At 48.0% G+C, this 143,741-nt stretch overlaps 1 protein-coding gene across 4 annotated transcripts; it reads left to right on the top strand.

Moving 5' to 3' along the window:
- The first annotated feature begins 46,225 nt into the window (after nt 1-46,225).
- SYT6 (synaptotagmin 6) lies at nt 46,226-103,724 on the top strand. Of its 4 annotated transcripts, none has more exons than XM_059901155.1 (7): nt 46,226-46,388; nt 57,161-57,509; nt 58,966-59,521; nt 91,837-91,957; nt 96,466-96,637; nt 97,850-98,000; nt 103,599-103,724. In XM_059901155.1, the coding sequence occupies exons 1-7, from the start codon at nt 46,226-46,228 to the stop codon at nt 103,668-103,670; spliced, it is 1,584 nt and encodes a 527-aa protein (XP_059757138.1). In that variant the 3' UTR covers nt 103,671-103,724. The 4 variants fall into 4 exon arrangements, with proteins under 4 accessions (XP_059757138.1, XP_059757142.1, XP_059757151.1 ...); XM_059901159.1 differs by lacking the exon at nt 103,599-103,724 and adding an exon at nt 101,874-101,919; XM_059901168.1 differs by lacking the exon at nt 103,599-103,724 and adding an exon at nt 101,874-101,891 and having other exon boundaries at nt 97,850-97,979.
- The last annotated feature ends 40,017 nt before the right edge of the window (nt 103,725-143,741 follow it).

The following is a 143,741-nucleotide window of genomic DNA, read 5'->3' as shown; positions in this document are numbered from 1 at the left end:
AGAACAAAGAAACTTCTTCATTCACTCAAAACAAAGTGTGAGGTGCTATGCTAAGGCCTCCAGAGAGGGTGGTGATAAGGCAGAATTTGAAATTAACATGTTCCTTAGTTGCAAGTAGCAACAACAAATAATCAAACCCTCAACCTGGTTTAAATACAAGGGGAATTTATTGGTCTGTGTAACTGACACGTCTAAAGGTAGCTCTAGTTTCAGGCAATGCTTGATCCAGGGGCTCAAATAATGTGACCAGGACTTTGTTTTATTCTCTCCATTTCCTAGCTCTGCTTGGCTCCATTGCTGGCCAGACTCGCCCACCCTAAGCCTCACCCCCGACAGCACAGAACCCTGAGGGGAGAGGCCACAGCATGGGTAAGTGTGGGTGAGGAGGGCAGAAACCAAGGGCTGCCCAAGTCTCACCCAGAACTCTGGGTTGCCCCGACCTAAATGTCACAGTTTTGTCCAAAACTGGCTTGAGAGTAAATAAATGTTCTATTAAAGTATAGACTGAGGAAGGCACTGCATTAATATTTTTCACTGGATCTTGAAGTATAAGACAGGATGCTTTAGAGCAAAGGTTCTTATCCCAGGCTGTTCATTAGGATTTTGCAGGGAGAAGCTTTAGAAATGGTCTAATAGTGACTATGATCCTATGAGGACAGGGCCCCTGCCCTGCAGATGCCCTTGGCGGCCGCTGCCTTGTTGCTGGGGAGACAGTAGACCTCAGTGGTGAGTGTGGGCCATGGAGTCAGACAGCCCTGGGTTCCGATCTCAGCTCTTCCTTTTACTGTGTGACTGCTGGTAAGTTTCCTCCTCTGGAAAATGCGGATAATGATCATACCTACCTCGTGGGATCTTCATAAAGATTAAATAAAATTATGTTTATAAATTTCCTAGAATGTAATACCCCCCAAATGGAAAATACTATTATTACTGTGTTAGAGATGATTTCATCTTTACATACATTTAAATGGCATTCATTCATTCATTCTGGCAACATTTACTGAGAATCCCCTAAATCCCAGGCACTGGGAATATAGTAATGAACAAAACAGACAAAAATCCCTGCCCTCATGGATCTTACCTTCTAGACAGGGAGGTGGACAATAGACAAACACAAACATATATACAATTTCAGAAAGCGTTAAGTGGTCTGAGGAAAATAAAATAGAATAAGGGGGAGAAGAGGAGGTATAGGGGGATGTTTTAAATGGGGGTGGTCAGGAAAAGCCCCCAGCTCTGATCAGAGACCCAAATGATGGGAGGAGGGCCATGTGGGAAGCATTCGAGGCAGGAGGAACAGCTAATGCAAAGGGCAGGAATGGGTTCTGTGTATTCGAGCAAGAGCAAGACAGCTCCTGTGGCTCGAGCAGCATCAGTCAGGTGGGTGGTGGGATAAGTGTGGGCAGGTAGGCAGAGATCAGAACCTGAAATGCGGATGTTGTGCTAAGATGTGATGGAGGGTTTGCAGAGATTAGTAATAGCTCTTGCCTACACTTTATAAGGACCATTCTGGCTGCTACAGGGAAAAGTGACTGGGAGGTGTAGTCCAGGTGAGTATTAAAGGATGTGCATGCCTTTGTTCTATTCTTGGGGTGGTAGGCAACCTCTAAGATGCCTTCAGTGATCCCCACATCCTGGTATTCACATCGCTCTGTAATCCCCTTCCCTTGAGTGTGAGCTGGACATAATGACTCTCTTCCATAATATGGCAAAAATGATGAGATGTCGCTTCTAAGATTAAGGTATAAAAAGACTGCGACGTCTATTGTGCTCACACTCTTGCTGGCTTGCTTTGTTGTGAGCTCCAAGTGGCAAGGATCTGATACCTCCAGCTAAGATTCAGTGAGGACCTGCCAACGGCCACCTGAGTGATCTTGGAAGTGGGTCCTCTTCCAGCTGAGCCTTGGGATGACTGCAGCACCGGCTGACACCTTCAATGCAACCTTGTGACAGACCATAAACCAGAGGGACCCAACCAAGCCACACTTGGATTCCTGACCCACAGCAACTGTGAGAAATAAACATTGGTTGTATTAAGTTACTAAGTTCGGGGGTGATTTGTTACACAGCGACTGATAACTAATACCCTAGGTATGAGTTAGTAAAATATAAACCCAGTGTAGCCAATCAGAAGTGTGAGAGTTACAAAAGAATCACGGTGTGTTCTTCTCTCAGCTATGTCACAGCTCACTCACCTCCTTCAGATCTCTAGTCAGATGTGGTCTTCTCACTGAGGGCCTTCTCAAGCACCTTTAGAAAATGACACCTCCACCTCCACACTCTCCTGCTTTCGTGTCACCATCTGACACACTACACATTTCCCTTGCTTATTTTGTTTATTACCTGTCTTTCCCCCACCCCACCAGCTCTAAAGTGTAGGTTCCACATGAGCAGGGGTTTTCGGCTGTTTGAATCACCACTGTATTCCCAGTGCCTAGAAGTACATATCATGCCTGGAACGTACTAGGTGCTCCAAAATATCTGTTTCCACATTTACTGCTGTGCCTGAGCAGCAAAGGTAGGAACAAAAGGAACGACTAGAGTTGGCTGGAGACTCTACTATTCTGTTCATCAGAACTCTGCTTCACAAAAACAAAGAGCATCAATTAAAGCAAACCACAGGGTCTGGGAGGCAGTGAGAATTCCAGAACATAGAACACGAGCAGCAAGAGAGGGTGTGCAAAAGATGAGGAATGAAAGGGAAGTCCGGAGGAGCCAGATGTGTGGGCAGAGCTCACCACGCTGAACAAAGCTCTCTTTTGTTGCATGTCGGCCTGGCACCTTGGGCTCCCACGCCACTTCCACTGTGGCTGAATGTAATCAGTCCCAAGAGTTACTCTGCTGGCTAAGTGAGTGTGTGTGTCAGGTTATGGCATCTAGTGCAGCTCTGAACTGTCTACTATGCTCTGTGGTATTTGTACATTATGTAAGCTCTCTTTCTCCCAAAGTAGTGTTAGGGGAGAGGAAAAAGGAGTTAGATGGGGAAAGTGATGCATGTCCCAGTGGAGAGTCTATCAGGGCGCAGAGTTTCAGATTCTTAATCTTGGGTCTTTAGACTGAACATTGTCGGCTTCCATTTGGGGGAATGATCATGCGGAATTTTCTCCCTTCACAATCCCAGTAAACTTTTCTTTACGTTCCTTAGAACCCTAGTTTCCCCATCCCACGGCATCTGTTTCAGGATAAGCTGCTGCCAGCCTATAAAGTATGTAAATTCTAAAATGATACCCCTTCTGTGTGGACACACTCTACCAGCATATGGCTTAGTGGAAAGCTGCCGCTTTTGTGCAAAAAAAAAAAAAAAAAAAAGGCATCCCTTCCTGCAGGACTGGAATTCAGCCCTATTTGCGTCCTTGGCTGGGCACCTTGGCACAGTGTATAAACTCACATCCATACGCAATAGCTCAGTCTTCGAGTTCTTTCCTGCCCTCATCTGTAAACGTGAAATGATTAAAGAGTAAAACCCTAAACCATCTGAAGTCAAAGGGGGATGTTGAATGGGATTGTTCAAGAAGTGACCTAGAATCTATATTTCTTTCCAACGGGGGAAGCTCAGATTCAGTCCGGAAGCAATTCTTGATACCAAGAATTCCAGTTCCCAACCCAGCCCACCACAGAGGCAGCTGAGCAGAGGCAAGCAAATGCTGATGATGGAGCAGAAGGGCACATTGCAAGTAGATAAAGGAGCCATTTGTGGGTTATAAATAAGTGACCGTAGGCATTTTGCAGAACACATTGGAAAAGGCATCCTTCCTAGATGCCAACTGATATGGCCTTTGTTATTTAAAATCTGCACTTTGAGAGATTACAGATATGGAGATTGAGAATTCTCTGCAATTAATAACAAGAGCCTTGATACAAGAAACAATCCGCTGAACCTGGACCAATATGAGTCAAGAATTATGTGGAATGGAAGAAGCAGAGCAGCTAGACCTGGATACCATAAAATCAGCAGACTTCTCAGCTCCTTAGGAAGGAGTGAAAGTCAACAGCAGAACCCAGCTGCAGTTTTCCCAAGTTAACAGTACAGTAAATTTTAGATGCTTCTCATTACAGAGTGTGAGACTCAGCCATTCTCAATTAACCTTGGTTTTGTCTTTATTGCAGTCTAAATTAAAGAACACTCCAAGTATTTTCATAGATGGAATCTGCCTGGGAGAAGAGCCCCACCTAACCACTGCTGACAGGATCCTGGTGTCCAGAGCAGACAGGGCAGGGAACACAGCCTCTCTCAGGGGATGCCGCCTTAGCCAGCCCTCGCCTGGTACAGAAGGGCTGCACGTTGAAATGACATGATGTATGGCTGCTGGCCGGGCTGGCTTTCATGTAGCCATCTGTGTGACAAAGTTTCCACCAAGCTGCCTTTGTGTACGCCACCTCATGGCATCAGTAACCCGGCACATTCCTGTGCGGGCCTTGCAGCTAGTCTGGGGCGATCCCTGGGAGCTCCATCCTTGCCATGAGCCAGCTCCCCGAGGTGGTTCTGTCTTTGCCTGTCTCAACCCTCTGGTAGCTGTGGGGGTTAGGAGGGGAAGAAGGCAGAGACTAATAAAATTTAAGTAAGAACTATTTTGTGGGCTTCTCTGGTGGCACAGTCGTTAAGAATCTGCCTGCCAATGCAGGGGACACGGGTTCGAGCTCTGGTCTGGGAAGATCCCACATGCCGCGGAGCAACTAAGCCCATGCACCACAACTACTGAGCCTGTGCTCTAGAGTCCACGAGCCACAACTGCTGAGCCTGTGTGCCACAACTACTGAAACCCGTGTGCCCTAGAGCCCGTGCTCCGCAACAAGAGAAGCCACCGCAATGAGAAGCCTGCGCACTGCAACGAAGAGTAGTCCCTGCTCGCTGCAACTAGAGAAAGCCTGCACGCAGCAACGAAGACCCAACGCAGCCAAAAATAAATTAATTAATTAATTAATTAAAAAAAAAAAAAGAACTATTTTGTTTCAAGAATGAAATAATGCCATTTGCAGCAACATGGATGGACCTAGAGATTATCATATTAAGTGAAGGAAGTCAGAAAGAGAAAGACAAATACCATAGGATATCACTTATATGTGGAATCTAAAATATGACACAGCTAAACTTACTTACAAAACAGAAAAAGACTCACAGACATAGAAAACAAACTTGCGGTTACCTAAGGGGAAAGGGGGTGGGGGAGGGATAAATTAGGAGTCTGGGATTAGCAGATACAAACTACTATGTATAAAATAGATAAACAACAAGGTCCTACTGTATAGCACAGGGAACTATATTCAATACCTTGTAATAAACCATGATGGAAAAGAATATGTATTATATATGTGTATAACTGACTCACTTTGCTGTACATCAGAAAGTAACACAGCATCGTAAGTCAACTACACTTCAATTGAGAAAAAATAAAAAGAACAAATAGAAATTGTTTGTTTGTAGGAAGGGAGAAGGCAGAACCAATGTGTTGATACATGCCAAAATTTTACTGGTAACATTTGTCTCTCTTCTCACCCTCCTTTCAAGGCCTTGCCCCTACCTCCTCTAGTTGGCCACGAATACTCCCTTTCACCTGCACAGATTACCTTTTGACAACTCAGAACTCCTGGCCTTGGCCTGTTTACCATCATAGGGTTCTATACCTTCAAACTATTCTTTATCTCCATTCCATTTTCTTACGCTAGGTGTGGGGAAAGCAATCTGATTAAACTCCAGAACGTTCACCACTGATTGGTGAGATTTTAATTAGTCATAAGCAATCTTTCCCTGCCAGCAGCATGAAGGGCTTTTGTGACAGCTGTGGCGACACTTTTACACTTTGTACAATGCCGGATATGACATTGCTGCATTATTTTGGGGTTTTTTTGGTGTATTGTTGAAAATAATCCTTTTTAAGACTACAACTGCAGCTTGCTTCTCACCACTCCTTCCCTTCCTCTCCCCTCTTCTTCCTACTTCTGAATGTTCCTTTTTTGAACTAAATTACTCCATGTAGATTTTTCTTTTGACCTTTATTCTGCCAGAGAAGGGATCACTGTCACTTTTGACTTCCAAAGGCTACTGGGATTTGATTCTGGGACCAATTACTGCCTCCCCACCCCTGCTTTTTTTGTTTGTTTGTTTCAAATGACTGAACAGCTCAGCCCTAGTTTTCTGTCTCTTTCTTTTTAAAAAAACTTTAAAAAATTGTGTAGAAAATGCATAACATAAAATTTATCATCTTAACCATTCAAAAATATACAGTTCAGTAGTGTCAACTATATTCACATTGTTGTGCAACAGCTCTCTAGAACCTTTTCATCTTGTAACATTGAAACTCTGTATCCACTTAACTCCCCAGCCTCCCCCTCCAGCCCCTGCAACTCTTATTGTACTTTCTGTTTCTATAAGTTTGACCACTTTAGATACCTCCTGTAAGTGGAATCATACAGTAATTGTCTTTCTGTGGCAAAATACTAACACTTTCACTTAGTATAATGTCCTCAAGGACATTACACTTGAGAACATTACAGTGTAATGTAACATTACATGGACATTCCATCCATGTTGTAACATGTGTCAGAATTTCCTTCCTTTTTAAGGCTGAATAATAGTCCGTTGTATATACACACAACATTTTCTTTATCCATTCATCTGTCATTGGACATTTGGGGTGTTTCTACCCCTTAGCTCTTGTGAATAATGCTGCAGTGAACAAGGGTGTGTGATCTGGTTCTCTCTTATACTGTAAGTACATTAAAAATATCCAGAAAGCAAAACAGAACTGAAAGGATAAAGCTCCACTTTGCCACAATGGCAAAAAGAAAAAAAAAAAAAAATCTGCTGCCTACTTTGTCACTCACTCTGGAAGCTGCTTGCTAGTGTGAAATTTATTTTGCATAAGATTATCTATTAACTCAAAGCTTTCACCTCTATTTAAAGCTCCACTTTAAAGTTTGACTTGTTTTTTTTTTTTTTAGCCCTTCAGAAGTTTTTATTATCTGAAAGTACTCAGAAACGTCTCCATTCATCTGGGATCTCTAGAGTACCTTATTCTAGAACAAGGGTATCCTATAATTCACTCTGATATGCCAGCGAATGTTGAGCAGTCTCCCTACCTAGCTTTAGCTTTTAAAACCAATGTACCTTTACTTGGTGGAGTTGAAAGTAGGCATTGAGAAGATATTTGTGGGCAGAAATCCTCCTTTAAATCGATAATTCCCAACCCTTTCTCCAGTAGGGCACACAAGCAAGAAAATCTCCCCGAACCAATGCCAGGGTGATGACGAGGTCATGCCTGCTGCTTTAACATCACCTCTCTCCCGCTCAAGAAAGCATAAAATACAAGTGAATGCAATGGGTGTTGTTATAGGGATAGCCTTGGATTTTCTCTAGTTTATTTTTTTAAGGGTAAATCATTTGCAAACTCCAGTATTTTAACTATTAATAAAACAGATCATTTGCAAGGCACCTTATGAGTGAGTCACCACACCAGTGTGAACACGTTGTGGTTGAGAACTTTTGCCTTAAATGATGTTGCTTGGCTTATTTTGCATACTGTGTATTCAGCCTTGGAAGGGATAATGAGGGGTGTGCTTGTGGTTCCCTCATTCTTTCCCTCCAACTGGGAAAAGGCAGAGGAATATGAACGGAGCAGAGCAACAAGTTCCTTGAGGATCCAGGGGTTTTGAACTTACTGTCAGGCTCCCTGCAACATCAGTTATTTTGGGAGCCTTGAATGACAAGCCCCAAGTATTTGGAGCTGAGATAATTTAGTTCCTGGCGATGCTGGGACAGTTTAGATAGTAGAGTTTAGTGGTTAAAACATCCATATTGGAGGCAGAAAAATGTGGCTTCAAGTCCAAGCTCTGCAACTTTCTAGTTTTGTGAACTTAGGTGAGTTATTTAACCGGTCTGATCCTCAATTTTCTCATCTGCAAAATGGGTTTAAAAACAGTCTATTTGATATGTATTTATGTAATTAAATTAGGTACAATCATATGTAGAGCCAAAAAAGAAATTACACTGCAATATCTATAGGATGTTATTATTTATTTATGTGCAGCAAATTATATATTTCTAAGTTACATATATGTATTTAAAAAGCAAAGAAAACTGTAGGCGATACTAAGAAAAAGATAATATTGATTTTATCTAGGATACTTTATTGAGATTTTTGCCCTAGACGTGTCTCTGAAGTTTAAACTGTTAACTATAATTATGTATTCATGTATAAGCTATATGATTAAAATAAATGTTTCTTTAAAATTGCAAAGTAAAAAAAAAAAAAACAACAGTCTATTTGAGGATATCTGATGTCTTCATCTGTCTAGACTCCCTTCTTTACCCACTTCTTTCCTGTAGGTAATCCATGCCCTGGGGTTCAAGTGGGGTTGAGCCTCACCCACTTCATCCTCCCAGTCACAGGGAAGGCATGTGACCCAGGTCTGTCCACTCAGAGAATTTCATCCCTCAGACACAGAGTTTGATTCACAGAGTAGCATGTGACTTAAGCTGGTCAACCAGATTTTTCTGGTGGGGCTAGTGAGAAAGCTAGATTTTTTTTTCTGCTGGAGCTGCTAACTGCGAAGATGGAGTATGGGGTGTAGTCGGCAAACTATCCTACTATGTGGGATTATGCTGTCCAAAGAATGTAGCCAGGTAGAAATAGCAGAGGTTAAAAAAGAGAGAGCCCTAATGAAATAGTTTAATTTCTGGTTCCAACTATGTCTGAAAGCACCCTTAAGTTTCCTAGTTATCTGAGTCAGTAAATTCCCTTCTGTGTTTAAACTAGTCTGAGTTGGGTTTCTGACATCCATCACCAGAAGTCTTGACCAGTACACTACTTGAAGGGTGTTGTGGGAATAATGTCTGTAAAGGGATTTAAGGCTGGGTCATGGCATCACATCTTCCTCGCCCAGAACAAGGCGAGGCAGCCTGGGCCTCAGTCATCAGCCCTCAGGCCGGTGGAAGCAAAGAGTGTTCCTCCTTCTGTGTGTACATGGCCGGGCAGAGCCCACAGACTCTTTTCCCCTCTTGCTTTGCTTTGTGCATGTGACCCCAGAAACAGTTGTTCTGGAGGGAAAAGTAACACTAAGTATAACTCTTTGAATGAACTTCTGACCATTTGTTTCTGTAGCTCAGTAACAACTATGGCCTTTGCATACCTGTACTGGGTTGATTTGGTTGTAAGTTTTTCTTGATTTTTACCTTAAACTCCATTTATGGAACTATAGAATGTTAGAGCTGGGAGGTACCCTGCAGGAGGAAATGTCTGGACTGAACACCCCCTGTAAACAGAACAAGAAGAATTGGGTTGAGGCAGCCCCTTCCTCGAGCCAACTGGCCAAGGCAGGCCTACATCTAGTCTCCTGACCCCCAGTTCTCTGAAAGGATCCTGCCCTCAAAACTGAGCTGGGCCTCTTCTCAGCCACACATCCAGCCCTGTCTTCCCTCTCGCAGAGCGCCCATCTGGTGTTGCAACCCCCCGGGCTCTGCTTCACTCACAGGTAAGGTGGGGCGCGGCCCAGGCCCAGGTGTTCTGAGCAGGGCCGCGTCCCCACCTGCTTCTGCAATGGACTCTCCTCCACCTCCCTGCTCCTCCAATCTCTCCCCCTCTGTCCTTTCTCCCCAGAGTTCACTAGCTCAAGCCCTTGCTACCCGCCCTTGACTCCCTTGCTCTCTCCCTCTCTCCTTTTTTTTCTCCCTCTCCCACTCTTCCCTCCTTCTCTCTACCAGCCTCCTCCTTATCTGGTCTGGTTGGCCCATTATTCCTGGAAGGTTAAGTCCCAGATGCGGAGGCCACTGCTCTAAAGTCAGAATTTCCCAAAAAGCGCTCCAATGACCGACAATTCCAACAGCTGTTAATACAGACTTCATGTGTTCAAAAGATTTCTGTGGACAAATAAAGAGTTACCAAATTTAACGGTAAGAATTTAAATTCAAACTTGGCTGTGTAAGAACCGTCGTATGATCTCATTTTCTTAAAATCAGTTTGACACAACCTGAGCCTCCAACCCACCAGGCTAATGGAAAATTCACCTCCTGATTCCGCCCGCCCCCTCCAGGGTTATGACAGTGTCCTGGGGTTTGACACAGGGCAGGACCCTTGGGGCTCAGCGTGGTGTGGCACTATCAAAGGGCTCTTTGTGCAGGGCCTATGGCCACGTGATGGGGGTGGCGCCACTGCACCTGTGCCAGGCTTGGGCACAGGGAGCTTAGCTGAGGCTGGAGCCTCAGTGCCCGGAACCCAGCTTCCCCACAGTTCCCCATCACGTCCTGACAGCTCCCATCAGGCCTGGTGCCAGCTTCTCCCAGAAGCCCCCAACCTCTGCTTGCCTTTCATCTTAAAGAATTTCTAGCACCTCTCTCTGCTTTTGCCTCCCCACCCCATTCTCCACCAGGCAAAAGCACTTGCCTTTGAACTATTACATATAGAATGGATAAACAAAAAATTCCTACTGTGTAGCACAGGGAAATATATTCAATACCCTGTGATAAACCATAATGGAAAAGAATATGAAAAAGAATATATATATATATATATATATATAAAACTGGGTCACTTTGCTGTACAGCAGAAATTAACACAACATTGTAAATGAACTATACTTCAATAAAATAAAATTTTTTAAAAAGCACTTGCCTTTGTCTTCCCCTCTGGGAGAATCTAGGAAATTTCTCCCAAAGGCAGGAAAGGGTGTATCAGCAAGTGGCTACTGAGATCCTACAGAACCACTCTCCCCTCCATTGACAGGGAACAAAAGGCTGGTTACTTTCTCAGGGAGATGGGGTTGGTGGAGGAAAAATAGAGTGAGAACAAAATGCAAAATATTATCTCAGTTAATTGCCTTGTCATGAAGAGAGACTGGTCACTTCCCAGAGAACCTCTCAGGAGGCAGATGGACAACCTCTCCTATGTGCATTTGACCTGGGACCCTCTTCTCTGCCCAGCATCTCAAGGACTAGTCCGTAGAACATGCCTCAGGAAATTCTGCATTAGGAGTTAGCTGTTCACAGTTCCTCACTCTGGCCTTTGCCTGCCAGCAGTTTATGACATTATCAGGTGGACACATGAAAGGACAGAGAGACACTAAAGTGCAGTGGCAATGCACTGGCTGAGGGTTCAAGTCCTGGCTCTGCCACTTTCACGCTATCTCTGAAGCTCAGTTTTCCCATCTGTAAAATGGGATTAGTAATAATACCAACCTAGTGAGATGGGGTGAAGATCACATGAGGTCATGTACATGAAGTATCCAGAATAGCTTCTGGAATGTAGCCGATAGTCAAATTGTCCTTGTAAGCACTGTTGTCAGTCAGCCTGAATCTGAGAGGTGTGTGAGCAGCAGAGTGACCCATCCCAGTGGGCTTGGGAGAGGTATACCTGGCAGAGCCGAGGAGTATGAAAGGGGAGCCAGAGCTGGAAGTCAGGAGAGCAGCTGGAGGAAGAATGAGGGAGAAGGGGACGCAGCACCCCTTCCCAGCACAGCTCCTCAGTGTGGTGCCTTTTCCACAATTTGAAGAAGTATGTTAACAAGGCTGCTCTTAAGACTATGATAAAAACAACAACAGCAGAGACCTTGGAGTGCATGCAAGACTGAAACACTGGCCCATCAACTTACAGCACAGGCCCGGTCCCCATGTCTCTATCCTGCTGTTTAGAACACGGCTTCACCACTGTGAGAAGGCCATTGTGACCTCTAGGTGAGCATGTAAAAGGACCTGAATTCGGGCAGCGTCAGGAGAAATGGGGGAGCAGGGAGAGCTGCCCCTGATCACACAGAATGAGCCTCCCCATCAACCTGCCCTGCCTGCTGGCCTGCAGCACAGCGGGCGGGGGCTGCCATGGGCCTGGCTTCCTCCAGCTGGGCTTCGCGGGCAGTTCCTGGTGGCAAGAACTGGACTGCGGTGTGGTTCAAGGCTGGTGTTCAGAGGGATGGGTGCCTGATTCATTTCGGTATCCCTTTCACTTAGCACAGGGCATGGCCCTTCTGTAGCTCCTTGGTGAGAGGGTACTAAAAGGACAGAAGCATCCCCTTCTTCCTCATGGCTGCAGGGCTTGGATAGGACAGCACAGGACGTGGGCACCTGCAAGACACAGCTCCCACTGTCCCCTCCACCCCCTGCACAGCTGGCTAAGAAGCCCAGGCAGGGGTAAGAACACTGAGCAAGGTGCAGGGGCTGCTCCTGCCCTCCTCCCGCCCTCCCCTCTCTCCCCGCATTCTGTCCCTTCGATTTCTTTGCAGCCCAGATTAACAGTTGTCAGTATGAAGGGACTCTCACTCCCAACACAAAGCCATTTTCAAAAGGCACAGCTGATGCTGTGCTTGGCCCCCTCCTAACGTTGCTTCAGGGGCAAAGTGATTTCGGCTGCGATGTTAGGGACAGGCTGTTGAGCAGTAATGGCACATTAATTTTGAGCATGTGCAGAGGTACCAGTGGCACCTCTGAACGTAGATGTTTTATTCATATAGAATTAAGGCTGTGACAGCTTCCACCCACCATTAGTCTTCATTCACTTTGGTTTGCAGAGCAATGCAGGGCTGTCTTCAACAGCTTGGCTCCCGTGACAGGATCTATGAGATACAGGGTTCCGCGTGGTGGGAAGGATGCCTCAGAATCGTCAGATCATAGACGGAGAATGGGCCTTCGATATGGTCTAATCCCAGAGCCTTGTTTTATGGTGTGGCTGACCCTGAAGGCCAAAGAGGTAAAGGAACTCGGGAAAGGACACAGCGTTTGTGCCAGAGCAAGGAGAACCTAGGGCTTCTGAATCCCACCTGCATAGAATCCCTTCTGAGGACCTGGATGGTCTAGAACTCTTTGCCCTGAACCATGTCTGCCGAGGGGATGGGACCCCAGTAAGTCAGCTCCACCTCGGGCTGGGCTGTCTTGAGTTTCCAGGAATCTGGGTCCAGGTAACTCAACTGCTCTGAAGCATCTTGGTACAGTCCTGTCCATGGGGCCCCACTCACTGGATGGCAGGACTGTGTCTGTCCACTAACCCTCCTCTTTCTTCACCTGCTCCTCCAGCTCCCTTCCATCTTCTCTACCTTTAAGAAAGCACACAGCACTATGGAGAACAGTGTGGAGGTTCCTCAAAAAACTAAAAATAAAGTTATCTTATAATCCAACAATCCCGCTCCTGGACATATATCCAGAAGAGACAAAAACTCTAATTTGAAAAGATACATGCACCCCAATGTTCACAGCAGCCCTGTTTACAATGGCGAAAACATGGAAGCAACCTAAATGTCCATCAAAGATGAATGGATAAAGAAGACGTGGTATATAAATATATACAATGGATTATTACTCAGCCATAAAAAAGAATGAAATAATGCCATTTGCAGCAACATGGATGGACCTAGAGATTGTCATACTGAGTGAAGTAAGTCAGGGAAAGACAAATATCATATGATATCACTTATATGTGAAATCTAAAAAAATGATACAAATGAACTTATTTACAAAACAGAAATAGACTCACGGAGTTAGAAAACAAACTTATGGTTACCAAAGGGGAAAGAGAGGGGGGAGGGATAAATTAGGAGTTTGGGATTAACAGATACACACCATTATATATAAAATAGATAAACAACAAGGACCTACTGTATAGCACAGGGAACTATACTCAATATCTTGTAATAACCTATAATGGAAAAGAATCTGAAAAAGATTTTATATATATATATATATATATATATATATATATATATATATATATATATATATAAAACTGAATTATTTTGCTGTATACCTGAAACATTGTAAATCAACTATATTTCAATTAAAAAATAATAAAATAAAATAAAAAGAAAGCACACAGTTCTACTCCCAGTGGGCTGGACTGGGGCCCTGCCTCAGAGGCTTTCCCTCTTAGAACTGGAGGGACCCTCAGAGCTCAGCCAGTTCAGTGTCCCAGGAAGAAATTGGGGCCAGAGAGCCCCGACTAAGGCCATACCTCTGAGGAGCAGCTGGCTGAGGTCAGAACCTTGGACTCTTGACCCCAGTCTTAGTGCCCTTCCCTCCCAACCCACGACTTGGGGCTGAAGACCCAGCATACTCTAAGTGGGGTTCCTCCAAGTGGAGCCTAAGGACCAATTGGCTTCAGAATCATCCAGGAAGCTTGCTTAAAATGCAGCTTTCTGAAGCTACCCCAGACCTACTAGATCAGAATCAGTGGGGTGGGGACCAGGAATCTCCTTCTGATGCACCGCTTTCTTTGAGAGCCACTGAAGGCAGATGTTACAATCAGTTTTGAAGGGTGTTGCAAATAACTGGTTACTAATAATACTTAAAGCACTCAATTTGGGGGCATTATTTCCTTTTTGAACAGAACAGATACAATAGCATGGCTCTCACACACGTGCATAATGATTAGCTTGCTTGACCAGCAGAGAGAGTTATGGAGCTCCAGCTACCCCAGAGGGGAGGCACGTGCCTTAGAGCCTGCGTTTTATCCACACCACGTGACCAGACCCTATATTTGTGTTTGGGCCTCCCCTAAATGGATATCTGGGGAGACAGACGAGTGCACCAGCTTTGGAGAGAGGCAGAGCTAGGTTTGAATCCAAGCTCTACCGTTCACCAGTTGTCCATCAGACCCCCTGACTTCTGTCAGTTTCCTCCTATGCAGATTGGGAATAGTAGGTCCTACCCCCAAGCGTTGCTGTGAAGATTAAACTAAAACATCCTGATGTATGTGTATTGGAACAAAATGCAGACACGGGATGCACAGCCCCCCGCAGCCTGTAGCAGGGTCTCTGGGCATTGTCCTGCTACACCTGGCTTGTCCCCCTTACGCATTCAGAGAAGAAAGACACTTGTGCTGGGGTTCTTGAAGAACTGTACTCTGCAGGGGCTGAGCTTGTGTTGAGTAAGGCTCAACAAACAAGAGAGACAGTATAACCACAGCCATGGCTATGTTTCCCCCTCTCGCCTTCCCTCCGTGGCTTTCTGTGACCGTGGTTGAAGCTGGGGTCCTCGCCCTTCTCCTCTTCCATCACAGAAGTTTTTGCCCAGCCTTGAATCCACTTTGGTGAGAACAGGGGTGGGCAGGGCATCTGATGGGAGGCTGGCTTTGGAAGAATTAAAGGACACTCCCCTGGCTCTTGAGACGCTTCCAGCAAAGGAGAGAAGGGATGCTAAGCCCAATCATTTCTTGCATCGTTGCTTTAATGCAATTCCACTTCACTCTCTGGTTCATTGCCCACTCCTGTCTGACAAGGAGACAGCAAGGAGCGGCATGCTTGAGGATTCTGGTGAGCCGGCAAATGTGACTCCCACACAAACTCTTCCCCATCCCTGCCTCTGCCCCACCCCTTACTCCAGAGTGTGCTCACCTCCTGATCTAAGCCGCTTAATGGGCTGCTCTGTTGCAGCTTAAACGTATCGATAGGCGAACGTTCACCAGTAACGACATGCGGCACGAAACAAATTTTCTTATTCCTTGCACATTGGCTTCATTAAGGCCGCTAGTACATTTGACATCTCGAGAGGAAACAACCTTTTTCTCAGCGTGTCACCTTCTCGTAAATAATGGGTGGAGGCCCCCTGGGGGCCACCGTTCCTACTAATGTACTCCCCAGTTTCACTCACTGCCCAACGAAGAAACTAATTCTAAGCAAGCCGAGAAATGGAAATAACGAGAGATCTCCATACTGGATCGATACTCCTCAGAGCAATTGAGAAGAGAGAGGTGACCGTGGCTCTGTGTGGACCAAGAGCTTCGGGAGTGGCCTGGTCCGATGAGAGCCCCGGCTTTGATTTCCGATGGCAGACCCCAGAGAGGAGCTTTATAAACAGCGGCTGCTCCCCCAACCTTGCAGACAGCACGTCCGTGGCCCTCTCTCCACCTGTCGGCAAAGAAGCTCATTAGCGCTTGCGAGGCTCACATCAAATGTGGCTCTCATTCAAATTTGTAGGAATCAGGTTGCTTTAATTAGCCATGCCTTGGGGGCAGGGTCCTTAGGGCATGGACAATTTTTTAAACTGCAGTTTATCTGGACAGGACCGGATGGCTGTGGAAGGCCTGTGAGTTGATTAAAACAATGTGGGTGGTGGGAGCAATGTTGGGATAGTGTTAAAGAAGAGCTGGGTTTCTAAGCTGTCTTAGTTTGTTAATTATTTAATCCCTTGGATGCACACAGACTCAGAGGTAGAGGCAACCCAGAGATACACTTGGTAACCTCAGGGAGCTGGACTTGGATTAAAATCTTACAAGTGACCTGTGCATTAACGGGAGAGAGGGCCATCCTTCCTCCAGGCTGTACGAAGGCTTCACAGGGACTTAGACTGGACTGTGCCTTTTCTGTCGACATTTCCCTTTCCCCAAACCCACTGTGCCTGAGTTGGCCCAGCCTCGCGCCGCATATTCCAGGGGAGCCGAAGCACCCCCCTCATCACCCCCACCTCCTCTATGACATCTCACAGATGCCCCCTGGAAAACCCTGGTTTTTGTCCTCAGCAACCTCCATCAAGTCCCAGCTGCCCGACTCTAGGAAGTGGCCCTGACTGTGCCTCAAGCTTCTAAGTCAGTGTTAGGTATCTCTCCTCTGTGTTTCCTTGACCTGGGCTCACTTTTAGTGGCTATATTTTACAAACACTTACATAGCACCTGCTAAGCACTTTTAGGAATATTTACTCATTGACTCTTCATAACAACCAAGAAGGTATTTACTAATATGATGCCTCTTTTATAGATCAGAAAACAAAGACACAGAAAGACAGCAATTTGCTCAAGGTCACCCAGCACATAAGTGGCAGGGCCAGAATTCAAATGCAATCTGGTCGCAGAATTTGGGCTCTTAACCACTCTGTTAAACTACGTGCCACCAAATGCCTTGTAGAACAGTCCATTTACAAGTCCTTTCTCCCTCACCAACCTGTGAATTCTGTGAGAGCTGGAATTTACTGCCAGGTACACAGTAGATGTTCCAAAAGCTTTGGGGAATACTATGCCCTGTGTACATACAGTCCTCCCTTGCGTCAAGCAGGAGCATATATCAGCCAGTAAGTTTCTCCTGGTGCCAAGAAGGGTGCTCCAAAAGCAGAGACAACGCTCCCTGCCCATAAAGGACATGTGCTGGTTTTAACTGCTCATGCCTATCAGCACGTTGATTTCCTTTGGGGAAATTACCTGTTTCCTGCTGGGTATAGGATTGACAGGATTGTAAATGGAGGTGACCTGTCCTCCCCCAGCCAGGGAAGGCAAGGACCCCAAGTTAGGCCAGCTGGACTCTATTTTCCTGGACTTTGGAATAGAGTGGCACATGAACGGAGACACCGGTGGATGGCAGGGCTGCCTGTTCCCTCTCGCCTTGTCTGAGCCCCATCTGGATGTTGGCACTCCGCATCTCCCTTCCTCCCCCTGCCCGGTCGTCACCTCTGCCCCTTGACCTTAGCTTACTTTGCACTGAGTCTATTTGGCCTGGCTAGGTCTGACACCTTGGACTCCAATGAACTTGCACTGCTTTTTTCTATACAACTATCCTATCTGTACACTTGCTGTGGGTCACACTGCCACCTGGCCTGTTCTTGCTCTGGACCTTCTGTACCCAGCATCCTGTTCAGGCTCTCCCTGTGCTCTCCTCCAGCTAAAGTTTCCTGCTGTGTCCTCTGAGCTTCAGGGTACCACCCTGGGGGTGTGGTAGGGAGCAGAGGCCCAGGGAGAGGCTGAGTGGGAAATCTATTGGTGCCACTTTTATCTGTCTTATATATTCAAGTTCTACTTAAGACTGCAGTTAAAAAAAAAAAAAAAAGCTCCTCTACTTCAAAAAAAAAAAAGTTTGAAAACCATTATCTTAGATCTTTCTGAAGCCATCATTTTATTTCTGTATATCGCTCTAGCATTCAAGCTTTTAGTTTGCTCAGAACTCAGTTAGCCATTCATTTGATATTTACTTAGTTCATACTCTGTGCCAGGCACTGTGCTGGGTGCTTGGGAAACCAGGTGAGGAAACACAGCCTCCGTTCTCAAAACACTCATGAGCTAAAGTAATGCCCCTCAAATTTGATGTTCACACAAGTCACCTGGGGATCTTTTAAAACGCAGATTTTGATTCCGTAGATCTGAGTTAGGGTCTGAAATTCTGCCTTTCTAGCAAGTTCTCTGATGATGGAATCAGGAGCCCAGTGCTCCTGCATGCCCTCTGGGATGCCTTTAAAAATCCTAATGTGTAGGCCATGATGAAATCAGCATCTGTGATTTTCAAATATTCTTAGTGATTCTAATATGTAGCTAAGTGGTTCATAAACCACTGATCTGTAGGGAAAGACAGACTGTATTAATTTCCTATATCTGCTGTAACAAACTGCCACAAACATAGTTATTTAAAGCAACACAAATTTATTATCTTACAGTTCTGGAGGTCAGGAATTTAAAATGGGTCTCACTAAATCAATCTCACTAAAATCAAAGTGTTGGTAGGTATTCCTTTCTGGAGACTCTAAGGGAGAACTTGTTTTCTTGCCTTTTCCAGCTTCTGCAGGCTGCCGCATTCCTTGGCACCTCCCATCAGCTCTGATGTAGTCTTTCCCACCTTGTATCACTCAGACTCTCCTGCCTTTCTCTTTGATTTAGAAGGACCCTTGTGATTATATTCAATCCACGCAGATAATCCAGGATAAAATCGTCTCGTCTCAAGGCCAACTGTCAGTAATACAGCATAATTTATGAACAAATTCTGGGGACTAGGAAGTGGACATCTTTGGGGGAGCCATTACTCTGCCTACCACACAGACACTGAATAAGGTGAAGTAGCGCAGTGTGGTTCTGCCTTGAGGGAGATGTGCACAGGTGGGGTGGTTCTTACTCAACCTTGGAAAAGGGAGAGGAGAGGGAGTCAGGAAGGACTTTCTGGAGGAAAGTACTACAGTTGACTCAGACTGGCTCTTGAGAGCTGACTGTCAAATTTTCAGGAATGTTACCCAAAACAACCATTGGTAGCTCGAAATCAGCCATGGGAGGAATATTTACACCATAGAAACTGGAAAATGCTACACATCAGGTGTCTTTTTTCCCCTCTTTTCCAGAGAGCCAGTTGTTAAACATTTACCAGCACACTACTGAGGAGGTACCCCAGAGTCTTAAAAGAATAGACATCAGCCAGCCAGGTGCATAAGGCACTTGCCTTTGAAGTATATCTGCTCTCATCAAATATAGTATAAGCTCCTGCTGGACAAGTCCCAAATTTCAATGCCTCTAGAGCAGGGCTTCTTCAACCTTAATATGCACACAAATTACCTGGGGATCTTGTTAGATCTGACTTAGGAGGTCTGGGGTGGGGCCTGAAATTCTGCTTTTCTAACAAACTCCCAGGTGATGTCCATAATGCTGGTCCCAAAACACACTTTGAGTAGCAAGACTCCAGAGCAGTGTTCTCCAAAAGTGATCACAAAACAATCCATTCAGGTCTAAAGAAGATGATTCTGGGATTTCTATTTCTCATATTTTATTTACCGAAGATGGCACTGATTACCATTATTTTGTGTACATTGGGGAAAAATTTTTTTAATTTATTTTTAAAAATCGAAGTATAGTTGATGTACAGTGTTGTGTTAGTGAAAAAATTTTTTAAAGCTACCAATTAAACTATGACATGCTATCAGTTGTATGATGCATCCTAATTTTGGAGATATTAAAATGTGAAAAAAATGTGTCTTTGAATCAATAAAATGCAGTGTTTGTATTTTATATTAAAAAAAAATAAGATATCACACTTAGCATTATTTAATACTTTAATGACACCGGAACCCTTACTTGGCCTACAAGTTGAATGGTTCTGAACTGTGAATGGTCCAGAGAGACTCAGAAGCAAAAGTGGGGTCCAGAGGGGTTAATGTGTTGTTGCTTGTCAATGCACTTTTTTTTGTTTTTCCGTAATGTTTAGTTTTTATGGAGTTAGAGATTATGTCATCTAATTTTAGCTAAAAGAGCCCTCATAAAATAGACAAATGGTTTAAAAGAATTCCTGTGGTTAGAAGTTAACACCAATAATAGAAGCCTGAATGAGCAATAAGAAAGAGGCAGAACTGACATTTCTGCTCCCGAAATGTGAAATACGTTCTGCATCTGCCACATTCCCCAGTAAAACAATGATGATCTAATCAGATCTGACAAGACATTGGCAAAAAAAAAAAAAAAAAAGGAAAGAAAGAAAGAAATGATCAGAAACACTTTTTGAAGTGTGGATTCACATTCATTTTTATTAGGGTTGAATGTCACCCTTGGGACCTTGAGGTGTGTGTTAGTTATGGTGGTGCATGTGTATAATTCATGCATACTAGGAAGAGCAGGTCTGCTCATTGCAAGAACCCAGGGACCCTTGCTGATGGAGCTGCCACCACCTCAAACTCTCCAGAGGCTCTCACACCAGCAATTAAGTGCTCTGGTGTGAAAGTGTCACATGTTTCTTTGGTTTCCAACTCACTGGCCCAAACCAACCATGTGAGCCCAAACACAAGGAGAGCCGGAAGCACCATCCTGGCAAACAGGACTAATGACTGCCCTGACTCCTGATTTGTTTTTCTTCACCTGTTGTGCTGTCTCCTGCCCATCTGGGGTCATGATCTTTTCAAAATACAGATAAATCTGGATGCTCTATGCCAGAGAAAGCTGCCCAGATAAGCCTGTTTAGCTCAGAAAAAATCCTGCCTGGCCTTTGAAAGGCATTTGAGTATGAAGATGTCTAATGTTTGGAGAAATTGCAAAGCTTCTGAACAGATGATACAGTCAAGCCATAAAGAAAAACCTACAAGACCTTGAAAACTTGCCTCTCTCCCAAGTCAGCCCTGTTCTGTGCTGGAAAATGACTGCATTCCCTCTTAGTTTTATTCCAGGAACTGAGCTAAGGAGATCTTTTCTCACCCTTCCCTTCCTGGCTATGTGGCATGAAGAGTAAATGAAGTTGGTCAATATGGCATTGAAGAATGGATTTAATCAGTGGAGAGGATCATGCCAAGGAGAATCTGGAAGCAAGAAAAAAAATCCCAGTGCAGATCATCTGTCCAAAGAGAATCCAGTTACAAGGGAATGTTTTCCACCTACAAAGATTATATGTACATTCTGATCTTTAAGAGCACCAGGTGGTAAAATAAGCATCACTGGAGAAATAACTTCTTGGTGACTCCATAGGAATATGTCAGAGCTGAATCTTACATGAAGCAAACTTCATTTACATTGAGTACTAAATAGATGAGTGGGAAACAAAAGGCAGTGTTTAATTAGGATGTAATTATTCATCCACAGTGGGATCCCAGCACCACTGTGTTCATTAGAGGAACATCATGTCTTCATTAGCAATTGGAGTTGTGTCCCAATTTTACCTGCCTGGGGGCCAGCGATGTTTGGAAGAAGCAGCAGCTGCTCCTTAGGGAGGAGATAGCACGATGGATAAGGAAAAGTGGCTCTTGTAGCATGTACTGTGAGCCTGGGGGCTGGCAGCCTTGCGAGCAGATGAACAAGGGAGTCTCTGCTGTGATGAGTTGTGTTGTGCCGAGAGTATGGTCAGTTTGGCCTATCGAATTAGTACCAAACCTGAGATTCAAAGATATCTATCTAAATGTGAAACTTCTGGAGGACTTAGCAGTCTCTTCTGAAAACTCCTCATGATACCCATGACATTTTCACAGAGCTAGAACAAATAATCCTAAAGTTTATTTGGACCCAAAATTGCCAAAAGACCCAGAATTGCCAAAGCAATCCTGTGGAAAAAGAACAAAGTGGGAGGCATAACCCTCCCAGACTTCAGACAATACTACAAAGCTACAGGAATCAAAACAGTGTAGTATTGGCACAAAAACAGACATACGGATCAATGGAACAGAATAGAGAGCCCAGAAATAAAGCCACATACCTATGGACAATTAATCTTTGACAAAGGAGGCAAGAATATACAATGGGAAAAAACAGTCTCTTCAGCAAGTGATGTTAGGAAAGTTGGACAGCCACATGTAAATCAATGAAGCTAGAACACACCCTCATACCATACACAAAAATAAACTCAAAATGGCTTAAAGACTTAAATATAGGACAAGACACCATAAAACTTCTAGAAGAGAACACAGGCAAAACATTCTCTCACATAAACTGTACAAATGTTTTCTTAGGTCAGTCTCCCAAGGCAATAGAAATAAAAGTAAAATAAACAAATGGGACCTATTCAAACTTATAAGCTTTTGCACAGCCAAGGAAACCATAAACAAAATGAAAAGACAACATGCGGAATAGAAGAAAATATTTGCAAGGGATGCAACCAACAAGACCTTAATTTCCAAAATATGCAAACAGCTCCTACAATTCAATAACAACAACAGCAAAAACAAACAACCCAATTGAAAAATGGGCAGCAGACTTAAATAGACATTTCTCCAAAGAAGACATACAGATGGCCAGTAGGCACATGAAAAGATGCTCATTATCACGACGTATTAGAGGAATGCAAATCAAAACAACAATGAGGTACCACCGCACACCATTCAGAATGGCCATCCTTAAAAAGTCTAAAAATAATAAATGCTGGAGAGGGTGTGGAGAAAAAGGAACGCTCTTACATTGTTGGTGGGAATGTAAATCGGTGCAGCCACTATGGAAAACAGCATGGAGGTTCCTCAAAAAACTAAAAATAGAGCTGCCATAAGATCCATCAATCCTACTTCTAGGCATATACCCAGACAAAACTATCACTGGAAAAGATAACCCTATGTTCATAGCAGCAACTATTTACAATAGCCAAGACATGGAAACAACCTAAACGTCCATCAATAGATTATTGGATAAAGAAGATGTAGTGTGTGTATGTATATATATATATATATATATATATATATATATATATATATATACACACAATGGAATATTACTCAGCCATTAAAAAGAATAAAATAATGCCATTTGCAGCAACATGGTTGAACCTAGAGATGATCATACTAAGCAAAGTAAGTCAGAAAGAGAAGGACAAATACCATATGATATCACTTATATGTGGAATCTAAAACATGACACAAATGAACATATCTATGAAACAAAAACAGACTCACAGGCATAGAGAACAGACTTGTGGTTGTGGAGGGGGCTGGGGGGCTGGGTGAGGGATAGACTGGGAGATGCAAACTATTACATAGAGGATGGATAAACAACAAGGTCCTACTGTATAGCACAGGGAACTATATTCAATATCCTGTGATAAACCATAATGGAAAAGAATATGAAAAGAATATATGTATGTATAACTGAGTCATTTTGCTGTAGAGCAGAAAGTAATACAACATTGTAAATCAACCATACTTCAGTAAAATTAAAAAAAATAAAAGTCTTCCTGGAAACACCCCAGACCAGGTTACGTGCCTTGCCGCTGTGCATGCCACGTCCTTGTACCTATTATAGTGCTGTTGTTATAATAGCATAATTGTGTAAGCATGATTGCTTACTTGTTCTCTGCCCACTGGACTATGAACTCTCCGAGAATGGAGACTGCATCCTATTCAGTGCCATCCCCTGGGATGTGACACATGACACATACTTGATATATTTGACGGAAAGGATGGGTGGATGGGGTGACTCATTTCAAGCCCTCAATTGAAAACCCTTTTGAAATGCTGTGGAGGGCTGGGCTGTGTACGCTTTGTTTAGAGCAGGAATCCTTAACGCGGAGTCTTTGTACCCTATGGGAGGGGGTGTGGTTCATGCATGGGATTCAGGGTGGGGTGGGTAAATTTGACAAAATTGAATACAATATTTATGTGCACGTTCATTTTTCTGGAGAAGGTGCCCAGAGCTTTTTATCAGCTTTTCAAAGTGATACATGACCACAAAAAAGCATGAGAAATTCATGTGCTTATGTAATCTTTGGCCTTGACCCTCATGGAGGAGGAGGGATGGGAGCGAGTTCTGGCTTTGTAGGGCAGCACCAGCCATCTGCTGGAGATACTGAGTTTAGACAGTCACTTGCAGGCCCTGAGCCTCTGCAGATCATGTGTCACTCTGACCAGTGTTTCCTTAACACAGTGAGATAAACACATGTCTGAATTTGAGTTGCAATCTTAGAGTTTTACCATTTTGGATTTTAGAAGGCCACGGGCAGCAGAAGAGACCTTAGAAAATGGCAATCCCAAAGAGAAGTGATCAGAGATGTTGGACCCAAGGGAGATGGAAAGGTTGCCTTTTGATACATGAAGAATTGCTGTGTGTGGGAGGCTCTGGAAGATAGAACTGGGATCAACAGGTGAATGTGGCAGAAAGTACATTTCTGCCCTTATGGAGGAAGAAATTTCTCTCAGTTAATATTTCTTAAAAATGGAACGGTCTGTCTTCACAGGTAGTGAGTTCCTTATCACTAGAGAAATTCAAGCAAAGGCTGAATGAACAAATATCAGGGATATAATGGGAGGGGGTATTGTTTCTAAGGCTCTGAGTTTTCTTTTCATTCTCTGCTTCTCAAGTAATTCCATTCATTTTGAAAGACATTTCACTTTTCTTAATTTGATTCCTGTAAGAGATTCTCTTTTACCAGCCTCACCCACAGTTTCTAAGCTTTTGTCTTCAAGTTGAAGTCAAGGGCTTGTGCCGGCAAGCTAACTCTAAATAAACTGATGAGATTCTGAGCAAATTCTCTCTGGAAAATGTACTGAAATATATTCTTCTAAACAATGAAACAGATAAGCAAAATAGTTTTTATTCTGACGTGCTGTTTTCTTGAACACCCTAGAAGCCACCGCTCTTGAAGATGGAGCTGTTGGAGCCAAAGGCTCTGAAATTAATAGAATGCAATTTCCTGCCATTTCTGATAAATTTCTGGCCTTTCTATGCATATGAAAGTCATAGGGATAAACAGAAGCAAAACTAGTAGCCAGGAGGTTATTTTGACAAGCTTCTTCCAGCCATCCCTCTATTGTCTTTTCATGATCACAGCTTTTTGTTTTGCACTGAATAGCAATAAAATAAAAAAATGAGAACAAGTGAGAGAGAAGACCAACGACGCAATGTTCAGCCAATAATGCAAACAGAATAAAAATGTTCTTCGATTTTAGACAAAGATAGAAGAATTTGGTTAAGGGCAAAAAAAAAAAAAAAAGTGTAACTTTATAAAAAGCGGGTATTGGGAATACTGTAACTTTTCTGAGCCACACAGAGACTCATCAAGAATGTTCTTTTCAGTTCTAATACATCCTGAGGCATTGTGGACAAACAACTCCAGTTCAGGTCTTATTTCTTGCGGGCTCTGTTTGGCTAAGTTCCTCTTTCAGACTTGGAGGCCAGCCCACTAAGTCTGGAGGATCCTGATGTTTTCTGATCTTGCTTCAAGCATACATGCTTTTGAACTTGTCTTTACACTTGCTTTTCACTATTCCTGGGAATCTGATCCCCACAGCCAACTCACTGAGACCACCCTAACGGGAAAGCAGCTCTACCCCACTCCCAATGGCCAGACACCATCAGTAACATCACCATTTTCATTTTCATCATAACACTTCTCATTTTCTGACATTATCTTGTATATTTATTTATGTACTTGTATATTATCTGTCTTCCTCATTTGAAATATAACCTTCATAAAATCCATGGCTATCCGGTTCGCAGCATACTCCCAGCACCAGGAGTCCAATATCACATACACCTCCCTCGACCCAGACCTAGGGTCGGTGCCCTCACTTTTCTTTGCCACTTTCAGATGATTTTCTCTCTTTCCTTCCTAGAACTCCTCAGCTGCTTAGGAGCACAGGTTGTCATGTGATACCACCCAGTATCCTCCCTTTTTGCAATTATCTACTGTCCCTCCTAAAGACTCCCCCATTCACTGACCACTTTATCACCTGCTTTACTTGCTCTCTCTACCTGTCACGATTCCTGGTGACTTCCACAGCCATATCAAAGTCCCTGGCCTTTCAGTTCCTTGGCTTGCTCACTGCCCCAGCCCTGTTCTCCTCCTTAGCCACTTGCTCCCATTCATCTTTACCTACAATGTCACTCTGACTCGATCACCCCTCACTCTCCATTCCCCAGCTCATGCCTGCCTTTCTCCTTATGCAGTTTAGATTCCCACGTCCATCCGTAGAATCACCACCTGGCATCATTGTAATAAACTCTCTTGCCCCTGTCTCATTCTTGGTATTTGCCTGGCAAAATCCCAACCCTGATTAAATCCAACTCTGCCTACTCCTCACCTGCAATCATGGCTGAAAAAAAAAAAAACCCCACACACCATATTGATTTGTCTCATTTTAAATTCGTGACCGCAAACCTCAAGTGGGCCCTCAGTGCTGCTGTGCAGTGCTCCTACATTCATCTAGTTGATTCATGCTCATGCGTTCCAAGAGGAATTTTTCATACTTTCTCAATCTCCTCAAACCCCCTAGACCCATGATCCCATCCTCACTCTCAGCTGATGACCTAGCATCACTGAAAGAATAGAAATTCCCACAGCTGTATCCATCTACCCGCCTGCACGGTGAATGCATGAAGTCCACCTCCCTCCTGTTACCAGGAAGGAAGTGTACATGCTGCCATCAAAGGCTAAGCCCTCTCTCTCAGCACTGGACCTCTCCCCTCCCACTCAAGGTCATCGTTTCTGCACAGACTCCTCTTTCTGCTGCATCATCACTTTCCCCTCCCTCCTTGGTCATCCTTATCAGCATACAAACGTGCTGTAATATCTCTCATCTTAAAAATAAAGGTATCCCTTGACACCACAATCTTCTTCAGCAGCTGCCTCCTTTCTCTGTGACCCTTTATAGCAAAACTCCTTGAAAAACTTGACCATTCTTGTAATTTCCACAACTTCACCAACTGCTCTCTCTTGCATGCTCCCCAATCATGTTTTTCTCCCAACCACTCCACCCATAGAGTCATTGTCAAGGTCCCCACTTGTCTTAGCTCAGGCTGCTACTTTAAAAATGCCATGGACTGCATGACTTAAAAGAAAACATTCATTTCTCAAAGTTCTAGAGGCTAGGAAGTCCAAGATTGAGGTGCTGGATGATTCAGTTCCTGGTAAACGCTCTCTTCCTGGCTTGTAGACTGTGGCTTTCTTGCTGTATCCTCATATGGTGGAGAGAGAGAAAGAGAGAGAGAGAGAGCACGAGAGAGAGCAAGCTCATGCTCTGGTCTTTTCTTCTTCTTATCAGGGCACTGATCTCACCTCAGGGGCCCCACCCCCATGACCTCATCTTAACCTAAGTGCTTACTTCTGGAAGTCCATGGGAGATGACTTAGCATTGGCAAAAAATACTTGTATAATGTGGAAGATCCTGTGGGAAATGCTGGGACCTCCACTGCAATCATTGAGTGCAGTGTGTGTGGGCAGGTCTGCAAAGATTGACAAGGAGAGCAAAAAGTGATGCAAGAGAAGCTTTCCTGAAGGAGAGTGTGTGAGGGGCACGATATGACTGAAAGGATTTAGGCAGAGTCCCTAAGCCAGGAGAACACCTTGAGCAAGGACACTGAGGCCATAGACTAGACTGGAAGCCTTCCTCTCTCTTTATGTGTGAGACTTCCCTGAACTAATGATCCACAGCTTCTCCTGGCCCATGCTAAGACAAACTTGTCAATGTCAAACTCCAAGGTCCACTCTAATGAAGCTCTGACCTGTTTACAAAGCATTTTACAAACTGCCTGGTATTTCCTTAATGTTGCATTCTGTTCTCTGCAGCCTCAATGCTTCCCTGTTGCATTTAACTTAAAATCACTCAGGATGAGGAGCAGGTAGCCCCTTTGGGCCTTGGATCTAAGCTGTTTTCTCCAATTCAGCTTTACCTGTAATAAAGTAGATATTTGATCTCTTTCTGATTTCCATGTCTGTTTCTGATTTTAAATCTGCAGATTTGACTTATTGGCCCCCTCAGAAACTGCAAAACCTCCAGAATCAATTCAAAATGTGACCCTTTCTGGAAGTCTTCCCTGACTCCCAGCAGACTCAGTGGCTCCCTCTGGCTTCTGCTGCTCTTTGCACACACTTGCCAAGGGGCTTAAGACATTGTCTTGTGGCAAGCTCCTGTAGCACCCAGACTGTGTCTTCTCCTTGTCTGTTCCCCCAGCTCTCAGCTCAGAACAGATGCCCATAACCATCCCTTAAATCCATGAGTGGAAGAGACAGTACAACTTCTGAGACAGGAGCAGCACAAAGGCTCTGGCAAAGCCCCTAGCCCAGTTTGTAGTGATCACATGAGACCTATCCCAGAGGATGGCTATTGTACTATGCCAAAGGGGTATCTCTGTTCCCAAGGCTCCGAGGCACACTCCCCAAAAGTCCAAGCTTAAAACAATTTTCTGGGGCTCAGGCCTTGTCTTTGGAAAATGTAGATTATTTTTCCCCATGTCCCCATCCCCACCCTACATTAATGACTACCAGATCTTTCTCTAGGTCATTCCATCAGGTCACCAACTTTGACTAAAAAGCCATTAAAAACCAACCACTTTGAGGACTTCCCTGGTGGTGCAGTGGTTAAGAATCTGCTTGCCAATGCAGGGGACATGGGTTCGATCCCTGGTCCGGGAAGATCCCACATACAGTGGAGCAACTAAGCCCATGCGCCCCAACTACTGAGCCTGCGCTCTAGAGCCCACGAGCCACAACTACTGAGCCCGTGTACCACAACTACTGAAGCCCACGTGCCCTAGAGCCCACACGCTGCAACTATTATTGAAGCCCGCGTGCTCTAGGCCTCGTGTGCCACAACTACTGAACTTGCGTGCTGCAACTACAGAAGCTCGCGCGCCTAGAGCCCGTGCACCGCAACAAGAGAAGCCACTTGAGTGAGAAGCCCACGCACCCCAACAAAGAGTAGCCCCTGCTCGCCGCAACTAGAGAAAGCCCAAACGCAGCCAAAAAAACCCTCAAAAAACCAACCACTTTGGATCCTAATTGAAACAAGGCAACTATAAAAAGACATTTTTTCAGACCACAGGTTAATTTGAATATGGACTGGGTAATATTATAGAATTATTATTTTGTTAGTTTTATTAGGTATGTATAATATATATGGTTTTTATTAGTTAGAAGCATATGCAGAAGAATTGGTTGATGAGTGAAATGATATAAAATCTGTAATTTGCTTTAAAATACTTTAGGAAAGTAAAGGGATGGGGGAAGAGATGAAACAAGATTGGGAGGATGTTGATAACTTTTCAAGCTAGGGGATAGGTATGTAGAATTTCATTTTACTCTCTTACATATGTTTGAACTTTTCTATTGAAAAAAAAAAGGTCAACATCTTGGTTCTTCCTTCTCAAGGCTGCAAACTAACATAATCCCCCTCAGGTTGCAGAGGGTCATGGAGTGCCCTGTGCATTTTTTGTCTGAATGCATTTGTTTCTATGTATCAGTTCAAGAACACATAGATCTATTAGTATCTCAGCTTCATTAATAACCCTCAGGTTCAACTTAAAAAAAAAAAAGAGCTGGCAATGATATCAAGCTTAAAAGAATGATAAGTTAATTCTGCAAAGGTCAAGGGATTAGAAAAGCCCAAAGGGGGATAGGCCCTGACCTAGGGTGTGACATTCATCACAGTGAGAGAATTTTCCTCCCACCAAAATAGCCACACGAACCAGAGTGGATGAAAGCAGAAGCTCTAGGCCATGGGCTTGCTGACTGTGAGCAAAATTTGCACCCTGGGGGCCTAGCACCAGAGCCCGGACCACCCAGCAGCGGGAGTAATTAAGCTAGGAAAGGTCACCCATTCATAATTTATGTCAAATGGCTCGATTTAACCAGCAGCCCCCTCCTCCACTAGTGCCCACCTCAGTGTTGAGGCAGAGGGGCCATCTGAAGATTTCCAGGCCCGCGAAGACCCTGCCTGCCTTATCTGGGGGCAGAGCACTCCTGCTGGACCTGAGGACAAACTGGGGCCGGGGCAGGGGCGGGGCATGACTGTCCCCATGTGGTTAAGGTGTTCAGTTGGGGGCCTGGGATAGGGAACTTTACCAAGGCCATCCCCTTGTACTTGAGGTCACTCAGTAATCACTTACCAAGTCCAAATCATCATTATTATTAAGCGCTTACTGTATGCTAAGTCTTTTTCAGGTATTACCACATTCAATCCTCCTGACAACTCAACAGGTGGTCATATTAGTCCCTTTTACAGATGACAAAAAGGAGGTTAAGTCGGGGGGTGGGGTTTTATGTACAATAAATTAATAGGATCCCCAGTATTTACAATGATCTCTGCCTAACTCCAAGGCCCATGCTCTTAACCTCTGCTGGGTCTTGCCCAATGACAATTGTCTTGGGCTGAAAATGAAGGTCATCCAAGTCTCTGGGTGAGAGTTTACTGTGGTCCTATTTCATGTTTTGACCAGAGAGGTCAGTGTAGCGTGCCCAGCTCATCTGGAGATTGGCAGTGGCTGGAAGGAAAGGAAGCTTTCTGCTCAGCCCCAAACTCTCTCATCTTGCTCAGTCCCAAACTCTCTCATCTTGCTCAGTCCACACAGCCACACTCACACCACCACCACTCCGTAGAGGCAAGTTGTGAACATTCACAAGCGTTTGTGGCACTTGCCCTGGGGCCCAGCCTGCTTTGTGTTGACCCCATCCCTGCTGGCCTCTGACATTCTGGGTCTGCAGCAGGGATCTCAGCTCCTGCCCCTGGTTCTGGTAGCCTTTCGCTTTGGACTCTATGGTATTGCACAGGCAACCAGTGAGCTGCTGCTGCAGAGCTTACAGTGAATGTCAGGACTCCCTCATTCCAGCCATTTAGTTGGTGACCCCTGAGAACCCAGCCCTACTGGCTCAACCTCACCGGGCCGGGACCCCAGTGAGGCACTGGTCACATGCACCTGCTCTTTCTGGCTTGAGTGTGGCGACTCTGATCAGAGGTTCTGCTTTGGGAATCTAACTACCCAAAACTTTTTATATGATCTACAATTCCTTCCTTAGTTGTTCTTGAGGTTCTTTTTCAAACTGCCAGCCTGTCATTGCACCCTGAGAAGACCCAAGGAAGAGAATTCTGTCTTCACTTGGGTGGGACCACTAAGGGATGGGGCAGCTCCTCCCGGAAGCAGAACATGGAGGTGGCAGAAGAAATCTGCAACAGCTCCCAGGTGAAACTGGGCAGAAGTAATGAGGCTCCTGGTCCAAGAAGAGGATTTCCAGGGTGTGGAGCCAGTCAGGCGGCACCTGCCCTGAGCTACGTCTCTGGAGGCACCTAGCATTGGATCCTGGGAGATCAGAGAAGGAAGGGAGAGGCCTCCTCTGATGGTTGCCCCTGGCTCTGGTCCAGGTGACTGAGCTTCTGAGAAGGTCTCAAAGCTTTACTTGGCAGATCTTCAAAGCAGTTGTTCTCACTGTGCAGCTGATTTTAGGAATTTCAGGTTGAATTTCACGCCCTTCTCCCATCTTGTGGTCCACAAACCTATCCTTTGCCTTTAGACACTTCATGGCTATGCCCTTCTTGGCAAGGAGGAATTAATCAAATTAGAAACAACTCCCCCCATCACTACCACCAATTTTGAAACTCTTATCTCAGTTAATCCATCTGATTAAAATTGACTGAGCACCTACTAGGCCACAGACCCTAAGCGAGGACTGAGAAAACCAAAGTGAACAAAACAGATGCAGAACTTGCCCTCACCCGGCCCATGGTCTGGTCCCTATCTGGTCTAGGAGACAGATAATTAGGTAAGTCATTCCCATGAAGTCTGAGAGCAGTTAAGGCAGCAGATATATAGGGTCTATAAAGGGCTCTCGGGGGTCTAACCCAGATAGGAAGATGGGACCGTCCCCTCCTCCCAAAGCAGATCCTCAAAATGAGGAAAAGCTCAATGTTTGTGTCTCTGGGTCGTGTGGGGGAATGAGAGGGCAGTCAGAGTTGAGGGAGGTGCATGGGAATTGCTTTCTTGGCCAGGGAACTGTCTGAGCAGGGTTTGAGGGTAGCCAGAGGGGACTGAGGAAAGCAGAGCCCAAGTTCCACTCACAAACCCAAAGGCAGCCTCCAGGCCAATCAAGACGGCTTTCAGGGAGAGCAACTGACTTCCTTTTGTTATACTGTTTGGCTCTAACAATTTAATGCAATGAATAGTGGAAAGCCCCCTGCCACCCTCCCTGCCACCTTCCACCCCAGGTGAGCACAGCTGTGAGGAAAGCGATTGGTTTTCGGCAATTTTCATGCGCAAGAATCATGAACAATTGGATATGAGACAAGCCAGGCTGTCCGCTCCTCCTATAGGGGCTGGAGGCACTTACCTCACTCTCTGTGGCTTCCCCGAGCTGTGGCGCTGTGGCCCGGTTGCCACCCCAATGCCTGCTGTCTCTGGAAGTCTCCTCTGCAGCCAGACCCCACTTCATCCACCTCCTGTCCCTGATTCCTCCTCCTTAAGCCCTAGGCTTAACCGTTTCCTCCTCCTGCCTTGTTTCTTCCTCTCTGCCCACCGCCCCACCTCCCCACTGCCCCCATGGCGCTGGGCTTGGGCTCCATCAGCCACTGTTGGTTTCCGCTGGCTGAGGCAGTGGGCGGCTCTCCAGCCGTCCCCCCAGCCCCTGTGAAGAAGCCCCCTCAGGAACTGAGGCCTCAGTGGGCGCCGGGCCTCCCCTCCATGATTTTCTCAGCACTTTCAAAACTTGTCCCACTGAAATTAGTGTAGGAAGACCTAGGTCCACCACTCTTTTTATAACCTGGGTATTTTCACTTCATTGAGCCTTGTTTTCATTTCTGTAAAAGTGGGGATAAAAATGTTGTTACTTGTATTTTATTAGAAAGGCCAAAATAAATAGTATAGGTGTGTTGTATGTGAAAAAAAAAAAAAAAAAAAGAAGAAAGGAGGGATCCTATTGGCTACTGGGCTAGTGGCCTTTTTTTGCAAAAAAAAAAACAAAAAAAAAACTTGTCCCACTCCATCCTACAAAGACTGCTGAGATTTCCTAAAAGCTCAATAGCCTCCCAGAGGGAGAGCAAGTCAGAGAAGCTGTCAGGTGCTTTCAGGAGCAGGGCTGAAAAATCCCCCTGGCGGCGTGTGTCTGACTGTGGCCTGTGTGTGTATGTCCCTGTGGCAGGGTAGGTGCGTGTGCGCAGGGGAAAGAATTACACAGAATGAAGCAAAGCATGTTCCCATGTTAGCTGCTGTCCCTACCAGCAGCCTAAACAAACAAAACTGCATCACCTGGCTTCAGCACTGGGCCATCTCCACACTGCTGGGGCAAATCGCCCAATTACCAGGGCGCTGGACAGGGTCCTGGGAGACAAATAGTTGTCAGGTTGCCCCCACAGGCTACAGGGCGCCTCTCTTTTTTAACTTTACAGATGTTCTCATCCGAGGCCAACCTCCACCTCCCCTTCATCCAATGCCCTTTGTTCTCTGCCCCCCTCCCAGCTCCAAGGGCACTTGGCTAATTTGGAAGGCCTGAGAGTCCCACCCTGGGCTCTCTCTTCTCCCACAGCCAGCTCAGCAGTTGGAGGGAGAGATGGGAGGAGAACGTGTGTGCAGGGGTGAGGAAGAGCAGAGACAGTAGAAATGGAGGGAGGCGAGTGGGAGGTGGGGCGTGGGGTACTCTGAATTCCCCTTAGCAGCGCTCATTGCACAGTAATGACTTGGTGTTATCATCAGAAACGTTTCCTGGAAAACAGTTAGCTGTGCCAGCAGACACACACTTGCTTCCCAGTAATGGCTTGATACCTGGAAAAATGAGCAATTACTTCTCATGAAGAAACTTTTCAGGACCCAGACTCTGGTGTGTTCACAGAGGACTTTGGAGCTGGTTCCCCCTCCCCGCCCCAGCTTCCTGTAGCTTCATCATAATCTCTCTGAGGGCAGGGTTTGGGTCTTCCTCAGCTGGCCTCCTGACTGGCTGGAACAAACTGGGCTCTTCGTAAAAACCCAGCCAAGTGAGACTGAGCTTCCTGGCGGTAAATGTGGGAATGCGTGAAGGCTGATGGTTCTCTCTCCCACCTGTCCCTCACCTATGCTCCAGCCAAGAATAGCTGCTCGCTTCCCCTTCACATGGAGGGCTTATTTTTGCCTGAAAGCCTTATCCCAGGCTGTTCCTGCAGCCTGGAATGAAGGTGTTCCCCCATTCCTTCCAGTCTCGCCTGCCTAAAAAACTCAAAACTCTACTCCCCCAGGAAGCCTTCCCTGATTTGACCCATTTAATTCTACTCTGGGATTCTTCTGGCACTCACACCCTTGCTTTGCACTGTATTACATTCACATATGTACCTGTCTTCAGAGCAGTAGTCACTCACTGAATGTGGATTAGGTGTGAGGCACTGAGGAGATGAAGATGAATGAGATCCAGACCCCAGCTCAAGGAGCTCACAGCCTAGTGACGAGTTAATGGTGTGCTGTTGCAAAACTCTGTGAAAAAAAGTGAGCATCGGACTGACGAGAAAGGGGACATCTTGAGACAGAGTTGGAAGTCAGGGAAGGGGCTGTTCTGAGTGCTTCATGTACGTCAACTCATTTAAACCTCTTGGTAAACTGACGAGAGAGGTACTGCTATTATCGTCTCCATTTTATGAACAGGAAAACTGAAGCACAGATAGGTTTAGCAACTTGCCCAAGGTCACACAGCTACTACAAGGCAGATCTAAGATTTGAACCCAGACAGCCTGGCTCCAAAGCCCACAGTCTTTACCTCTGTGCCCCTCTATGTCCTATAGGAACCAGCTGGGTGATGAGGAAAAGAGGAAAGGTGTTCAAGGCAGAGGGACAAGCAATTGCAAAGTTCCAGAATCTAGAGCGGGCATGGGTAAAGGAGAGAGGATGTGCAGGAACAATCAGCAAAAGCAGGAGATTGGGTGGGGTGGGAGGATGAGAGACAGGGATTATCACCCTGTGACCACAGCACAGGCAGCCTCCAGGGATACCCAGAGTGTCTGGAGAAGAAGCTGCATAGGTGGACGGAGGCCATGTGTGGAAGGGACTTGTATGCGGTGCTAGAGGGTGTCAACCTCATCCTGAAGGCCCCAGGAAGTCTGTGAAGGGTTTTTTTTTTTTTTTTTAAGTTACTGATCATAGCTTTCTTTTTTTTTTTTTTTTCTAAAGTTTCATTTTATTTATTTTATTTATGGCTGTGTTGGGTCTTCGTTTCTGTGCGAGGGCTTTCTCTAGTTGTGGCAAGCGGGGGCCACTCTTCATCGCGGTGCGCGGGCCTCTCACTATCGCGGCCTCTCTTGTTGCGGAGCACAGGCTCCAGACGCGCAGACTCAGCAATTGTGGCTCACGGGCCTAGTTGCTCTGCGGCATGTGGGATCTTCTCAGACCAGGGCCTGAACCCGTGTCCCCTGTATTGGCAGGCAGACTCTTAACCACTGCGCCACCACGGAAGCCCCTGTGAAGGGTTTTAAGTGAGAGGGTGACCTAATTAGAGTATCCCATAAGCTGACTTCCACGATCCAGAAGAGGAAGTTTGAGTGTCTAAGCTGGGGCAGTGACAGTGGTGCGGAGGACAGGGGTTAGATCATCTTAAAGATAAAAACAAGAGGATTTGGTGACAGGCCGAATGTGGGTGGATAAGGAAGAAGCAAGAATCAAGGAGGGTTCTGAGGTTTTGGGTTTAGTTTGGTTTAGTTACGTCCTTCTTTAAGGAGGTACAGCAGGTTTGTGAAGGAAAATATGAATTCTACCTTGAACATATTAGATTCAGGAGGTCTGGGGTAAAAGTGTTCAGAAGAGGACTTTAGAAATGCATGTGTAGAACCAAGGAGAGACTGATGAGTCAGATGCAGAATTGGGGGTCCTTAGGATCTAGGTTCTGGAGTGAGACTGCCTGGGTTCAAGTGCTGGCTCCATCACTTGATACCCATAAACTGCAGATAATAATAGGGTTGTTGTAGGAATTAAATGATGTAATCCATGTTAAGCAAGCAGCATAGACCCTGAAACACAATAAGTCTTAGTAAGTGTTTAGTACTATTACTATTCTTATTATTTAGTATTTAAAGCCCTAGGAGTAGATGGGATCACTGGAAAGAATGTGCAGAGACAGAGGAAGGGATGAGAGTTGAACCCTGGAGAAAATGGAAGGGCTGGGAGGAGTCAGAGGAGAGAGTGAGGGAATCAGGAAAAAAGAGCAATCCAGAGAGAGTCATGTCACAGGAGAGAATTTCACAGTCGATGTGGGCATGGGCAACTCTGCAACAAAGAGATCAGAGTACTCATTTTTTTTTTTTTAAACATCTTTATTGAAGTATAATTGCCTTACAATGGTGTGTTAGCTTCTGCTTTATAACAAAGTTAATCAGTTATACATATACAATATGTTCCCATATCTCTTCCCTCTTGCATCTCCCTCCCTCCCACCCTCCCCATCCCACCCCTCTAGGTGGTCACAAAGCACTGAGCTGATCTCCCTGTGCTATGCGGCTGCTTCCCACTAGCTATCTATTTTACATTTGGTAGTGTATATATGTCCATGACACTCTCTCACCCTGTCACATCTCACCCCTCCCCCTCCCCATATCCTCAAGTCCATTCTCTAGTAGGTCTGTGTCTTTATTCCCGTCTTGCCACTAGGTTCTTCATGGCCTTTTTTTTTTTTTCCTTAGATTCCGTATATATGTGTTAGCATACTGTATTTGTTTTTCTCTTTCTGACTTACTTCACTCTGTATGACAGACTCTAACTCCATCCACCTCATTACAAATACCTCCATTTCATTTCTTTTTATGGCTGAGTAATATTCCATTGTATATATGTGCCACATCTTCTTTATCCATTCATCTGCCGATGGACATTTAGGTTGCTTCCATGTCCTGGCTATTGTAAATAGAGCTGCAATGAACATTTTGGTACATGACTCTTTTTGAACTATGGTTTTCTCAGGGTATACGCCCAGTAGTGGGATTGCTGGATCGTATGGTAGTTCTATTTGTAGTTTTTTAAGGAACCTCCATACTGTTCTCCATAGTGGCTGTATCAATTTACATTCCCACCAACAGTGCAAGAGAGTTCCTTTTCCTCCACACCCTCTCCAGCATTTATTGTTTCTAGATTTTTTGATGATGGCCATTCTGACCGGTGTGAGATGACATCTCATTGTAGTTTTGATTTGCATTTCTCTAATGATTAATGATGTTGAGCATTCTTTCATGTGTCTGTAGGCCATCTGTATATCTTCTTTGGAGAAATGTCTATTTAGGTCTTCTGCCCATTTTTGGATTGGGTTGTTCGTTTTTTTGTTATTGAGCTGCATGAGCTGCTTGTAAATCTTGGAGATTAATCCTTTATCAGTTGCTTCATTTGCAAATATTTTCTCCCATTCTGATGGTTGTCTTTTGGTCTTGTTTATGGTTTCCTTTGCTGTGCAAAAGCTTTTAAGTTTCATTAGGTCCCATTTGTTTATTTGTGTTCTTATTTCCATTTCTCTGGGAGCTGGGTCAAAAAGAATCTTGCTGTGATGTATGTCATAGAGTGTTCTGCCTATGTTTTCCTCTAAGAGTTTGATAGTGTCTGGTCTTACACTTAGGTCTTTAATCCATTTTGAGTTTATTTTTGTGCATGGTGTCAGGGAGTGTTCTAATTTCATACTTTTACATGTATCTGTCCAATTTTCCCAGCACCACTTATTGAAGAGGCTGTCTTTTCTCCACTGTATATGCTTGCCTCCTTTATCAAAGATAAGGTGACCATATGTGCGTGGGTTTATCTCTGGGCTTTCTATCCTGTTCCATTGATCTATATTTCTGTTTTTGTGCCAGTACCAAACTGTCTTGATTACTGTAGCTTTGTAATATAGTCTGAAGTCAGGGAGCCTGATTCCCCCAGCTCCATTTTTCGTTCTCAAGATTGCTTTGGCTATTCGGGGTCTTTTGTGTTTCCATACAAATTGTGAAATTTTTTGTTCTAGTTCTGTGAAAAATGCCAGTGGTAGTTTGATAGGGATTGCATTGAATCTGTAGATTGCTTTGGGTAGTAGACTCATTTTCACAATGTTGATTCTTCCAATCCAGGAACATGGTATATCTCTCCATCTGTTTGTATCATCTTTAATTTCTTTCATCAGTGTCTTATAATTTTCTGCATACAGGTCTTTTGTCTCCTTAGGTAGGTTTATTCCTAGATATTTTATTCTTTTTATTGCAATGGTAAACGGGAGTGTTTTCTTAATTTCACTTTCAGATTTTTCATCATTAGTGTATAGAAATGCAAGAGATTTCTGTGCATTAATTTTGTATCCTGCTACTTTACCAAATTCATTGATTAGCTCTAGGAGTTTTCTGGTAGCATCTTTAGGATTCTCTATGTATAGTATCATGTCATCTGCAAATAGTGACAGCTTTACTTCTTCTTTTCCGATTTGGATTCCTTTTATTTCTTTGTCTTCTCTGATTGCTGTGGCTAACACTTCCAAAACTATGTTGAATAATAGTGGTGAGAGTGGGCAACCTTGTCTTGTTCCTGATCTTAGTGGAAATGGTTTCAGTTTTTCACCATTGAGGACAATGTTGGCTGTGGGTTTGTCATATATGGCCTTTATTATGTTGAGGAAAGTTCCCTCTATGCCTACTTTCTGCAGGGCTTTTATCATAAATGGGTGTTGAATTTTGTTGAAAGCTTTCTCTGCATCTATTGAGATGATCATATGGTTTTTCTCCTTCAATTTGTTAATATGGTGTATCACATTGATTGATTTACGTATATTGAAGAATCCTTGCATTCCTGGGATAAACCCCACTTGATCATGGTGTAGGATCCTTTTAATGTGCTGTTGGATTCTGTTTGCGAGTATTTTGTTGAGGATTTTTGCATCTATGTTCACCAGTGATATTGGCCTGTAGTTTTCTTTCTTTGTGACATCTTTGTCTGGTTTTGGTATCAGGGTGATGGTGGCCTCGTAGAATGAGTTTGGGAGTGTTCCTCCCTCTGCAATATTTTGGAAGAGTTTGAGAAGGATAGGTGTTAGCTCTTCTCTAAATGTTTGATAGAATTCACCTGTGAAGCCATCTGGTCCTGGGCTTTTGTTTGTTGGAAGGTTTTTAATCACAGTTTCAATTTCAGTGCTTGTGATTGGTCTGTTCATATTTTCTATTTCTTCCTGGTTCAGTCTTGGCAGTTTGTGCATTTCTAAGAATCTGTCCATTTCTTCCAGGTTGTCCATTTTATTGGCGTAGAGTTGCTTGTAGTAATCTCTCATGATCTTTTGTATTTCTGCAGTGTCAGTGGTTACTTCTCCTTTTTCATTTCTAATTCTATTGATTTGAGTCTTCTCCCTTTTTCTCTTGATGAGTCTGGCTAATGGTTTATCAATTTTGTTTATCTTCTCAAAGAACCAGCTTTTAGTTTTATTGATTTTTGCTATTGTTTCCTTCATTTCTTTTTCATTTATTTCTGACCTGATCTTTATGATTTCTTTCCTTCTGCTAGCTTTGGGGTTTTTTTGTTCTTCTTTCTCTAATTGCTTTAGGTGCAAGGTTAGGTTGTTTATTCGAGATGTTTCCTGTTTCTTGAGGTAGGCTTGTATTGCTATAAACTTCCCTCTTAGCACTGCTTTTGCTGCGTCCCATAGGTTTTGGGTCGTCGTATCTCCATTGTCATTTGTTTCTAGGTATTTTTTGATTTCCCCTTTGATTTCTTCAGTGATCACTTCGTTATTAAGTAGTGTATTGTGTAGCCTCCATGTGTTTGTATTTTTTACAGATCTTTTCCTGTAATTGATATCTAGTCTCATAGCGTTGTGGTCGGAAAAGATATTTGATACGATTTCAATTTTCTTAAATTTACCAAGGCTTGATTTGTGACCCAAGATATGATCTATCCTGGAGAATGTTCCATGCGCACTTGAGAAAAATGTGTATTCTGTTGTTTTGGGGTGGAATGTCCTATAAATATCAATTAAGTCCATCTTGTTTAATGTATCATTTAAAGCTTGTGTTTCCTTATTTATTTTCATTTTGGATGATCTGTCCATTGGTGAAAGTGGGGTGTTAAAGTCCCCTACTATGATCAGAGAACTCATTTTAAACCAATTTCATGTGTGGTCTCTCTCTGCAACCGATTATGCGCACTCCCCCAGGACAAAGGCCGTATGCTTAGGGCTCTGCACACTGTGTGTGATGGAGGGCCAGTGCTTATGGGAAATAATACAGGACTGTTCTTACGTGCCTGGTCCAGAACTGGGACTTAGTAGGATGTCAGTAAATGCTGAATGAATGAATGATGTAAAAAGACAGGTTCAAGTTTTAGCTCTGTCACCTGTTAGCTATGATCCCAAGTCAGTTATTTTTAGCCTCTCTTGAGACCTCACCAGTAAAAGGAAGGTAATAATATTTACTTCCTAGGGCTGTTGCAAGTATGAAATGAGACAACATGCGTGAGACCGTTGTATAAACTGTTCCACTTTACAAATGTACAGGAGTAGTAATGAAGGTGGGGACTGAGTCAATAAAACCACTCACTGTACCTCTAGCAAACAGCAGACACATAGATGATGCTTGGGGACTGGAATGGAAAAGGATTTTTATCCTACTGAATGGATGGAGGCTAAAATTTAGGGAACAGATTTGTTCTCTCCAGGGGCTCCAGCCCTTCATTGCACAGGGGGCTGTAGGCCCCTGACCCAATGCACACTCTGTTGATTCTTCCTGCTTGGGTTCTGTTGAAATCCAGGATTAAGACTTCCTAGTTTTGACAGGGCCTTTTTTGGATTTGTCACTTTAATTAGTTTTGGCATTTTATCCGGTTTCTTTTCATTAGTGGAACAGCCAGAGTCCTGAGATTACAAACTCTCTCCAGGCTCCTTGGGGATAATTCCAGTCCTTGGGGTCCTGGTCGTACAAGAATCTTGGCTTGGACCTTTCCTGGAAGCTGTGCTATGACCGCAGGACACAACCCAGCTATCGCAGAGACTCCCTAAGCTGTCCTCTGAGGAGTCTTATCTCTGTCGAGTGAAGCAGCCAAGCATGTCCTGAACCATGAAGCTGTCTGGTCCCAGCCTTGTGTTTCATCAATGACACTGTCTTTTCTCTACACCAGCAACTGGGTCCAGGGGGTAATTGGATGGCTAAGGTCAGAGGGCCAAGACCTTTGCAAAGAGACACAGGAGTGAATCTTTCAGTACTCTGTAATTTCTTTCCAAATACTTATTTATTATGAAGTCAATTTGAAAATATTATAACCTTTTTTCGTAAAAGAAAAAAGTTATTCATACCCTCACCATCCTCCCCAGTAGAAGGAAGAGACGCTCACCAGGGGTCAGAAGGCCTAGATTCCAGTTACCTGCTACCTCCTAGCTTGTGTGACCAGGGACCAGTCACTTAATTTCCTCATTTACCAAATGGGCTGCTAGCACCCACCCATTCTGCCTCTTAGGGTTGTTATAAAATTAAGTGAGGCAAATTTGCTCTTGGCAATCTTCAGGGTATGGTTAACCTTTAGACAATGTTCCTGCTGGCTTTCCCTCTATGATCTGAGAGAAGGAAGAAAGGGATAGGAACTGTCATTTGTTTGAACACCTGCCATGAATCAGCCATAATATAGTAAGCATTTAACTCCAGGTATTTAATCCTTGTACACTATAAAGCAGGCCTTATATGTCCCAATTTACAGATGAAAAGTTGAGGTTCAGAGAGCTAAGGTACAGTGCCTCAAGTGATACAGCTACTAAGTGACAGAGCCAGGGTTTGAACACAGGTCTGTCTGACTCCAAAACCGATGCTCTTTCTTCTATCCAAGGTCAGTGTGAAGAAGAGCACAATTGGCTTCCTTCCCAGCCCTTCCGCTCCAATATCATTCTCACTTCTCAAGTAATGCAGAGAAAGCCCTGGACCCAACATTGTTAGGTCCATGTTCAAAACTGTTTTAGGGAGGATGTTACCTTCTGACCTTGAACCTATATCTGCTTTTCTGGTCCCTAGCCTGCTTTAGCCCACAAAGCCAGGCTGGAAGCAGCAAACTCTGTCCAGTCTTCCCAAGTCTGATCTAGAGCTCTGTATGCTTGAGCAGAAAGCACAACAGAAATGGGGCCTCTGAAATGGGGAAGAAATGAGACAGGGGCAAATATACCCTCGGCTCAGGAGGTTTGAATTGTTAAGGACCTTTCCTAGAATAAAAGCAAGACTGGACTCTCAAAAACACCTGGGCATTGACTCAGGGCTCTGCAATGTCTTCTGCATCTTTCAGGCAAGGAGGAATTCCTGAAAACACTTATAATGGCTTGGAAGGGCATGGTTTGCAGAAGTCACCCAGCTTTGGCTAGAGTTGCTGTGTTGGTGTGAGGTTGGGGGCACAGGGTGACATCTGCTGGAAACACCGATAAAGCTGTTTTGGCAGAAACCCCATGGGGATTCCATAGAAGAGTGTGTTCCAGATAATGGTATAAAGTTACTCCCATTCCCCAATTCAGGGCGTCAGCTGAACTCTCCACCAGCAGGAGAACAGGTTGAGCTGATGTCTGTTTTCTTTAAGTTAAAAATCTTCGCAGAAAGTGGCCAGATGCCTCAGTAAGCAGGAAATGGGAGAGGTGGAGAGAGGCGATCAGTGGTCCTCGTGGTTGGGTCACAGCCCCCTTGGCTCCAATCTGCTCGGCAAAGCAGTGGGTCTGCTTGTGTCTATTTCTCTGTATCTCTCCCTGAGCGTCAGACAATCCACCTATGAATATCAGACTGATTCCTTCACATCTCTGCTGGGGGTTTGGAGGGGAGGAGGGAATGGGGAAAGGGTTCCCTATTTAGAAATTGCATTGAGATGGAAAGACAATATGACACATCGGCTCATGTCAAAGGAGCTCATTCTTCCCGCCTACAGCATTAGCAATTTCCTACTGAGGTTTAATTTTTTATTTGAAATTATTATTTTGTTTTAATTTATTTTATTTGTAGCATAACTCAACAGGACATTGCTGCTCAGAACGGGGTGGGAAGCTTCCAAGGGCAGTCAGGCCACTGCCTAAGAGACTTGGTGTTGGGGGGGGGGGGGCGAAGGGGAAGTGTACTTTGGCTATTTCTGATCAGAGGAGGGCAAAGGAGTGGGAGGCCGCTGGTTTTTGCCTCAGACCTCTTCTCGTTCTTCCTCTCGCCTCACCCCCAGCCCCCTCTCCTGCTTCTGAGCAGTCTGGCCTCGGGGGCTCCAGGCTCAGGATGCTCCAGCCATGACTGTACAGAAGATGAGAGTAATGAGGGAGGAGAAGCCCAAAGTGAGTCTGAACATCTGTGACACACTCTTCTCTTGAGAGCCAGAAAAACCTGCTCTTCACTCCCTCCTTCCTTTCCCTGCTCAGCTTCCTCCTTTCCCCTCCTGTAAAATCCTAGAGTGTGGTTGCTGGAAGGAGACTCAAAGAGCTCCTCATCCCACTTCATTGTCTTGTCAATAAGGAAACGGAGGCCCTGGCAGGGGAGGTGACTGCCCCAGGGCTGCTTTGGTGCACCAGTCATGGAACCCAGCCTCCTGTGCCCTTGTTTGCCTATGCCATGCTGGCTGTCTCCTCTCCTCCTTCTCTTCCCCACCCCTAAATAAAACTCAGAATGGTCTTCCTGTGAGAGGTAGCATTGAGGGGCAACAATTTCACTTCTTCTCTCTCCTTCCCTCCCCAGGTCTGAGTAGGATGGACCCTGGGAGTCTGAATTTGGTCTCTTCATATGGGAAGAAGCATAGATGTGTTTTGGGAGTGGGCTTGTAAGGGAAAGGGGTTCTAGAGAGGAAAGGGTCCCATCTTTACATGAGGATTTTTTTTCTGCTTTGTGGCTGGTTATGTGACCACAAGTATCAGCAATTAACTGTGGGGGAGAGGGCAGAAAAATGACCACTAAGGCAGGGCTTTTTTCTCAATGTAAGAAAAACTACCTTTCTCTTTTATCTCTCTTTCTGAATGAGTGTCCCTTTATACATCCCTTTATATGCATGCCAGTTCTGTCTCTCTCTCTGCTCTCTGAATCTATCTCCTATATTTGTCTCTTTGTATGTCTCTCTCATTCTCTGCCTCTCCAGGTGTCTCTGTCTCCTATCTCTATCTCGGTCTCTGTCTCTCTTGTTTCTCTCTCTCATACACACACACACAGTCACTTGCACAATCCAAATTCAATGGTTATTGACTGGGGAGCCCCAGCCCCTTTCCGCAGCCCTGTCAGAGCACAACCGTTTTCTCCCCGTTCGGATGAGAAATGCCAGGTCCGGAGCTGCTGCCGGGGCGCCGGAGACGCTGCAGAACCGCCTGCCGAGTGTGGAGGCAGAATCCGGGAACAATGAGAAATTATCTGTTAATTCTCGGTTCCTACCGCCTGCTCTGCTCAGAACAGGCTCCTTTGCCTTCAGTTTAGATGCAAATTCCCCCACTCGTTGTAAAGCAAAATATTGATTTCCCTGCATCACGGGCCTGGGCCCTTGGAACAGACCTGTGGTTTTTCATTTTCTGCAAAGGCAACACAAGGCGCTTTTTTCTGCAAATTTCCCCGGGAATTCGAGAGGGGGAGGGAGAAATCGTCGCGGAGTGACAGAGTTGCCATAAACATGGGCAGAGAGCGGTTCTTCTCCATTTGTTGTTTTACATAAACACAAACCAACCCCCTCGGAAACTGCTAATGAGCATGTGACAAGGGGCCTCTGAACTCCAGTCTCTCCCAGCTACTGAGCTCTGCATCGGGTGGTGAGGGAAAAGTGATGGGGCCTCTGGGCTCCTCAGGTGGGTTCTAAAAGCACTGGGCGGAGAATGGGGACTCCACAGCCTCACCTGTTCTTGGAACAGCAACTGAGCACCTCCCACAGGAAGGCGGCCTGGATTGCACTGTGTGGCTGGGATCACGCCTGCTCAGTCCCTCCTGCCTGAGTTCCTAGCCCTCCCCTGTCGCAAGCTCCTGAAGTCAGGGTGGAAGCTTCGAACCCACCGCAATTGGCCGCCCCACACCCCCTCCCTAACAGGGTGCCCACGCGACGGTCGCACCAACTGGGTCTTCAGCACCATGGACAGAGCTAGGAAGCGCAGGGGGAGAGGAAAAACCGCCCAGTTAGGTAGGTCAGGGTCCTCTTAGGCCTTGGCTTGACCCTCTGTACCCAGGGCATGCCCAGGGCTGTCAAGTGTCGGCTAGCGCGGCTGGTGCAGATGGAGCACGATGGAGACCGCCAGGAGCTGGGGCTCCGAATCTCCCGCCTCCGGAACGTGAGTCACCTCCCGAGCCACTTCCAATTAGCGTGTTAATTAGGAGGAAAGACCCTCCTCCTCCACTCGCCACCCGGGTACACACCAGCCCCGTGGCTTCCAGAGGCTCCAGCTAAAGTTTCCTTCCCAGCTCCAGGAAGGCAAAGGGACCTGAGCCTGGGGTTTCGGGTGAACCCCACAGAGGAAGAGGCCTACCCACCGACCAGCCGATAACGCAAGACTTTAGTGACAGGTCCCCCTTAGGGCCGCGACCCGGTGGCTCTCCACAGACCTCCAGGCTGAGTGAGGCGCCTAGGAGCCCCTCAGTCAATCTGCTCCTGGACCTCACGCCACGATTCCTGGAGGGAATTGTTCTGCCCTGTCTAGCCTCAATCCTCCCGTTTAGTTTTCGGTCTTCCTGGACCTTGTTACGCTTAATAGCAAGCGTTAACATCAGCGTTGTTGCACGGATGCGGAGAGATGGGTCTGGCGGGAACTGAGAGCCCTCTTGAAACGCCCCCCATTCCGATTCGCCAGAAACTTTCCCTTCCCGTTGCCATGGAGAGAGACGGCCGCTGCCTCCCGTCGCCATAGCAACGTGCGGGTACCGCGGACCTCAGGATTGCGGGGCTCAGAAAGTCTTTTTGCAGTTCGTATCGCCCCGCAGTCTTAGGGTTTTCTGCCTTCGAAGCTGCGACTCGGGGTAAGTCTGACTAATTTCTCCCATCAGGAACCTTGGCCAAGATCCTCCCACCCCCAGCGGGGTCATCCTTCTTTCTGTAATAGGTTTGTCTATTTCGTTGCCACTTGTGTGGCATGTGGCAATTTACCAAGTGTTTTCACAAACACTCTCTTTATATCCCCAGGCAACCCGTGAAACACTCGTAATCATTATACCCCTTTTACAGAGAGGAAAAATTGAGGCTCAGAGAGGCCCAAGGTCACACCAGGCCGTGAATGGGGAGCCAGATCCCAGGCTCTTTCCTGAGTCTTGCACCCTCCAGGATGCGGAACAACCTGGCTCCCCCGCCTTGAACCGCCCGGACTCAGACTGGTCGCTGGGTGTAGAGGGGGCGGCCGTGAGGCGCCAGACTTGCCAGCTGCTGCGGGATGCCACGTGAGGGGCGGAGACCCTGCGGGGAAGTGATTAAAAGCCGAACGGAGCCCGAGGGGGCCGCTGCGGGGAGGGTCTTCTTGGGGCCGCCTTGCCCCGCCCCAGTCCGGCCGCGGCGCGGTTTCGGGCGGCTGCTTGGAGGGCTGGGGTGTCCAGGGCATGAACGGGGTGTGGGAGACCGGGGAGCCTCGGTGCCAGGCGGCGCTCGCGGTCCTGGCCTCGCTGTGCCGGGCCCGGCCGCCCCCTCTCGGGCTGGACGTGGAGACCTGTCGGAGCTTCGAGCTAGAGCCCCCAGAGCGGAGTCCGAGCGCTGCCGACGCAGGTAACAGAAAAGCCGAGGCCCCCTCCCTTCCCGGATTCTCGCCCTGGCTGTCCCCGCTCCCCAAAGCCCCAACCCTGGGAACCCCGGAACCTAGATGGAGAACTCCGGCTCAGGATTCTGGATTCGGATCCAGCCTCGGCCAGTGCCCTGGCCCATCGCCTGCAGGGCAAGCAGAGAGACGTGAAGGGGACCCGGGAGTGAGAGAATCCCACTGCCCCCTCCTGTGTGACTCTGCGGGGCCCCCGCGGAAAGCCGGGCTCCCGGGACGCGGCGCCCCAAGGGGCCTCAGTTTCCCTCCTGTTTCTCTGCTCTCCCTGAGGGCGATCTGCCAGGGTAGGGGTCTATGGAGCGAGCAGGAGACCAGGGACATCCCGGCTGAGGAAGTAACTCGTCTCTTCGGGGGTGTCGACGTCCCTGGGTGCGTCTGTCGGTCTGTCCGTCAGTTTATCTGTTCTCTGGGGAAAGCGGCCCGAGCCCCCCTGGGTCTCTCAGGGAGAAACTTGGATCTGCGGCTGGCACGAGGTCTTTGTGTCCGGGTGTCTCCGGCTGCGAGTGGCTTTCTGCGTCTCCGCTGGGGGGCGGGGGGCGGGGTGGGGGAGGGTGTCTCGGTACCCTCCCCCCTACCCCCCGCCCCTATAACTTGCTCGCTCGGTCTCTCTCTGACTCACTCGGGCTCGGGGCTGGTGCGCGACTGAGCCGGTGCCTCTTGCCCACTTTGCCAAGCGGGCGCCTCCTGCCCGAACGGTGCGGACCCTGCGCCGGACGCAGTCCCAGGCGGTCGCCGAGCCCAGGCGGGAGCCCGCGCCGGTCGAGCTCGCCGGAGCCGGTGAGTCCGGAGCCCGAGCCCCGCGGGGCCAGGGCCCGGCGCACAGCTGCGGCGTCTCCCGGGAGTCGCGACAGCGGGAATGGCGTGTCGCGCCCTGGCGGCCGGAGCCGCGGGTGGGTGGGCAGCTTGGCGGCCGGCCGGCGGCGGGTATTTACCTGCCTCACCGGCGCCGCGCGGCCGCGCTCGCCCGCTGCAGCCGGGCTTCTTTGTCCGGATCCCGACGTCTGGAGGGTCCTGGGCGGAAGGGAGTACCGGGTCGCGTCCCCTCTGCGCGGGGAGAGGCTGGGAGCAGTGCGAAGCCTCGAGAGAATGCGGAGTGGGGGGTGGGGAGATCCTGCAGGGACCAAGGCGCCGGGGTTCCTTTGGCTCCGCAGCCTGCACCCCTCCTTGTACCCCGACCCTGACCCCAGTGGCGCTGGGCCTAGAGGTACGCTGGTGTCGCCCCGCGGCTGCGCACCCCCCTCGCGGGAAAGCGAGGAGGGGGCCTCGAGAGGCGGGAATTTCGTCTCCACGCGCTTCTTCTGGGACCAGAAGCCGCGACTGGAGCCGCGATTCTTGGAGGAGGTACAGGTGGGGTAAGCTCCCCAGAGGCCGCAGGTTCCAGGGCCCTGTTTTCACTTGAGGTTAAAGGTCGGAGATATAGATACGTCCTAGGTTAGGAACAGTGCCGCTGGGGGATGGGGGAGAGAGAAGAGGGTAGTGGGCCAGGGGAGGCTTGTGTGCGTGAGGTGGAGCTGTGTCCAGCCTCGGGGCGCGTGGAGCCCACCTCGGCCCTGTGTGGGTTGTAGGGGGGCGCTACTCCCTCTCTCTCTCTCTCACCCCCGCCCTGGCAATGTTTAATCAATGGGTCGATTACTGCAGCAGAAGGGACTGAGGTTAGACATGCAGAAGAACTTTTAGAGGGTGGTACAGTGATGGAGGTTGAAGAGGTTGATTCTTCTTGAAGAATCTCTGAGCAAATTAGGCCCAGCAAGTACTATCAGACTTTGGTTCTCCGTGCCATCACCACCTACACCACCCAGCTCCCTATATCCAACAGACACACAATTTTCCCCAAGTCAGTGTGTCTCTTCCTGCCTGCCTCCCCAGCTCCTTCCATCCTTTCCTCCAGTGATCCATCTCCAGTGGGGCCCTTAATGCTGGTTCTGACCCCTCCGATCCTAAAGGGGCTAATTCAAGGTCAGAACACACCTGTCGAGTTCCGCCGGGGATGGAGGCTGTTTCTCCTGTCTGTTTAGGGCAGAAATGCTAGGAGTGGGGTAGGGGGGGCGGCTGGCATATGTGTGTAGCACATCCTGATACAGGGAGGCACTGGTGTTCTGACTCCAGAGGGATGCCCCATAGTCTGGAACGACAGGTACCTGGATGGCCAGGCTGCGGGTGAGAGAAGGCTGAGGGGTGAGAGCCAGCAGGCCCAGATCAATCAGTATGCCTTTCCAGCAGGCTGCTTCAGAAAGTGGGGTTGAGTTGTCAGCCTTGGGGAACTTTAACTTTGGCTGCTGAATCACAAGCCTCAGTAAGCCCTGGGGCCAAGCTGGGGTGGGGGAGGGCTGAAAGGGATGGGGAAGGCTGAAGGAGACCCTTGATCATAGCAGAAGAAAGAAAATGGTTGAGTGTGGCTTTGGGATCTTGGAGGTTTAGGGGAGCAGGGGGTCTGGGGAGATGCTGTGGTATTCGGGACCAGGGCCCCCAGGCATCACACCTCCCAGCCAACTCCCTGCATCCCAGAGCCACTGTCTGGGTCCAGATTCTCCAGTGAGAGAAATGCTGCATCTTTTCATTTGCAGTTTCATGAAAAATGCAAGTGACAAGAGCATGCCCAGTTCCCTTTACCGTTGTATGTTTTCCCCTGCCTTCCTCCTTTTCTAAGTCTCTAGCTCATGGGATTTCTAGTAACACCCTGAGATGAAACAACTGAGATTCAGACTCTGCTATCATTTACTGGGACACTCCTATATGCCAAGGTCTGTGCTAGGAATTGCACAGGAAATCTCAATCAGACCCTGACTTGGAAATTTCTCTACACAAACTGTCCAAGCTGAAAGCAAGTCCCATCTTTTTTTTTTTATTAAAAAAAACCTCTAAAGGTAAAGGGTCTGCTCTCCTTCTTAATATCCACCCCCACACCCCCACCCCAGGGGAAACTGGCAGGCAGTTCATCACCTTTCTTTATGTCATTTGCCTTATGGAGGTGAATAAACTTTTTCCATGAGCCAAGTTGCAGAGAGTTAAGTGTGGGTAGCGTGGGTTCTGGTTGTATGGTTCTCAAGGTAGTAAGCAGAAGTACAGAGTTGTTCCAGAAAATGCAGGAATCTGTTGAGAGAGCCTGAGCTGCCCTGCCCCTCCCAGACTGGTAGGCAGGAATGGTTATTCTCTGGCTTACCTATGGCCATGAGATGTATGTGATGTTTGTTCACTTTTCTAATGACTCTGGAGATGTTCTGTGATTCAGCCACCTGGCTTTAAAGTTGGCCTTTTGCAGCACAGGTATTTTTCCTGCTTGTGATGCCAAATTAAATGCACAGCATTTCATCAAAATACAAAAGTCCTGTTTCTATAACTGAGTGAGTCACTCCCTCACTCCTTGATGGAAGGAAGGAATTCTGCAGATTTTGCCTTCTTTGGGGAAAGGTGCAATGCACAATCCTTTAGAACCCATGGTGATGCTATTCGGATACTATGGTGTGTCTTGGGCTTTACAATTCTAGAACCAGAGTCCAGTATCTAGGGGTTGTAGAGCCCTTGGATTTACAGTTCTAGAAGTTCTCTTCTCTCTGTGTGGAAACTTCAAGAGTGGGGATGGTAGATCCAGAATGCTCCATCCCTCCAAGCTCTGTACAAAAGATGTGTTCTCTTCTAACTGTCCTAATGTTACTCCGTCCTCCCTGTTCACGGAGTTGGGATATGATGTATGACTGAAAATAAGGAGGACTAAGACTGAGGCATGTGGGTCAGGCCAGGTTTCCTTGGTCTCTGTAGGGCTGTCTGGAGCGGGGCACAGCAGGCTAAGAGAAAGTCCTGACCCAGCTAAGTGGCACCCCTGCTGGTCCAGCTTAGGAAAAGAAGCCTCTACAAATAGAAGGACTCAGCCACACTTGAACTGAAAGCAGAGGGGCTGAAAGTAGAAGTGAGCAGGGCCTCCAGCCCTGGATGCTCCAGGTGTATGACACTACCTCATCCCTCCCTTCTCTCTGTGCGGGGCGCTGAACTGTTTTTCTCGCTGCACAAGGACCCAGGCAGACCTCTCTTCTCACTAGTTGCAGGTATAGACAGGGAGAGGGGAGTAGAGGGAAAAGAATGCAGCTTTCTGTCTGCCTCTCCCCCCATCACCCCAGGCTTGATTGCCCCATTCAGAAGGGCCACATGCCCTGACCAATCAGGCAGAAAGGCACAGTTACCATCTGCCAAAATAATACTAATAATTGCTAAATTAACGCCAATGCTCTGTTAGCTCTAACACTCCACATTAGTCTCCGATTTATCCCTGAATCCCCTAATGATGGTGGAAACAGGCTCCCAGTCATAAAGCTTGGTGCGGCCGTAATTAACCCAGCATTGTCTCTCCTCATCACAGCTTTTCCAAGAGCATTAATTCCTTCTCTGTCTGGACTCTGCTAATTATTCCCGTTGGTAGTTCCGCCGGGATCTCTGAAAGAAGGAAAGGAAGCAAAGGCTTTCTGCTCCGCCTCCCCCCAACCCTAAATTTTAATTATACTAGGTTCTCCTAATAAATTTACAAGCCACAGCAGAGCTTATTATTAATGGAGGACGTCTGTGAGCCTCAGGACAGAAGAGCCCCTGTTGCCCCAACACATACACACACACTCAGGTATTTCTCAGGTACATCTCTGAATGCAACTTTTCCAGGGGCCGTTGGTTATTTGTCTGGTGGCTGTAGTGTCTGCATCTTCCAGGGAAGGAGAAAGAAATAGAGGATGAGGAGGCTGGTCATAATCCTAGTCCCCGGGGCTCTGCCCAGGTTCAGAGCATCAGGCCAAAAAGTAGATTATGGTCCCCACCCTCTCCTGATTATAGTGAAGAAGTACCTCTCTAGCTTCTCTGCCCAGGCTTCTCCTCTGTAGTTCTTCAGCTCAGCCTCCAGACCCCTCAAGGGCCTGGCTCAAGAACCTGGGCTTTGGCATCAGAAAGTCCAGGTTCAAATACCAGCTCTTCCACTTAACTGAGGTACCCTTGAACTAGTTATTTTGTTAACATCTCTAAACTTAGTTAATTTATCTCTGAGAGGTGAATTTCTTAGGGAGGATGTAAAGGTTAAATGAGATCACTGAGGGCCACAGTGCTTACCATGTAGAAATAAATAACAAATAATATTACTAGTATTAGTATTAATGTTTCTGCCCAGAGTCTTTTTCCCTTCCCAGACTACCCGCTGCTCCTTCCAGGCTTTGGGGCCTCTGAGTTTCTTGCTGGTTGGTCTCTGGGTTGTGCTGGTCTATCTCCCCATCTGTGTCTGAATGGCAGCTCCTTGGCCAAGGCAGCTCCTGCTCTGCAGAGCCTGGCATTGCCCGTTTCTGAGGGTGCATCAGCAGCCCCAGACCCTGAAGCCAGCCTTCTCCAGCTTTGAGGGGAGCAGGGAAAATGGTCCTTTCTTTTCACTTCCTCTCCCCAGTTTATCTTTTCAATTACAATCTGTTAGTGAGAATGTCTGTTACTATTATAAAATGGATCTTCCTGACATGGAGGCCCATTAGAAAAATGGGAACAATAGCAAGCGATGAGGACTGCTGATAAATCCTAACACTGTGGGTGGAGAGAAGAGGAGGGGGCACCGGGGCACCAGGACTCTGTCTCTGGAGAAAGAAGTGTCACTCGGGTGATAAGAAAGCCCTGGGTTGCTAATTAATAGCTTACCATTTTCCAGAAAGAGAGGGAGGCCATGAGCCATCACCCCTGTCAGACAATCTCACTTAAGGTGACAAGCAGGTCCTGCCCTGATGACATTCAGGGGACCTTAACTTCCCAGGAAAGAAGGAGCCTGAGGTCTCTCAGGTGCTTTGCCATCTGGTCCTGTGTCCCCCTTCCCTGCCTCAGATGGCCAAGCTTTGGGTCCATCCTGTACCCAGTAAACTATTATCCTCCACCAAACAGACAAACACAAACAAAACAAAACAGGAAGAAATAATAGCAGCTTACTTTTGGGAGCATTCACCATGTATTGGGCATTGTGCTCAAAGCCTTAGTTTATTTAATATTCACAATGATTCTGTGAAGTAGGGATAATTAGAATCCCCATTAAATAAAAGAGGAGAACAACGTTTGGAGAAGTTAAGTAACTTGCTCAAGGTCACGCAATTAGAAATGTGGGTGGGTGTGCTCTGTGGTCATTCTGGCACTGGTGCTCAGCTGAGATGTCTGTCTGGTGTCTGAGCACCCAGCGATGCCCACTTCCCCAGCCCAGGCTAGAAGCCACGGGCCCTGCACAGCGCCAGGTCACTGGATGTGTTTCTGAAGCCAAATTCCATAGCTATTTGCTCTCCCAGAGGCTGCTGGGTGACTGGCCATTAGGGTTTCCCAAACCAGGTACCCATGGAATACTGGTCTCCTCTGATACCTCAATGAAGATGTTTCGCACCTAATACTGAGTAATGGACTTCTTTCCCCCAGTTTCCAAGAAAACTTTGCAAAAGCATAGCATGTTCTCAGTTGAACATTTTTCTTCCATGAATTTCTTCTCATTCCTTTGGAGCTTGCTCCTGTTCACCAGCTGGCTGGTGACAGTAATGACAAAACAACTGAACAAGTAGCAAGCAAATGAGTGTTGACAGAAAAACTTGGAGATGTGAGATCTTTGATATAGTATGTATTATGTCTTGAGATACAGAGACACCTAGCTATATATGAAATAGTTATATTATTTCTACTAGTAAGGTGGTTCCTAGTTTGTAATGATAAAGTTAAAGCTATCTCTGTTTATTAGTGTTCGTGGTTTGCACGTGTTCTGCCCACTAAACAAATTTCAGAAGTAGGAGATGTCCAAAATCATATTGGGCAGAGCTAGATAATTCTAATAAAAATAGCAAATATTTATTATATGGCTTACTACATTCTAGGCACTGTCCTTAGCACTTTTTAAATTTATTTATTTATTATATATTTATTTTATTTATTTATTTTTTTGTCCTTAGCACTTTTGATGCACGTGATCTCGTTTAAATCTCACAATGACCCTATGAGGTAGATGCTATTACTGTACCCATTTTACAGATGAGGAAACAGAGGCTGGGAGAGATTAAAACCAGTAGAGATGGACATTGAATGAGCCCAGTCTGACTTTGGAGCAGTGCTTCTTTCTCTCCAGGCTGAAGGGGAAATAAAGAAGGAAAAAGACAGGGAGGAAGAATACAAATAGAAACACTTAGGAAGTCCTTTCTCTTTTTCAGTGCTGTGCTAAGGACTTTCTCCCTTCCTGGAGGCTTACCTCTATCTTGCCACGAAGCCAGTGCATGGTATAAATATGAAGAGCACTGGGTCAGGACTCAAAAGGTGGCTGAGTTGCCCGTCAAAATTCTGTCTGCCTCATAAGGTTGAGGTTCAAACAAGACATGAGTGGGAAGAAGGCTTTGAAGGCTGCTATGCACCTGTGATTTACTAGAGGGCAACACATCCTGGTGGGTTGGCCCCAGCAGGCCTAGGGTAGGAAGGCACATATCTTAGGTCATCTGGGCCTTTGGACAGCCCTTGGGCCATTATGTACCTTCAACCAGGCTACACGGGCTAGCTGAGTTCAAGGCCACATGTAGTGATTTTAAAGGGGCTAAATCCTATACAATCATACCCATCCTGGCCTAATTCTGGTCTTACCAGCCTTGCTCACCACCTTGTTCCCCTGTGTGGGTGAACCCACTCAGCATCAGGACCTAATTCTCCTTGCATTGCCTGCCTGTGAGATATCCCGGAAGAAGATTCTCCAGGCAGAGGAAGGGCCTCCTGGTCTTACATAACCAGTACTGAGCGCTGGGTGCCAATTCCCAATAATCCATACCTCTGCCTTCCCTAATCACAGCTCCGAGGGAATAACAGCCAGGGCGGGGGTCACGTGGAGACGCATTCAAAATAGCAACCACACCGAGGAAAAATTGATTCCTCCACCTCTCTTTTCATTTATGAATTCAGTTTTTTTGTCAGGCTGAACGTTTAAATGCACTCTCCGCTCTCTGCATTTCCCCCATTCTCCCCCTTTCTCATTAAAATTCTAATTATTACCAGAGCAAGTAAGATGTATGATCAAAGGAAAGCAAAACCCTAGAAACACCTTTTGTTTTAAGGTGACCCATATTGCAGAGAATGCACCCGGAACAGCTGTAACAGAGAACAGATGTGGAGGGCCCAGAGATGGCCAGATACTTAGAATGAGGACACCCATATCTGTGGTAGCGTTCCTGGTGAACCCCCAGGGGATCCAGGCCTAAAAAACAGTCTTCAAACCATTTAGATCATGAACTCATAACAGCAAAAATTATTTTGATTTAATACCTCCAATATGTGTTTTTTGTTCCCACGTTCTATACACACGTACAGAGGGGGTATTGTAGAGCTGAACTGTCTGGGTTGTATCTCAGTCCAAACACTTACCAGCTGTGTGACCCTGGGCAGCTGTGTGACCCTGGGCAATCTATTTAACCCTCTGTGCCTCAGTTTCCTCATCTGCAAAGTGAGGATAATAATCTTTACCTATTTCACTGGAGAGTATTAAATGATGAATACATAAAAAGCACTCCGTACCTTGGACATAGTAATGTTCAATAACTTGACTAAATCCAATAATAAAATGGTATCATTCCTATTACTGTCAACCTGTATGTTGCAATTTTGATTTCTTATTTTTAAGATAATAAATAAATATTGAGCAATCTGATATTTTTTCTCTTGTGCTCCCAGGATGCATGCACACCATAATTGCAGATCTTTAGTCTAGAAGTTAAACAGGAATCAGTTTTTCTGGTCCCTGGCAGTCTCTGGTGGACTAACCTCAGTTCCTATATTGGGGAAAGACTCCACTGTCTCCATGCGGGGACCTGGGGGCTGGAGAAGGTTGCTAAGGACTTGAGGATCCTGTGCTCTTATTCCTTATTCCTGAAGGCGGTAGCTGGTCAAGGCCAGTACCCTACAACCAGGGAGCTTGGAGGCAGTGCCAACTCCCCAGAGAGGATGGCTGATGTTCTGGCCTCCTTCTCAGGTGCCTTTGGATGGGGGACAGCTGTTGCGGGGGCCCATGTGCCGTGAGAGTACTCTTGATCCCCGCAGGAGGGACCGGGCATCTCTATACTCCCAGTCTAGCTTAGCATCTGGAACATGGCAAGTGCTCAGTAAATGTTGGTTGAGAGATAATGACAGCTGTTTTATGTGCCATTGATTGACTCATTCATTCATTCGTTCTCATGTGTCAGTTTCTATGCTGAGCCCTGAGTCAGACAAATATAAAAAACACAGGGCTATAGTAGCCTATAGTTTAATCAGGGACAAACAGTCTGGGACAGTGGAATGAGCCCCAGGCTGGGCAGTGGACATCTGGACCCTGGTCCAGGCTCTGTGTCTGACCTGTGACCCCAGGCAAGTCCCTTCTCTGGACCACTGCTCCCATCTGCAAAAGCATAGCCTCACTTGTAGGGTCATTTCTCATCTTAAATCCCAAGATTCTTAAGGCATGGGGACAGGATAATCCAGAGGCTACAAACTCACAGGCCTGCAGGGGCCAGGCAGGTAACAGGGAGAGCAGCTGGTGAGCACGCAGCCTTCCGAAGGGCATCGCCAGTTCCCAGCATGCGGGAGCATAGGTCCAGTTAGCAAGTCCTCAGACCTTTTCCAGAGAAGCCAGGAATCTGGTGTGATGATGACAATAGTGATGATGGAATTGCTCAATTTTTCAATTATCACGTAAGCCAAACGAGCCTCCTCTGCTGGCTTGTCTACAAGTGACCTTTGTGCAAACACGTCATTGGTTCAAGGCCTCTGACATCTCAGAGTAAGAAGAGGCCTTGGGCTCAAAGCTTCCTTCCTAAAGGTGGGGTGGGAAGCCTGCTTAATAATTTCTCCCAGAGGGAGGCATCCTTCACAGCTCTCCTGGGGTATTGGGCATCCTACTGGGGGCAGAGGTGGGCTGGGGGTGGGACAGTGAATGCCTGTCTCTGAACGAATCACGACATTCAAAAATACCAGTTTTACAGCAAAGCTCTCACATAGCCACAGGAATGGGGGGAAAGGACAGCTATCGGAATCATCTGTATTTAGCTTTGAAGTCAACTGTGTGGATCAGATTCCAACTTAATACAAGTATTTATTGAGCCTACTATGTGCAGAGTTCCGGGAGTACAGCAGAACCATTAGACCTAATCCCCCGCCTCGAGGAGATTATGCCCGATCTCATTCACTTCAAGTCAACCTACTCACTATATATTAGCTCCTGCTGTGGGCTTGGCAGGCGCGGGGTAAGGGAAGGGCATGAGGTAGCCCAGCCTGGGATCCCCAAGGCCTCACAGCCTGTGGAGGAAGAGAGCTGTCCGCAAAACCGACTCTGCTGTAAGTCTGGCCATAGTAACAGCTCTAATAGAAATTCAAACAGCATCCAAATGTGAACGCTTCACGAATTTGCACATTTGCTTAGGCTGCTATTTAAATTACGTTCCCTTCCCCATACACGTGCCCATGGGGAGGGGAGGCAACCCAGGTGCTCCCCAAGCTGGCGGTGGGGGGAGGGGCAAAGCTGGAGAAATCAGACCGAGGTGAACCCGAGGCTGCAGATATTTCACAAGGTGGATACGGAGAATCAACCCTATGACCATCCCTCCTCTACCTGGGCAGACTTCTCATGACCACTCTTTTCTCTTCTTCCGTCTCTGTCCCTTCCGTGTGGCCCCTCTTTGAACACCCTTCCCTGCTTCTCCCCTCCTGTGTCTGTCTCTGTCCCTCCCTGCCTGGCTGAGGGCAGGCACCTCTGTCAGCCTCCTCACAGTGGTAGTTATTGTGTGTGGCGTGGCCCTGGTGGCAGTTTTTCTCTTTCTCTTTTGGAAGCTGTGCTGGATGACCTGGAGGAACAAGGAGGCCTCCAGCCCCTCCTCTGCTAACCCCTCCCCGGAGGCCCTCCAGAGCCCCAGCCCCAGAGGCAACATGGCGGACAAGCTGAAAGACCCCAACACCCTGGGCTTCCTAGAGGCAGCCGTGAAGATCAGCCACACGTCCCCAGATATCCCCGCCGAGGTGCAGAGGTCGGTCAAAGAGCACATCATGCGTCACACACGGCTGCAGCGACAGACCACAGAGCCAGCGTCATCCACCAGGTGAGGGGTGGACCCCTCCCTTCCCTACCTCCACATTCCTGGATCCGGTACATTAATGAGATTCCAGCCTGTGAGGATCAGAGACCAGAAATAATCACATGCATATGCTGGTTGGAGAATATGTCAGATGATGTGCTCCTTGGTGGGTGATCAACTCGGAGGTAGGCGCCAGGAGAGACTTCAGGAGAGGGGAACCTCTGAGGTGGGGTGCTGTGCAGGTGGTAAGCCCTGGGATGCGTGCGGGTGGGAGGTGTTGGCTTGTCCGGAGGGAAGGAAAGACTTCAGGCTGAGGGAAGAGAATATGCAAAGGCACAGAGGCATAAAAGTTCATGATGTGTCTATGTCAATACAGCCTCCTAGATGGAGGCTGCAGTGCGTGGGAGATAATGCAAGAGATTCCTAACATTTTGAGAACGAGGATAGCTTTTGACAGCGTTCCCCGTATGACAGCAACTGTATACATGGCATTCTTTAACTGAAAAAAACAAAATGACAACAAAAAATAACCACCACATAATGACAAAAACCTACTCCAAATTCAGAAACACTTTTAAATGATGTGGTATGTGCAGGTAGAAGGCATTGTATTTATTAAAAACTTGGGGCTCCTGTGGATTCCTGGGTCCAGACCCCCAGGGGACCAGCCAAAGGGAAGCAGGCCTGGTCTTCAGATTGAAAGCCAGAAATGATGGAAGTGCTTGGTCACGTTTACAGAGTTTGTTGTTTGACCGCAGGCAAGTTGCTCACCTATCCTGAGCCTCACTTTTCCCAGCTGTAAAATAGGGCTAATGACTCTCATAAGGGTATCCATGAGGAGCCAGTGAAAGAATCCATGTGATAATAAGAGCTTAGTATATACCTGGCCCTGTTCTAAGCACTTTATTGTATTTATTCATTTCACACCCACAGCAATCCTATGCAATTGCTACTTTTATTATTCTCATTTTATAACACAGAGAGGTTAAATAACTTGCTCCAGGTCATACAGCTAGAAAGTGGCAGAGCCCAAATTAACCTATGCAGTCTGACTCCAAAGCACAATAAATGTTAACTATGGTGGTGGGGATGGTAGTGGTGGTGATGAAGGAATGCCACGTGGAGGGTGGGCAAGGATGGTCCTTCTCAGTCAGGGAGCTTGTGGTTTAATGGGGGAACCAGAGTTGTGCCTACCAGGAAAGAAACCTAGAAAGCAGGGAGCAGTAAAGCAGGAAAAATGATAATGATCACAATGGCTAACACTTACTGAAGCTTGTTATGTACCAGGCCCCATTCCAACTACTTTTCATATATTAAGTCATGCACACCAAGTGTGTGCAGAGGGAAAGGGGGTCAACTAGCAGGAGGAAAAGGGGGCCTCACAAGGGGTAGGATGAGCCAGGGCCCCGAGCCATGCCTGCCTGCATTCCCCCACCCCTTCCCCCACCTCACTCTCTCACCCCCTCCTGCCCTCCGCCAGGCACACGTCCTTCAAGCGCCACCTGCCACGGCAGATGCATGTCTCCAGCGTGGACTACGGCAATGAGCTGCCCCCTGCGGCGGAGCAGCCCACCAGCATTGGCCGCATCAAGCCCGAGCTCTACAAGCAGAAGTCAGTGGATGGGGACGAGGCCAAAACCGAGGCCAAGACCTGCGGGAAGATCAACTTCAGCCTGCGCTACGACTATGAGAATGAGACCTTGATCGTGCACATCCTGAAGGCCTTCGACCTCCCCGCCAAGGACTTTTGTGGCAGCTCTGACCCTTACGTCAAGATCTACCTCTTGCCTGATCGCAAATGCAAGCTGCAGACACGGGTGCACCGCAAGACCCTGAACCCCACCTTCGATGAGAACTTTCACTTCCCCGTGCCCTATGAGGAGCTGGCCGACCGCAAGCTGCATCTCAGTGTCTTCGACTTTGACCGCTTCTCCCGCCATGACATGATCGGGGAGGTCATCCTGGACAACCTCTTTGAGGCCTCTGACCTGTCCCAGGAAACCTCCATCTGGAAGGACATCCAGTACGCAACCAGTGTGAGTACCGCCCTGCTCCCTGGGCTTCTTGAGGATTTGCAGTTCTGGATTTGACTGGGATGTGTCCCGCATCCTCCTCACCCCTAGAGACAAATGGGCCTCTGCCCTTCAGGATACGAAGGGGACTCTGACTAATAGCCCAGCCCACTCTGGGGAAGTCCTTGTCCTGGGGTCCACGTTGGGGGGGGGGGCGGGGCAGGGAGCAGAGCCCCCATGTGGGTGGGAAGGGAAGGGAACTGATATCTATGGCTTCTGATCGCATGTTCTGAAGTGGTTCTCTCTACCTGCCAGGCCTCAGGTCTACCACCTATAAAATAATATATGTCTTTAATCATGGGTAAGGATCGGGCCAGGCCCACAGACTGACTCAGACAGCAGTGTGAGCCAAGGGCATTGGTGTGTACTGGAAGCTCGGCACAAGCGATCAAGAACAGGCTGTGTTAATTGGGATAAACCAGGTTATGCCATAGCCACAAACGATCCTAGGATTTGGTAGCTTAAAGCAGCCAAAGTTTAGTTCTCGTTCATGTTACGTGTGCTTTGCAGCTTGGCCTTTCTTCCTTGTTACTCAGGGATCCAAGCCAACAGAGGCTCCGTTTTGACCTGTGCCCCCATAGTTACCACCTGAGGAGGAAGAAGATGTGGCACATCATGTGCTAGTTCTTAAAGCTTCCATGCAGAAGTGGCACATGTCACTCTCACTCATATTTCATTAGCCAAAGCAAGACACATGCAACTCCTACTATCAAGGGGGCCGAGCAAAGTAATCCTACCACGTGTCCAGAAGGGGCACTGGAAGTACTTAACAACCAGCACTAGTGACTACCATGCAGCAGAGCCCCTGCTCTTAGGCCCTGCCTGCCTGGGCCAGTCTGGGAGTTGGAGTTGGTGGGGAGGGCTTGAAGGGAGACCTGGCTAATCCACACATGGGGGAAGGGGATGCTTGGCTGTTCATGATCAACTGGAATTAACCATGACGGTGTCAAGGAGCTGGGGCTTAAGCTGGCTTTTAAGAGGGAGGACAGGTTTGGCACAGAGAGTTAAGAGGGCATCTCCAGAGCCCTTTGGTCCAGTGTAGACAGTGTTCTCCAGTCCCCTGGGTGGCTGTTGAGGAAGCTGTGTAATTGCATCCCACAGATGTAGGTGGCATGCCTCTCTCTGAGCCCAGCCAGGCAGCTGAGGGCCCTGCAAGGGTGTTGCCACCAAACACCAATGGCCTTGTGTCTGGTGTCTTGAACGCTAACTGGTTGAGTGTCTCCTGGGATATTTCTTGCACTCTTTCTCTGGGTGCAGACCCTCCCTTTGGACAATCAATACTCAATATCTATGGGGTGAACTTGTAAGGAGAGAGACTGGGAGAATCAGCCCCACTCTGGCGGGAAAAGGATAAGAATAGATTTGTTCAAAGAGAGAAAGCTTGATGGGCTCCGTTTCTGCTCCAGGGAAGGTCTCTGGGACAGCCCAGTCCGATGTCTCAGTGCCTCCCCTACTTTTGCTTTCCCGAAATGTCATCCCCAAGAACAGCACAAGCAGCGGGGCCGGCAGACAGGGCGGGCAGACGGGGCGGGCTGGAACAGCAGCTGTGTGCCAGCCTGAAGCCCAAGAGCTCCGCTTTATAAATCACTCTGAAGCTTACATCTGGTGCAGCTCTTCCCTTGTGGTCTCGTAAGGCAGCAGCTTCATTATCGTGACTGTACAGGTAGAGAAAAGCGGCTCAGTCCCCCCCATACTGAGGCTGAGGCCCAAGTGCTCAGAGAGAGGTAGGTGTGAGGACCAGGGGCTGTGGGAAGCAGGGCTCAACTCAACCCTCTGAGGAGCCCCCCTTCTCCTCTCCAGAGACCTCCCTTTCCTGTAACTTGAGATCCGGGCCCGATGGAAGCCCTAGTCCTGGAGCATGCGGTCCGTGCCCGAGGATGCCCCTCACCTGAATGCTAACTTCCTACATCCTAGAATTCCGTGGCTGTCCCTGCACTCGTCCCACACCCCGTCCTCAGCCCAGCTTCAGAAAAAGGCAGATCGTCCAAAAGGAGCTGGACAAATCATTGCCATCCTCATCATCCTCAGTCAGTACCACTATAGCCCTCCTCCATCTCCTCCTAAGCAGGACTGTGCCAGGCACTGGGGAGCAAGGGGGGCTGGGATAGAAGACAGCCTCTTTGACCCACAGAACTTTAATGCAGTAGCTAGTGATGCAAAGTAGCAAATACTGTGAGGTTGTAAGATCTGAGAGTTAGGACAGCCAGGGAAGGTTTCCTGGGTGGGGAAGGAGAACTCAGGTGGGTAGGGAGGGACTGGTATATATAACTTGATAGGCGAAAAGGAAAGGGGAGCATTCTAGTCAAAAGCAGGAGGAGCCTGGGTCCAGGAGTTTCTGAAGCAGAAGATCGGGTGACTTGCTCACGCTGCCTGTCTTGCTCGCAGTCTGTCTGCACTGAATGTTCTGCCTGGTGAGGCCCCTGGGGCCCTCCCATCCACAGCCTCTCCAGCAGGCCAGCTCTCAGGGGCGGGCTCTTTATCCTGGGGGGTGAGGAATCAGACAAAGGAAAGGAAAAGGAAATAAAAGGCTGGTGCTTTCACCTGTGCTTACTCTAAAATTGTAATTATTTTGAGGCCAGAGAGGCCCAAGCCCTAGTAACGGGGAATGACTGAGCACTCAGTGTACATGAAATCCTGCAGCCAGCATCGTGGGGCGCGGTGCACATGAGCACAGCCGGCTCCCATCTTTCCTGCGTGCCAGATTCCTGCCAGATTTCATTCCTAGAGCTGCATTTTGGTCCCCAGCTCCTCCGGCCTGCAGGCTGGTCGCTGAACACGTCCAGCATTTCTGCCTCTTGCCTTTGCTCCCAAGGTTTCCTCTGGCACACAGGCTTTTCCCCCACCTCTCTGCGTGGCCCAAACCAATCCACCTTTCAAAGCTTCCCCGAAGTCCTTCTGCTCTCACAGCAATCACTCCTCTGGATTTATTCTCTGGGTCCCTCATTTATACACCGAGTCATATTCTGTCTTGCAGAGTCCCCAGTGGCTCAGGAATGGCTTGTGTCCCACATTTGACTGTCTCTTGTATTTTCCCTCAGGGCTGAGCGTGTCATTTTATGCAAACGTAAGAACTCAGCACGTTCTTGTTGAATGACGGACGGCTTAGTTAATTCAAACAAAATTATGTGTTGGTGCACAAGGAAAGGATTATTAAAGAAGCAATGGGATTTGGGTGCAGTTAACCTGGGAAGGCTTCCTGGAGGAGAAAGTCAAGTAGTATTTTGAAAGTGAGTAGAGCCAGGCATGGTGGGGAGAGACCTGGGCTGTGCATTCCTTCAGAGAGGTGGTTCGGGTAGATGGTTTATGTCTGGAGTAGCAAAGAGATTAACCAGCCTGGACTGAAGTAGAGGGTCAGGGACCCATAGTTTGGACTGAAGTGGAGGGTCAGTGACCAATAGTCTGGGTAGAAGGAGAGGCCCTGTGAGAATGGGCTCGGGAGGCTGCTCTGATGTCACAGGAGTCCATGAATGCTGTCCCCCTGGTGCTCCTCACACTTGTATGGGAGAATCAGGTGCAGCCCTGGAAGGTGGAACCAGGCAGGTTCCTTGTTTTGGCCCCTGCCCCAGTGCCCAAGATGGTCTGAAGTAGCAAAGCCTGGAGCATTTGTGCTGTTTTCTTACAACCACTGAACATGGAGCTTCAAGGCTAGTGAACGGGAGGCGTTCATCTGGGGAGGCTAGCCCTTTGTTAATTGCACATCTTAAGCCCCAAGGGCCACTCCCCTCAGCATCCCCAGGTTGTTCTGGATGGAAGCCTAGGCTGTAACGGAGCTAACATACACCCCACCGGAGGGTGAGAAACAGGCAAACAAGACGTGCTAGGACAGTCAGAGGTCTCTGCTGTTCCCTGGAATCAAGAAGCTCAGGCATGGGCAGGTCTGCCACTGAGGCTCCCACCTCTTGCCTGGCTTGACTAAGGTCCTCTGGGGGTCTCCCGGGCATTCCCCGTGGTTTGCCATTTTCTCTCCACACAGAACTTTGATTGGCTGAAATCATTCTGCTCTTCCCTTCCCCCTTCTCCAGCCCCCAGTCTCATTATTTCTATGTGAAGCTGTAGATTTATCATTAAAATAGAGCCGCCATCACCAGCGTTTGCTAACATCTCTGTAATCTTGTAGTTATTGCTGCAGAGTCCTCAGACCCCAGTGCACACAAGTATTCCTGTTGCCATTCCAGCTCCTTCATGGAGGCTGTAATTGGGGCCATAAATATGTGTTGTGCTTGGTGGCTTTAATGGACTTGGCCAACTTCCTGCCTTACCAGGTCCCCGCCAGGTCAGAATGAGTGTGTGTGTGTGTGTGTGTGTGTGTATGTATGTATGTGTGTGTGTGTGCAGGTATGTGTGTGTTTTGGGGGTGATGGAGTGCTCTGTATAATTCCAGGGAGCCTGGACTCAGAGTCTGCAGGGAGGAGGGGGGCCTTATGCGGTAGAACAGTCTCTTTTCTAGTCTGGGAACGAGCAGAGCTGTGTACAAAGAGCTCAGGCTTTGATACCAGCCAAACCTGTGCTGCATTCTAGCTTCTGCACTTTCTAGCTTTGAGACCTTGGGGACATTGTCGAAACCATGCCTCAGTTTCTACATCAGTAAAATGGGGATAATGATGGTACATACCTCATAGCGGTATTCTATGTAGTAAATTAAATAAAATGCACAAGATGCCTAGGGCAGCACTGTCACAGAGCAGCCTCCTGAGCCCCATTCTTACAGTGCCTTTCCTTCTAACTCGGCCTGTGGGTCACTATTTGTACCACTCCCAGGCCTGATCCCCCACTTTTTTCCAGACCACCTATTCCGACAGGTTGTTGGTTGTTATTATTCCTGTTTTATTTATTTCTCTCTTTTACTTCTTGTCCTATCATGTGTTCTCTGTGTGACCTTGGAAAAGTGATTTGCCCTCTCTGAGCTGTGGTTTTCTCAGAAACCAGTTTCTAAGTTGTGAGGTTCTGAGACTCTCAGCTTCCCCTATAGAGAAGTGGTTGGCTCTCTTGCTTTCAGAGCAGAGATACCCAGTCCCTGGAAGTGTGGTCTCCCTAGTAGAGGCCTAAACCCCAGGCTGATAGGCCACAGGGCAGAACTTCCAGACACAGCCTCCTCCTTTCAATGTCAGGCAGAATCAGTCCTCTCTTTAAGCCCCTCGGAAATGTCCTCCAGGGAGTTCCTGCCACAAGCAAGTCCCCACCAGCAAGCTTCCTTCCTCCTTTTCCCACGAGGCACAGTCCTGCAAACAGGCTCAGCGCCCTCCCCACCTTTCAGGTCCCCCATTTACTGGTTATTAATATGCAGGTTATTATTTGAGCTCCTACCGGGAACCAAGAGCACAACCAACTTTATCCCATTTCATCCTCACCATAAGCCTTATTATTGTGCCCTGTATGTAAGTAAAGAAACGAAGGTTCCAGGTTAAGTGACACCCAGTGTCACCCAGACAGAAGGTGGTAGAGAGGCAAGACTCAAGTCCAGGTCTTCAACAGAGCCCACATCCTTGCATGACTAGAGGGGAGTGCGTGTGATTACATTGCTCCTTGGACAGAAGATAGACCCCGAAACTGTGCAGCTCGTCAGGGGATCCGGAAGAGTGACTGGTTTGATTTTCTTTTTGTGGCCTGGATCATTCCTCTCGTTTCAGGGGGCAGCTTTTGTGCTGACACTTGGATTCCGTTACCATCACCCCAGTGTTCTTCCTGTGGCACTGAGTTTGACGTTCATTCCTCTTTCGTTCAACAAACATGTATTGAGTGTCAGCTATGTGCTGTCAGTTTGATCACTGAGCATGTGTTGGATACAGAAGCTGGGCTGGGCTGTGGAAAGGACGGCAAAGAAAAAGCCCTACCTCTGACCAAGCTACTGGGAAGTGTGGAGCATGCCCAGTGACCCCCAAACCCCTCAACGCCCTCGCACACAGGGCACACGCTCGGGGACAGAGCAATTCAGCATGCTCACAACCAAATCATGCAACCTGCTGCACTGCAAGTCATGTGCAGAAGTGTTGAGGAGAGATGGAGAAAAGAAATCAGAGTCAGATGAGATGGGGCTGGGAAAGCTTCTAGAAAAAGAAAGTTTTAGGCCAGGCTTTGATGGCAGTGAAGCAAGAGAGTGTTGAAAGAGGGAGGGTCAGAGGGAAGGGAGTGTGTTTCTCTATTTTCTTTGGACTGGGGGAGGGATCTAGAAAGAACTTCTCTGGAATACAATGGGTTTCTTTTCTTTGTGCAGTAACTACTTGTGGTGTAATCACCGTGTACCAGGCACCAGGCTAGCACAGGGGATACAATAACTTCAACTCAGTCCAGTCCTCAAAGCCTCACAGTCTAGTGGGGAGTCAGGAAAGCACCTCCACCATCCCAGGGGACACACAGGTCCCAGCATGCTGATGGAAGGCTGGCCTCCTGGAATGAAATTGCCTTCCTTGCCAGAAAAGAGTTAGTTGCATCCTTTTCTCACACCCACATACTCAAGTCCAGTGTGATCCAAGGGTAGCTTACAAAAGGCCTTTTCAAGTAGAGCCAAAGAATCTGCACAACTGATTCACTGTGACTCAGTCAATCACCTGGGATGAAACCTCCCAGACACTCATTGACCAGCAGCTTGATGCAATGCCTTCAAAGTACCCACCTTGGATCTTAGGCTCCCAGTTCTATCCTGGCTAGGAGAGGGGCAGGAGCAAGAGGGAAGCATAATGAACCTTCATCCACTCAACATGTCTTCAGTGATCTCTTAAAGAACTTATCTGGGTCCAAGAACACTGGGTATTGAAGGACAAATATAGTCCTTGCTTTTAAGGAGCTTACAGTTGAGTGGAGCTTTCGGAGCAAGTCAAAATGTAATCCAAAGGACACAATTATTTAAGTTGCATGAAATGGGAAAAGGGGAATATAGAGGTGATTGCTGAAGCTGGGAGAGTGAGGGAGTGGAATGGGAGATGCAGATGGTGGAAGGAGAATTTGAGAACAAGAACTGAGTTTGAGGAACAGCCGCAGTCAAGAAGAAGAAGGACAGGGGCCAGAAAAGGGTACCAAGCAGGGCGAGATCCAAGAGAAAAGAAGAGAACTGAGGAAGGCAAAGGAGGGATAGTTCGGGAACTAGGCAACCAGCAGTGATGTGTTCCAGCATCTGTGGGGTACCAAGCACCGTCTTAGAAACTGGGGATGCAGTGGTAAATGAAGCTTACACTCGTGTGGGGGAGACAATGAGTATGTGAGATAAATAGTGTGGCTGAGAGTGGTAAGTGGCCTGGAGAAAATAAAGCCGGGAAGTGGGGGGTGAGGTATTGGGGTTGAGAGGGTGGCTGGAGGAGAGGATTGCAGGGTACAACAGGGTAGGCGGGGAGACATCCCCAAGAGGAGGCCATCAGAGTAGGCCTGAAAGACAAGAGGGAGAGAGCCATGCATATATCTGGAAGAAGAGAGGTCCAGGTGAGAGAATGGTAAACGGAAAGACCCTGAGGTGGGAGGACGCCTGGCTTGTTCAAAGAACCGTAAGGGTCCAGTGTGGCTGAAGCAGAAATGGGACTGGGGAGGAGAGAGAATAAAAGATGAAGTGAGAGAGGTAAAGGGGCAGGAAAGGTTCATGGAGTTCCACAGTCAAAAGTTTAAAAACATCACTGTAGTTGATGGGTTGGGAATACACTCTACAACCGGGGCAAAGACAGGGAAATCCGCTGGGAGGCTATTGCCATGAAAAAGAGACAATGGTGGCTTGGACAAGGATGGGGGGTAGAAATGTAAGATGTGCTTGATTCTGGATGCATTTTGAAAGTAGAACTAGCAGTATTTGCTGACAGATTGGGTGCAGGGTCTAGGGTGTAGAGAAAGAGAAAAATCAAGGTTGTCAGCCTGAGTAGCTCAGGAGGGAGTCGCCACTGATTGAGTTGGGGAATTCTGGAGGAAGAACCCATATGGGGAGGAAGATCAAGAGCTTGGGTTTGAACATGTTGTAGTTGAGATACCGTTGGGACATCCAACTGGAGATATTGGGTAGAAACTTGGATACAGAGTGTGGAATCCAGGGATTTCCCTGGTGGTCCAGTGTTTAAGAATCTGCACTTCCACTGCAGAGGGCACGGGTTTGATCATCCCTGGCTGGGGAACTAAGATCCCGTATGCTGCGTGGCCAAAAAAAAGTGTGTAGAGTCCAAAAGAGAAGCCTTGGCTAACCAACTGAATTTAGGGGATGTCAGCATATAGATGGTGTTAAAAGCCATGAGACTAGTTGAGATCCCAAATTTAGAGAAAAGACCTAAGACTGAGATTTGGGACACTCTAATGTTTAGATGTGGGGACCACGAGGAAGTAAAAGAGGCTGATAACCCCCAGCCAGTGAAATAGGAGGAAAAACAGGAAAGTGCAATGTCCTAGGAAACAAAGACAGTGTGTCCAGGATGAGAGAGGGAAGGATCAAGTGTATCAGACGCTGCAATGGATCAAGTAAGGCGCAGACTGAGACGTGACCATTTTGTTCAGCATCAGCCTTGCCAAGAGCTGTCTGGTGGAGCCCCATTGGAGATGAGGTCATTTGCGGAAGATTGGGACATGGGTTGTATCATTTTAGGGGAACTCTTCTTTAACGTTTATGTATCATTTAGGGAAACAAGATTTCAAGGACTAGGAAGGCTGGTTTTGCAGTGTGCCAGCAGGCTAGCTCCATGTATGGGCCATACTTGGGGAAAAGGTGGGGTGGGGATGGGGGGAAGTGGGTGAGCAGCCCCGGCTCACGCAGAGCAGATCAGGCCAAGACAGCACGTGGCATCAGGAATTTGCAGCAAGGCTAGGTATCCCTAGAATTCTGCCTTGAATTCCCGAGTGTCTGGACTCTTGCAAGCAGAACCAAGCCAGGATAGAAGCAGAGAGAGAGAACCTTCTAAAAGAGATCAGATCAGGGTCACATGGAAGCCCCAGGAGGTGTGAAGGTAAGCGAGGCTGGGCCTGGGCTGCCCGCCAAACCCGTGAAGACTGCTCCTCAAGCCCTCCAGCCAGAGCTGCCCTGAATCATGCGTGAAGCCGGCCAGCCCCGCCCGCTCTTTGAGCGGCCTGGCCCCCGCGAGCCCTGGCTGTGCCCTTCCGGCAGCCTGACCCCACTGCCCGAGTCAGAAGCCCTGGGTCACTCCAGGGCTGCAGGCCTCTCTTGTTTACTTGCTGCTCAGCTGGAGCTGCTTGTCTCTGCTAATGTTCATTTACCCACACACTCCCCGGGGCCCGGCCTCCTTATACTCATTATTGTCTGGAATGCTGAGCTCTCCTCCTGCACCCACACCCTCAGGCTGGGGGAGGGGCGACAATGTCCAGTCCCTGCCCCCACCCAGTTTATTCCTTCAGCCCCTGCCACTGCAGAGGACAGCTGGCTGGGCTCTTCCTTCTGCTCTCCTCCCTGAAGAGGGGAGGAGGGGAAGGGCCTGGTTGGTTGCCTCCTGCAAGGATGCCATGTGATGTTAGGGATGTCGAAGCCCGGGAGCAGCTTTTCCTGCTCCAGAATAAGACCTGCAGCCCCGCCCTCCAAGCTCATGTCCTATAATGACCAGAAGGAAGTTGGAAGGGGGTGCGCCAGGGGTCCCTCCATGCTCAAAGCTCAGGTCCTGAGAACGTGACTCAACCCGCCAGGCCCCAGGTTCTGCAGCCAATGTGACCTTGACTTTTCTGGGAACTACTCAAAGGGCCAAGGCTCCTCTAGCAAAGGGTTGCTGAAAATCCATCAAGAACCCAGAAAGGGGGAGAGGCGGGGTGTGGGGTCCGAGCTCCATCCCACAGGCAGCGTGTCTGTTCAGGAGAGAGAGGGGATAGAATCCCAGAATGACGACAGGGTCCCTGCACCACAGGTGAGAGCTCCAGGCCTGCAGGTTGTCCCTTCAGCAGAGGTGATGGATGTGCACCTTCCACACCCTCTCACTTGGGCCAAGTGGGACCAGTAGCCGTTCTTGGGTACATGGGGTTAAAGGTTTCCCATGCGGGGCTGGAAAACAAAGTTAATTGGTCCACGCAGGGCTCTGACCCGACTGTAAATAATGGCTCCGCTGGCCTTGGGTGTTCTCTTTTAAGTTGTTTCTAAACTCAGCCTTTCACAATAGGTCCTTCCCTGCAGCTTCGGAAGAAATGGCCTTAAGAGACTGCCAGAGGCTCAGAACAGTGGAGACAGTTCCCTTCTCACCCTTGATAAATTCCTAGCTTCCGGACAGCCCCACTGCCCACTCTGGCCAGCTGCCTGCAGAACCCAGCTCCCGCTGGCAACCAGACCGCAGGCCTGTTCTGCCTCCCTCCTCTGCCAGCAGCTTGCCATAGCTCCGAGCTGGCTGGGCCAGCCTGCACTGCCCTGCCCTGGCCCCACGTGCCCTTCATTAGTATGCTGTGCATCTCAATGGTATAAATATCCAATCTTTCCCTTACAAGAGAATGAACCGGAAATCATTAGGCAACAAGCTCATGCATCAACAAAAATCAATTCTTCCAACACTGGTGCATTTTATGTGCTTCCCCCACCTTGCCGTGCAGAGCATGCACTTATCTTACGGCTTCTACCACCTGATAACTCACGGTGACATTTTTCTCCTGGAGAGAGATTATTTGGTCACAAGGGAAGCAGCAGCCAAACATCCCTTCTGGACACTATCAAGGACATTCAAACTGCAGGATTCATTTGGGAGGAAGGGATTGCAATGGGTTCCCTACATCAGCAGCAATCCAGAGAGACTGGGGCCACTGGGTATAACTACGACCAGAACGGCAACCGACTTGGAAGAATTGGGGCAGTCCCTGAAGGGTTTCTAATTTCTGCGGATCCCGGTGTTATGACTCTGCTTTCTCGTGGACTCGGGGAAGGTCAGAGCTGGAAAGGGCCTCAGAGATGATCTGGCCCAATGTCCTGCTGCCACAGATGAGCAAGTTAAGACCAGAGAAATCACACAACTTGTCTGGGGTGGCTCAGTGAGTCTGTGTGAATCTGGACCCCAACCCTGGTCTCATGAGACCCAGCCCTGTGCTCTTCCTACTGTCTTCCTTGCCTCTAGGCTTTTATAGGGAATTCTCTTGCCCTGGTTATTTTACTCCCTCCTTCCTCCCTTCCCTTCCCAGGCCTCTGCCCACTCCCTGTCTTCATTCTGTGCCTGTGAACCTCTCTATCCTGTATGGAAGAGGGCCAAGACTTGGAGTCCAAGGCATGAAGTGTCAAAGGGCACAGAGCAAAGACGACACTCTCTCTGTCACAATTAGTCTCGTCCACGCAAGAGACGTCCAGTCTCTACTGGGAGTGGAAATAGGCAAAACAACAAGCAATGCCAGCAAGGAAACCAAGGAGGGAAGAGAAACTACATATCAAAGTGCCTTGGACCCTAAACCAACTAACCCCCACCTCCAAGCCTCCCACTGCGCACGCATATTTATTCCTTGGAGGGGGAAGGAGACAAAGCTAGCTGTAGAGTCTGGGTCAGCCTTGTCCAAGTGCTAGCATATTTTTATGATGTTTCCATGTCAGCAACAATGTAGAAAGATGTGGCCTCTCCAGCAGGCAGCTCCCATCCCCACCCCAGTCCCTTGCCAACCCCGTGCCCAACTGGCCCTCATTCATCCTCATCAGTCATCCCCTGTAGCCACGTTTTCCTCGCAGGTCTGAAATGACACCTACTCATTCTCCATGAATGTTTAATGCCTTCCTTTCTGGACAAAGTCTCTGAGACCTTGAGGGTTTCTCTAGGGCTGCAGCGAAACTTGGGATGGAGGGTTTTCCATGGAATCCACTTGGCCTTGGGAATTAGAGTGGGGGAGACAGCCCCTGGGATGGGAGGGGCTGGGGCAAGATGTTTAAACCCTCACCCCTCTCTGGCCAGCGCAGGCTGGCGTTGCCCCCGGTCTTGATGGCCCGAGAAGCGCCAATGATTGCTTCAGAAGACTCCCTGTCTTCCTGCTGATGGTCTGGACTTGGCACGGCTTGGAGTTCAGGGAGGGTGCCAACATCCTTGACAATGGGACCAGTTTCTCCAGGAGCTGTTTTCTACTGTGATAAGAAATCGTGTGTCTGAGCGTGTATGTGGTGGGAAGGAGTCGAGGTGAGGTGGGAACCGATCAGAGAACAAGATTCAGATTGCCGTCTGTGCACAGAATTCCGACTGCAGGCATAAGCGGGGCATCAGCTGGGGCCTCTCTGCCTCCACGTGCCAGGCTCTGTGCGCTTACCTTTAACCCTCACTACCACCCTGCAGAGCGGGTACCGTTATGATCCACTGCTCACAAAGCCAGTGGCAAGCAGAGCCCAGAGTCACACCGGGTGCGTGGGCTCCACTGTATGTGCCCCTAACTCTCCTCTCTGCTGCCTCAAGAGCTGGCTCGGGGGGCTCTCCCCGAGAGCCACCTCTTCCTAGGATGGGGACAGCAGATGTTCTCCTGGTCCCCCTCTGGCGCTAATTGTCTGTCTCTTCTGAAGGGTCCCCCTCTCAGCCTTTTCTTTCACTGACCCAGTCACGGGATGCAAGCCCAGCTCCACCCCACCCCAAGCAACACAAAGTGAGTAGCAGAGCTCAATTGGAGGTTTGTTCTCGTGGGAATCGGGTATCTATGCCCCTCTGCCCAGTGAACAGCCTCGAGCGGCAGGGGAGGCTGCGGGAGGCACTTGCTCCCAGAGGTTCTTCCTGCCCTGCCTCCCATAGAATGCCTGCTCCCCTCAGCCTGCTGGCTCCTCTCCACTTTCCCCAGGCTCTCTGCCTCAATCACAAACTATGCCCCTCTTTAAATTGCCCTGGGAAATTTTGTTCTTGCCAGCCCTTAAGCCCAGGCTCAGCTCCAGCCCCATCTGCAAACATTCAGAACCCAAGAAGGTATTCCACTGAATGACGGGCCCTCTTCCCCAGGAGCAGTGGAACCCTGAGACTCTTATATTGCCTTTGCTGGCTCCGCCCTCCATAGAAGGCAATTGTGGTTTTAAATAGCATTTGTTTTCTCTTTTTACCTAAGAACTGCTATGGCAATTGGCATTCCTTGAGCCCACAAAGGGGCATGTAGGGCCGTCCCTGTATATGCAGGAGAGGCCCCTCTTTAGGGGGACAGGTGAAATTGCTACCTGAGATAGGAAGGGGGACCCACTTTCCATCTCAGCTCTCCCAGTTCTGCCAGTGGGCTGAGAATGAAACAGCCCTGCCCACCAAAATGAGGCCTAAGTGGGAGGCCCCAGGTGGTAGGATTGGATGAGGTTTCAGCCAGGAAGGATACAGGCTGTTAGGAGACCACAGATGAATGTCCAGAAAAGAGGGGGTGCCACTCCCCAGAAATGGGCAGACAGCTTCCAGGGAGGGGCCTGTGAAGTTGTCCCAGCCCTTTGGGCCTGGAGGCCAGTGGTGAAAGACTTCGAAGGCACCTTATCTGTGTGCCATTGTGTTTTCTGTGGTTATTTCTTTTGTTCACCCTCAGCACTTGGAGTTCTTTTTCACATTGCAGGGCTATTTCAGGGATGCGGTGGGAACCAGGAGTAGACCAGGTATGGGTCTACACTTGGGTTGGAGATTTAAACAGAGTGCAGAAGATGATGGGGCAGATAGAACTGAAGAGAAAACCCAAAAGGGAAGATGGGGCAGCTCAGGGTCGGGGGAGAAGGGAGGTACTGCTTCAGCCCTTCCCCCCCGAGGCTAGCCTTCTCCAGAGCCCTTGTGGGGAGGGCTGGGGGGCGGGGTTCTCCCAGCCCAGCCCTAGAACAGCACCGGCATGAGACTCCTTCCCCGCGGGGCCGAGCGATTCCACTTTCTGAGAGCCTTCAATTGACTCACATCCCTGTAGTGACACATTGGACCATGTGCTCGGAACAGTCCAGCTTCCAGAGAGAGGAAAACAGCTCTGGTGGTGTGTCATGAAAACACAATAAGCATGTCCCTTCTTAAGAAGTTGGGGACAGGCTGACTTGGTGACTGGAGGCACCTGCTTGAAAATGCTTTAAGGGGAAAAACATGGGGCCAAACTTTCTTCTTGCTTCTGGGCTGTTTTGGTAGGCTTGGGGAGAAAAAGGGGCCAGGGAAAAAAAGGCAGGCAGTGAGGGCCTTTGTAATTCCAATTCCTGCTGACAGGGCTTTTTTTTGTTTTGGTTTGGTTTGGTTTGGTTTGGTTTGGTTTTAGTAAATCCTGTCCAAGGCTGGGCAGACACCCAGCTCACTTTCGGGAGTGAGTGCTCCCTAAGGAAAAATATTCCCCCAACCCAATTTGGGCAATGTTTACCAGAGAAACTCTGGCTGAGCAACTATTCCTCTTGCATGAGAGAGGAAGGGAGGACTCAGCAGGGTCCCCTGACCACCTTGGGTCTGGCCAGCTGGAGCCAGCCTGGGCCTCCCTGGGCCAGACCTCGGGCGGCCCTGTACACACGCGCGTGTACACACACACCTGCACGCACGCTTCGTCCATCAGACACTGGGGACCCAGCAAGGGGCTTCTTCCCATTCAATCTTGCTTGATTGGCTCTCTGGGACTCCAGTCCCCCAGAGAGAGACAACTTTTGGTTGCCCCGAGAAACTGCATTTGGAAAAGAAGAATTTCGGGAAGACCTTGTGTCCTGAAGATTATGCAGCTTGTGACGTACCCATATGGGTGACGATAATAAGCCCACAACTGCTTCCACAGGCTGTCCCCCACATGTTGAGAAGAGAGGATAAGGATTATCCCTTCACTCTTGGGGAAGCCGAGGCACTGATAAGGGAGCAGGACTGTTCAAGGCCACACGGCCAGCTCTGGTCTGTCAGTCAGGATCCAAGAGGCCTCCGCAAGGCATTTGGCAAGCACAGTGCCATCCCCCAAGAACCTGCAGGTCAGCAGGACTGGGAGTCAGGAGACCAGAGTGAGAATCCTGCCTCTGCTGTGTGGCCTTAGACAAATCACATCACCTGTCTGTTTCCTCATTAGTAAAATGTGGGAAATAACCTGTATTTCACAAGGTTGAGGTGAAATGTCAATGAGAAAGGGCCTCCAGAGGTTCTTGCCGCAGTTGATTGTTCCCGGGACTAACAACAATAACACCTAATGTGTTTATAAAGCATGTTCCAAGTACATTATCTCATTTAACACTCTCGACACAGTAAGAAATCAGCATTTCAATTTTGTAGATGAGGCAAACTGAGGAGATTCCCTGGAGTCAGTTTTAAAGCGAAGAACCAAAAGTGAGATCATTTTCTTTAAAAGCTGTAAGACTGTAATATATTTTACCCTTCCTTGCCTCAAGGCAAAGCATTATATTCTTGTTTTAGATATTCTGGAAAATACAGAAAGCCACAAAAAAAGAAATGCAATGCACCATAAGCCCATTCTCCCGAGATAACCTCCATTAACATTTTGATGAAATCCAAAATCTTCCTCTTACTTAGAAAAATCACCTGAAGGCAGTGAGGGACAGGAATGCTCTGGAGACCGAGAGAGGGTTGACGCGTTGTCTAGGTTAGGCCTGGACGTTTCTGGGATTAAGCGATTCTGGAAGAACGCTAGCATGAAGGGAAGGATGTGGTGTGGAGAACAGGAGGGGGAGACTGTTAGGCGAGCAGGGCCGAGGCTCAGAGGTGGGGTTGTGAAGACCAGGCTCAGGAACCTGGGCCCCCCAGGCCTGCCTTCTCACCATGGACCATGGCCACCGCTCATCTTTATCAGTGAATCCCTGAGTTCCCAGAGACGTGAGGAGTGGTCTCCTCTTCCCAGCTGATGAGGTTGGGACATCCTGGAAGACCCTCTGGGGAGCCCTACAGCCTCACAGTGAACGGCTGACCTTCTTCTGGGGCCCGGGGGTGGCCCTGGGGATATCACCTCTCCCTCTTCAGCCAGCTGGCTTCCTAGTGGGCAGAGCCCCAGGGAAAGCCTCCAGGTATGGGCAGTGTGGTCTGGCACAGCTCTAACCCCACCACGGCAGCATTGGGCCACTCTGAGAAACCCATCAGCAGCTCTGGGTATCTTCCCAACATGCAGGACTGGGTCGCAGCCAGCCAGGCCCTCCTCACCAATCCCTGGGTCCAGACCGCTCATGGGGCACGTGCCCCAAGGGCCGGGACCCCATCTTGCTATTAATAACAATATTACAAGTCCACCTGGCCCTTACATGGCACTATTGAATTTACAGGACCCTTTTACACACATTGTCTCATTCAGTCCTCAGCAAGTCTTCGCAGGGACATTATTCTAATTCTGCAGATAGAGAAAATTAAGCTGAGGCAAGACAGAGTGAATTGTCTGGAGGTTGCACAGCAAGTACTAAAAACTTTCATTTATTTGTGTCTGTCACTTTGTGTTGCTCTAAAAGGGATTTAGCTAGCTCACAAGACCTATAATATGATTACAAATAAACTTAAGACAACATACAAATGTGGCAAAAGAATAAATGAAAGAAAGTCAAATGGAGTCCAGAGACGCCACCACCCAGTACGTGTGCCCCACCATCCGAACGCTGTCCAGAGCAGACTCACACTTGCCTGGAAGCATTCTAGCAACTGTGTGAGAAGGGAAACCTAGTCACAGGGTTCTGTGTCCATGAAATAAGTATAAACCAGATGCTTGGGGAAAACAAAGCTACCCCCTGCTCCTGGGACCAGAGGGAATAATGAACAACATCACGGGGCCAGTTCAGAGCCTGGTCTTTGAACTCCAAAACCTTATGAACACCTCTAAGCTTCAGTTTCTTCAGAGGGGGTGGAGGTAATCATAAGACCTATTTCATGAATTTGCTGTGACATGTTAATGAGGTTCTTTTTAAAAGATTTATAAAAACGAGTAACTGAGATAACAGACGTAAAGCACTGTCACACACTGCTTCACCAGGGCTCCAGAAGCATTAGAGGAAACCAAAACACTGGGTAGTGAGGGTAATGGATGTGATCCCCGAGGACAACCTTTCAGAAAACCAAGCTGGTTTGGCACGGTGGTTGAGAGAGTGGCCCTGTGGTCTGGCTGCGTGGGTTTGAGCCACGTCTCCCTCCTCTTTAGCAAAGTGGGCTGGCTCATATCTTTGTGAATATCTCTGTGCTTGCGTCCTCATCTGTAAAATATGGGCAAGAGTAGCCCCTAATCTATAAACACAGAGCTCTTAGCCAAGTGCCCAGCACGCCGCGAGTGCTCGATGGGTGTGAGCTACGAGTGGGGTCTTGAAGGCTCTTCCTTTATAATCATCCTTAACTGTGGTAGCGGTTAGCAGTCTGTGGAATCCAGGGCTCTCGACTTTCCACTGCTGCCCCTCGGGGTCTCGTTTGTTTGCATGTCCCCTGTAGCCCTTAACCCGGGCCTTCATCTGTAGGTGCTCCATTCATACATGTGGAATGAAACTGGAAAGTGAAAGAAGGGGATTCCAAAGCGGTCTAGGGGTTAAAAAAACTCCATCTAGCATCAACTGGGCCGCCCAGGCTTTCAAAGCCTCTGTTTTCTGATCTGTAAAACGAGAAGGGATCTTGTAATATCCAAGGACCCTTGAGCTCTTATACTGATTATCACAGAGAGGTCTTTACTCTCGACCTGCTAATTGCAGTAGTTGCAGAAGGTGCTTGGCTAGGAATTCTGTAAAGAGACCCAGCTCCCACCCTAGTCTCTAAGAAGCGCGTGGGCCAAAACAGAGTGGCGGGTGCTCTGCAGAGCCGTGGGGAGTGTGGTCGGTGGAGAACGCAGGTCCCGGAATCTGTGATTTCCCGTTGCCTGGCCTGGCAGGAAGGGGCCCGGATCAGCCTGAGAAAGGCCTACCTCCTTGAGGACAGGTGGTCTCACTGCTGCAGACAGGAGATGGTGCTGTCTGGCGTGACAGCAGAGGCAGGTGGAGGTGGGGTGGGAGGAGGAGCTGAGAGAGGACGGTAAGGAAAGCCGGGCTGCAACTTGCATAAGGAGCCTGAGATGTGGACCTGAGAGATGGGGGGTGTCCAGGGAGCAGCAGGTCCCCTGGTCAAAAGCAGTCGCCCCAGCAAGAGTAGCGGGAACCCTGGGGATGCTCAGCGTGAGGGGCTGAGGCTGGGCTGGGCCACAGGTACGGCTGTCGGGTATGGCCTTGCCTTAATGCCAGGCTGGCCTCTTCCTGAACCCGGGGGCTGTCCAGGCTCATTCAGTGCCAAGAGGCAGTCCCTCCAGGAGAGGGAAGGAAGGATTTGAAAGAACGTCCGCTCCGGAGCTCAGGCAGCACTAGCCGTGGCTCTGGCACAGGGTCAGGCAGGAGCACTGATTCCACGATACCTCTCCTCCCCACCCCCGGGACTGCCTCCCAGCCTGAGCCTCACTCTTTGTTTCTGCCACTCTGCACTTGGTGCCTGGCAGAGAGGAAATAACCATTAGCGTCACCTGCTCACCAGTGGGAGACATTAGCTGGCTCTGGCAGAGCATGCGGCCTATAATTTTTGGAGGAGTTACAATAATGGAGCTAATTTGGTGTTTCATCATCATGCTTCTGGGTGAGCAGAGGGGGAAGGGAGGCCCTGGGCCAGGTGCAGAACAACCTCCCAGCACAGAGCTCTGTACTTCCTCGGGCAGCTTTAGGGGTCCTGGAGCCACGCTCCCTCCTCCCTTGCCCTCCTCTTCCACCAGTAGCTTCTCCTTCCAGAGGTGGATTGTCAGAATGCAGCTTGGACACTCCTGAGGCCAACCCCAGCCCGAGGCAGCACCACAGCAGGACAAAGCAGGAAGGGGCCTGAGCGTTTGAGCAAGTGTATGAAGAGCCTGCTCTGCACTAGACCCCCCATGCAAGGGGTTTAAGTGCACACATTCGTTCATCTTCACGGTTAAGCCCATTTTACAGATGAGAAGGTGAGGTCATCTGGTACAACGCTTTCATTTTACAGCTGAGGAAACCGCAGCTCAGGGAGGCCCAATGACGCCCCCTAGATCACTCGGCCGACTATCAGCAGAGCTGGGATTTGAACCTAGGCCTCCTGGCTCTAAGTTCAATGTTACCCCTAAGTTTATCCTGTTGCTGGGGACACCTGAGCTGGTGCCTGGAGCCCAAGAAGACCCACAGGTGTCCTTCCCTAACCCCACTTATTGAAGATGCTGCTGGGTGGGGAAGCCCAGGGCTGGGAGGAAAGAATGAGGCAGGCTGCTAGCCAGCACAGCTTCCCATGGGCCTTGAAGTCAGGAGCTGTGGCCTCTGAAACCCAGGCTAGACGAAGTCCTCGTTCCCACCCTCTACCCCGGGACGTGCCCAGGGCAGCTGCCCCTCGTCCTCTTCCTGACTCAGATGTCCACGGAGCACACCTGGCCCCTCAGCCCACCAGGTGGGCTTTGGATAGCACATCCACTGGGTGCAGGGCCACCGCCTGCCCCAATACGGCAGGAGAATGATTGTATGCTCGCTGCACGTAAATCTTGACTTTTCTACTAGCAGCTGGCAAAGTCTTTCCTGTGGTTTCCTCATATGCCTCCAAATCAGGGGCTTAGAGCAGCTGCCCAACAGGGAACCACCCTGAGGATGGCTGATGCTCATTGTCAGAGAGGGTTAGACAAGTTCAATGGCGTTCACGGTTATGCAGCTGGAATGTAGTAGAGTAGGGATTTGAACCCTGGGTTCTGCCCCAAACCCCATGCATCCCCCATTGGGGCTGTTTTGCAGCAGAATTGTGATTCCCTCCCTTCTGGTTGGATGAAGAGCCAAGACCTCAGCTTCCCACCAACCCCCCAATTGAGAGTTCTTTGTTGATGACTATTGTGGGTCTGGATGAGGGCCACTGAAATGCCTGGAAACTTTAGAAGGCCAAGGACACTGGATTTCCCAGCTTTGGAGAAGGGAAGGAAGTCAAAACTGATACTGTCTTCAAGACTGTGAAGGCATAATGTCTGCGTTATGATGAAACAGCAGGTGGGAACTAGGAGGGAAGTGTGTAAGTAACCTGGGAGGCACTGGGTTGGACGTCAAGGAGAATTTCCTGAGTTCCAGGATGATGGAACACTGCGAAAGGTGTGAGTGAGATGTCTTTAAAAGAGGCCTCATTTGTTGAGTTTAATGTGGTCCTGCTTGGAAGCTAGGATTGGATGAGTTGACCAGTCACTCGTCGTCTCTTGCTGCCTAGTGGCACGTGGAGTTGTCTTGCTCCAATCCACAAAGATCCTACACCAAGGGAGTGAATCCCAAGATATGATGCTTGCAACTCTCCCAGGAGGCCCACAGGGACTGCAGACCATCCCCTTGCCCCACCTTAAGACCTGAGGAAGCTGGAAAATAAAAGTGAGGAAAATAACTCCAACTCTGCAGGACACAGAGGGAAACACTTTACCTGCCCAAAGTTTCTTCATGAAGGGTTTCCTCCTCCCAGACCTGGTGTCTGCACCCCAGAGAAGTTCAGGTGGGAAGATCCGTGCAGAGAGAGCGCAGGGTCCTTCCACTGCTGGCCCGGCTTCCTCCTCTCTCAGTCTTCTTGCATGAGGCTGTGTCCACTGGGTGAGATGATGACATATAGGTGCATTTCATGAGGAACGGCTGACTGAGGATGCCGGCACGGGCTGGTTGAAGTGAGCAGGAGATGGATCACCTCACAGCACCCGCTTGTCCCCTTTCAAGAGGAAGCAGACTGGGGCAGGCAGAGAGAAGCAATGACTCTGAGTCTCAGAGCCTTCCTCTTTAGGGCTTCTTGCTTCCAGAACACTGAAAAATTTTGCTTTCAAAACCCACATGGGAGGGACTTCCCTGGTGGTACAGTGGTTAAGAATCCCCCTGCCAATGCAGGGCACACGGGTTCAAGCCCTGGTCCGGGAAGATCCCACATGCCACGGAGCAGCTGGGCCCGTGCACCACAACTACTGAGCCTGCGCTCTAGAGCCTGCGAGCCACAACTATGGAGGCCACGTGCCACAACTACTGAAGCCCATGCGCCTAGAGCCCGTGCTCCGCAGCAAGAGAAGCCACCGAGATGAGAAGTCCGCACACCGCAAGAGTAGCCCCCGCTCGCCGCAACTAGAGAAAGCCTGCGTGCAGCAACAAAGACCCAATGCAGCCAAAAATAAACAAATAAATAAATGTATTAAAAAAAAAAAACACCCACACGTGTCGTTAGCCCACCTGATCCTCAATAACCAGGGGCAGAAGGTAGGTGCAATGGAGCACAGTTCCAGAGGAGGCTGCGTGGCACGGAGGAGGAGAACAAGGCCTCAGAGTCAGCAGACGGGAGTCCAGACCCAGACCTGCTCGATCCCTCTGAGACCCTAGGTGATTACTTAACCTCTGTGATCCTCAATATGGCAATAATTGTGGGTTCCTCCCAGGAATGTTGTATGAACGAAATGAATTAAGTACAGTACAATAAGTACCCAGCATGGGCTCTACAAACAAGCAGAGGCTCCATATCTGTCAGTCTCCTTCTCTCTTGACTTTGGCTTTGATCATGAAAAGAAGGAGACAAAGTGGAAGCAACGCCAAAATCCCGGCCAGAGTGTGCGTGCTCAGTTGGTTCTTCTAACTCCACAAGGCAATGGTTCTCAGCCCCTAAGACTTCCCTACAGGGCTTGTTAAAACATGGAGTGCCAGGCCCCACCCCCTGTGAGGGTGGGCCCAATAATTTGCATTTCTGGCAAGTTCCAAGTTCTGCTGCTGTGTCAGACCTTTTTAGAGCGCTATCCAGTTTTCTTAAACCATCTAAATTTGGGTGAGGCCCCTTCTTGCTAAAACTCAGCTCTGCGGCGTGACTGAGGTGCCTAGGGAAAAAGCGAAGGGTGGTGGTGAGCTAAGCGCTCCAGGTGGCTCAGCGTGGCTTTGATCCATTGGAACTTTGTTCGCACCTAACCAAGGAGAAGAGACCCTTCTATGATCCTAACTTTTGCTTGGCAACACTGATATTGAATGACTTTCGTCATACTCCATGTTGCAGAGGCTCTAATAGGGTCTTGTCCAGGGCAGCCTCGGAATCTCCTCGTTTGCCTTATGCTACAAACCGAGGATGCAGAAGAATCACCTGGGAAGCCTGTCAATCATTCGCACATGTAGGTCCCACCCTCAGAGATCCTGACTCTGTAGACCTGGGGCGCAGCTCAGGCGTCAAGTCCCCACCTCCCCAAGTGAGTCCAACTCAGGAGACCTCCAGACCACACCCTGAGCAACAACTTATGACGCTCCACCCTGAGCTGTTACCCACATCTCGTTACCCACAGGGACACTGCCGGACAGACCCGAGGCTGAGGTTATGCAAGGGCCCACACCCGTCCTTTTCACCACCTTCTAACCAGGTGCACCCCAGGAAGCTGAGTTGCTCATTAATTCAACAAATATTGGTGAGCCTGTGTTATTTATTTACCAGGCACTGTGCTTAGTCCTGGGAATATAGTGGTGAGTAAAATACGGGACAGGGACCAGGGTAAGGTAAGCAAGGCACCAAGAGGGCAGAGTGTATGGAAGCATTCGCTCTTGGAGGCATGCGTGAGTGAAGCTAAGAATGAGGGCCTCCACCGCCTTTGCTTTTGCACCCTGGGCGCTTTGGTTTACTCTGCCCTAGTCCTGGCCCTGGTGAAACAGACCCAGTCCCTGTCCTTTGGGAACACACAGTCTAGAGCAGGGGCTGTGGCTTTGGAGGAAGCGGCCTGAAGGATGAGAGGACACCTGCAATGTGAAGAGTTGGGAAAAGAATGATCAAGCAGAGGGAGACAAATGTGCAAAGTCCCGGGGGCACAGTTGAGCTGAAAGAGCCTGAGGGCCTAATGCGTAGTGAGGAGGGCTGAGGCAGGGGGAGGGGGAAGGGTTGGGCCCTGATCATGTAGGGCCCCTGTAGGTCTTGGGAAGGGTTTTTGACTTTTATTCTACCACAGGGGGAAGCCACTGGAGGGTTTCAAACAGAGGAGTGACATGGTCCATCTTACAGTTTTGGAAGTGCTTTCTGGCTGCTGTATGGAAAGCGGGGCAGGAGAACAAAGGGAAGCAGGGGGCCTGTTAGGAGGCTGTGGCATGTGAGCAAGTAAGACAGGATTTTGCCCTCTGTGTGGCGCTGGAGGTGGAGAGAGGTGGGTAGACTCAAGATTGAATTGAGATAGAATTGACAGGGCTTGAGGTTGAACTAAATGCAAAGGAGCAAGGAGGGCAGGCATCAATGATGAGGTCTTGTTTCTGCCTGGACAAACTGGATGGATGGAGGGGCCATTTCCTGAGTTGGAGAAAACACGAGGAAAATGTAAACAGAAGAAGCTCAGAGTTCACCCTGAGCATCTGAGAAGTTTGAATTTCTATGAGATATCCAGGATGGGATGTCATGTTGGACGTATGAGGCTGGAGTCTAGAGGAGAGGCCGGTGAAGGCGCCATAAATTCGGGGGTCACGAGCATGGGGATGGGCGTTAATGCTGTGGGTGAGTGAGGAGAGAATGAGTGTTTAGAACCCACTGCTTAGCGGTAGGGGCGGGAGGAGGATCCGGCAGGGACTGAAAGGGGTAGCTGCAGATGTGGGAGGAGAACTGAACGAAGAGAATGCTTTAAGAGCAGCGTGGGCAACTCCATGAAAGGCTGCAAAGAGGGTCTTCAGAGAGGAGCCTCATCACAGCAAGACCCAGAGGTCTGGAGCATCTGGAGTGTCTGGAGCAGGAGACAGGTGAAAACCTAAACCTTCAGGTCAGCAAAGATATGAAGAAGCTAAAGCCCCCATCACTGGTGGTTCAAGCACGTGCCCTTGTCTGGCACCAAAGCCCTGCCTGTTGGCATCCCCAGGGCACCTGTTTGCAGAAATGTTCCTCTGCTGTCCCAGGAGACTTGCCCCACTCGGACCAGGGCAGCTTCCCTCCTGCCGAGAGCCCTGCGGCCACAGCCCTGCTCGGGCAGAGAGCAGATCACTCACCGCTGAGTTGCCCGCCCTTTCCGGGCGAAACTGACAGCTGTTTGACAGCCACGTGGCAGGACAACTTGAGGCAAGAAATGAAGACAGATTCTCATCATTAAGTTCACTAATGTGCCATTAACTCCTGTCATTAGTGAAGATGGATGGACCAGAGCGGAGGTGAAGTCCTCGACCCTGGCCTCTCACAGACAAGCACCCGTGGTGCAGACTTTTCGACTTGACCAGGCATTGCCTCCATCTCTTCTAGAACTTCCCCAAACTCTGCTCTCCTCAGACTCCTTCCAGCCCCTCATAGCTCCTCTCCCTCTCTACCCACTTTTTTTAAAGTCATTAGGAAGAGATCTGTACCTCCCAGTGTGATTCTGACTCATGGATATTTGCCCAAAAGTAATGGTGCGTGTGAAACACTAAACCTCTTTGCAAGGGTAGGTTCACGAAGGAGAGGCTGTGAAAAAGTTTCCTAAATAAAACCATCTGTTTCCCTGAAGATGTTCAGATAGAGAAACACTTGTCTCCCACTGATGTGCTGTAGTGTCTCAAGGGGTCCCCCGGGACCAAACCCACCGTGAGGGTCTCCCTCACCTCCCTGCTCCCTGTGAGCTGGAGGGCCTCCTTCTCCACGGGCCGGGCCGGGTCCCAGGCTTCCAGTGTCCACAGCACAGGCTGCAGCCAGAGCGTATGGAGTTCGTTGAAGGCGCCTCCATTCTGCTAGATCATTTATTCATAACGCTGCAATGCCCTTGGGGCAGAAAACACTTGAGAGAAAAAGCAGGCGTGGAAGTCAGAACAAATAGAAGCTGCCCCAGCTCCCAGCAGGGAGCCCGAGCAGCACAACAGACACAGCCCGCCTTCTACCCCGGCCGCCCCCAGCATTGGGCGTTCTCCCCAGCCCTGCAAGCCCAGGCCCAAGGAGGAGCAGGGAACAGCCCGGGGCTCACAGCCGGATCCGCTCCCCTCCCCCAGCAGAGAGCTGATTCAGCCATGCGGGCTCGGGCAGCCGGGGTGTCAGTCTCCGCCCTCCTCCGCTGCATCCCCTTCCGCCAGCGGGTCACCAGATCCTGCTGATTTCGTCCCAGATGTGCCTTGCCGGGCTTCAAGGCGTTCGTAACTCCTGTCCCCTAGGCCATTAGACCCAGGGGCCATGGGAGACACCCCAAGTCTGACCAGAGGAGTGAGAGGAGGTGACCCAAGAGGAGGGAACAGGACAGCTGGGCTGGAAAGAGGAGTGTTGTCCGGGACAGTCAGAGGGAGGGAGAGGTTATTTCAGGCAGTGGAAAGAACAGGGCGAAGGCATGAAGGTACAAAAGAACCTGGAGGGTTTGGGAGGGGCAGTTATAGAGAGGCAAGATGCCGTAGTGCCTGAAACTGTGGGCTCTCGAGCTTGGCTGCCTGGGGTCACATCCCAGCTCCGCCAGGTAGTAGCTGTGGGCTGGGCCAGAGGCATAGCCTCACTGCACATCAGGGTCCCCATGGAGAAAAGGCAGATAATCATAAGGCTTTTGTGAAATTTATATGGCTCCGTACGTATGAGCACTTAGGACAGGACAGCCCATAATAGGGCACCTGGACCAGAATGGTTGGCAAGAAAGGCAAGGGCCAAATCATGAAGGAACCTGAATGCCACACAATGCTGTGGGTAAGTGATTTTCAAGCTGACTCCTAGAAGCTCCAAGGAGGGGTTGAAGGTAGGAGCTCTGGGTGCTTTGTCTCTAAGCCACTTTTCATCCATTGTATATATTTGGACTTCTAACAATATTTCATTTGAAGAAGAGTTTTCCAGTTACAAAACAGGTATGGAATGGGGAGCCACTGAAGGATTCTGAGCAGGAGAACGACCCCCTGTTTATAGCAAGGAGGATAGATCAGAGGGGTCGGGGGGAGGGAGTCAGAAAGCTGGGCGGTCCAGGCGAGAGCTGGTGCGGGTCAGAACTAAGGCAGTGCGGGCGGGAGGGGAAGAGAGGGCCTCGGAGTCTGCGGACTCTTAGGTGGCAGAACAGCATGGCGGAGTACCTGACTGGGTGTGGAGGCTGCAGGCGGGTGAGGAAGCTAGGATCCTTCTGGCTTCCACTCTTCCCCCGGCCATCCATTTTCTGCAAGCCTGCTGAGGTCCTGCTTTTCACAGGGGAGAAAATCCAAACTTCTTTCAGGGCCTCTGAGACCTGGCCCTGTCTCCCTAACCCGGGGCTCCCCAGCACAGCGCCTCTCAGCCACGCCGTGTGCCACTCCCGTGGCGCTCCTCACTGTCCCCTCCTGGCAGGCCACCTCCCCCACCTCAGGTCAGACCGGCCTCCTGACCACTCTGTCTAAACTGCCCCCCCCCCTCCATTCGCTACCCTCTGTCCTGGCCCTGGTTCACCCAGCACCTTCGGATACTCTCTTGCTTACTTTATTTTTGTCGCCCTCCCCCAGAATATAAGCTCCTGGAGGGCTGGGACTCCGTCTGTCTCACCACTACTGTCTCCCCGTATTTGGGAACCTTTAGTAGGCGGGTGACGAATGAATGACACACGTGAAGATGGTCTCTGGTGTGGCGGTCTGGGTGGAGGGTGGTGCGGTGGGCTGAGAGGGAGATGGGGCAGAAGACACCTGCAGGGTCAAGGGCAAGCTGCTAGGTGTGGGCCCTGAGGCAGACACGGTGGGCCCTGCCCTGTTCACAGCCTTGTCTGGGCTGCTCTTGCCCACCCTGTGTCCACGTTGCCCTCTAGCCACGTGGGACCTCCGCGCCTGCCCCCTGTGTCTTTGTGCGCCCGCTGACCCCCTGCCTGGAATGTGCTTGCTTGTTTCTTCTGCTGTCAGCTCCTTTCACTCACCTCGCCGGATCCTACCAAGTCTCACCCCCTCTGGGAAGTCTACCCTGGAATCCCTCGCAGAGTTTATTCCTCCCTCGTCTACCTCCTACATCTGTCCACACCTCTCTTCCAGGGCTCACTGAGCAAGCCAGATACCACTGCTTACCCACGTGCCTTTCTCTCCCCTGCCCCTGCACCAAGACTGTGAACTCTTGATAACAATAGTCATTGTAGTTATAATAATTATAATAGCAACTAATGCTTCCTGAGCGCTTACTCTGTGCCAGGCACTATGCTAATCGCTTTACACAAATTACCTCGCTTAATCTTAACAGTCCTAAGAGGTAGATACTGTTATTAGCCCCATTTCACAGATTAGAAAACCAAGACCGTGAGAGGATTAAAGTAAGCCACACTCCTCATAAACGTCAGAGCTGGAACCTGGACCCAGAGCGGCCTGACCCCAAATCCATAGGCTCAACCATTCCTTCATCAAGCCAGTATTTCCTGAGCTCTTACTGTGAATCAGGCCCTGGGCTAGACGTGGGGGGTTGATGATGAGTAACACCAAACCCTATCCCTGCTCCCAAAGAGCCCACCATCTAATGAGGACACAGCATTCATCATATAATCCCCACAATCAAGGTAAAGGTTACGGTCGTGGCGTGGGCTCTGAAGAGGTCTGGGGGGCTGTGGGAGCGGTCCCGGCATCCAGCCTCCACATCTGACTCACCTCTAACCCCACTTCCAAGCCCCAGGCCCACACAGAGGGATTGCTCACTGGCCGTTTCTTTACCCATTGGAGCCAAACTCGCTTCCACCCCATCTCTCTTCCAGCCCCCCCAGCCCCAGGGTAACTGAACAGCACTTCCTGCCCAGTGCTTCAGAGATCCTTTTACTCTCCTGTGGCTTTTCCGAAAGTGTAGCGGATGCTTCTCTGCTGATGATGGGAAATTCAGACAAGCCACTTAATGATTAAGAGACTAGAAGTGTTCTCTAAGAGATGGGGAAGCATCGTTCTTGTTTCACTCAGCCTGGATTCCCAAGACGGACGCTGAGGCATTGACGCCGCTCATTGCCTATTTAGGAGGAAGAAGGCTAGCCCTGGAGAAGAACAAAAAACACTTGGGGGGCATTAGGAACCGAAGGAATGAGTGTCTTTGAATTTCAAAACAAAGTTGCTAGATACCTTGAGGTGGGTAATAGACAGACACCACTTAGGCATCCTTGGGCCATCTCAATTGATGATGCCTGACGATGGATTTTCCAGTTTGAATGCTTGGTTTTTATGGCTGGCAGGGACCTTAAGGCTACAACATCTAGTGCAACGCCCTCAGTTTTACAGACCGAAGCCCAGAGATGTGAAATGATGAGCCCGACATCTCTGGGCTAGTTAGTGGTGGAGGGACTAATGCCCAAGTCTCCGGACTTGTGGTTCACTGCTCTTTCCCAGGCAGTCCACGGATAGGAATTTTTTTTCTATGCCTAGGGCTGTGTGAGTGCATCAAGGGGAGAGAAGTGCTTTAATGAGCTGTTGCAGATGGGCAGCTGGGGAACCAGCAAGGGCAGTGTGGTGCAATAGATGGGCCTTTACAAATCTTCCTGCCCAGACGCCTGGATACTGCAGCCAGGGGAGAGTGCTACTATAACGCGCAGCAGTGTAGCTTGAGAGGCTGCGTGCATGTAAGGACAGACTGCTCCAGGAGCCGACATCCTGGCTGCAGGCCTACCCCCTGCAAGCATTAGCCAAGACGCTAACCAGCCGCTGCTGGGCTCAGACCCACCCTGTCAGCCCCTGGGTTAGCAGTCGAGAGGGCCAACTTGGATTCTGCTGCTTTCTGGACAGCAGTGACCTCCCCAGCACCAGGGAGCTCCTTACCAATCAGGGGCCCTATGGTGGCCTCCCCTGACAGAGGGTGAAGATGAAAGCAATAACACACTGGCTGTTCTGCAGCCCCTGGTCACCCCTGGTTTTATTAAAGCCAAAGTCGCGAACATCCCTAATGAGGATAAAAGGCTGGCAAGGTGCACAGGATCTGGGGCTGAAACCCCCTGAGAAAGGGGGTGGTGCCGAGAGAACCCAGGAAGGCTGCCCATGGGGTCAAGCTGGGCCCGGCTTTGCAGAGAGGAAGGTGGCAACCAGGAGGTGCTGACTCTGTTTGCTTAGCTCCATCTATTTACTCAAAAGTAACCCATTTATTTTCCTTTATCAAATAACCCGTCCTCTCCTGCCTACCTGTGCAGGGGAATTAATACCCACCTTGATCCATGGAGCCAAGGGCAGCTATCTTGCCATCAGGTCCAGCGAGGCCCGATCACCCACAGCAGAAGGTCCTGGACTGGGCTTCGGGCCCCCCGGCCCCAGTTTCCTCTCTGCGTCCAAGTCGTAGGGGGATGTGGGCTCACGCCCTTGGCCTGTCCGGGCCCAACGATGCAGGGTGGGGCTCACTGTTCGGTGCAGGGACCGGGATGGGGGTGGGGGGTTCCAAACCTCGCTGCAGACTCAGCACCACGAGTGCCCCCAGCTGCCACAGTTCTACCACAAAAGGAGGGGGCCCGCTGGGTCGGTGCTCTCCCTGGAGGGAGCCATCCGTGAGGGCAGCCCATAGCTCCCCAGGTGATACCGTTCACCCCGAGGGATCTCCCACATCCCCAGGCAAGTCTCCCAAGCTCACAAACCAATCAGCTCAGACTCCTGCGACAAGACAGCCTTCGAAGGCTACAGAGTAGCCATGTGGGGAAATGGTGACAGCAGCCTTTTGTTCACCCCCCTCACAGGGGGGCTCTAGGAGCTTCCAGATTCCTTACCAGGGCCCTAACATGATCCGGGCATGTGTGTAGCTCCTCTTGTGCTATCGGGCACCCCTGAAGCACAGCAGGTGTAAAGCAAAGCCCCTGCCCCTAAGGGGCCTCCAGTCCCTGGACGGCATGGGAGGGCCCAGCTGCAGCAAGGCAGGGACTCGGTAACCCCTGTGAGCAGCTCAGGGACAGAAAGTGCTGCAGGGGTGTAGGGGAGATATGCTCTGTGTGGGCTAGACCCTGGGCGGGGATCCCTGTGAGAGGCATGGCCCTGGGCCCTACAAGATGCATGGGATTGTCCAAGCAAAGATAAGAGGAGGAGGCATTTTGGCCAAAGGGACCAAAGATATACCAGCCAGTTGGAGCACAGGGTTGGCATAGAGGAATAGAGAGAAATAATCAGGTGAGGAGGGAAGACAGGACCCAGTTGTTGAGGGTTCGGAATGCAAGCTGGGAAGATGGGCCTTGATTCCAGAAGCCGAACAAGGGGAGCCACTGAGAGTGTGCAAGCAGCAGTGCTGGCCTATGAAAGGCTTAACTTCACCAAATAGTCATTTCCTCCTGTGTGCAGTAGGGATACTAAGATCACCTAGCTCACAGGGCTGTGGTGAGACGGAGATAATTTAGCAAAGGATTTGGCGCCTGGTACGCATGCAATAACCTTGGTTCTTATTCCTGTTATTGAGTCTGAAAGGGTTTCTCTAAGTCTGGGCAGGATTGGAGAGTTACAAGGAAATAAAGGGAGCTGGGGGCCTCCTTGTACCTCGGTGCCCCCGCCAGAGATGGAACATTCAGCCAGGTGCTCTGCTGACCCGACCCCTGCTGCATGAGGGGACAGTCATACACCCACAGCACCTGTCACGGGCCACTTCCTGTGTCTCCCTGAGGGAGAGGGAGATCCTGGTGCCTTCTTTTAACCGGTTACACCCCACTAAACATGGTGCCTCTAGCAGGTTCTCAGCAAATACAAACAGAAGAACAGGTGAAGTTGTGGTCTAAGGTCTAGAGGAGCCAGGGTTACCTTGAGATGCTCCCTAGGTGGGCTGGGAGGGCGTTGCTCTCCTAAGGGTCGGAGTCCAGCTGTGTCTCCCACCAACTACGCAAGCCTGGTTGGGCCTTTACACCCAAGTTTAAACACTGAGTTCTCTGTGAGATGGAGGGAATAATGACAATGCACCCTGCCTTGCACAGTGGCTGTGAGCCTCAGAGGTGGAGCTGCCCATCACAGAAGAGCTTCATGGGGCACAGGAGCTCGTGGGTGTTGGTCTTGGCTCTTGTGCTGGGGTGGGGGTGGGGGGGTAGCTCTCTCTACTGTGTGTCCAGCTCTGCCCCAGCCAGACACCACCTTCCACCTCTCATACCCACCCCCAATAACCCTGCCCCCTCCACCTCTTCACCCAGGGAGCCGGGAGGATTCACAAGCTACTCCTGGGATTTGATTCACCAGTGGGTTAAAAAAGGACAAATCCTGGGCTAGGGAAAGGGTGGGTATCAGTGCCACCTAGGGGAGAGCATTGGGACCACAGGCTCTGGAAGGGGTGGTGGGTTATTCTCCAGGTGAGGCCAAGTATCAGGGGTCTCTTGGAGTCCCCAGTAGAGGGTGGTTCTTTGTGAGGAGAAGGGACAAGAACCTTGGAGCCACCCTTGACTGCTCTCTTTCTCAAAAGTCACCTCCTCCAGGAGACCTCCCTGGCTAGCCTGTCTAAAATTTCAATAACTATGGCCTCACCCATGAGCATTTCATATCCTCTTTCCCTGCCTTATTTTTTTCTCCTTGATCCTTTTTACCAACTTACTTACCATCTTTCTTGTCCTTTGCCCTATTAAAATGTAAGCTCCGTTAGAGCAGCGATTTTTGTCTATTTTGTTCTTTTCCATATCTCCAGTACCCAGAGCAACACCTGGCACATAGCAGGTGCTCAATTACTACTTGTTGACTGACTGAATGAGTGAACAAATGGATATCTGCATCTGAAATCAGAGCCACCCCAAACCCCGACCTCCTCTTCTTCCACCCTGGGTCTGGGAGATTTAAGAGAGGAAACATCTCCATGGCTTGGAGCCCCACATCAGCCTCAGAGCCTGAGGGAGAGGTTTTGCAGTGACAGCACCCTCCTCCACCAGGCGTGGAGCAGGAAGAGGAGACAGTCCAGCAGGGTGCTGTTTAATTCTACAGCTGGACACGCTTACCATCTTTGACGTTTTCCTTTTCCCTGTTGCTCAGAAACTTCCTAGGACTGGGATCCCTGGTCATGATGATTCTAGGGGGCAGGAGGGGCAGCAGAGTGTGTGCTTCATGCTGGGTTCACTTCTGAAGCATGACCACATTTAAGGACAAAGCGGATCCAAGACCTGGCACAAACTTGGAATGACGAGTGTACGTCTTCTTGGTCAGCACCATATCCTGGGCAGGTCCTGATTCCCTGTGCTTCCACACTGAAGCCCGGAAGTTGGAGTGCTAGATGTGTTTCAGGAGAGGCTAGGAAGCTGCCAAAGCAGAGGGACTCACAAAGAATGACTGAGCTGAGAGCTAGAACCAGATATGTGGGGAGAGGGGACCCCTGATGGCCAGAGTGGGTCTTGTACAGAATACTGTCATGACCCCAGGCCAGGCAGGGTGGGGAGTCAAGGGGTCCAGTGACTGAGAAGCCTAAGTTGGAGAATAGGGCTGGACCCCAAAAGGCCTGGTGGTCTGGAGGCTGCAGCCAAAGGGCATAAGTAGGGCAGGTGAGGCCAAAGCAAGAGGGGGAGGACCAGGACCAGAGTCTGATCAGAGCTCAGAAGGAATACTGAGGGGGACAAATTCTGCTGAACAGCCAACGTTGTTATCATTGCCTTTTATACCCAGTGACTCTCAGCACAGAGGCCAGAACGTCAGGCCTTAAAGACATAGCACTCTCCCTCAGAGAGCCTTCTCCTGGGCTCCGGAGTGGCCCTGCAGCTGCACTGGAGCTGCGTGGCCCTCATCTGCCCTCTTGTCTGCTTCTTTGCAGGAAAGCGTGGATTTGGGAGAGATCATGTTCTCCCTCTGCTACCTGCCCACAGCAGGCAGGCTCACCCTCACTGTGATCAAATGTCGGAACCTCAAGGCGATGGACATCACAGGCTACTCAGGTACCTCTCCTACCCAAGCACTTGCCAAGTGGCCTCCCAGCAGCCCAGATATTAGGATGTGGAAAGATGTTCAGAGAGAAGGGGGAAGAATTGTCAGTATTCTTCGAACAGGAGCACGGCCCTGAAGGCAAATGGCCTGGCTTTGAATTCCAGTTCTGGCTCTTCCTTGTGGTGTAATGCTTTGGTTTCCTGATCAGAAAAAAAAAAAAACCTTACACAGGTTGCTTTAAGGATAAATGAGTTAATTCACATAAATGCTTAGAAATGTGCCAGACACATAATAAGCAGTCAGTAGATATTAGCTATTACTATCATTCTTTCTCTTTGAGGATGGAGAGAATAAGAAGCAAATAAATAGGAGAAAAAAATTAAGGAACATCTTTCTAGTTTGTGTGAGGCCTCAGGACATCCAAGGGTTATGTCAAGTTTGAGTGTCTTAAGTGTTTGTAGGTCTACGCAGCGACAGCAGCCCTGCAGACTGAGTCAAAGGAACAGAGGCGCTGAAAAGCAAAATGCACTTGTATTTGAGGTTTTCCTGCAGGGCTCTGGGCCTCTGTCTCAGCACCAGGAGAGCTGCTAGGTACAGCAGGAGAAAGAAGTCCTGTTCTAGCAACCGAGGAGATGCTTGTTTGGATGCAGCCTCAGAGCCTGCAGCCTGGACCCGGTGTCAGAGGTTTGATCCTTTTCCACAATTCTGCAAGTCATTTGTCAGAGAAGGTTTTTGAGTTTTGATATAACAGAGGAGTCCCAGGAGCCTCCTTCCCCGTGTCAGCTCAAATTAGCCCAAGGGATGGCGTAGAGCATCCCCAAGAGCCGGCACGTAGAACAACCTGGGCTGCACTCAGTAGCAAATGCAGGGAAAGGCTTGGCTTGTTTCCCTGGACCCCTACCCAAGAGGCTCTTCTGGAGATTCCAGTTAGCAACATAAATCCACGCCAGAGGTGACTCTGAACTTGGCTGGGAGTATATGGAAGATTTTTCCTTTTACTCATTAATTATTTCCTTAGTGTAACCACAGTTGCCATAAAGAGGTGACCGTCCAGCTGAAAACATCTGGGCCCAGGCCCAACTTGGTGCATTTGGAAGAAGATGAGATATTAGGCCTTGAAATATGAGGTTTCAGGGAAGGGTGGTCAAGAAACGCTGAAGTAAGGTGTTATCAGTTGTGGCTTTGAAGCCCTCAGAGCCTCTGCTCCCAGCCCGCACTGTCTCTCTGCAACACTCATACCTTCCAGGCCAAAAGCTGCCCCAGGTAGCGCCTGACCCAATGCCTCTAGCGCCTGCCCTGATGCATCTCCTTCCACTGAAGCTACCACCACATGTCAGGATGTGGTGAGCAGCTTAAAGAACCTCTTCCAACACGTGCAAAGCTCTCAGGCAGCAGGAAGCTGGCTTCCTCCAAAAATACAACCAATGTAGATTTCATTTTAATATCAAAATAAGTGTGTGCAGGGACGGAAATTCACTGAGGACTCTCAAGACTGCTGAAGGAAATAGGATGTTGCTACCCAAGTCCCCACACTATCTCCTCTGGTGTAGTTAAATTGATGTGCTAGAGAGAGAGCTTACAGCGAAGCCGCCAAGGTAATCGTAAAGGCTGTTCCACATCAGAGGGTTGGGGGTGAGAGACTTTTCTCACGCTAAGTTCTAACCTCCCTCTCATGATTGCCTCTCTTTTCTACCTGGGTTTGGAATCTGGTATTAAATCTCAGCTTGATTCTGAAAATTCAGGGGTCCTCTTTTTGCTAGGGATTTCTATTTTGTTCACTGAGGTAAGCAAGTGTCTGGGACAGTTCACGGGACACAATAAGCATTGAATAAGTCTGTATTGAATGATGAATGAATGAATGAATTTATAGGATAAAGAACTTTGTCAGAGGGTGATGCAGTGGGGACACACCTGCCAGGGGCCTCTCAAACTAGATCTCCTGTTTTGGAGGATAAGTTTGAAGTTGCCTTCAGCCCGGACTGCTTTGATGTTGGACTAAACTAGGGAGTGGATGGAGCTCATTAATTGCCTGTTCTTGATTTATATGACTTTGACCTCTAAAACCAAGGATCTTCCTATTCTCCTTGATCTAAACTAGTCGTGAATCAATTCTTTAAGCCTATCCAGTAGAACCATGACAATAAAAAATAATAAAAAATAATAATAAGGATCAGTATACCCCAAAGGAATGGTGAGTGAGTAAACACACCCACCTCTGCCACATCTGGTCCGTACTGCTTTGAGTCTAGTGGTTACAAATGTAAACTGTGGAGTCAGACCTAAGTTGAAATCTTAGGCAAGTTTCCTGATCTCTCAAACCTCAATTCCCCTATTTATAAGAGGGGGATGATGAATATTTTATAGGGTTGACATGAAGTTTAAATGACATGATATGTGTAAATCTCTTAGCGTGGTGCCTGGCACATAGTGCATGCTAAATTATGATGGCCCTCATGACGATGAGGCTGAAACACACTGCTGGTCTTTGTGTCCCCTCCCTCAGCTGCGTAAACATCATAGGCTGCTAGAGGGGAAAGGGCCTCAAAGGTCGTCTGGAGCCAGCATTCCGTTAGAAGCACAGGCTTCTGCCCTAGAGCAAAAACCCGAAGGAAGAGCCCTCTCTCTGCTTAGCCTCTTGGATGATGGTGAGAGTATGGGTTCCTTCAAGGGAAACACCCACTGACTTTTATAAATTAGATATGCCTCATACGAGTGACTAGAGGTGGGGAAGGAAGCTGAGAATTTCCCAGCTAATCATCAGGCATTTGCCTAGTGGCCCATGGGACAGGTGGCTCTGTCACATCTTTCCGAGCCTGGCGACATGGAGGTTTGCTCTGCTGTGGGCGTGTATGGAAACAGGCATGGCAGGGGATGAGGCAGCACTTGAGCAGCCTCAAGCCTGAAGACGCTTTCCAAGGCAATGTTCACACTTCAGGAGCATAGAGGTTGCCAAGTTAACAACAGGTCTCGGAGGTAGCTATCCCACCCATCTGCTTGGACCTAAACACTGTCCGGGGCGTATCCATAGAGAATGGAGCTTGCGGACACGAGAAAGCTATCTCACAGCAGTTCTAGGAACTCCTCCTTCGTTTTTACTGAACATCATCCTGAGAGAGAACCCTTGCAAATGGGTTGTCAGAGACAGCAGGGTGATTAAACACCTCATGGTCTCCCCAGGTCCCCCATAAACCCAAGTGCCCCCATGGCTAAGGCACAGCTGCTGCTGTCACGTTGGAGAGTCCGCAGCACATGTGGGCATCTACAGAACTGCCTTTAAGGCTTGAGTTTCTGATCCCATGTCACAGCTCTCTGTAGCTTCCCTAAAGCTGTGTACCTCTTCTGCCACCCGAACAATTCCCCAGGGAGCATGAGCGCCTCGTTGGGTACTTGGGTGCCCAGGAGTTGGAGCCATACGCCTGTGAATGAGGAGCTGGGAGCGGCTGCTTGGTCCGCACCTCCTGACAGAGTCACAGGAGCCCTGGCTTCTGGGCAAGCAGGTGTCTCAGCACATCAGTGTCTCAAAAGCTGTTATTACCTGTGAGTTGCCCTCCCGTTTCTTGAGTTGTGCAGCATTAATAACAATTATGACAGTGACTGAGACACCTGAGCGATGAGATACAATCGGTGTCACTTCACTTGGATGAGTAGAAAATTTCAGGGTAGGAAGCTGACCATGAAATACCCATTCAGAAAACTAAAGAAGAGACAAGGATGGGAGGCACATGGGAGGTCAGTAAAAAGACATCTCCTCGAGGGCTGGAGAGATTCCAAGATCCCACTGAGAGATGAAATGGCAGCCGGCCACCCTGAGTCCCAGGAGGCCGCCTCACTCACTCCCCCGACCACGGCCCCCTCCTCTTCCACTGCCCAGAGTGGGCAGGAAACAGCTTCCAGGGAGGCAGAGAGCAGGGCTCCTACCCCCTCCCTGATGCCGGATGGAAATGAGCTTGATGGGACAATGAGACCCATAATCCTGTCCTCAGGTAGGGAGGACCGGACAAGCATCATGACTGTCGCTGTTCATTTACTCTGTCTCATTGCTACTCCTTGGGTGTCATCGATTCTATTTTTACCCACTTTATGCTTTGGTTAATAATGCTGACAAGACCCCCCAGAGAAAAGACTCCAAGTAGGTGAAAGGAACAGAATGCCTTTGTTCAGCTTCCCCACCCTTTGGAGCCAGCCAGCCCCCATGGAGCTGAGATTTAGGGCCATGAATGGCATACCCACAGGCAAGTATCCTGTCTGATTTGGGGCCAGCTTCCCCATTAGTGAAAGTCTATTAAGCACTCTCCTAAGAAGCCTGAGGTCGCCAAAGACTCTGTGTTTATCAAGCACAGAGCATCCGCAGAGACAGGTGTGCTACATAAATACAAGGTGGTTTAATTATTTTAACAACCCACTGATACCATCTGAGAATAACAGTAGGTCTGGGGCTTCCATCCTTCTGCTGCACATGATGTTTAAGGACATCTGTTTAACATGCTCCCTTCCCTTCTCACTGCCCCCATTGGCACAGATCCATACGTCAAAGTGTCCCTGCTTTGTGACGGGCGGAGACTGAAGAAGAAGAAAACCACCATAAAGAAGAACACCCTCAACCCCGTCTACAATGAGGCCATCATCTTTGACATTCCCCCGGAGAATATGGATCAAGTCAGCCTGCTCATCTCGGTTATGGATTATGATCGGTAGGTACAGGTCCCTGAGGGCCACGATCCCCTGCCCCTCGTCCCCACCCCAGTGCAGCACAGGGCTCTTTGACCTTGGACCTTGTGGTTCATGGCTCAGACACTCATTGGTCTCGAATCTAGCTCTACCCAAGGAGGGTACAGGAGTTTGAGGAAAAGCATGGATTCCCTCCCAAAGTAGAAGCTCAAGCTTCACTTCCCAATGGGCTCATTTCCATCAGGGGCTGCCCCACCCATCAATTTCCCTGAATTCACTCCCGACTATTCCCATTCCTCCATCTGGCCTCTGTCCTTTAGAATCCCGCCCACCCCACCCTCCCCTCATCCTCTCCATTTCCACTGCTGCTACCACTCCCACTTGGGGATGTCTGTGCAGCCTCCTAGCTGACCCCTGCCTTCATCACTTCCTGCCTCAACCCAGCCAACACACCAAGGCACACCTTCCTAAAAGACCACTTTGTTCCTGGGCCTGCCCCTCTCAAGAACCATCAATGGCTCCTGCTGTCTGGACAAGCTCTTCCCCTGGACTCTCAAGATCTCCCAGATCTGGACCTGGCATATCCATCCAACTTGATTTCCCCCACCTTGTATGTGTTTCTTCTCTACCACTTTCCAAATCCTGCATCCCCATCAAGGCTGGCTCCAACACATTCTCCAACTACTTCAGCCACTGTGACTCCTTCTCTCCAGGTGTCACTTTCACTGAAGGAGAAAAAAAACATGCAGTAAAGCCTCAATCCAGGATCTTTAGCACAAGTTCCCAGACATAGTAGATGCTGGGTGAACAAATGTGAGTGATGACTGATGTTCTTGCTGAGTGAATAAATCACATCACAGCCGCTAGGTATGGAGAAATGGTACTCAGAGCAGGTTGATTTATTTCCCAATAGCGCTAATGTCTCAAGTGCTCATTGAGTCAAATAAAGGAAGAGACTTAAACTCTCCCACTCCCCCAAAGTCAGGCCATCTGCCCACCATTCCTGAGATTCCAAACAAGTTTAGAACATTTTGCTCATCTGTCTGTGTCCAATGACCACCCAAGGAGGCTGGGCAGTATTTCACTGCCGCTGGCACCCTGAGGCCCTGCCAAGCATCTGTTTACAGAGCTCAGCATTCTCAGTTAGACCTGTGGGGCTGAGACCCAGACCGTGGGACTTCCCTTTCTGAGAGCATGTCTGGTCACCGATGCCGGGCCCTTTGTTTCTCTCTTAGAGTGGGCCACAACGAGATCATAGGAGTCTGTCGTGTGGGGATCAATGCTGAAGGCCTGGGCAGGGACCACTGGAACGAGATGCTGGCATACCCGCGGAAGCCCATCGCACACTGGCACTCCTTGGTGGAGGTAAAGAAATCCTTCAAAGAGGTGGGTGAGGTCGTGCTTGGCCCTTGGCATGTTTGCTGCATGGCAGCGTGGGCTGGAGAATGGCAGTTGGCTGCTGCGAGACCTCGCCTTTGTGGGTCCTTGGGGGGCGCTGGGAGGGGGGATACACGCTTCTCACCCAGGGTGTAACAGGCAGAAAGGAAATGGGGGAAGATGGTGGGAAACGGCTTGACAAAAAGCCTTTGATGTTGAGTATATTGAAAGTGACACTGAGTTCAAAATGGAAAAGAAAAACTTGGAGGAAGCCTTCCCAGCAGCTCACTGTGCCAGGCCCGGAATGCTTCCACGAAGCCCCTGAGCCAAGTCAGTCCTTTCAGAGAGAGCCCCAAGAGGGGGGCTGAGATCAGAACTTGGCAAGAAATTCTACCCCTGTCGAAGCAGTAAGTTCCCTGAGGCTCTAGCCAGACAGTCCTGGGGCAGTTCTCACCACGTGGATGGAGCTGGCCAGAGACAGGATCCTACCCTCGTGAATGTTGTTTCTCCCCATTATTGGAGAAGAGAGTGTGGCTTCAAGGTGGCCCAGTTTCCAGCTGGATCCTAACAGAGACGTAATGGACACAGCACTGCCTGGGAGTCCCGAGACTTGGGCTCCAGCCCCGGACCTTTCCAACTTGCAGCATAATCTTGAGCTAGTTATTGCTCTCTCAGCTGCAAAGAAAATGTTCCTTCCAGTGACACAGTCTGCCCCACCTCCACCAAACGGCACCAATTTACGATCCTGCCGTTTATCACCTTGGTGGTCCTCCGGCCGGCTTTTTCTTTTTTTCTTTTTTTTTTTTTTGCTGTGCAATTCCATTTTCAAGATGATATTTTTTGTGTGTGTGTTAGTTTCTGCTTTATAACAAAATGAATCAGTTATACTTATACATATGTTCCCATATCTCTTCCCTCTTGCATCTCCCTCCCTCCCACCGTCCCTATCCCACCTCTCTAGGTGGTCACAAAGCACCGAGCTGATCTCCCTGTGCCATGCCGTTGCTTCCCACTAGCTATCTATTTTACGTTTGGTAGTGTATATATGTCCATGCCACTCTCTCAGTTTGTCACAGCTTACCCTTCCCCCTCCCCATATCTTCAAGTGCATTCTCTAGTAGGTCTGTGTCTTTATTCCCGTCTTACCACTAGGTTCTTCATGACCTTTTTTTTTTTTTTCCCCCTTAGATTCCATATATAAGTGTTAGCATACGGTATTTGTTTTTCTCTTTCTGACTTGCTTCACTCTGTATGACAGACTCTAACTCCATCCACCTCACTACAAATAGCTCAATTTCGTTTCTTTTTATGGCTGCTTTTTCTTAAATGGTTTGGGACATGGGGGTAGCCAAGCAAGTTTTAAACCTCATCTTGTTACTTCCACCCATATCCTAGAAAGCCAGGTGATCATTCACTCATTTTAATAGGTTTCAAGCCAGGAAGTCTAGAGAGTTGTATAAAAATTGGAAAATCCACTAATAAAAAAATAAGCGACATGACCCCTCAGCTTAAAAACAGAGTAACCCCTTCCCCATGTTCTGTGACACAGAAAAGGTGTGGGCAGCAAACCCAGAGAATCTGTCGGCTCCTCTTCCCTCTCAGGGTGGTCAAGCCTGCTGGCACCTGTTGCCCGCAGTGTGAGGCTTCACATTTCTGTCCGGTGGTTGCCTTGATTTTACCACAGCTGTGGAGCTTTAATGAGTGAGGCCAGTCCCTCAGCTCCTGGGCTCCCCTTTCTTCCAGAAGGCTCTCTCTGCAGGGTGTGGGTGGGGTACACACAACCAGCCTGCACCTACACAGGAGGCAGCCAGTGGGGCATCTAGCGCCTCACCGACTGCAGGGCTGATTCAGTCTAGGGAGGGGGTGTGGCACCCCTCCTTTTAAAATCCTTTGCAGGTATTTAAGGATAGAATAAGTATACTAAAACGTTCAGGATGGCGTGGGGCAGGGGCAAGGAATGGGAGCTGAGGGGCCTCTGATGGGCTGCAGGGCCTCAGGCACCTCACTGCCCCACCTGGTCTTCAGTTTCCTGGTTGCTAAAATGAGGGGGTGGGCTCCTCCCATCTCAGCTTTTCTAGGAAACTCTGGCCCAAAATGACAGGACGACAGGTGGCAGGTGAGCCCACATCTTGCATCGCCTTTCTGACCTTGAAGATGCAATAATCCATTGCTGTTACCGGGTTAGTCTGGCCACACAGACTGGAGTAACCAGCCAACAGTGGCTGGAGATGGGGGTGAGGTGCAGGGTAGCACAGAGGGGCTGGGGCTCGGCCCCAGAATCGCTCTCCATGATGAATACCACCTAATTAAGCCAAATAATTGATTTCAAGTCCTGTTTCTTTAAGAACTCTGACTCACAGGTCCAGACTACAAAAGAAAGATAAAGTAGAACCAAGCCCTTGAAAATGAATATTTGATGAGACAGAAAAGGGAAAGTAACAGTATATGGAAAACGAAAAGAGAATAAATTGATTCATATCCTTTGGGTTTACTTTTTTCTTGACCTCGCACACCAAGTTCCCGAGACTTTCCCTTCCCCCACTCCCTGGCTTTCCATTTTCTGCTCAGCTGATCATTTCTCTGTATGAAGAAGCTGAAAATGACATTCACCTTGGCAACTTGGGATTTCTTCAGTACAAATTTGTAAAAATGTGTACCTACACTTTTAGCATCCATAGTTTAAGTACCTTTATAGAGATGCATCTAAAAACCCACTAGGATAATATTAAGTAAACCCGCTTTGTGTTCATGTGATGCATTGTACTTGAACATTTATCATCTCAATCATCCTTAGAGCTCCTGCCTTCTTTTTGGTCCTGTTCTGGACACTGAGCAAGAACCTTGCTCCTGGAACTTGTTTCTCTCGTTTGTATAATACATACAAAAATCTTATTCTCCCACTCCTGGGAAGATAAATGGCATCATATCTGGAAAGCACTATATTTATATTCCACCTTTCTTAGAGGAGTTTCAAGTGCTGTGATCATTTCTTTTTTATTAACGAGAACAGAAGGCACCATACTGGCTTGTTTGTTTGGGGTTTTAAAATTAGGTTGAAGGAACAAATTAACTGAAAAGGTATTTTTCCCTGTTGGGATTTTTTCATGAATAAAAATTGATGAAGCCACAGTGAGCATCCTTCCCCAGCAGAGGCTGTGGCCTCTTTCCTCTCAGCACTCCTGCCCAATGCTACGTGCTGTCGCTGTTACCACACACAGAGCCCAGGTTGACCAGCGATCTTCTCCAAGGCGGTTTACTATGAAGGGTCAAATTCAGATCATCTGCCAGAGATTTTAGATCTCTGTTGGAATGTCACACATTTCAGAACAATAAAAGATCTCACTGGACCACAGCCGCCCTGGAATAACCATCCTCATTGGTGTGCCGGGGACCAATTCACTGCTATTTCAGAGCCACTATGATAAGCCTGCAGGAACCATTCATCTTCCCATTGTCCAGGAACCCCCATCTCCTCCCTCTGTTTATCTTCACAGGAAATATCAGGGGCTGGCAGGGGAGCCAGTGTGCCTTCTTCATTTGTCCTGGATAAACAATTATGCTCCGTGTGACTTCTCTTTGAGCTATTATATAAAGGAAAAAAGATGTACTCTGTGTAGCCATTTGTTTTTTTCTCCTCTGAGCTGGCCTATCAATCAGGTTGTTTAAGAGGCATGCTTACCCAGGGGAGAAGCCAGTAATTACAATGTACCTTTCACCGACATTAAAGGTTGTAACAGAAAAAGTAGAAGTTCTAAAATGAAGATCTGTTAAATGAAAGCATTAGTAATCATCTTATGTCACCTTCTGGTTAAGAAACACTTGAGTCAGAAGTCACAGTGGGCTCAAACACCAGGCATTTATTTATGTAAAATATTTCACCAGGGAAACCCTCGGTTGTGATTTCACTCACGTGGATGCTGCAAGCAGAGAGACTGCCACCGGAGTTAGGAGTAAGTACCTGGTATGGCACCAAAGAGGTTAGGTTTCTTATTCCATTGTGTGTCTCCTTCTTCTCCTGGTGTGGCCAGGTGCAAAGGTGGCCACAGGATGGAGCAGAGGAAACACTGAGTGTGGATGGAGTTAGGAGACCTGGCTTCAGATCCTGGCTCTGCTCCTAACTAGCTGTGCATTGACTCCTCTGTATCTTGGTTTTCTTATCTGCAAGAACAAGAGAGCTAGCCTGGATGATCCCCCAGGCCTGCCTTCGGGTTTCGCATGCTAAGATTGCTCAGGCCTAGGTCACGTTATGGTGATCATCCATACCTGCCTGTCCAGCCTTTGATCAGTTGTAAAGATCTGCAGGTTGGCCTGTCCAGTGGGTACTAAGGGACCATGAGGGACTGAGCCCGGGGACAGGTAACAGAGGCTTTCCTAAGAGCCAGGAACATGAAGGCGATCAGCAGGTCTGGGTCTCTCCTCTGCGTTGTGGGTTCCCACAGGAGATGCCGGAAGGGATGGTCTAATCCTTAAGTGGCTCGGCTCTGTCTAGAAAGGGCTGTGTTGTGAGGTGGGGGGTGGAGGAGGGACCGCGTCCTTCCCCATCTGACCCCTACACATAACACAAAGGTGTAATCCACTTCTCCTCAGCCCCATCCCTCCACATGGAGACCCCAAAAGCCCATGAGAAGCAAAACGGGCTGCACTTCAGGTTCAGAAAGGCCATCTCACCCACGTACCTAACTTCTCTCCCCGGAGCCTTGTCCCACAGGCACCTAGGAGAGTATTGCGTCTCCTCTGCTCACAGAAAGGATGGGGTGAGCAGTGGACGCTGACATGCTTTGAAGTTACACAGTCACCAGATGGGTCTAGAATATTCACAGGGTCAGATCCTTGCCCAGAAAACATCGCTCCAGCTCTGCCTGGCTTTTCAATGTAAAGAAGGGTTCGATGGCCCAAGCGCGGGTCATCCATCCTCAGCCCTCTCCTCACTCCATTACACCTCATTACATCACCATCTTCTCAGAGGGGTTAGAGTCGGGCTGAGGGGGTGGCAGCCTGTGAGACAGGAGAGGGAGGAAAAGAAAGGTGGAGGCACCCAAAAGGGCAGGGGGCTGCCATCTCCTCCCACCTCTTCACAAGTTGAGTGTGAAGTCCCCCGGGAAGCACTCAGACTGAAGAGGAGAGCCCAGCGCTGAAGCAAGATCAGGGCTTTAGCTGTACGATCAGCTCCCAGACAAATTGCTAAGAATTCATGATTGCAGGATCTTGGCAGTAAGGGCATACTCTGCAGACGGCCTCTTTCGCTGCTAACAGAGTCCGATTTTCAGCGTGAAAAATGGCTGAAGCATTCAGAAATGGTTCGGTCATAGCACCTCATTAACACGCACGCACGCACGTGCACACACACATGCACCTGCACGCATGCACTCCACACGCTAAAGAAAGCTTTCATTATCTCTGCAGCAGGTCTTTTCTAAAAATCAGGCCTTCCAAACTAGAAGCTCGAAAGCTGGTCTCCTTACGTTTTTGCATGGCTAACAGCAAAATTCACGAAAGCTTATGAAAAGCCGGGAAAAGGTGAATTCAGTGCATGGGCCGGATGAGTTTCAGAAGTTGAAATGTACATTCCCTTGGCAACGGGTAAGCGGCTTTTTCTCCTCTCCGCAGTGGCAGGGCCGAGCCGCCAGCTTCGACAGCGAGAGCTCGTGCCCGTCTCCGAAACCACCTCCGACACCCTGAGCTGCACGGCGGAAGGGCCACACCAACGAGACTCAGCAGGGTTCTTTTTGCACTTGTTCAACCGTCTAAACACAGTGTTGTGCAGCGGCGGCGGTAGGGGCAGCGCCTCTCACTCCAGAGTCTTAGCTGCCCCGTGTAGGTCAAGGCCGAGACAATCGTCGTGTGGTCAGATCTGTCTTAGTCTTTTCTGTCTCCCAAGGTGATATTTTTCTGGTTCTTTCACTTTTTATGGATCTGCTGTCAGGAAGAAAAGAAAAGAAAAAAAAAAAAAAAAAAAGAGGGGAGAGCCCTGACATTGGTTCTATTAAATACAGTGTAAAATAGTTGTCTTTGAGGGGGAGGTGGTTTGAGTTTCTGAAATTTTGTGTCTCCACTGACCTCCGTAACCCTGGAGGAGAGGGAAGTGGGATGGGCAATGGCTGCTTTGTTAAGTGGGCTTCGGGAAGGTGCAAATCTGGCGAAGAGCCTTTACAAAGGCTACTACTTACGACTCTTAGAAGCTCTTTGCTGATGTGACATAAACCGAGATGTGGACTCCTGGTCCCATGTTGAAATTGGGAGCACTTCGAGCTGTCTGTGAACCTTCAGCTGGTCGTGCAGGGCTCCTCGCTCCCAGTCCTCGGGAACGTTCCTCCTGAATTGAACATGTCTTGATTCCTCATGGGAACTGAGTCACTTTCTTTAGGAATGATTCTGTTGAAACGAACATGCCATATGTTTTCTGGCACGCCACAGTTAATGACCATATTTGTTTGAAAACAAGATCTTTGTTCTCAAAAACAACCTTCACTGTAAAAAAAAAAAAGGAAGCACATATGTTCTGGAATGATTTCTGCGTTATACATAGCTTTATAGTTCCATGAAGTATCAAGCAACTGTTTAAAATGCCTAAAGAGATCAAAGAAAAAACTACATGAAATGTTCTTTTCTGAATGGGAAGTTTTGAAATCCAAGGAATAGGTGTAGTCTATCTTTTTATGAACAGTACCTTCTTGATTAAAACCAAGTCAGCTTAAGTCTATTTCAGCCCCCTTGACTCTAGGACAATGTTCATCTTAAACTTTAGTTCTATAGATTATTAAGGACTTCAGTGTTTGTTTGTTTGTTTCAGTGGTAGTGAAGGATTTTTTTTTTCCTTTAGATCTCTACCGTAGGTCAAGTTCAGTTTAGGAAAAAAGAATGTTTGAACTATTCTGTATTGTAATCGTATATTTCTGTTGAGTTAATAGTGGTCTTCCCACCAACCCCCTAGAACTAGATTGATTTGCTCCATCTCAGTCTGTATAGCCCTGGTAGATGTGTGGGTGGGTTTTCACTTCAGTTTGTGGCTGTGAAATGCCAATTTCCAGAGTTGTGTGTGTGACTGGCAAGAGGCAAGTCTGCTGAAGAAACGCTTCCTTCAACAATGGCAGGTCAAGAACGTAAAAACTGTTCACACACCTTGTGTCTCACTCTTTACATATGTCACATGCTTTAGGAGCAGCAACTCAATAAAGTAACCCTTGTTTTAAGCCAAGTTATCAGGTTTCTGTGCTGATATAACTTTGGGTAGTGTCTTCTAAGTCTTAAAAATGACCAGATTGGGCAGGAGGTAAGAGGATATTGTGGCAAAAGAAGTTTTCATCTTAAAAAAAGAAGTTTCTGTGCTGATATAACTTTGGGTAGTGTCTTCTAAGTCCTAAAAATGACCAGATTGGGCAGGAGGTAACAGGATATTGTGGCAAAAGAAGTTTTCATCTTAAAAAAATGTAGATTAACTGAGAATTCACCCTGTACTGAGCTTTAGGCTAGGGGTTAATGTGTCATTGGTGTAAAGATAAGTTTTCTCCCCAAATGTCTTGTGACTGACAGGCCTTCCCAGTCAAGTGATCTTGCGGCTGGATGTTCTCTTGAGAGAAGAAAAAACTCAAGGTCATGACAAGACTTCCAACAGGCCATGAACTTCATTCTGTTCCTTGACTCTAGAATGACCCCATCAAGATGGCCATCTCAATCACTGGGCAGGTGCTGGGGGGTCCTGCAACTATGAAGCGGGCATTGACTTTCCAGCGTCATAAGGAGCCCAGAAATTAGTGTGAGGGGTTCCTTCCAGAAGTGAGCTTGAAATGCATGTCCAGCTGTCATCTTCAAACCTGTAGGCAGATGGGGAGGACTGCTCTAACCTTTTGGAGGAGGGAATAGGATCAGCGCGAATCACGGAAGAGTCACTGCTCTTAAGCATTCCTTTTATGTCCAAGCAGCAGTCTCACACGAGCGAGCGTCCCAGTGGCTGTGAAAAATCATTTCCTGAGCAGATTACGGTTAGTTTCCACACCACCCTGACCAACTGCTACCACTCCCGCTACGGCAGTTTTAGTAAATGTCTACAGGCTGGGGAGCCCCCCCCCCCCAGGGAGGCTCTCAGCTCCTGGACCCCCGCCTCCAGCATCCTCCGGGGAGACTAGTCCTCAACCCAAAGCACGAATGAAACCTGAATTTCTGCCCATTTCATTGTCTACCCTGATCTCTCTCCCTCAAAGATGAGCATAAAATGATTACAAGTTGCAGAATAAAATGAAATATAAGGTTGAGTCATTTGTCAGCTTCCTCTGCCATGAGTAACCTCTTTCTTGGGTTGGTGATGTGAGCTTCGCTGAAGTCATGATAACCAGGGCCTTTTGTACATCGATGTTTTTTTGAAAGTGCAAAGTTCCCTTTGTGGAGCAGTGTTTCTAGGCTGAAGAATGCTTCTCCCCTCCCCTCCCCTTACACTCTGGATGCAATTAATTGCATCGTCATTTAAAAAAGTATGTTGTTAATCACTGCTTTGTGTCTCCCCACCCTTGTCACAGCCTGGAGTTTTTATTCAATTAAATCTCCTCTTGCCCATTTCTCTTATCATTGTACATTCCTGAGGTTTAGCAGTCAGCACACACACAGGGCACTGGAAAGCTTTTATTTTTAATCTGTGTTTCACATAGATAACCACTTCCCTTCAATCAAGGTACAGCGGAAGGGCTTGTTCATATTTTATTCTGCCCAAGGAATACCTGTGTACCCCGGAAGGCTGGAATCCACCTGTGTTTTGTCAGGTTTGTAGCTCACAGAGCATTTGGTACACGGGGCTCTGCTGTTTTCTAAGCTGTTCAGCTCAACAAGCAGCCACTCCAGATGCTGAAGCTTCTCTAGGGAAGGGGTCACACACTCATACTGGGAAAGTGCAATGCTTTCGCCTACCGGGAGAGGAATCCTGCTAATTCTCATAAAACACAGCTTGAGAAAATCCTGTTGCAGACTCGAAAATTAAAACAAAACCAAAAACATTCTAACTTAATAGAATATCCTCTCTGCTCACCCCCAGCTTTTAATTAATTTAGAAAGCAACGCATAGAGTAGAGAGTGGAAGGTACTATCTCTTCCTGCACATCTGCATCTAAATTACTGACACTCCACAGTGACATGACACCAAGGGAGCCAAACTGCTGAGAGAAGCACTCTGTTGCCCAAAGACGCAGCTTCCTCTTGCTTCTGACTTCCCATCAGGTCACCCACCAGCCGCCAGGATCTGATGATGTGCTAGTCACATCTAGAGCAGATCAGCCATCAGGGTAAATGCATCTGGCTGGCTGCTCTGGGTTATACAGCAGTAACAACATTCAGATTTCAGCGACTGAAAACAACAAAGGCTTATTTCTTATTCACGCTAGATGTTCATCACAGGTCAGCAAGGGGGGGCTCTGCTCATCGGATTGATTCAGGGGAACTCAGGATGACAGAGCAGCCAACATCTCAGACATTGCCAGTTGCCACGCCCGAGGGTGGGTAAAGAGCACTCGGAAGGGTCTCATCCTGGCCTCAGTGCTCTGGCCCAAAAGGAACATATGCCACTTTCCTTCACAGTTCATTGCCCAGAACTACTCATGTGGCCTCCAAAACATAAGGGGTTCAAGCTCCCAGAGGAAGAAGAAGTAGAAATATTTGGTCATCAGGACTTGGTAGGACCACAGTGAACTTCACAGACCCGTGAAGTGTGACAGCTACTGAAGGGCTGATTCCGAGAAACTAATAAAGGGAGACTGTGGTCTATTCATTTTCGAATGAAATCAAGGACTGTACATTGAGTCACACAGCTATATATTGGGCCACACACCTGTGCTAGCCTCAGACTTGAATCTTGCCCACAAAAAGCTTTTTAGTCTAGTAACTTGGTAACATAAATAACTCTAGTCCAAGGTAGAAAGTGGTAAATGCAGGAAGGGAGGTGAAATAAAAGGCTACAGAAGTCCAAGAAAGAATACCACAGCTCTGCAGATTGAGTAACAGCTCTAGGAAAAGGGGCCCCTGATCTAGACTTTTTAAGGATGGGTAGGACTTGGGGATGTGGAAGTTGTGAGGAGGGGGCACGTTCCAGGCTGAGGGGTCCGTACACATGAAGACCCAGAGCTGAGGAATTCCCAGGGCCGCCAAGCCACCTGCATCCAGGGGAGACAAGGAGGCCCCTGAGAACCACCGCCCCCTTGCTTGCACTGGTCTTCCCAGACAGAATGCTGGACTTCTGCCCGAGAAGCGCTCCTTTCCCCTACCCTGGCCCCCGCCTACTTCTTGCCAGCTGCCTCCACTGGTAAACAGACTTGCTGCCCACCCCTCATTGGAGGCTTGGCTTCTGCTCCCAAAAGGGCTGATCACCTGGAACTTCAAGACTTGCCTGAATCTGAGACTTAGTCCAGCTGCCACACCTCATCCACTTACCCAGTCTCACCTCCTCAGGCTATTTCTCAGCGACAAGCCACTCGGGACTTTATGATTTGTCCTGTCCTGCTCTGCTCCTCTTTGAAGTAAGCCCTATCCTGATGTCTGATCTTCTAGCTCAGGGAACAGGACTGGCCTCTCCCTGGCTTTCCTCTGGCTGGTTCACAGCTGCATCCCCCGCACAGCTGTGGCAAGCCCATTGGGAGAGACTGGAGACGAAGAGACCAGCAGGCAGTTGCAGCGGTCCAGTCGAGAGTGGACCAAGGGCTCGGCTAGCATAGGCAGTGCACAGGGAAACAAGGGCACATGCACAGGATGTGGTGATCAGAGGTGGAAAACACCACAGAGCTGACAGCTGAGCAAATCTGGAAGAAGGGAGAGGGAAACGGGATTCAACGTTGTTGGCTTTACACTTGAGGCACCAGAAGAATGATGGTGCCTTCCATGGAAACCAGAAACTCAGCAGAACAAGAAAAAAATTGATGAGTCCAGTTTGGGCCCAGCTGAGTTTGAGATGCTGGAGGGATGTCTAGCAGGCAGCTGCAGTCCAACATGCAGCTTGGCTGAGAGGTCAGGCATGAGATGTTAATTTATAGAAAGCTTACACACCAAAATGAGATGTGAAGACAGGAGGCTGACGCTGCCACGCCAATACAAGGAGAGTCTCAAAGAGATGTTCTTCAGGACCTATCAACATTTAGAGGTCAAGGAGAACAGAAGTGATGTGAATAATAATGGAGGCGTCCCCAAGTGAAGCTGATCGATGAAAATGCTAATGAACAAAAACATCAATCAAGGGCTTCATAAAATGCTTCTTCATAACAAGTTAATCCAAAGTGCTTAAACGTAACTTGACTCACTAGTCTATTTTCACCCACATTTGCAGGGACCCACCTCTTTTTTTTCCACTTCGGCTATGCTCTTGCCTTTTTTTTTTAATTGTAGTAAAATATACATATCATAAAATTTACCATTTTAACCATCTTTAAGTGTACAGCTCAGGGAATTTAAATATATTCACATTTTTGTGCAACTATCGCTGCCATCCATCCACAGAACTTTTTCCATCTTGCAAAACTGAAATTCTACACCCATTATTTAGCAGCCCCACCACTCCCTCTCTCCAGCCGCTGGCAGCCATAATTCTGTTTTCTGTCTGTAAATTTGACTACTCTAGGTACCTCATAAGAGTGGAATCATATGATGTTTATTCATTTTTATTTTATTTATTTTTTGGCTGCACTGCACAGCTTGCTCAATCTTAGTTCCCTGACCAGGGATTGAACCTGTGCCCTCTGCAGTGGAAGTGTGGGACCCTAACCACTGGACTGCCAGGGAATTACCATGACATTTATTCTTCGTCCTGGATTATTTCGCTTAGCAGAATGTCCTGAAGGTTCATCCATGTTATAATACGTGTCAGAATTTCCTTCCTTTTTAAGGCTGAGTAATAGTCCATTGTATGTATGTACCATATTTTGCTTTCTATTCATCCACAGTGGACATTTCACCTTTTGGCTATTGGAATAATGCTGCTATGTACGTAGGTGCACAAGTGTCTCTTCGTGTCCTTGATTTGATTTCAATTTTGAGAGGGCATATACCCAGAAGTGGAATTACTGTATCATGGTAATTCTATTTTTAATACTTTGAGGAACCATCATACTGTTTTCCATAGCAGCTGCACCATTTTGCATTCCCACAAGCAGTGTACAAAGATTCTAATTTCTCTATATCCTCACCAATAATTGTTATTTTTTGATTTTTTGATGGTAGGCATCCTAATAGGTATGAAGTGGTATCTTGTGGTTTTGATTTGCATTTTCCTAATGATTAGTAACACTGAGTATCTTTTCATGTGCTTATTTGCCCTCTGTATATCTTCATTGGAAAAATGTCTATTCAAGTCCTTTGCTTATTTTTGAATTTTTGCTGTTGTCCTTATTAAGTTTTAAAAGTTCTTTATGTATTCTAGATATTAATCCTTTATCAGATTTATGATTTGCAAATATTGTCTCCCATTTTGTGGGCTGCCATTTTACTCTGTTGATCATGTCCTTTGATGAACAAAAGTTTTTAATTTTGATGTCATCCAATTTGTCTATTTTTTCTTTTGTTACCTGTGCTTTTGGTGCCATACTCAAGAAATCATTGCCAAATCCAATACCATGATGATTTCCCCCAGTGTTTTCTTCTAAGAGTTTTATAGTTTTACCTCTCATACTTAGGTCTTTGATCCATTTTCAGTTAAATTTTGTATAGGCTGTGAAGTAAGGGTTCAACTTCATTCTTTTATCATGTGGATATCCAGTTTTTTCCTACATCATTTGTTGCCAAGACTGTCTTTTCCCCATTGAATGATCTTGGCACCCTTGTTGAAAATCATTTGACAATATATGTGAGGGTTTATTTCTGGGCTCTTTATTCTGTTTCATTGGTCTATAAGTCTGTCTTTATGTGAGTACCACACTGTTTTGATTACCATAGCTTTGTAGTAAGTTTTGAAATCAGGAAGTGTAAATTCTCCAACTGTGTCCTTTTTCAAAATTATTTTTGGCTCTTTGGGGTCCCTTGAGATTCCATATGAATTTTAGGATGAATCTATTTCCCAAAAAAAAAAAAAATCATTGGGACTTTGATGGGGATTACATTGAATCTGTAGATTGCTTTGGGTAGTATTAATAGAGATCCAACTCTTAAGGACACTGTAATCACCCACAAATGCCATTTGCTGACAATCTGTCCACAAATTCACCCTCACCTCTGGGGTTCCTACTTCTAAGAACATGTTGTGATCCTTGGTGCAGGACCAAGTCATGGAGTTCAAACCAGCTAACCAGACCTTTTACACTAAACTCAACTCTTGCCAAGTTTCTTTAGAAGTCATCTCCCACAACTGCAAATGTCCTGCCACAACTCCCAACCTGCTGACCAAACTCAACCCTATAGCCCAATTTCTCTTTCCTGCCCACTCAGTTCCAGAACACTCAAGAACTTCAGTTGGACTCATTTCCATGAATGAAGTCTCATCTCCTTCTGCATGCACATAGGTATTCACTCAACAAACATGTGTTGAGCAGCTAGTATATATCAGGTAACATGCTAGGGCTGAGGGCACACAAATTAATAATAACTAACAAACACAAAACATTTCCTATATGCCAGACACTGTTTTAAGTTCTTTACATCATTATATCACTTAATTCTTCCTCTAGCCCTAAGAGGTTAAGAAACTTGCCCAAGGTCACACAGCTGAACCCAGATATCTAAATCCCAGAGCTCACATGCTTAAGCACGATGCCAAGCTGCCTTCTAACAAAACATAGCTCTTCAAGGAGCTCACAATTCAGAGGAGGAGATAGACACAAAACTAGAAAATTATTCTACAATATGGTAAGGGCAATGCTAGAGATATACCAGAGATTTAAGGCATCCTAGAGAAGGATTGCCTACCCCAGCCATCTATGCATATCCCCTTCACGGCGCACCCCAAATGCACCCTCTGAGAGCCCAGCCTCACCCCTTCCTGGAGACAGCCCTACAACGACCTCTTTGTGAACCCTCAGTCACGCCTACTAACTTGATTCCCTACATCAGTTACTCCTCTAGGAACAGCTAAAGACCTGGGGAGTCTGCCCATCACACCCAGCCCCAGCCAGTCAGCCCATAAATGTGTTCTATGTTGGACAATACAAGGAAGGGTGAAGGCTGTAATTCAGCAGCTCTACTGGAAAGCAGTGCTGAGCACAGTCACGGGCTCATCACTCTACGACATGCAGCTCCGAACAAAGCCTGTGCCATTAGACGGGATGAAAAGGGAAACTGATGATGAGCTGCCATGGGAGAGGACAGACAGAAGAATTCAGAGGGTTCAGAGGAAGCCTGGAAACTCAGGAATTCACACAGGCTAGCTCTGCCTTCTTGCATCTCTTTCCTTTCAGAACCAGACTGGTGAGTCTCCTCCTCCAGGGATCTCAGCTGAGGACAAGTAACTCGTGGTAAATTAGTCCTGGGGGTAGGAGTGGGGAGGTATGTGACTCTTTTCCCCAGGTGACTCTTTTTTCTGCACAGATTGGGGAAGTTTGGTGACACATCAGGAATTATCCAGAGAGACACAGAGCGCCAACGTGGGCAGGAGCCTCAGGCATACTGAGACATGTAGCAGTTCTTTTCTCTGTGGCTTCACCTTGCAATCTGTGCCTGAGTCAGGTTTGTGAGGCCCCTTCAGGCTGGAGCAATAAGGAATGAAAACTCGTGGCTAGAAATTCTAAGTGTTTTTGGAAACGTGAGTCCCTGAGATGACAGAGGACTTGCTAATCATGGTTGAAAGGGCTATGGCCCTTTATACCATGGTCTTTCATCTCCCTGGAGAAATTACTGACAATGACACACTGCAGTTAAAATGGATTGTGAAATCAAAGGGCCAGACGAGCTTCAGACACTGTCATCCTTCAATTACCAGGAACTTTCTTTCCCAAATGATCCAAATATACGTGACATGCTATGCAGAGAAGTTCTTCCTGTAACCCCTGGTCTCGAACCTGGAGCTGCCCTGATGCTCCCAGGGGTTCTCTCCCTGACAATGAAGCAGGGGGTAGAACTATATTCTCCAGTCTTTCAATCCCAGCAGCTACCTGTTTCCTGCCAGATTTGCCTTGTGAGGGTGGATTCAACTCTCTGACCCCAGTATATCTGGAAAACTCAAGAGCCTAGAACCAGAAGATCTGGGTTAAGTCCTGCCTTCTCAAGCTTCTCCAGGCTACCTTGGGCGGATCACGTAACCTCTCTGAGCCTCATTTCCTTCATCTGTAAAACAGGGGTGTAGTTGCTTTGATGGCAGCGGTCAGGTTCCACCTCGGATCTGCATCCTGAGAGCTTATTGCAGCACAGCGGCCTGGACCCTCTCCTTTTTCCTTGAAGACCTGTCACTTTCACAACTGAGTAACCTGAGAACAAAGGGGATAAGCCAATGTGCTGCTCTTAAGCTTGGAGAGGGTGGGAGGGAGCAGGGAGGGGGAATGTAAGGAATAAATCAAGTGGCTATGTAATTAATTTAGAATAACTTGAGCACTGAACATTGAAAAGAAACAAAAGTGGTGACATTTAGTGAATGTGTCAGTCGATATCTCACTCATTCCAGCTGTCTTTTCAAATGTCAAATCTCTCACAATCCCTTTTCCTTGCAGCTGGAAGGCTCGTGCTAACAACCAGCACCAATTCTGGTTGATACCCAGTAGGTCAGCACGGGCACATAATTTCAGAAGTGGGAGGTCCTAGAGGCTGCAGGAACAGTAGACAATGCCCGTCACCCCCAGAGAGCTGGACATCGCAGCTGCTTCCCCGGGGTCCCCCACTGATCATTCTCCTGGCCCTTCACCCATCTGTGGCCATCAACCCCAAAAAACACACAGGGTGTCCACACCAAGAGAAGACAGTCAGTGTGTTGTCATGTCCATCCTCCATTTGTGCCTCCTCAAACTTCTCAGAACTTGAAAGTTTTCAAGAGAAAACCTTAGCTGAACTCCAGGGAGGGAGAAAGCCAAGAGCCCGTTGCTCCAGAGAACTCCAGGCTCAGGAATTTCCATTCCGAGCTGATTGGCCCTTGGTTCAGTCCTCTATAAATACCGGATACAGCTTCAGAAGCAAACCAGGGGGAACGAGCCAGCTGGATTTTCACTTTGGGGAGAAAAACGTGAAGCCAAGTGGCACGGATCAGTTTTCATCCCCAACTCCATGCCTGCCCCCCCCCCCCCCGGAGTGAGCTTCCCCACATTCAGCCACAGCTGAGCGGCCAGTCTCTTCGACCTCACCGGCTGCCACCGAGGTGCAAGGAGGAGGGGCAACTCAAACCCAAACGGAAAACCAGCTGGTGTTCAACCAACTTGGAAGTTTAAGTGGCCTAGGCGAACGAGAAAGTTCCAGCAACTCCAGCTCATTTAGCAGAGTGCAGTTTCTGGCTCGAGGAGCAGAGAAGGGCCATGGTGTTCTAGGCTGCCTGGGGAGCAGGGCATGGGAAGCCAGCGCAGGGCAAGTGGTAACAGCTTAGCCTTGGCCAAGCCCAGTTGCACAGGGAGGACACGGTGACATGTCAGAGGAGGGGCTCCCCTTCTACTGCCCTGTTTGCAGCCCGGTTGTGCGAGAGTCCATGCCAGCCCCTCAGGGAAGCCAAACGCACAGGTGCACCACCGCCCAAGCGTACCCCACTTAGAGCAGAGCCAAAGCTCGTGAACACTCGCCTCCACTGTCTCCTCGCCAGTACGCAGAGCCAATGGCTTGTTAAAGCAAGTGTTCCCACTCCATCTCTGTGGCTCCCGGATGGAGTGCCTCCTGCACCATCAGCCCTCCCTCCTTGAGGTTCTCGCCTTACCTGACTCTGGTCTCCTTCATAGGATCCTGTTTTGCATCCATCCCAACTCTTATGCCGACATCCCTAGGAGTGAGAAGGCCCCCAGGCCCAGTGCTTGGCGTCTCCCCACCTCTCCACCCTCTCCCTGGACAATTTCACCCACCGCCAACTCCACATCACCTACCACCTCCGTGTCGATGCTGGTCCACATCCCAGAGCCCATGACCCTTGGAGCACCAGACCCAAACTGCCACCTGCCACAGACAAGGCCCTTGGACCTCCTGCTGCAGCATAAACCCAGGATTTCCCGAAGCAAACGTCTCCCTCGGCTGTCTGTGAACTTCAGCATTATCGCGCTGGTTTGATCCTCGACTCCCAGCTCTCCCCACGTCAGTGAACACGATCAGACCCTTTCTCTTGTCCAGCTCCCCCTGCTGCCCTGCATGTCCAGGTGCCCCATCATGGTGGGCCTGCAAGAGAGGAAGCACCTACTACCAGAAGCGAGAGGACACACGAGCCTAGACCAGAGTCAAGTACCCAGATTCAGAACACAAGCGTGTGGTTCAGGAAAGAGTTTCTAGAAAACCAAGCGTAACGGTAATACGGATGGTCTCCAGCAGTGGCTCTCAAACTTTACTGTGCATTCGAGCCACCTGGAAACCTTGCTAAAAATGTAAATCACTATCACAGAGATTCGGATGCACCAGACCTGGGGTGGAGCCTAGGAATCTGTATTCCAACAAGCTGGCAGATGATTCTGATGCTGGTAAAGTCCAAGCCCATGCATGGAGGACCATTTGGTCCCAGAATTAGAGACTGGCTTTACCTGGCGTGAGACAGCTGTTCCTAATCAAGAAGACCCTGACCCAGACCCAGCTCACAGGGTGACTGTGCTCTGAATTCCTGAATTCCACGCAGTGGGCAGTCACGGAGGGCTGCATTCATGCAAAGTCTTGGGGTGGGATTATGCCCCCCACCAGGTGTCTGTCTGGCAGCCCCAAGGGCAGCACACTGTCAACCTGAACAGGAAGGGGTGTTAGCAGCAAAAGTACCCACTCTGGAAACTCTGCCCAGTGTCCCCACCACTGATATTGCAATTCAGTCCTGAGTACAGCAGGGCGAGCCATCTGCTTCCCATTCCACACCCTTGCTCTGTCACCACAGAGCAAAAGCAGAGGCAGACAGGTTGATCATGACTGAGAGCATCTGCTCTAAATCAGGCTGACCGCAGGCTGGGTACGGACACAGGAGGTGGTGGCAGAGTGCCATCCAGAGCCCCTCCATCCACCCCGCTTCCTAACCCAATCTTTGCCTTCTGAGAGTCAACAAGCATTGCCTAGGCTCCAAGGGACAGATACAGGAGAGTTTTAGGAAGTAGACTCTATGTGATCAGGGATTGATTGGAGCATAAGGTAAAAGATAAGGTGGAATACTTCAACAAGAGTCATGTACCACAATGTTCATTGTAGCTCTATTTAGAATAGGCAGGACATGGAAGCAACCTAAGTGTCCATCGACAGATGAATGGATAAAGAAGATGTGGCACATATATACAATGGAATATTATTCAGCCATAAAAAGAAACGAAATTGAGTTATTTGTAGTGAGGTGGATGGACATAGAGTCTGTCATACAGAGTGAAGTAAGTCAGAAAGAGAAAAACAAATACAGTATGCTAACACATATATATGGAATCTAAAAAAAAAAGGTTCTGAAGAACCTAGGGGCAGGACAGTAATAAAGATGCAGATGTAGAGAATGGACTTAAGGACACGGGGAGGGGGAAGGGTAAGCTGGGACGAAGTGAGAGAGTGGCACGGACATATATACACTGACAAATGTAAAATAGATAGCTAGCGGGAAGCAGCCGCATAGAACAGGGAGATCAGCTCTGTGCTTTGTGACCACCTAGAGGGGTGGGATAGGGAGGGTGGGAGGGAGATGCAAGAGGGAGGGGATATGGGGATATATGTATACGTATAGTTGATTCACTTTGTTATACAGCATAAACTAACACACCATTGTAAAGCAATTATACTCCAGCAAAGATGTTAAAAAAAAAAAAAGATAAGGTGGAGGCCTAGGTTCACTAGTCCCACCCACTGATCCTATGCATTGAGCCTGAGGATAGAAGGTCAACAGAGCCCCAGTTTTTCTGCCCATGAGAAAATGTCTTGAGATGCCTCCCAAGCTCCCAACCTCCTGCTGGAGAACCCCACGTGGATGACTGTAGGGACCTCAAACTCTCTATCCCACTCTCTGCTGACTCTTCCCCCTCCCAGCCACCAGTGCTCCCGCGCCCCCCTCGCTTGGTGAATGCACCATTGATAGTCTCACCCTCAGGTCCAGGGCCTCTGAATCACCTTCTTTCTTTTCCTCCCTCTCCTCTGCCCCACTCACTCACAAGTCCTGTCCATTGCACCCACAGACTGTCTCCCACCTATCCCTGCCTTTTGGAAAGCACAACCCTGCCTGAGCTCAGTCCCCCGACTTTGGCCCAGGAGACTGCGGGCGTTTACTAAGGGGCCTGCAGATCTCTACTCTTTGACCTCTCTCGATGCCCTTGGTTCCGAACCTGGCACTTTCAGATTATCTGTGGATCTTCAATATTTAAAGGAACTACTAGAAACTGCACATTTACCTCAATACAGCCTCACAGATGTTAATAAATAGAATTTGTTAAATGGCCCAAATCAAACTGTGAGATCTATGGAGGTAAATTAATGAAAGGGGTCTCCTCGTGGTGAAATGTTGGGAGCAAACTACCTTCACACAGTCCCAGTTAGCTATCTCTCTGAAACAAAGATCTGATGTCACGTCTCTTTGGCCACCCACTCCCATTCCTTCAGACTCCCTACCAGAGCATTCAAGTCCAGTGCCATGTTCCCCTCTCTCCACACAGGCTGCATTTCCCAAACAACTATGGATCTCCACTTCTCCATGACTTTGCTAATGCTGTTCCCTCATCCTGGAGTGTTCTTCCATTCCTCCTTTACCTTGAAACCTTTCTTGTCCTTCAGGTTGTTGCTCAAATGTCCTTCCTCCATGATCCCTGAGTTCTGCACCTCCCAGGTCAAAATTAACAGCTTCTTCTTCTCTGTGCCTCTAAGTCCAACTTTTGTATCTCCTTCCTAGAATACATTTCATTCTGATGTATGTCATAGTTAGGGTCTTCCCATCAGAGTAGAGCCTGCTTGAGAGCTGATGTCCCCACTGCACCTTGCATAGTAGATGCTTGATAACTGTCTGTTGGCTAAGTTGGCATGTGAATGAATGAGTAGATAACTTCTCCTACAGACTAAAATCAACGTCATCACCATGACCCAGAATTATCCTACACCATCCACAGAACACAGGATAATTTCTGGGAGAAATAGGCTAAAGAGAATACATCTTTGGAAGGTTCTCTAAGTATTCCCACTGCCCCTGTGGTCCAGAATGGCCACTAAGGACCACATGGCCACTACCTTCCAACAATACTAATACTAATGCTAGCAGCTATTATCTGTTAAATAGTTATGATGTGCCAGTCACCATGCCAGTTTCTTTACCTGCATTACCTGATTAATTCTGACATCAATACAAGGAGGCAGGTACAATTAGTAGTATCTCATTATACAGATGAGGAAACAAGTAAGAGATGTAAAGTCACTTGTCTAAGGCCAAGGGGAAGAACTGAGCATAAAACCTGGAAAAGCCTGACCCTAAATACTCTGTCCTGCTTCTAGCGGGCGGGGGCACCGTCACAGCCTGCACCCCTGAGTCATCAGCATGGACAACAGGTTTATCTCTTGCCGGGGAGGCTGTGAGCTCCACAAGGCAAATTGGGCCCAAGCCATGAAGGACAGGCCACTGGCTGCTTGGCCAAAGTGCTGGTTCCTCCACAGGCCCCCAGACACTGCCCAGGAAGCATCTTCTTTTCTGCCCTAGAAACCTGGACCCGTGCCACTGAGTGTCACCAGACTGAACGTGCTGTTCCTGCCCCACGCCAGCCTTCTTTCCTCTGCAAAGTGGCACCTGGAATCTATGTCTCTGATGATAGCTGCTTTCAATACTTTGGCCCTTCCCACTAAGAGGGTTTGAATATAAACTGGGCCAGCAGGAAAAGGTAATTAGGCAGCACTTCCCTGATGAGATGGGAGGATCAACAGGTGTAATAAGATCAGGGATCTGAGTCCTGGTGTGCATTTAATTAAGCATCGCTGTTCTGTTTACACACTGGATGGCAAAGCTTGAAAAAATCCCAACCAACCTCTTTCCTCATAATTTCAGGCGAGGGTAGAGGAAGGAGGCCAAGGGTGCCAAAAAAAAAATCAAGGAAACAAAACCAAAACACAAAACAGAGCAGCCAGAGTCTCAAACCTTCTTCTTCTATAAGCTCAGTCCTCGATTATGAAAAAGAATAACCAAAAGGTAACAGAGAAAACCCTGGGGAGACAGGGCTCTAGACAACCCCAGGGCACACAAAAGGGTTGTAGGAAGGGGAGGGAATGCTTAAAATCAGTGAGGCCAAAGCTGGGAGTCATTCCATTTAAATTCTAACAAGGCCAGTATTCAGAGATAAGAAAGGCCACGGTGTTTAATTAAGGGTATAAATGGTAGAAATATGAGACAGGAGCTTTTACGAACTGTTAATGAGGTGGATGGGAGACCTCTAAAAATAAACCAAGGCAAGTTGAAAGGGTAATTAGGGGTGCAAAAATAAACAGAGGGTGTCAATTTGAGAGAAGTTCCCTGCAAGGCTCCTCCAACACATCCTCAGTAGGTAGGGCAGGCCAAAGAGAGGGCCCCCAAGGGGTCAGGGCCAGCAGCAAGGGCCCAAGTGTCCTCTTATCTTGCCTTGTCTCCTTCCTAGACTTTGAAGAATGATAATGAGCTCTCCCACCCTGCCCTGCCCCGTTCCAACCAACTGGAGACACACACACACACACACACATCCCCCACCATGTGAGGCAGGCTGTGCCTTATTTAACAGGGAGTCCTCAAAGCTCAAAGGGACCTGAGCAAATATTAGGAGATGAAAGATCTTAAGGGCTAAGTGATAAAAATCAATCTGGTTCCTGCCTTTGAGCTGATAGCCAGGAATTCTGTCTTCTTGCGTGGGTGCATAGACACAAATACACACTTGCTAAACACACACACATACACTTATCAGTCGGGAGATTTCTGGTCCAGGCCAATAGCTTGCAAATAGAGAGGTGTGGTTGCTTACCCTGGAGGTGGGTTTGAGGTGTCCTGTGAGCCTCCGGCCTCCCACCTACGCAATATCTCTCCCTCCCCCATCAGAACACAACCACATTCGGAAGTGTTCTGTGGTCAAGTAGCTTTAGGAAATTCTTTCCATAATATGCTCCTTGGGGAGATGCACACTAACACATCTAACGCTCTGAGAAGTGTGGTAAAGAAATCTCTATGTTTATTTAACTCAGCATTTCCCAAACTGACCCTCTGTCCAAAAAATACCATTTACCATCTCCCCCCACTACCCACCCCAAAGTAGTAAAATTTGGGGGCATTAAACACATCTCTGAGGGACTGGGAATTGACCTTGGGAGGGATATGTTTGTCATTTTTTTGTGTGTGTATGATCTTATTTCCCCGACCAAGGAGCCAACCCGTGCCCCCTGCAGTGGGAGCATGCAGTCTTAACCACTGGCCTTCCAGGGAAGTCCCAGGGAGGGATAACTCTGGAGCACAGGTCCCTCCCTGCTCCGATGATGGGGCACCAGTGGTCTTCCTTAAAGGTTCTGGAGACCTGCAGGCTCGTCATGGGGATCAGGGAGGAGGAAACATACAAAGGGAAACGAGGGGCCCTGGCAACAAATGTCCCTCATTTCATTTACTCTCTTGACAAGTTCTCTGCAAATAGCAGGCAATGCTGGTTCTTAGAGTTACAAAGTGGTGGCCCACCTCAAGGGGAGAATGATCCCCCCAGATTCCTGCCCAGAGCAAATAGGTTGGCTCCGTGGATCTCTATCTGTTCCTATCGGGGGATTAAAAATGGATCAGGCAGAAGACAGGGCCCATCGCTGCTATTGCTATAGGCTGTGTGACCTGGGCAAAGTGAGTCAACCCTCATTATCACCTTTCCTTATTTGTAAAAATAGGTTAATAATAATAGCTACTTCACAGAGTTATTTAGATGGGAAAGCAAAATCATATACACAGGGACTTAGTGTCTTTTAAAGCATGTAAAGTATTTAAAATGATCAAAAAAGCAACATTTTCTGTTTCCCTCTATACCTTCCTTAGGTGATTTCATCTACTCGCAGGGTCTTGAGTCCATGGAAATGTGGATGGGCCCAAAAACCATATCTCCACCCAGATCTCTCCCCTGAACTCTAGATTTCTGCTACAGTTTGGGATTTAAAGTAAGCAGAAATCCAATGAACTCCAATGACAGAAAATAAAACATTGCCAGATATGAGAGGATCTGGAATTGAAACCAGGAGAAACCCATTAGGAACAGAAGCAGCAATTCTGTCTCCCCACCCTCCAGGGTCTGCTCTGTTTTCATCTCACACCCCATCACCTTCTTCTGCCTACTCATTAACCCCCAAGTGCATAGGACCCAACTCCACAGCCCACTCCAAATGGCAATAGATTCCATGAATCCTTGTGCAAGTGTTGGGAGAAAGAGTCTGCTTGGATGAGTCTATCCACTCAATCCAGACAACAGAAGCCATAGGATTGGCTGCCCAGGGTTAGGTGCCCATCACGGGTCCAAGAGCTGTGACACTATAGAGGGAGGGAATCATGTGACAGATAGAGTTGTCCCTTCTAGCATCACTGGACAGGACAAGTAATAAAGGCTTGTCAATTTCATTCTTCTGCTTCCCTGCCTGGCACACAGAACTTTTCCCTATTCAAACATTTCCAAAGACACTCTCGCCTAACTTGATCACATTTACAGCTACAAATCATACATCTCCCCAACAGAAACACCATGAAGTCACGTTCCGCTCCTCATCCAGAGTTGGTGAGTACCCTAAGGCCATCTCAAAGATTGCTTGCTTGCCCCAGAATCCACAACATTCAGTCTCTGTCTATTCCTCTTCTATTTCTGTGAGATCCTGTCCAAATGTGACTGCTCGCTTTCTTACAATCTGTGAACTAAATGGTAAATGTAACCTCTGCCATTTCCCTGATATCCAACAATGGAGAAAAAAACAGGATGACAGCAGGGGGGAAAATCATTCACTTTGACAAATAGAGGAAAGAAAGAAATCTCTAGGACAAGAATCATACAGTGGCTCCTGGTCCAAGCATATATCAGATCCCAAAGCAACAGGGAACCCCTAGCTGGCACAGAAAGACCAATGTCCTTGGGAGGCTGCCTATCCTTCACAGCCCAAATGAATCCTGAGGACCAGGCCCACAAATCTGTTGTTTAGAACGCAGGATTAGCTTCTTCAGTCTGACTGTCCTTCTCTTAATGGCTGATGCCACATGGTATACAAGGGATGTAGCTGAAAAACACTTGGTTCGTCTTTCCTAACCTGTCTTTCCTTATCCAAATTCCAACTCTGGCTGTGAGACTTGCCTCTCGGTGGGAGGGTTCTTCTTGGGGAAGGCAGAGTGAGAAATACCTAGGAGGAGCTTGTGGGGTGTGTCATCTTCTCCAGCAACTCTTTCTCCTCCCAAATAATTGTTTCCCCATGGTCTGAACATCCATCTTTGTCTATCAGAGTTTTTAACTTTGGCACTAGAAACTCAATGAGACAGAAAATTAGGACCAGACCAAACTTTGGCAGGGCCCACTGGTTTTTGGACTTGGTTCTAAGTAATCAGACAGCTCCAGCTACAGGCAAAATGGGCTTCCTGCACCAGAATTACATAATCACCCTGTTTTTCTTATTTGCTCATAGACCGGCATTCTGGACAGAAACCTGTCTCTTTGCTGTTGGCCCTTATCTAAGGTTTCAAGCAATAAGTAATCTGTTTCATTATCCTTACATTCAGGCATCAAGCCTCCCAAAGTTTCACCTTTGGTGTGCCTATGGTCTGGGTCTCAAGGGATAGCAGGTGACAACTTAATTCGTGTTTTTCCACCAAAAATCACAGACTGCAAACTTCCTATCCTATAATGAAAGTCTTTTATTATGTCTCATTCCAATGATACCGTAGCTGGCCTCAAGTCTCAAGTCTTAAGGCTCTAGCACTTGAAACCACACTCCTGGTACCAATTTCCATCCTAATTACAACTTTAATGGTTGCACACTTTTAAAAGAACTAAAGTAAAATTTTTTGAATATGTTTATGTAACACTTAAACATATATATGTGTATGTATGTGTGGGTACATGTATGTGTATATATATATGAGTGTGTGTATGTATGTGTGTATATGTGTGTGTGTATATATATCCATATATATATATATATATATATATATATATATATACAGAGAGAGAGAGAGAGAGAGAGAGAGAAATATTAAGGGGGAGAAAGAACAAGGACAGCCAGGCTCAAGGAAACTGGACGTAAAAATTAGAAAATAAACGAGACACCTTCTCTTTCTCTGTCTCTGTCTTTCTCTCTCAGGGGTGGTGACATGGTCACCCAGTTTTTCATCAATCTGTGTCTATTCCATCCTCCTCTCTTTTCAGGCCTTTCAGGAAGACAATGGGGGACCAATCTGCTGCCCTCTCAGCAACATACTTATGGCCCCAGTGACTGCTACCACAGCCCCTGATTCTATAAGACCTTCCAACACCAATGTCCATTAATGACTGGCAGTATTCAGTGGCTTGGTTGAAACTCTCCAGAGACGAAATCTGATTGGCATCACTCATTTGTCTGAGCCAGACCACACACAAACAGTTGCTGGTCAGCCAGTGTCTGCCATCAGTTCTATGTCGAGCCAGCACTGGCAGTCACATAAGAACAATGTACTCTGTAATTCTGTCCCTTCCTGGAGTTATGAGCAGCCAAGCATCATGAAATAAATATCAGAATAGCCAAATACTATGTCTGTCTCTACATGGACTCCATAAGCCCTGAAAATGAGTCACAGCCCAAACTGAAAGTATCATGTTTCTATACGGCCATCCTTCTCCTTCCATGATCTTGACCTGAGTAAATGGCACCATACATCCATACAGCTCTTCAAGCTAGAAATAAGGGTGGTACCCTTCACTGTCTCTTGGGATTTAAAGTAAGCAGAAATCCAATGAATCCTTGGAGTCCCTGACTCCAAGCCTCATATCTAATTAAACATCAAATTTTATTGATTTTTACCTCCCAAATATCTCTTGAATCCATCTACTTCTTTTCAACCCTCCAGCATTAGCTTAGAGAATGCTACTGTAATCTCTTAACTAGTTTATCCCTGTAGCCTTTTAACTGATCTTCCCCATTCAGTCTTCCCTCTTTCCAAAATATTCCTCATGTGGCTTTTAGACACATCTGAGTGTCACTCTTAAAACCTTTCAGTAGTGCCCCAATGTTCCAAACCCCCCCACCCCATAATCTAGTTCTGCCTGCCTCTCCAGCCTTACCGCTGGACTTCACTCTTAGAGCCATACTGAACAACTTACAGTCCCCAGAAGCCTCTATCTTCCAGTCTCTCTTTTGGCTCAGCTTTGCTCATGCCCCACACCTCTTCCAGGAGGTCTTCTCGGAGGTCTCTTAGTCTAGGTTAGATGTGTTTTCTGTGCACTCCCATACGGGACTTAGCATTACCATAGTTCTCATCTCTCTGAGTTGTAAGCATCTGTTTTCTTGTCTGTCCATAACACAAGACTTTAAGTTCCTAATGCAGGGACTGTGTCTTATTGATCACGGTGCTTGGCACATACTCAATACAGGTTTGTTGAATAAAAAAGACACGCTTAGCTATTGCTGTATATATATACCTCCCACCTCCTAGAGACGCTTCTTGGTTATTACAATGACTGCTAACTTTCATCCAGCGTCTTATATTTTGTAAAGGATATTCACAAGTTGTGTCTCATTGGATAATCCCAGCACCCCCGCCCCCAGCCCTGGCACAATACCAAGAAAGAAGGACGGGAGGAATGTTACTCTTATTTACCTAAGAAGGATATATGATTCAAATATACTAAGTGACTTGCCTGATGGCAAGTGGTTAGGGATGGTTCCTACTGGGGAAATCCATAAGTGACAGCTGGGGAGCAGGTGCCAAACTCTGGTATCAGAGAAAGCACATGAATGAGCATGTTCTAAAGAAAACTATGCTGAGACTTCCCTGGTGGTGCAGTGGTTAAGAATTTGCCTGGCAATGCAGGGGACACAGGTTTGATCCCTGGTCCGGGAAGATCCCACATGCCACAGAGCAACTAAGCCCATGCACCACAACTACTGAGCCTGCGCTCTAGAGGCTGCGAGCCACAACTACTGAGCCCACGTGCCACAGCTACTGAAGCCCACGTCCCTAGAGCCTGTGCTCCGCAACAAGAGAAGCCACCGCAATGAGAAGCCCGCGCACCGCATCAAAGAGAAAGTCCATGCACAGCAATGAAGACCCAACTCAGCCAAAATTTAAAAATAATTAATTAATTAATTTAAAAAAATAAAAATTAAAAAAATAAAGAAAACTATGCTCTGAGGAGTGAGATTTGAGACCCCAACTCAGAAGACACTGTATTTGTTAAGAAGGCAATGACGGACCTATTCCAAGAGCTTACAGCTGCCGCTTGGACACAAGGGAGAGGGCGACCTTGTGTTCTAACCATTAGAGTGGATATTATGGTCCTTAAGTGATGATTTGTAGTGTTCTCTAATGGCAGCGCACATGGCTGGGCTGAGCAAGGATTAGATACAGCACAACAAGCCCAATAAGTGGCTAAAAATCACTGACCAGGGGAACGTTAGGTACAGGGTGACCTGATTTTCTAGAGAACAACATGACAGGGTAGACCGAGCAGAAGCAGGATCAGGGAGGATGACAGAATACAAAACAGGCTAAGCAGCAGCCGCCTATGAGGGATGAGGTCTGCTCGTCTCACACGGTACTGTCCCAACTGCATTCCAAGCACCATTCAGAGCCTCTGTTCTTGATGAGCAATAAAAGCACTCTGTGTGTGTGTGTGTGTGTGTGTGTGTGTGTGTGTGTGTATGTTTTGTGTTTTAGCACCAGGACATCAGAGCACTTTAGCGACAACAACAACAAAAAATGCTTAACACATAGGGAAAAAAACTCAGGCAGAAAAAGACCTGGCTCCATTAAACAAGATTATATCCAGAAAATCCAAGCCATTGATAGATCCACAGTGACAGACGCACATCTCCATTTGTCTTAGCAGTTGTACAGAAAGGAAAAAGAAAATGGTGACACCAAAAACAAAGAGCTACCAACAAATAGCTTTGCCTCTGAGCAGATCACAGGCAGTCAGGAGTCCCTTTACTGGCACCAGTACTTGTGGCTGTATTAAAGCTCCCTAAATGCTGACACAGTGGTTCTAGCGGCTAAACGGGTGTTTGCACAGTTGATCTCACCAAGAGTAAATCTGAGGTCTGTGTTTCTGGGTTCCACTGCTGAAATGCATTATGGAATGGCCTAGTATGGAAAAAACCATTTCATCCAGGAGAAGGTAAACCAAGGATTTTCCCGGAAGTTTAGAACCACAGCTCCTAATGGGAAGTGATTTCTTCCAATTACCTTGTAGAATTACAGAATTTGCAGCTATTCCAAACTTTTCAGCCAGTCTTCCAGTCTCCCTGCCTCTTTGCTAGCTCCCTACGGTTGTATTGCTAACTTGGGCTCAGCCCAACCCCAAAACCAAGAACACAAAATTGACCTGTGACATGAATAATCGAAAGAGTCTTCGTTCCCCATTTCTCCATCCCTAATCTAGTGGGGATTAGTTTGAGAATGAAAGCCCTGGAGTGGAAAAATGAGCTCCCTCAATGTCCCCAGTGTCACTTTCTTATTAGTCTTACCCAGGCTGCTACCTATCCTTCACATCCAACCTGCAAGCTCTGTTGGGTCTATGTCTGAAATCTCTATCTTTATTCTCATCTCTACCCCCAACCCTACCACGCTACTCTAAGCCACCATCACCTCTCTCCTCTTTTTGGATGACTGCAAAGGCCTCCTGACTGGTCTCTTTGCTTCCACTCTTGCCCCCTGCAATCCATTCTCCACACAACAGCCAAATTCTTCTCTTTGTAACTTTTCATATGCATTTCCCCCCAATTTTTTTGAAGTATAGTTGGTTTACAATGTTTCAGGTATACAGCAAAGTGATTCAGAGATATATGTATATTCTGTTTCAGATTCTCTTCCATTATAGGTTATTACAAGATATTGAATATAGTTCCCTGTGCTATACGGTAGGACCTTTTTTATATATTTTATATATAGTAGTCTGTATCTGTTAATCCCAGATCCCTAATTTGTCCCTGCCCCCTTCCCCTTTGGTAACCATAAATTTGTTTTCTAGTCTGTGAGTCTGTTTTATAAATAAGTTCCTTTGTATCATTTTTTTAGATTCCACATATGTTATATCATAAGCATTTTTAAAAAGATACCTAAGTAGAGGGGCTTCCCTGGTGACTCAGTGGTTGGGAGTCTGCCTGCCAGTGCAGGGGACGCAGATTTGAGCCCTGGTCTGGGAGGATCCCACATGCTGCAGAGCAACTAAGCCTGTGCACCACAACTACTGAGCCCGCATGCCACAACCACTGAAGCCCGCACGCCTAGAGCCCGTGCTCCGCAACAAGAGAAGCCACCGCAATGAGAAGCCCGCGCACCACAACGAAGAGTAGCCCTCACTCACCGCAACTAGAGAAAGCCCGCGCAGCAATGAAGACCCAATGCAGTCATAAATAAATAAATAAAATAAATAAATTTTTTAAAAATTCTAAAAAAAAAAGATACCTAAGTAGAGAACATAGTATAATGAAGCCCCAGTTTTCTGTTGTTTTGTTTGTGAGTTTGTGTGTGTGTGTGTGTGTAATATGTCAAAGCAAATCTTAGATATCATGGCATATCACCCATAAACACCTGTGTACTATGCGTCTCAAACTAATACAGAATTTCTTTTAAGAATCATGCTATTATCCCACTTAACAAAACTAACAATAATTAATTAATATCGTCTGACACCAAGTCTGTATTCAAATTTCCTAGGTTGTCTCAGATCTCTTTTCACAATCTGTTTAGATAAGGATTCAAAGCAGATCTATACATTGTATTTCATTATGTCTTTAAGGTTCTTTTCTTCTATAATAGTTCCCTCTCCTTCTTTCTTTCTGTGTCATTGATTGATCTGTTTAAAATATAAATCAGATCAGGTCGTTTCCTGCTCAAAACCTTCCAACAACTTCCCCACGCAGTTAGAACAAATCCGAAACCCTCACCAAGCCCACGGTCTTGCATGATCCAGTCCCTGCCCGCCTCTCCAATGTCCTCTCATCACTTGTTCCATTCAATCCAGCCTGCGGCCTTCCTTGATCACACCATACCTGTTGCCCCCGGGATTCTGTGACTGCTGTTCCCACTGCCTGAGATGCTTTATCCTCCCTCACCCCCCGACACACCGGCAGAACTGGTTGATCTTGGCAGAACTGGCTCCTTGTCTTTCAGGTCACAGCTCAGGTTGCCACGTCCTCCGAGATGGATGCCTTCCCAGATCACACTTTCTAAATTAGCTCTTCTTCCCCCCAGGCCACCCTCTGTCACATCACCCCATTTCCATTTCTTCATGCAGCTTATTAAAATCTGAAATTATCTTCTCTTTGTTTACCTGTGTAATAGGACATTAAAATGGAAGTTTCCACCAAAACACCAAGGAACAATAGATGTGAAATTTCAAAGCTAGATAACCATATACAAAATCTACAAAGAAAATGGTCAAGAATGTTTCCATGATTGTTGATCCCCTGAGCCAGTTCACGTATATAAAAAGAGAGGTAAGAAAATGAAGAAGGAGGGATTTATAGAGGATTTTTTGGGAAGGAATTGTCACTGTCCTGAGAGAGCCAACTCCTTCCACCCAAGGGGAAGGGGTAGGATGGGGAGTGCTACCTCCTTCAAGCCTGGAGAGAGGGCGTTAGAGGACCACTTAGAGCGCTTACTGTGTGTTCTCTCAGGTTGGCAAGAGAGGAGGAGGAGTGTTAGATATTGGACTGGTGCCCAACTCCCCTCGAGAAAACCACAGTGGTCAGCCTGGGAAAACAGGATGGCGAGTGCTGTACTGGGTTCAGTCTGTGCTTCCAGAGCCTGCTGGAATATGAGATGCTTGAGTATTTCCTTTGGACCAATGTGAACATGTGAGAAAAATCAGAGAAGTGTTGTCTTGGGTTCTTCCGCCCAGTGAGGCCCCCAGAGGATGCAGAAATCCCAGCAGCAAGAAGCTGGAAGAGAAGACCAGGTTTCTAGGGACCAAGGAAGAAAAGCAAATAACCCCTCACAATGAAGATGCATCTACCTAGGCCAAAGAAACTGCAGTGACTGTAATCTCCAAAGAAAGAGTCAGCTTTAAGCATCTGCCTGAGCCAAAGAACACAGAATCTCCCAGTCTAGTAAGAACTGCCCCATCCCCTTAACACACATTCCCTCTCCCCCTCACATACACAGTCCCCACCCGGAAAGGAGCAAAATACTAGCCAGGAAGAGGTGAGAAGGTGAGGTGGGGAAGATGATGTAATAAGAGAAAGCAGAAGCTGGCCACATCCCTCCTTTTTCCTAGAGTCAAGAAGCCAGCTTTGGATGAAATTGGAGCATTTAATCATTATCTTGCACCAGACATTCTGGTTTTCAAATTGAGGCTGTTTTTACAACTTAAAGTGACCAAAGGATTGTCTACAACCCAGGAGTGAGCAGACCAATCCTCAGATCTGCCCACATTTCCATTGCAGAAAAGATCACCACCACTGAATTTACTTTGCTCCTATAAGTCATGCACTTAACGTGCCCGCTTGCTACCTGTCTCCCTCTGCTGGCGTTTAAACCTCACAAGACTGTGGACTTTGTCATCCTAACATTGTATCTCCAGATGGAGATACAGCTACCACCGCTGTCACAGTAGCCACCTGAAAGACTGACAAAAGCCTGTCTTGCTTGCATAAATAAGTCCTCTTCCCAGCAGAATGGTGCCCAGGTGATGACCCCAGCCAGATATCTGGGCCAAACTAATCCCAGACTCACCTCTCTGGTGCCTGTTACTTACTCCAGCTTCCCCTCAGGGTCTTTACTATTTAGAAACCCTGCTATTTCATTAGGGGTCTCAGACTGAATGTCTGCCTGCTATGTCAGTAAAGGTGTCCACTCCTTATTCTGTGGGGCTAGAAAGGCCACATTCTCCCCCCACAGCTGGGTCAGCTGCCAGGTGCTAGTTTCACCTAGTAAAGGCCCTCCACTCTGACCCATCCTGCTGTGAGTAAACCCAAGCCTCCAAGAGCCCTGAAATACCTCCTTCACTTTACAGAAGAAGAACCTGGACCTGGCACTTGACTTGCCCAAGGTCATAGCTGGTCAGAGGTACAGCTGGAATCAGACCCCGGACCCCCATCCACTCTTTTTGTTTGTTTCCTCGATTAATTTATTACTTGATCTTCTGACTTAGAGCTCACACTGCAGTTGGTGAATAAGAACTTTAAAATATATATATAGTTTATTGAAGTATAGTTGATTTACAAAGTGTTAATTTCTGCTGTGTAGTAAAATGATTCAGTTATACATATAGATGCATTCTTTTTCATATTCTTTTCCATTATGACTTATCACAGGATATTGAATATAGTTCCCTATGCTATACAGTAGGACCTTGTTTTTTATCCCCCGTCCACTCTTTCCATCACACCACACACCTTCAAATCTTCGTCTCTACTCAATCCCCAAATCACCTACTATTCTACCCAAACTGAGCTTTCCTTATCCCCATGTCATGGAAGCCTTTCCACATCTTCTACCTCAGCTGCACCTCCTTCACTTGACTCCCAAGTCACACCTTCCCCAGGAAGCCTGCTCCTTTCTGCTAGTCTGATATCTGACCCATCCTTTCTCCTCAGGTCGCATTTGGAAGATTTGTTCTACGCGGAATGTTGAAATCAAAAGGGGCCTTAATGACTGAGTTTACTTCCCCATCTTCCTGCCCTCCTACCTCACAGATGAGGAAACTAAAGCCTGAAGGGCTGAAATGACCCACCTGAGATCATACTGCTGGTTGTGGCCATTTGAAGAAGGAGGCACTGCATACACACATCTTCAGACCCGCTTGGCCTTACCGCTCTCTCTTTATGCAGTAGTCAGGCCTCTGTGGGCTAGGACCAGCTGCATGCTGTTAAGCCTGAGAGTCGCTACTGCTTGCTCCCCAGCCAGGACTTCTCAGCTACAAGGCGGGGAAACTAAAAGAGCTGGGGAGTCAACACTTGGCCAATTGGTAGAGGGACAAACCTCTGACCAGAGAGGGATGGGAACCCGTGGAGAAATGCTTTCTCTTTCTTTCCTTCAGACAGATGTTCTCAGACAGTCCCACACAATCAGGCAACCAGGAAGTAGCCCACTTGATAACGCATCTTTGAATTAGCTCTCTCCGTCCCTGCTGCATGCCCTCTGATTCTCACTCATGCTCTCTTGTTCCCACTCGCCAATAAAATCTCACATCTAAGCCTTTGCCTCAGGCTCTTCTTTCCAGAGATCCCAGGCTCAGACAGAGACAGGAAAGGTGACCCCAAGGAAAGGTGACTCAGAGACAGGAAAGGTGACCCGCCTGGCTGCACGGGTGGGTTCCATGAGAGGGCACTGATCTTGGTTAATTCACCAATCTCCATGTCTTGTCCTCAGCCTTCTCGGCTCAGAAATTTGATTTTTCCATAATCAGATAGAGGATCTCTCCCAGGGGAAGTTTATGTTACCCAACCTCACCAAGATAGAATACCCATCTATTTAATTACCATACAAAGCACAACTGTCAAACAGGCCAGAGACTGGAGTGTACCTAAGCAGTGCCTCTTCTCTCCGTGGATGAGAAACATGAGAGGCCACATGACCAGAAAATCCTTAGGGAGCAGTGAACCCCTAGCAGTTCTAGGAGATCTCATCACCTTGGGGCATATCACTCAGCTAAGCAGCTTGAGGACCTCTCAAGACATCAGAAGTAGCCTTGTCAAGAAGATCTTAGCAGTTAGTCTACTTGGGCAAGCGCTCCTTTCCCTAAACAGTGCTTAGATTGGCACCATCCATAATTGCTTCTGTTACATTCCTATTTCTATGCATTTATATCGTTATTATTGTTATGTTGATGATGATGAAGTCAGTGCTTTGAAAAACTATTGGTGTGCTTTTCTCTTTTGCCTTTCAGAGGTTATGACTTTCCCTTTACTTAGCCCCAAGCATCATCTGCCTGGAGAGATTAAATTGGTGCAGAAGAAAGCAAAAAGAAATAAAGAATTAATATTCTGCTATGGACATTTAAAATGAGGTTTCTCAGCAAGACACTAATCTTTCGATCCAGGCTATTATCTTGAAAGAGTTAGAATTGCCAATCAGCTAAAATGACGGACTCGGAGGCATAATATCTGTATTCAAATCCAGGTTCTACCATTTGCCAGTTGTGTGACGTTAAGAAAGTTACTGAATTTCTCTGTGACTTGGCCTCCTTATCTGTAAAATGGGAGTGATTATGGTACCTTCCTCAGAAGTTTGTTATAAGAATTTAACAAGCTAATACACATAAAGCACACATTCAACAAACTGGATTCCTTTTAGATAACAAACTCCGAAATACATGGAAGTAGTTAGAAAGTGTCTGGAATACAATGAGTATTCAATAAACATAGGGTATCACTTTCAAAATTCCTTTATCTTCCTCTTTAGTGTATCAGGAACCAGCTCTTAGAGTGCCAGTGAAGCTGTGACGCTCTCTCTGTGGTAGATGAGGGACATGACATAGAGAAAGTGATGAAAACCTTTCCTTTCAGTCCTGAGAGATTATGGGGAGAGGAGGTGAGAAAGTGAGAGAGAAAGGAGATAACTTCCCCCCTCTCATCACACACACATGCCGCCACACATATACACACATCACACACCACACACACACACACACAACACACACACACACACCACTGTTGCGACTGACCTTCTCAGACACCCAGAAAGTGAAAAGCACTAAGGACATAAAGACCTCATGAGGCAAATCATAGACAATGAGGACCGAGTAGCCATGTCAGGCAGAATGAGGGTCTAGAGAAGACCATGAACAGACCACCAGTGTAGGGGAGCCAGGTGAGGGACACGATGGAAACTCAGAGGAACCTCCTCCCAGCCAGGAACCCTAAGGGAGGCTGAGTTAGCCAGGGAGTAATGTAGGGCTCTGCCTAGGCTGAGAGGGACCAAATCACAAATCCCTCTAGCTGCCGGCTTTAGCAGAGCAAACAGTGACCAGGACCAGGGACAGAGATAGAGCCCTGGAGACTCAGGAAGCAGGGGCACCACCACATGATTCCAAGGGGGCAGTGGGGTGGGGGTGAGTGGACAAAAGACTCCAGAAATTGGGAGACTGAGCATTTTCACAGAGAGATTATTCCCCAGAGGTATTGTTTACATTGTTGCCTGGATTGAACTGAATCTACACTTTTCTTCCAGCTACACAAAGGCTGGAGACAAAATAAAGATTCCAATTCCCTCTGGACGTACAAGATATGGTAAACGTCTCATGACCCTAATCCAGCATTCATTGTCAGGATTGTTGTTTAGTGGATGCTATCGTCCGTGGAGCCCCGCTTCTGTGGGAACTGCCCTCCACATCCACGGGGCGGACAAACCAAACATCTTCCCATAAAGAGGTCCTGCTCCCCCTCCTCCCGCCCCCCAATTCCAACCTCATGGATAACTGGTCCAGGATGGACACCGGGCTCAAGCTGGCTCAATCTGGGTCAATTGCAATCTCTGCCTTGGGATTTGGAGATTCTGATAGGAGGAAGATGAGTGAGCTGTTAGTTGCTGGAAATCATGGTAGATTTCCAGAACAGTGACTCCCAAAGTATATGGTGAGCCTCAAACCTTCCCAAAATGCAAGGCCTTGCTTCTGTTCTTCTGTGCAAATGACATTTCTATATAATGCCATAAATTTTATATATAATGAGTGACTATTTGCTAATACTCTACTGAACGGGTCATTGTGGATCACTAAAATGTCGGGTCCACAAACTAAAGTGACTGTTACACAAGAGAACTCTAAATTGATGTTCTGCTGAGGAAGCTGTGTGCCGGGCCCAGCTGGCAATGAGGAGATGCTCTCACAGCACAGGCGCACAGAGAGCTGGAGTTCCTGCAATGTGGGGTAATGACACTTCACTGTCAGTGCCTCATCAGTGTTATTTTGAATTGACTGTGGGTTCTGATAGCTTAATTATATTGATCATTAATTATAAATTGCATTCATTATAAATTACTGTAGATTTGGCTTCTTGATTGTTTAGCTTTATAAATATCAGTTTAGTTTATTGTGGTTGTTATGTAGTGATCTTTTAGACCTATCATTTTGCAATAATTAGGTCTTAAAACTATACATTATTAAAAAAACTATACATTATAATTCGATTAACATTGTCATGCCCCTATATATGCATATGCATGCATTTTCCCCCCTGCAATTTTATTAGTGCAGTAATAATTCATGTAATACTTTTATCCTCTTGAAATTGGGAGTAATTGAAAGGTTTCATGGTTTTCCTCCTCTTCATTGAGTGACAGTGGAGGAAAAACCACAAATATCTGACATTAAGCCCCTGGAGCTGCCCTTTTTCTTACCTCTTCAGGAACCTCATGAGTCAGCTCCTCTTTTGATTCCATGAATGTATGTAATAAGTTCTCCTTTTGACTTAAACTGGCCTGAGTTGGTTTTGGTTACTTTTATCCAAAAAACCTTAATTAATAAAGTCATCATATTTTAGATAAGGACATAAATATTAGTGAATTCACAATCACTCCTCCTCCCTCTACGTTCTAAGGGAAATTCCTCTACCTTTTTTTAGGGTATGGGTGGAATGGAGAAGGTAAAAACTCATCAGATTTATGTGACAAGAGGCATGGCACCAGAAAAGAAAAAAAAGAGAGAGACTCAGAAGGCAAGAAGAAGGGGGTTGGAAAAGAGAAGAATTAAGGAGAAGCCAGATGGGTTGGAAAATTCTGGAAGAAGAGTGAGAAGAGCTTTGCAAAGAACAGCTGCCATAGTGAGTGGGGAGATATGAGGATTTTTAGGAAGTTTTGCTGTGCACAGAGACCACCCAAAAGTGGCCAGCGGTATTCAGGTTTGAGCGTGACCAATCCCCTTCAGCGTACACAGATTTTTCTTAAAATGGGTGTCTCATCACTGGATTACTATCCACGAAATTACAGTCACATTTTAGTCCTACTTCCCTGGGATTCCTCCCATAACACCCTAAGTGGAGTTTGGGGTGTTCCCAAATTCTTCATTCCCACATTTTAGACAACCTCTTGGTTTATTCCCACAGACATACAATCACATCCACTGATAAGGGATTCTTTTTTCTCTTTCCACTCCTCTTCCCTCCAGAACAATTCAATCCAAAGCCATTAGATGGGCCAGAAAAATTTGGCATCTGCACTAGAGGAGGCGAAGTAGTGGTGTCTCAGAGTGGGATGTCAGAGCCTAATTAAGGTGAAGTTGTCTACACTGGGTAGGAAGTGGGTGTCCAGTGCAGGGTATAAGGGCCTGAGTGGGGTGAGGAGAACATCAGCAAGGGAGGGTGAGTAACACAGGATAACGGAGCCTGAGCAGGGTAAGGGAGGAGGTGTCCACGCAGGAGAGAATGTCAGAGTCCAAGAGGGTGAGGATGGCAAGCATGTGGGGTACAACCCAGTACAGGGTGTCAAAACCTGAGCAGGATAAAGGGGGCTTTTGCATAAGAAGGTGACCTGGGGCAGAGTGTTTGAGCTGAGAAGAGTGAGAAGGATATTCACATAGGAGTGGGGTCATCCCAGCAAGAGTATTTGAGCTTGAGAGGAATGAGGGCTGGTAAATATCACCTTAAATTAAGTGATCAAAGTTAATGCCATCAGCAGTGGAACAAATAGAACTCCTGTGCCACCTGGTAAGATGCAATGAAAATAAAGAACATCACTCCTGTATTATATGTACCAAAGGTTCATAACCTAAATACAATCATGAAGAAACAGCAGACAAACCCAGCTGAAGAACAGTCTACAAAATAACTGGCCTGTGATCTTCAAAAGTGCTAAGATCATGAAAATCGAGGAAAGATTGAGGAAAGTCTTCCAGATTAAAAATACACTAAAGAGACATGACAAATAACACATGTGACCCTCAGTTGAACCCTTTTGCTCTAACACTAACGGAACAATCAGTGAAACTGGAATAGGGTCTAAGAATTCGATGGTAGTAATGTATCTGCCTGCATTTCTCTGTTTTGAAGGTTACGTTTTGGTTATGTGGGAGAATATTCTTTTTTGTAGAAAATACGCAGTAAAGGATTTGAGGGTAATGAGGTACCATGTTGGCAACTTCCTCTCAAATGAATCAGAAAAAAAGTTCATCAAACTGTGCTTGCAAATCTCCTGTAAGTGTGAAATTGTTTCAAAATAAAAAAGAAAAATTTAAAAAGGAACCCGGGAACCGTAACATGACAGATGTGTACTCCACACCCTGCGTCACCACTTTTCTCTCTCCATTCAGCAACGACCTTACTTCCTCCTCAAGGGAGAGTCGGGACTGACTTCCTCCACCCGCGCTCAACAGCCAGGCAACGTACCTTCCTTCGCATCCATCCTCGCTGCCTTCACTCTGGGTCAGTGAAAGCGACCTCCCTCCCCCGTCCAGGCCAGCCCTGCCGCTTCCACCTCAGGTCCCACTTCTCTTTCCTCCTCCCCCTCAAAAATATCATTCCATCAGCCGGTCCTTCTCAGCCCTTTATCTTCAGCCTCCTCTCCATATTGGTTCTGTCCCTTCAACAACAAACCCTGCTTATGTATCTTCCACTGCTATATTTTTTCAAAGCCCTCTCCCTTCCTCCATGATCACTACTTCAGACCTCCGGCATTTTCCTCAAGCCCTCTGTTTCATCAAGGATTCTTAATTTTAGGTGGCAGAACCCACCTTAGTAGTTAACTAGAAAAAAATATTATCAGATATGATTAGGTAACTCATACTATCTTGGGAGCACCAGAAAGTCAGATCCAAAGGTATGTGACTTCGAAACAACTCTTGTAAGCCTCTCTTACCAGCCCCCTCCTTCACTTCACGACCAAACTTTTGGGGAAATAGGTCTACCTTGACTGCCTCTACTGCTTTCCTCCCCTTGACCCTCTGCCCTCACATTCCGCTGAAATTATCTTTGCCCAAATCGCCTGCAACATCCTAGTTGCTAAGTATGTGGCCTCTTTTCCATTCTTATCCTCCCTGAAATCTTTCCAGCATCTGAGGCTGTTGTCTTGCCAGATATTTTCTCCTCACTTGATCTCCCTAATCCCTCCACCCCCCTCACCTACCACTGGTTTTCCTCCTACCTCTACGGCTGGCGCTTCTTACTCTCCGCCACAGGTTCTTCTTACTCACCCAGCTCACAAGTGCTGGTACTCCTCAGACTCACTTCGTCACTTTTTTCTCCTGCCACTGTGTCATTCTTCCTGGGTGCGCCCCCTTCCTAGGCGCACGTCCACTTCACTGGCTTCAACTCCTACCCACATGCCGTTGGCACCTAAGTCTTTGTCTCTAGCTCAGATTGTCCTGAGTTTCTGACCCATGTATGTCATCCAGTTGACACCCAACACTTCCACCAAGATGGTCCCTGAAAAAGTTGGTGTCAATGTTACAAGTGAAAGAAAATCCAAAATGCTTTAAATGGAAAGAAAATTAATTGGAACAGCCATAATACATGTGTGTTATTTTAAGCTGCTAAGTTTGTGGTAATTTCTTACTCAGCATTAGAAAACCAATACAGCCTCTCTGAAGCAGGCAGATTATTCTGCAAGAAAGCTAAGCCATGCAAGTGGAATAACTCACATTATCCCTGAGAGAGGCCAGGACCGTTCATCTAATGAAGGTGCCACCACATGGAAACATGAAACCAATGAGAAGGAAAACTTTCCCCTCCCTCCCCCCCCCCCCCCCCGACCCCTGTCCCAATAGGAAAAAGAGTGGAAAGAGAGAGAACTGTTAGGAGACTACAACCATAGTCCAGGCAAGAGATGATGGCGGCCAGGATGGGGAGAATTAAATGGATCTGAGACATATTTGGAAAATATGTAAATTGCCAGAGTTGCTAATTGACTGGTTACAGAAGATGAGAGAGAGGGGAATCGGGATGACTTCTAGGTTTCTGGCTTGAACAGCTGGGGCCACTAACCAAGTAGGAAATGCTGGAAGAGGGACAGTTTGAGGGAAAAAGTGGAAATCTAAGAGTTTCATTCTGGACGTGTTAAGTTTGAGTGCCTGTGAGGCATCCAAGTAGAGATGTCAGTTAGAGGGCTGGGTATGCCAATCTGGAACTCAGAGGAGAAGCCGGGGCTGGAGATATAAATGTATGAGTCATCAGCCTAAAGATGTTATTTAAAGCCATGGAAAGGGATAGAACCACCAGGGGAGGGAATGTAGAATCCTGCCCTTCCAGTTTCTCCTCCCTCCTGCCCTCATATTCGTCTTTCTAAAATGCAAATCAGATCTTGTTGTTCTGCTTTAAATTATGCAATGGCAATCAAAGGGTTTTTTTTTTCTTCTTTTGTTTCAATTTTACTAAAAGGTTGTTTAAACTGTGAAAGGAAAGTTATATTAACACGTTGTACGTTGACCTACTTTCACAGAAGAAATTATATAGCGCTGATTAAAAGCCAGTACAATATTTGGAAAGTGGAGGAGGAACAGAGAACCCGAAGAAAATATAATGAAGGCAAGCAAATAATTAAATTACAGCAAATGTGGCACTTTTAATGTTATTTTCTCAGAGTAACTATGATCATTTATATACCCAGCCAAAGATTTTAACTGCTTAAAAGCTACTCGCTAGCTGTGTGACCTTGTAAACTGCTTTAACCTTTCTATGTCTCCTTTTGCTTTTTCTATCAGGTGGGAATAATGATGCTTGCACAACTTTGTTGGAAAGGCTGCTGAGAGGGCCAAGTGAGATCATGGAAATAAAAACACTGAAAAGTTTACAGAAGGAAGAGGAGGTCATAAGCTCCTCAAGTTCAAGGACTGTGACATATTATATTTGTATCCTCCCTGCCCAGCAGAGTGCCTAGAGTTCATTACAGGATTACTATCAGAAAAGAAAAAAACGCATCGAGGGCTCCCTATTGCCTTCAGAATAAATCTCAGTTGGGTTCTCTGAGAACAGAGTTGAAGATTGAGACTTGGGTGCAGATAGTTTATAAAATTGTCCAGAAAGAAGGAGTGAGGGAGCAGGAAGAAAGAGACAAAGGGAACAAACCAATGTGTGGTATGATAGGGACACCACTGCTGAAGCCTATGGGGCTCAGTTCTGCAGAGACCCCTGAGATGCTTACTGGGTCGCTCCCAGAATCATCCACCTAAAAGACAGGAGGCTAGAACACTTATCCACCCGGGCTCTAGCCCCTCCACTGCATGAGGTTGTCCCGAATTGTATTCACCACCCATCCCTCCCCAAGTGGAGCAGCTCCTGTGGCCTCAGAAATACTCAGAGGCAGCAGATGGAGCAGGCCTGGGTGGAACCCATCATGGAGCCGTGAGCCTGAGCTTGCACAGAACTGATAGGAATAGAGTAGGATAATGAAATAGTCAGTTTAGAAATCCCACTAGGGGATTGAGGACAGAAAGGGAATTTTAAGGGTGTTTGGGAGACTGTTGTAAGCTAATGACGACTCAAGAAAAGAATCCAGTAACCTAGCAACAATCTACACTACCTTGTAGAAGGTCAGGTGCATCCAAGTGCGGGACACACTCAAGCCACAAACCCTGAGAGTTAAAACACAAGACAATAGATATGGGGTCTGAATCTTGTTACATGAAGTCAGGGAGTTCATAGTCCCTGAAGAGCAGCATTTCTGCACATAACCAAGACAGAAATGGGAAAGAAACTAGGTGAAAGGGGACATTATAGTGAAACCTGAGATAAATTACCATATTTTAGTATATGTTACCACCCTTTTGCTAATATACATATGATTTAAATAGACCCATGACCATCCGAGTTAAACCACATAGGGCCAAAGGAGGAACTGATGATGTAAGCCTTGACGTCCGCCCAAGAATGAGGAAGAAGGTGGTGTTCTCCCCTCCCCACTTCTTCTTTGATTATAAAAATGTAGCACTCTTTGTTCTCGGGGCTGCTGCACTCCCTTGCCAGCCCACTTGTATCTCTCATAAGCGTCCTATGCTAATAAACTCTCTGCCTGCCACTTTGCCTCTCGCCCAATTCTTTCTGTGCCGAGGCAAAAGGACCTGAGCTTCAGTAAGTCCTGACGCCAGGTGAGCGGTTTCAATTAAAAGACAGTGGGTTCAAGTCCCCTCCTAAGGCAGGGATTGTGAGTTCAAGTCCCAATCTGAGGTACAGGTGGGTTTAAGTCCCACCCAAGAAGGAGTTGGGTTTCAGAACCACCCACCCCTGCAGCAACTGAAATCAGAAGTGGCCCAAGGGGATGTGATGCAAGGCACCAAACGCTGTCTGCTGCAAGATCCAAAACCTTTCGCCTGACATCGGTCCTCCGAGTTTTCCTGCCATCGGACTCTGTGGGCTCTTTTGTACTTCACAGCTCTGCTTGCCTCCCTGTGTCCCAGCTGATTGGACCAAGGACAGACACCCATCCTGTCTTAGTCAACACAGGCTCTTATAACAAAGTACCATGGAATGGGTGGCTTGAAAAATAGAAATTTATTTCTCATACTTCTTGAAACTAAGAAGTCCCAGATCAAGGTGCCAGCTGACTCAGTTCCTAATGAGACCTCTCTGCCTGGCTTACAGATGGCCACCTTTTCACTATATCCTCACATAGAAGAGAGAGAGGTTATTTTCCCTGGGATTCCCCGAAACCACCACACCCTCAGTTCCATGGCTCTCAGACCCCTCCTGCCCTTAGATGGTCCCACAGGGGAGTCAGTCCTCATCCTGGGGATTGGTCTGCCCTTCGTGTTTTGTTGGATGGCAGACTAAGCTACTTAGCTTTAGCCCAAGAATATCTGTTTTGATACCTCTTCTACATGTGATGGAATTTTTGGTCTCTTCCGGAACCTTCTTCCAAATCTCCTCACTCACTCTGGGCACCTTGAGCTGTTCTGCTTGTAAACTCTGCAGCTGCCCATGTTGGCACTTGTGGACTGTGCCCTGATCCCTGGACACCAGGAAAAGAAGGCCGAACCACACCCACAGATATTTTCTCCCCTGGTTTTGGGGTGTCCTACACAGACCTGAGGGTCACAGCACCATCATCTCTTCCCTGGAAAACTTCAGTAGCCCCTTAACTGGTCCTCCTCCAAACTACCCTCCACACCATCACTAGAGTGACCTTGCTAAGTACAGGTCTGATCTCCCTGCTTCTTTTCTGGAGATGCTTCAAAGTCTCTTCATGGCCCCAGGAGAAAGTCCACACTCTGACAAAGTCTACAAGACCATTCATGATATGGCTTTCACTCAGCTCTCCTGCCATCAGCTTTCAACCAGAGATTACTAGGTTGTCCAAGTTCTGTCTCACCTATAGACCTTGACACGTGCTGTTTACTCCATCTGGGAAGTTCGCCTCCCCTGCCTCTGCCCCCACCTCACCCCACCCCGCACCCAGGCCTGCCTCACTCCTGCCCACCTTCAGGTGTCAGCTTGAATACCACCTCTTCGGGAGCATATGCTTCAAGCTATGCTCCCACTTTTCACACTCAATTGAACTTTGCTTGTTTGTCCATCTGTACTGTTAAAACCTTGAAGACAGAAACCAGGTCCTGAATCTTTACCACCGACCACAGTTCCTGGCTCATAGTACTTGCTCAATGAACATTTCTGATTGAATGAATGAACAGAGGCCCCTCACTGCTCTCCTCCAGGCGTCTGTGGCTCTGGTCTCTGGAAGGCCTGCCTCCTCGGCCCTGGCCCGTTCCTGCCACACGCAGCTGCCTGGAGAGCGCTGACTTAGTACATAGACAGATGGGTGCTAAGGTGAGCTCAGCTCTCCTGTGACCTCTGCTGCCCTGGGCCACTATCACAGCTGTCCCATTAGCTGCCATGTGATGTGGCAGACTGGCATCACCATCACCAGCTTAGGTCTGGCCCTGTAATCCATGCAACAGGTCCCTCCAGATCTCCAAGTGGCAGGGGAACTACCGGCCATCTGGTCATCCTCTCTGCCTGGGTAATCAGAGCTGTTGCCTGGGGCGTCAGATGACCACTGAGTATGGATTCTCCTTTTCCTGGCCAGTCTTTGCCAGGCTGTAGAGTCACATTTCTGATGGCAGTTGAAGCAGTTCTTTACCAAAGGCATCCAAGGCTGGGAAGACCCCAAGCACGGGGGTTGCGGCCATTTTGCTTCCACCTCCTCGTACAAGTTCAGTGCGGGGTTTGAGGGCTGAGGTCCAGACTCTCACAGCCCAAGATGGATCCTACTCCTACCACTTGCTGGTGGAGTGACCCTGGGCAAGTCATCCCTGGATTTTGTCCTTTATGCCTGTGCCATTCACAAGACAGTCTTGAGGTAATGCTCAATCTTCAGTTCTGACTCCAGATCCTTCCACAGCTGAGCAACATACCCCTTGCCACCTGCCCGCTGAGATCCTCGCTTTCCATCCATTGTATTCTAATGCTACAATCTCTACATTTCCTAAACATACAACAACGACAAATATGATTCCTTCCAGGGGAAGAGAAGGCCCACCCCTATCCTCCAAGGGTTAATTCCACCTAAATCTCAAGCCCCACACTCCCGGAGGCTGCCGATAACCAGGCGCCCATAATGGGCGCTCCCTCCACCCCAATATTCTAAGTCTGCTCGGCAACCAGAGCCATTAAATCCAGAAACTACTTTGTAAGGAAAACAATGAGAAGACTAATCGTCTCTCTGTAGGATTCCAATGGAAGTTCCCGCTGGACTGGTTCTCTGTAAAGAACAGAGAAGGGCACCTGAAGAGAGATGCCTATTAACGTTCAAAAGCCCCCTAGTGGAATGTAAGCTGATCTGCTGCAAAATGGAAATCTGCCCCGGCCCACGGGAGCCCGCCCTCGGGATGACATTATTTATCCTGCAAACGGAGTCGCTTAAGAGGAAGAAGCAATCTCAGGGCTGTTCCCGCAGCTCAGGGGCAGCCGGCAGAGCCGTCCCCAGGACAAGTGTCTGGGTGCTTTGGAGCAGTGCTATTTGGAAAAATAAAGTGGGGAACTGGGAGGGGGAGAAAGAGCCGGAAAAGCTGAAAAGAGTCAGCGGCGGGAAGAGGGGGGCAGTCTGGGAGTCTTTGCGGGGTCCCTGCAGGGACAGACAACCTTGCCGGGAGGGAAACATGGCTGTGGTGTTCTGTTGCTCATGGCTGGGGGCCGGGGACTCTGAGATGTGTAGAGAGAGATTCACCTTGAGTCATCCCATGAGTCAGAGGCAGGAGGCAGAAATAGATCTTATGACCCGCTGTTCCTTGTCACAGACATCTTGGAGCATCTTTAACCAGGACTCCTGAGTGGGGATGGATTTGGCTGCTCCTTGCAGCCAGGTTGGTTCATTTGATGAGATGCCTGTCCTCTCCCATGTCAAAGGCAAGTGATTTAAAGTCAAGAAGGACCAGGAGCTTCAAACAGACGTCCGTGGCCAAAGCTACATTTCCCCTCACGTCAAGTACACCTGTTTACCATCACGGCCAGGGGTGACTCATCTGCTTTCTGTTTCTCCTTTGCCTCTACCGCCTGCTCACTTCCACACACCACACACGCCAAGTCCTCTAGGACTCCCAGCTCTCACCGGAAGCTTGTGCACTCAGAAAGCCTTCCTTGATTAGTTCCACCCAATTTTTATCTTTTCTCTTGCTTGTATTCTCATAGGGCTGGTGACAGAAAGTGTGGATGGCCTACCCAACAGCCAAGGCCCCCCCAGTTGCCCTTCATCAGAAC

Source organism: Balaenoptera ricei, chromosome 1 (genome assembly GCF_028023285.1).
Source record: "Balaenoptera ricei isolate mBalRic1 chromosome 1, mBalRic1.hap2, whole genome shotgun sequence".
NCBI lineage: Eukaryota > Metazoa > Chordata > Mammalia > Artiodactyla > Balaenopteridae > Balaenoptera > Balaenoptera ricei.
The sequence above is the reverse complement of the archived record's forward strand: the minus strand, read 5'-3'. Positions and strand labels throughout refer to the sequence as shown.

Excerpts from the sequence above, each read along its gene's own strand:
- SYT6 (XM_059901155.1), top strand. The coding sequence starts at position 46,226 with ATGAACGGGGTGTGGGAGACCGGGGAGCCTCGGTGCCAGGCGGCGCTC. Across the intron at positions 59,522-91,836 it reads ACATCCAGTACGCAACCAGT|GAAAGCGTGGATTTGGGAGA; the intron begins GTGAGTACCGCC and ends GCTTCTTTGCAG. Across the intron at positions 91,958-96,465 it reads GGACATCACAGGCTACTCAG|ATCCATACGTCAAAGTGTCC; the intron begins GTACCTCTCCTA and ends CCATTGGCACAG.